Below are 121,896 nucleotides of genomic sequence, written 5' to 3' on the forward strand. Positions count from 1 at the left end.
AGGCGTGAGCCACCATGCCTGGGCAATGAATGCACATTTTTATATAATTATATAATGTACATTATACAATTGCTGAGACCATCTCTGTTGGGGAGACCCTAACCCAGCGGCACTGGAGGAATTAAAGACACACACACACAGAAATATAGACATGTGAATTGGGAAATCAGGGGTCTCACAGCCTTCAGAGTTGAGAGCCCCAAACAGAGATTTATCCACATATTTATTAGCAGCAAGCCAGTCATTAGCATTGTTTCTATAGATATTAAATTAATTAAAATTATCCCTTATTGAAAACAAAGGGATGGGCTGAATTAAAGGAATAGGTTGGGCTAGTTAACTGCAGCAGGAGCACAACCTTAAGGCACAGATGGCTCATGCTATCGTTTGTGGCTTAAGAATGCCTTTAAGAGGTTTTCCATCCTGGGCAGACCAGGTGTTCCTTGCTCTCATTCCGGTAAACCCACAACCTTCCAGCGTGGGCATTACGGCCATCATGAACATGTCACGGTGCTGCAGAGATTTTGTTTATGGCCAGTTTTGGGGCCTGTTTATGGCCAGATTTTGGGGGGCTTGTTCCTAACAGCAATTATATAATGAATTATATAATTGGAATCCTAATTATATAATTTTCAAATAGAGGCAAAGATTGACACCTTGTTGGGTATAGAGGGCATGATGACTAGGAAGGAGCATAAGTGGGGGCCACTGTAGTTTGGTTAATGCTGTATTTCTTGTTTGGGGGTTGTTTATGTGGGCATATTCATGTTTGAAATTTTTTTTATGCCTCAAAAGACTCTTTTTTTTTTCAAGGCAGAAGAATTTTTCTTAGTACAGAACAAAATGGAGGCTCCTATGTCTACTTCTTTCTACACAGACACAGTAACAATCTGATCTCTTTCTTTTCCCCACATTTCCCCCTTTTCTTTCTACTATAACTTATGATTTGTACTTTTTGTATATGTTATAGTCAATACAAAAGTTTGATTTAAAGCTGACACTAGTTGCCATTTTAGAACTTCCATTTCAGTAAACAGCAAATATTAATGATATAAACATAAAAATGCACATATGCTTATAAATTATGGACATGTATGAAGGCAAAGAACAAGGTGCTATGGGATCGAGTCACTGAGAGATCTGCTTTTATGAGATGTTTTGGCCAGACCTCTATGAGAAAGAGTTGTTCAAGTTGAGTGAGGTGGAGCGCAGTGTAAAATAAGGTTGGAGAGACATGCAGGAATTTTAGGACATCCTGGAGAGTTTAGTCTTCATCCCAAGATTGATGGGCAACTTTAGAAGGGCTCTTAAGGGGTTAATTGAGTAATTAAGTTTTAAAAATAATTATTCTGGCTACACTGTGAATTGTGGACTTGAAAATGGACCAGAATTGAATTCCAGTGAGCCATTTAAAGACTACTGCAGTGCTCCAGGCAAAAAATGATGGCATCCATGATCTAGACCAGGGACCTGCCAGCTTTTTATGTAAGAAGTGTGTGTTCTACCTACTAAACTTTGCCATTGTAGCATGACAGCGGCCATAAACAATGCATGAATGAACAAGTATGGCTGTGTTCCAGTAAAACCTGATTTACAAAAACAGATATTGTAGTTACCAATCTCTGATCTAGAGTAAAGAAAAAATTTAGGTATATTTTGGAAGTAGATTTAATAGGATATGGACTAGGTGCAGTGGCTCTTGCCTGTAATCCCAGCACTTTGGGAGGCCGAGGTGGGTGGATCATGATGTCAGGAGTTCAAGACCAGCTTGGCCAAGATGATGAAACCCTGTATCTACTAAAAATACAAAAAATTAGCTGCTTGTGGTGGCAGGCACCTGTAATCCCAGCTACTTGGGAGGCTGAGGTAGAGAATTGCTTGAACCCAGGAGGCAGAGGTTGCAGTGAGCCCAGATTATGCCACTGCACTGCAGCCTGGGTGACAGAGTGAGACTCTTATCGAAAAAAAAAAGAAAATTAAAAAATTAGCTGGGCATTGGGGCATGCGTTTGTAATCCTGGCTACTCAGGAAGCTGGGGAAATAGGATCGCTTGAGGCTGGGAGTTTGAGGTTGCAGCGAGCTATCATCCCACCACTGAACTCCAGCATATGTAACAGAGATAGATCTTGTGTCTAAAAAAAAGTTTTTTAAAAATAGAATATATATTGGATGTTGGGAATGTCAGTAAGAGGAGAGGAATCAAGGATGATTTCTAGGTTTTTGGTTTGAGTAATTTATGAAAAATGAGTGGTGTTGCTTATTAGGGGTCAAGTTCATTGAAAGTCCAAAACCCACTCATCTAAAATAGTGAATAGTGAATATTGACATGTCAAAGTTCTGGTGTTCTCCTCATCTTTGGTCCAGAATTACTTTTATTATTTTATACACATAGTAGTCACCAATTACACAAACAATTAAAGTGAGGGGGAAAAAAAGAATCCATCATATTGATCATTGTTGTGTTTTCTGGTAATAGGAGAAAAAATCGTAGGAAAGAAAAAAATATCGAATATTCTCATACTCTCATTGACAGTGCATCTTTAGCCCTCATGTTCTCCCTTCCTCCAAAAATAACATCCCCTGCACTCTTGCCCCAAATTGATACCCTTATAAGGATAAAACAGAGAATGTACAGGTTAGAGGAGATCATATGTTAATTCTTTACATACATCAGTGACATTGGGGACAGAGGTGGCTGCTAAGTAGAGCTGCCATCTGCTCTCTGGACAAGCACTCTTTCCCATTCCATTTGTAAGAGGCACCTGTTCAAGTAACTGCCTTATTACCACTACTATGTCAAAACTGTAATGCTGTTTTGATTTTCTTTATAGTTTGATGTGTTTGAAATGATATATTTCATATATATATATTTAAATCAACCTTTGAATGTTACAGGCTTTGCTTTCTGTACGTAGTAGTGTGGCTCAGAAGAATTATGACCCTATGTTGCCTCCTATGCCTGAAGATATTGACGATGAGGAAGACTCAATACAAATAATCGGTTTGTTCAAAAATAGAGAACCACTGGTGAGTTTTGGTGCTCAGATATGAGTAGATATCATGATGAGGCTCAATCTGATGGTGCATACCATGTATAACTCTTTTTGAAATATGCCTCCTCTATGTTCTCAAATTTTAAAAGAAATGGAACATTGATGTCTAAAGAACATGCTATTGAAAAATGAAAATGGACCGAGAGCAGTGGCTCACACCTGTTTATCCCAGAAGTTTGAGAGGCCAAGGTGGGCGGATCACAGGGCCAGGATTTCAAGACCAGCATGACCAACATAATAAAACCCCGTCTCTACTAAAAATACAAAATTTAGCCGAGCATGGTGGTGCATATCTGTTGTCCCAGCTACTCGGGAGGCTGAGGCAGGAGAATTGCTTGAACCCGGGAGTTGGAGGTTGTGGTGAGCCAAGATCGCGCCACTACCCTCCAGCCTGGGCAACAGAACGAACCTCCGTCTAAAAAAAAAAAAAAAAAAGAAGAAGCCAAATAAAGTAGTAGGCATTTTATTGGCTACATTTGAATAGCAATGCTTTTGAAAACGTGACCTGTTGACATTTATGAAAGAAAGTGTAACATGTACCAAGCATGACTGATTTTAGATTAAATGGTACAATAAAAAAAAATTGCCTTTGTCTATAGGAACACAACTTTAAGTTATTTTATATACTTCATTCAACAGCTTTTTAAATTTAATTTACAGCAGATCCAACAAAACTTTTGAGAAGTCTCAATGAAGTAAACATTTAATTTCTTAGATAAACATCTTTTAAGGATCTTATTTGGTCAGGAGGCGTGCAAATTAAATTTGTTTAATTTGGCTGGGTGCGGTGGCTCATGCCTGTAATCCCAGCACTTTGGGAGGCCAAGGCGGGCAGATCACGTGGTCAAGAGATTGAGACAATCCTGGCCAATATGATGAAACCTTGTCTCTATTAAAAGTACAAAATATTAGCCGGGCGTGGTGGCAGACGCCTGTAGTCCCAGCTAGTTGGGAGGCTGAAGCAGGAGAATCACTTGAACCCGGGAGGTGGAGGTTGCAGGGAGCCAAGATTGCACCACTGCCCTCCAGCCTGGTGACAGAGTGAGACTCCATCTCAAAACAAAAACACAAAAAACAACAAACCAACAAACAAACAAGCAATGAGGAGCTTCAACATCTGATTTCTTTCGTTGGCTGATAGATTTTTTTCCTTCTTTCCACTAACAATAAGGGATTAGTAACCTGTGTCATCATTATACCTCTAACTCTTCTGGCCACCAGACTTGCCTCTCTACTTACTAGATTTTTTTCCCACAAACCTACACCTGTTTAGGTGTTCTCTGCATTAATGAACAGCATTCATCCAAGCTAAAAACCTGGCTACCAACCTACATTTGTCCATCTTGCCTCACCTCCCACATCCATTAACCACTAAAGTCCTGTTGACCCAATCTCCTAAATCTTTCTTAAATCTGTCCCACTGCCATAGATAGGCTATAACCATTTGTTGCCTAAATTACTCTAATGAATACTTGTTTAGTCTCCTTGCCTCTAGTCTTGCTGCATTCAGTCGCACCTCCAGACTGCCACCCATCAGTCCTTCTAAAATGATGATCTAGTTACATTACTTTACTTTATTTCTTACCTCTACCTGATATACTGGGAATTTCATCATTTGGTCTCTACCTGCCATGTTTCTCTTCTCGCCATTCAATATGCCCCTCTGTTTCTTGCTCTTCTTTTGGCATTGAAGTCTTATGTAAGTTTGCTGGTAGATCTTGAGCACTGAAGGCTAATTGTTCCATACCCCTGTCAAATTGTTCATGGTGTTTATTTTCTCTCTTGAGAAAGGGAAACCATCAGCAGAATCTCCATTTCTACATAGAGTAAGTTACAAATATAGTGGAATTTGTATAGTGGTGTTTCAGATGTCGTATTCTCTATAATACCTTTCCTGTCTTCCTGAGGTAGCATACCTAATACTTCTAATATAATATCTAAATGATTTAAGAAATTTAGCTATTTACATATGTTTCTCCAACAGACTGAAAACTTTAAGACCAGTGGTTTATTTATATTTACATATTCAAAACCTTTTTTTTTTTTTTTTGAGCGGAGTCTTGTGCTATCTCCCAGGCTGGAGTACAGTGGCTCGATTTCAGCTCACTGCAAGCTCCACCTCCCGGGTTCATGCCATTCTCCTGCCTCAGTCTCCTGAGTAGCTGGGACTACAGGTGCCTGCCACCATGCCTAGCTAATTTTTTGTATTTTTAGTAGAGACAGGATTTCACCAGTTAGCCAGCATTGTCTCGATCTCCTGGCCTCGTGATCTGCCTGCCTTGGCCTCCCAGAGTGCTGGGATTACAGGTGTGAGCCACCACGCCTGGCCACATCTTCAGAACTTATATAAGACCAAGTATGTGAATGCTGCTTAGTAGACATTTAGTAAATTAATGAAATTATTCCTCTAGCAGAGATAAAGGGATGTGAATATTAAGCCAATCAAACTCTAAGATAACATGTGACCTCTTTTCAGTATAGTATTCTTGCAGAGAATAATGCCACCTTCTTGATACTATTAATTGATTAACGCAGGAATAGGATCTAGTGTTAGTTTCCTAGTTATTGATTAATTCATTGTTGAGTCTTAATCCATTTCTTCACATTGACAGTAAAAATTATAGAATTTTAGTGAATTTATTTGAGTGGTCACAATATTGTTGGGAAATGTCACTGTGTCGTTAACCAGTATTGATGTGTTGTTTGTGTATTCACGGGTTTCTTTTGCGGGACAGAGGATCAGATGTTGAGAGTTTGGACAGACTCATGAAAACCAAAAACATACCTGAAGCTCACCAAAATGCATTGAAAACTGGGTTTGCAGAAGGTTTTCTGAAAGCTCAAGCACTCTCAAAAAAAAAACAGTAGTAAGTTGATTTGAAACTGTCCATGTTTGAGAAGAATAACTGAAAGGAAGTCATAGTCCTACATTTAAGTTTTAAGTAACTTTTCTAAGACTATCCATCTTTCTATTGATTGAATTCCACTATATTTGTAACCTTATGTAGAAATGGAGATTCTGCTGATGGTTTCCCTTTCTCAAGAGAGAAAACAAATTGAAGAACAGGAAGTGTGAGTGGCTTAACAAAGGTTTTTGTTTCTTTGTTTGTGTGTGTGTGTGTGTGTGTGTGTGTGTGTGTTTTGAGACACAGTTGTGCTTCATTGCCCAAGCCAGGAGTGCAGTGGTGTAATCACGGCTCCTAGCAGTCTTAACTTTCTGGGCTCAAGTGATTCTCTCACCTCAGCCTCCTGAGTAGCTAGGACCACAGGTATGTGCCACTACGTCCAGCTAATTTTTGTAGAGATGTAATCATTCCATGTTGTCCAGGCTGGTCTTGAACTCCAGGACTCAAGTGATCCTCCTGCATTGACCTCTTAAAGTGCTGGGATGATAGGCATGAGCCACCATGCTCAGCCTTAATGAAGTTTTTGATAATAGGATACTTACAGGAAATCATAGCAGTTATGAAAAAGAATGCCAGATTCCAAAATTGCATGTGATGAAATATGATTATCAATAACCTAATATTTGCATTTCATTGAGCTGTCATATTTCATTAATGTTATTTGATGTAAGGCTTTTTCTTTCTCTCCTAGATTCCCTAAGACGAACCTGTCTGATTCTCTTCTTTCTGCTGCTATTCGGCATTTACGGACTTTTAAAAAACCCATTTTATCTGGTAAAAGTATTTTTATTAATCTAACTTGTTAGTTTCTTATTCCTTTAAATACATGATTCTATTTAATGCTTAATCTAAACCTTAAAGAAAGAACATATTAATGTTTATAGTTCCAGAAGCTAGGCTTTCACTCCTAGTAGTGGTTAGTTTCTCAGATTTTTAGAAAATGATACCTGTCTAGTTATAAAATTTAAAAATTATCCTGATCAACAGGGTGAAAGGAAAATTAATTAATTAGTTAATTAATTTAAAAATTATGTGGAAGAATTTTAGAATAGCAATACAAGCTGAAATAGCCTTCTATTTCAAAGATAAACTAATAAATTCAATTTATTCAGAAAATTACATTAAATGTTTCTCTTTTTTATAGTTTGCTTATCTGAAATGAAGTAATAGTGTAAGACTTAAGTGTTTCCAATTACTTTTTCAACCACCATGCAGTTTTCACGCTGTGTTCTCTATTCTCTTTATTATTAAGGATATGTACAGATTTAAAAAAATACTTTAGTGGGCTAAAACTATTAGTGTTCATTCTAGAATTACTATTTTAAATTTGCTCTCCCAACTTCTGTGTTCTTGATTTATTAAGGATTTCTTCTTAACCCTGTATTTTGCCAACTCATTTTTCAGCCTATCTTAAAAGTATTTTTGGGCTTCTTTTGAGGAAAATAGAAATTGCTCAATTTACTCATTTATAACTGCTCTAGTTTGGAAGTTTCTGAGTGGGAAAGATTTAAGAAATCCTTGTAATAGTTCTCCAAAATTGATCTCAAATATTTTACTGTCCTGTCAGACTTTTTCTGTCTTGGTTGTACTTAATGATGTCATAACCGATAGGTCATTTGAGGGCAAGTAATAACAGTTGTCAGAAGAAAAAGACTACATGGAAAGTGTAGTCTTTCCATGGGTCAAATCTCAATTTTTTATTAGTGTGTGTCAGTATTTTCTGCTAACTTTAAGGCAATATATTTCAAAGTGTAGATCTGTGATCAGTTATATCAGAATAATCTAAGTTTTTGTTAAAAATGCAAATTCTCCTGGGCCCTTTCTCAAATTTACAAACATAGTTCTGTGTTATGGCCTGAGAACCAGCATTTTAACATATTTCTCAAGTGACTTTTATTCACACCAAAGATTGAGAAATGCTGAATTAAGATTTCTATCATTAGATACTACAATAAGAAGTGGAAAATAATTTTTGATTTTACTAACTGGAAAGTACAAATATGTCTTAGTATTTTTTAATTTTTATTTTTTCAAGTTTATTAAGAAGGTAAAGGAATAAAAGAACGGAATGGCTACTCCATAGGCAGAGCAGCTGAAATATGTCTTTTTAATGTGAATCACTTACTCTTTGAAAATGGTTTAGAAACCCAGAAGACCTAGTTTATATTCCTCATTCTGATTTGATATGTGAAGTTAGTTCCCTTAGACATTTAATTTTTCTAGGCTTTGCTTTCTTGCATCTAAAAAGTAAAGTGATTGGAATGTTATTAATCTATCAAATATAAGCATTTCTTTTCTTCCCTTTAGTCTGCTTCCAGACAACAATGGGGCTTGATTCTGCAATAGATCCTGTCCAGATAAAAGATGTTACCTTTGAACGTGTTAAAGTCATAAGTTGAGAAGATTGCCTTGCCTTCTTCATACATTCTCTAATTGATACTCTGTATAAAGTCCATATTTGATTCTGCAATGTATTCTGGAATAGGTAAAATTGCATCCCAAAGTATTAGAAACATTTGTATTTTGGGATAAATAATAATAGCCAAGTATCAAATCTTGCTTTATGACAGGGATTAGTATAATTTATGAAGGAGCAGCCTGGTATAGTGGAGTGAATGTGGACTTCAGAGTCAAGTTGACTAACTTTTGAAATTCATTTTAATACTTATTAGCTATGTAACCTTGAAGAATTTACTTTAGATTCTGACAAATAATGTGTGTGCTTGGCACATAGTAGACAGTTAATAAATGGTCCTTCTTTACCTGTTCCTCTTATTGATCTTTCTAACTCCAGTAGCCTCCCGAAGTGCTGGGATTACAGAGGTGAGCCATCGCACCCAGCTGACAATGTATATTTCTTGAATGAATGAATAGAATGGATAGATGCTAGTTTATAGTCAATTAATTTGTTAAATATTTAATGGTATCTTTTTATTTTATTTATTTATTTATTTATTTATTTATTTATTTATTTATTTATTTATTCTTGTGATGGAGTCTCACACTGTCACCCAGGCTGGAGTGCAGTGGAGCAATCTTGGCTCACTGCAACCTCCACCTCCCGGGTTCACAGCATTCTCCTGCCTCAGCCTCCCAAGTACTGGGACTACAGGCACCCACCACCATGCCTGGCTAATTTTTTGTATTTTTAGTAGAGACAGGGTTTCATCATGTTAGCCAGGTTGGTCTCAGTCTCCTGACCTCATGATCCACCCACCTCGGCCTCCCAAAGTGTTGGGATTATAAGCGTGAGCCACCACACTAGGACTAAATATTTAATAGTATCTGTTAAGAGCTAGACTCTATTTTAGCTGCTGGAATAGAATAATCTCTGTCTTCATAGAGTTTAAATTCTAAAAGCAGGAACTGGACATTGATATGTCATATTAGAATTTAGTAGAATATGTTAAAAGGTAATAAAAATGTATGGAGGAAAGAATAGAGCAAGGTAAAGAGGTTTAGAAGCTCTGGGAGAAGGATTATAGTTTTAAATGGAATGTTCAAGGTGTGATTGAAGGAGAAGGTGACATTTGAGAGAAAATCTGAAGGAGAAGAAGGAATAAACTGCATTTATCTTAGAAAAGAACATTTCTGGCAAAAGGAACAGATTGAGCAAAGGCTCTGAGGTAGTAGGGTGTCTGTTTAGTTCATTTTTGAAAGTAGGACCAATAGGATTTCTTTTTATTTATTTATTTTTTGAGACAGAGTCTCCCTGTCACCCAGGCTGGAGTGCAGTGGCACAATCTCAGCTCACTGTAACTTCTTCCTCCCAGGTTCAAGTGATTATCCTGCCTCAGCCCCCTGAGTATCGGGGATTACAGACACCTGCCACCATGCCTGGCTAATTTTTGTATTTTTAGTAGAAATGGGGTTTCACCATGTTGGCCAAGCTGGTCTCGAACTCCTGACCTCGTGATCTGCCCATCTCGGCCTCCCAAAGTTCTGGGATTACAGCCATGAGCACCACACCCAACCTTTACTGAGGTATTAAAAGGCTGTGAGTGGAACAGATTTGGGGGATGAAGGTTAGAAATTTAGTTTTAGGTATGTTAAGTGTGAGAGATACAAATGAAAGTGTTGCATGACTTGGATATACCACTTTGGAGATATGGGAGAGATCTGAGCTAGAACTAAAAATATGAGATTGGAGGGCAGTTCCAAGATGGCCAAATAGGAACAGCTCCAGTCTACAGCTCCCAGGGTGAGTGACACAGAAGATGGGTGATTTCTGCATTTCCAACTGAGTTACGGCATTCATCTCACTGAGGCTCATCAGACAGTGGGAGCAGGATAGTGGGTGCAGCCCACCAAGCGTGAGCCAAAGCACGGCAAGGCAACTCCTCACCCAGGAAGTGCAAGGGGTCAGGGAATTCCCCTTCCTAGCCAAGGGAAGGGGTGACAGATGGCACCTGGAAAATCGGGTCACTCCCACCCTAATACTGTGCTTTTCCAATGGTCTTAGCAAAAGGCACACCAGGAGATTATATCCTGCACCTGGCTTGGAGGGTCCCATACCCACAGAGCCTCGCTCACTGCTAGCGCAGCAGTCTGAGATCAAACTGCAAGGTGACAGCAAGGCTGGGGGAGGGGCGCCCACCATTGCCGAGGCTTGAGTATGTAAACAAAGCATCCAGGAAGCTCGAACTGGGTGAAGCCCACTGCAGCTCAAGAAGACCTGCCTGCCTCTGTAGATTCCACCTCTGGGGTAGGGCATAGCTGAACAAAAGGCAGCAGAAACCTCTGCAGACTTAAATATCCCTGTCTGACAGCTTTGAAGAGAGTAGTGGTTCTCCCAGCATGGAGTTTGAGATCTGCCTCCTCAAGTGGGCCCCTGACCCCCGAGTACCCTAACTAGGAGGCACTCCCCAGTAAGGGCAGACTGACACCTCACACGGCCGGGTACCCCTCTGAGACAAAACTTCCAGATGAATGATTAGGCAGCAACAATTGCTGTTCAGCAATACTCGCTGTTCTGCTGCCTCTGCTGCTGATACCCAGGGAAACAGCGTCTGGAATGGACCTCCAGCAAACTCCAACAGACCTGCAGCTGAGGATCCTGACTATTAGAAGGAAAACTAAAAAACAGAAAGGACATCCACACCGAAACCCCATCTGTCGGTCACCATCATCAAAGACCAAAGGTAGATAAAACCACAAAGATGGGGAAAAAAAAGAGCAGAAAAGCTGAAAATTCTAAAAATCAGAGGACCTCTCCCATCCAAAGCAATGCATCCCCTCACCAGCAATGGAACAAAGCTGGATGGACTTTGACGAGTTGAGAGAAGAAGGCTTCAGATAATCAATCTTCTCCAAGCTAAAGGAGAAAGTTTGAACCCAATGCAAAGAAGTTAAAACCTTGAAAAAAGATTAGACAAATGGCTAACTAGAATAACCAGTGTAGAGAAGCCCTTAAATGACCTCATGGAGATGAAAACCATGGCATGAGAACTACATGATGAATGCACAAGCTTCAGTAGCTGATTCGATCAACTGGAAGAAAGTTTATAAGTGATGGAAGATCAAATGAATGAAATGAAGAGAGAAGAGAAGTTTAGAGAAAAAAGAATAAAAAGAAATGAACAAAGCCTCCAAGAAATATGGGACTATGTGAAAAGACCAAATCTACATTTCATTGGTGTACCCAAAAGTGACGGGGAGAATGGAACCAAGTTGCAAAACACTCTGCAGGATATTATCCAGGAGAACTTCTCCAACCTAGCAAAGCAGGCCAACATTCAAATTCAGGAAATATAGAGAAAGCCACAAAGATACTCCTCAAGAAAAGCAACTCCAAGACACATAATTGTCAGATTCACCAAAGCTGAAATGAAGGAAAAAATATTAAGGGCAGCCAGAGAGAAACGTTGGGTTACCCACAAAAGGAATCCCATCAGACTAACAGCTGATCTCTCAGCAGAAACTCTACAAGCCAGAAGAGAGTGGGGGCCAATATTCAACATTTCTAAAGAAAAGAATTTTCAACCCAGAATTTCATATCCAGCCAAACTAAGCTTCATAAGTGAAGGAGAAATAAAATCCTTTACAGACAAGCAAATGCTGAGAGATTTTTGCCACAACCAGGCCTGCCCTACAAGAGCTCCTGAAGGAAGCACTAAACATGGAAAGGAAAAACCGGTAACAGCCACTGCAAAAACATGCCAAATTGTAAAGACCATCGAGGCTAGGAAGAAACTGCATCAACTCATGAGCAAAATAACCAGCTAACATCATAATGACAGGATCAAATTCACACATAACAATATTAACCTTAAATGTAAATGGGCTAAATGCTGCAATTAAAAGACAGAGACTGCAAATTGGATAAAGAGTCAAGACCCATCAGCGTGCTATATTCAGGAGACACATCTCACGAGCAGAGACACACATAAGCTCAAAATAAAGGGATGGAGGAAGATCTACCAAGCAAATGGAAAACAAAAAAAGGCAGGGGTTGCAATCCTAGTCTCTGATAAAACAGACTTTAAACCAACAAAGATCAAAAGGGACAAAGAAGGCCATTATATAATAGTAAAGGGATCAATTCAACAAGAAGAGCTAACTATCCTAAATATATATGCACCCAATAGAGGAGCACCCAGATTCAAAAAGCAAGTCCTTAGTGACCTACAAAGAGACTTAGACTCCCACACAATAATAATGGGAGACTTTAACACCCCACTGTCAACATTAGACAGATCAACGAGACAGAAAGTTAACAAGGATATCCAGGAATTGAACTCAGCTCTGCACCAAGCAGACCTAATAGACATCTACAGAACCCTCCACCCCAAATCAACAGAATATACATTCTTCTCAGCACCACACCACACTTATTCCAAAATTGACCACATAGTCGGAAGTAAAGCACTTCTCAGCAAATGTAAAAGAACAGAAATTATAACAAACTGTCTCTCAGACCACAGTGCAATCAAATTAGAACTCAGGATTAAGAAACTCACTCAAAACTGCTCAACTACATGGAAACTGAACAACCTGCTCCTCAATGACTACTGGGTACATAACGAAATGAAGGCAGAGATAAAGATGTTCTTTGAAACCAATGAGAACAAAGACACAACATACCAGAATCTCTGAGACACATTTAAAGCAGTATGTGGAGGGAAATTTATATCACTAAGTGCCCACAAGAGAAAGCAGGAAAGATCTAAAATTGACACCCTAACATCACAATTAAAAGAACTAGAGAAGCAAGAGCAATGACATTCAAAAGCTAGCAGAAGGCAAGAAAGAACTAAGATCAGAGCAGAATTGAAGGAGATAGAGACACGAAAAACTCTTCAAAAAATCAATGAATCCAGGAGTTGGTTTTTTGAAAGGATCAACAAAATTGATAGACCGCTAGCAAGACTAATAAAGAAGAAAAGAGAGAAGAATCAAATAGACGCAATAAAAAATGATAAAGGGGATATCACCATGGATCCCACAGAAATACAAACTACCATCAGAGAATACTATAAACATCTCTATGCAAATAAACTAGAAAATCTAGAAGAAATGGATGAATTCTTCGACACATACACCCTCCCAAGACTAAACCAGGAAGAAGTTTAATCCCTGAATAGACCAATAACAGGATCTGAAATTGAGGCAATAATTAATAGCCTACCAACTAAAAAAAGTCCAGGACCAGAAGGATTCACTGCCAAATTCCACCAGAGGTACAAGGAGGAGCTGGTACCATTCCCTCTGAAACTATTCCAATAAATAGATAAAAAGGGAATCCGTCTTAACTCATTTTATGAGGCCAGCATCATCCTGATACCAAAGCCTGGAAGAGACACAACAAAAAAAGAGAATTTTAGACGAATATCCCTGATGAACACTGATGCAAAAATCCTCAATAAAATACTGGCAAACAGAATCCAGCAGCACATCAAAAGGCTTATCCATCATGATCAAGTGGGCTTCATCCCTGGGATGCAAGGTTGGTTCAACATACGCAAATCCATAAATGTAATTCAGCATATAAACAGAACCAATGACAAAAACCACATGATTATCTCAACAAATGCAGAAAAGGCCTTCGACAAAATCCAACAGCACTTCATGCTGAAAACTCTCAATAAATTAGGTATTGATGGGACATATCTCAAAATAATAAAAGCTATTTATGACAAACCCACAGCCAATATCATACTGAATGGGCAAAAACTGGAAGCATTCCCTTTGAAAACTGGTACAAGACAGGCATGCCCTCTCTCACCACTCCTATTCAACGTGGTGTTGGGAGTTCTGGCCAGGGCAGTCAGGCAGGAGAAAGAAATAAAGGGTATTCAATTAGGAAAACAGGAAGTCAAATTGTTCCTGTTTGAAGATGACATGATTGTATGTCTAGAAAACCCCATCATCTCAGCCCAAATCTCCTTAAGCTGATAAGCAACTTCAGCAAAGTCTCAGGATACAAAATCAATGTGCAAAAATTACAAGCATTCTTATACACAAATAATAGACAAATAGAGATCCAAAACATGAGTGAACTCCCATTCACAATTACTTCAAAGAGAATAAAATACCTAGGAATCCAAATTACAAGGGATGTGAAGGACCTCTTCAAGGAGAACTACAAACCACTGCTCAATGAAATAAAGAGGATACAAACAAATGGAAGAACATTCCATGCTCATGGATAGGAAGAATCAATATCGTGAAAATGGCCATACTGCCCAAGGTAATTGATAGATTCAGTGCCAACCCCATCAAGGTACCAATGAATTTCTTCACAGAATTGGAAAAAACTACTTTAAAGTTCATATGGAACCGAAAAAGAGCCCACATTGTCAAGATAATCCTAAGCCAAAAGAACAAAGCTGGAGGCATCACGCTACCTGACTTCAAACTATACTACAAGGCTACAGTAACCAAAACAGCATGGTACTGATACCAAAACAGAGATAAAGACCAATGAAACAGAACAGAGCCCTCAGAAATAACAACACACATTTACAACCATCTGATCTTTGACAAACCTGACAAAAACAAGAAATGGGGAAAGGATTCCCTATTTAATAAATGGTGCTGGGAAAACAGGCTAGCCATATGTAGAAAGCTGAAACTGGATCCCTCCCTTACACCTTATGCAAAAATTAATTCAAGATAGATTAAAGACTTAAATGATAGACCTAAAGCCATAAAAACTATAGAAGAAAACATAGGCAATACCATTCAGGACATAGGCATGGGCAAGGACTTCATGTCTAAAACACCAAAAGCAGTGGCAACAAAAGCCAAAATTGACAATGGGAAATAATTAATAAAGAGCTTCTGCACAGCAAAAGAAACTACCATCAGAGTGAACAGGCAACCTACAGAATGGGAGAAAATTTTTGCAATCTACTCATCTGACGAAGGGCTAATATCCAGAATCTACAATGAACTCAAACAAATTTACAAGAAAAAAACAAACAACCCCATCGAAAAGTGGGCAAAGTATATGAACAGACACTTCTCAAAGGAAGACATTTATGCAGCCAAGAGACACATGAAAAAATGCTCTTATTAATATAAGATCCACAATTCCCTCACTGCCATGAAGTCCTAAGACAGCAATCATAATAATCAACATTCACTTAGTCAATACAAACGTAGTAAGGAACCTAGGGTTAAGGTTGGTGTTAGGGTTAGGGGTTAGGGGTTAAGTTTAGGGTTAGGGGTTGGAGATAGGGGTTGGGGTCAGAGTTAGGGGTTAGGAGTCAACATTTACAGTTGGGGTTGAGAGGTTAGGGGTTAGGGATTAGGGGTTGGGCTTGGGTTAGGGTGAGGATGAGGGTTGGGGTTAGGTTTTAGGGTTAGGGTTAGGGTTAGGGGTTAGGGTTAAGGGTTAAGGGTTAGGGTTAGGGGTTAGGGGTTATGGTCAGGGGTTAGGGGTCAGGGTCAGGGGTTATGGGTCAGGGTCAGGGTCAGGGTCAGGGTCAGGGGTCAGAGTCAGGGTTAGCAGTCCCAATCTGTGGGTTGTCTATTTACTCTGCTGACTGTTCCCTTTGCCATGCAAAAGCTTTTTAGTTTAATTAAGCCCCAGCTATTTATCTTTGTTTTTATTGCATTTTCATTTGGTTTCTTGGTCATGAAATCCTTGCCTATGCCAATGTCTAGAAGGGTTTATCCAGTGTTATCTTCTAGAATTCTTATAGTTCAGGAATTAGGTTTAAGTTCTTAATCCATCTTGAGTAGATTTTTGTATAAGGTGAGAGATGAGAATCCAGTTTTATTCCCCTACATGTGGCTCGCCAATTATCCCAACATCATGTGTAGGAAAGGGTGTCTTTCCCCACTTATTTTTTTTTTTACTTTGTCGAAGATCAGTTGGCTGTAAGTATTTGGATGAATTTCTGGGTTCTCTCTTCTGTTCTATTGGTTTATGTGCCTATTTTAAAACCAGTACCATGCTGTTTTGGTAGCTATGGCCTTATTGTACAGTTTGAAATCAAGTAGTGTGATGCCTCCAGGTTTGTTCTTTTTGCTTAGCCTTGGTTTGGCTACATGGCTCTCTTTTTGTTCTGTATTAATTTTAGAATTGTTTTGTAATTCTGTGAAGAATGATGGTGGTATTCAGATGGGGATTGCATTGAATTTGTAGGTTGCTTTTAACAGAACGGTAATTTTCACAATATTGGTTCTACCCATCTATGAGCATGGGGATGCATTTCCATTTGTTTGTGTCATCTATGATTTCTTTTCTTTCTTTTTTTTTCCAGAGGGAGTTTCACTCTTGTCGCTGAGGTGGGAGTGCAATGGTGTGATCTCGGCTCACTACAACTTCTGCCTCCTGGGTTCAAGCGATTCTCCTGCCTCAGCTTCCTGAGTAGCTGGGATTATAGGCATGCACCACCATGCTTGGCTCCATCTATGATTTCTTTCAGCAGTGTTTTGTCATTTTCATTGTAGAGGTCTTTTGATTCCTTTGCTAGGTATATTCCTAAGTTTTGTTTTTTGTTGTTTTTGTTTTTTGCAGCTATTGTAAAAGGGGTTGAGTTCTTGATGTGATTCTCTGCTTGGTAGCTGTTGATGTATAGAAGAGCTACTGATTTGTGTCCATTAATCTTGTATCTGGAAACTTTGCTGAATTCTTTTATCAGTTCTAGGAGCTTTCTAGAGGAGTCCGTAGGGTTTTCAAGGTGAAAGATCATATCGTCAGCAACCAGTGACAGTTTGATTTCCTCTTTACCAATTTGGATTTCCTCTATTTCTTTCTTTTGTCTGATTGCTCTGGCCAGGACTTCCAGTACTATGTTGAAGAGGAGTGGTGAGAGTAGGCTCCTTGTCTTGTTCCAGTTCTCAAAGGGAATGCTTTCACCTTCTCCCCATTCAGTATTATGTTGGCTGTGGGCTTGTCATAGGTGCGTTTTATTACATTAAGCTATGTCCCTTTTATGCCTATTTTGCTGAGAGCTTTAATCATAAAGCAATGCTAGATTTTGTCAAATGCTTTTTCTGCATCTGTTGATACAATCATGTGAGTTTTTTTTAAATTCTGTTTATTTGGTGTATCACATTTATTGACTTGCATATGTTAAACCATTCCTGTATCGCTGGTATGAAACCCACTTGATAATCGTGGATTATCTTTTTGATATGTTTTGGATTCAGTTAGATAGTATTTTGTTAATTATTTTGGCATCTGCATTCATCAAGGATATTGGTCTGTAGTTTTCTTTTTTGGTTATGTCCTTTCTTTGTTTTGGTATTAGGGTGATGCTGGCTTCATAGAATGAATCAGGGAGGGTTTCTTCTTTCTCTGTCTTGTGGAATAGTGTGAAAGGATTGGTATCATTTCTTCTTTGAATGAAAGAAGACATTCTTTGAATGTCTGATAGAATTCTGCTGTGAATATGTCTGGTCCTCGGCTTTTTTTGTTGGTAATTTTATAATTACCATTTCAATCTTGCTGCTTGCTTTATTGATCTGCTTGGGGTATCTAATTCTTCCTGATTTAAGCTAGGAGGGTTGTATTTTTCCAGGAATTTATCCAACTCTTCTAGGTTTTCTAGTTTATGTGCCAAAAGGTGTTCATAGTACCCTTGAATAATCTTTAATATTTCAGTGGTGTCAGTTGTAATATCCCGTTTCATTTCTTAGTGAGGTTATTTGGGTTTTCTCTCTTCTTTTCTTGGTTAATCTTGCTAATGGTCTATCAATTTTATTTATCTTTTCAAATAACCAACTTTTTGTTTTATTTATGTTTTGTATTTGTTGTTTTTGCTGTTGTTGTGTCAATTTCATTTAGTTCTGCTATGACCTTGATTATTTCCTTTGTTTGCTGGGATTGGGTTTGGCTCGTTCCTGCTTCTCTGGTTCCCTGAGATGTGAACTTAGATTGTCTCTTTGTGCTCTTTCAGACTTTTTCAAGTAGGTGTTTAGGGCTACAAACTTTCCTCTTAGCACTGCCTTTGCTGTATCCCAGAGGTCTTGATAGGTTGTGTCATCCAGTTCAAAGAAATTTTTTACATTTCCATCTTGATTTCGTTTTTCACCCAATGCTCATTCAGGAGCAGGTTATTTAATTTCCATGTATTTGCATGGTTTTGAAGATTCCTTTTGGAGTTGATTTTCAGTTTTATTCCACTGTGATCTGAGAGAGTGCGTGATACAATTCCAATTTTCTTAAATTTACTGAGACTCGTTTTATGGCCTATCATATGGTCTATCTTGGAGAAAATTCCATGTGCTGTTGAATAGAATGTGTATTCTGTGGTTGCTGGATGAAATGTTCTGTATATATCTGTTAAGTCCATTTGTTCCAAAGTATAGTTTAAATCCAGTGTTTCTTTGTTGACTTTGTCTTGATGACCTGTCTAGTGCTGTCAGTGGAGTATTGAAGTCCCCCATTATTATTGTGTTGCTGTCTATCTCATTTCTTATGTCTACTAGTAATTGTTTTATAAATTTGGGAGCTCCAGTGTTAGGTTCATGTATGTTTAGGATTGTCATATTTTTCTGTTGGATGAGACCTTTACCATTATATACTGTCTGTCTTTGTCTCTTTTAGCTGCTGTTACTTTAAAGTTTGTTTTGTCTCATATGAGAATAGCTACCGCTGCTCGCTTTTGGTGTCCATTTGCATGAAATGCCTTTTTCTACCACTTTCCTTAAGTTTATGTAAGTCGTTATGTGTTAGATGAGTCTCCTGAAGGCAGCAGATAGTTAGTTGGTGTGTTCTTATCCATTCTGTGGTTCTGTATCTTGTAAGTGGAGCATTTAAGCCATTTACAACCAACATTAGTATTAAAAAGTGAGATAACATTGCTTTCATCTTGCTCTTTGCTGCCTCTGTACTTTGTTTTTGTTTTTTGTTTTTGCTGTTTAACTTGTATTTTTGTTTTATAGGTCTTGTGTGATTTATGCTTTAATGAAGTTCTGTTTTGATGTGTTTCCAGGATTTGTTTCATGATTTAGAGCTCCTTTTAGCAGTTCTTACAGTGTTGGTTTGGTAATGGCAAATTCTGTCAGCATTTGTTTGTCTGAAAATGGCTGTATCTTTCCTTCATATATGATGTTTAGTTTTGCTGGATACAAAATTCTTTGCTGATAATTGTTTTGTTTGAGGAGGCTGAAGAAAGGGCCCCAATCCCATCTAGCTTGTAAGGTTTCTGCTGCAAAATCTGCTGTTACTTTGATAGGTTTTCCTTTATAGGTTACCTAGTGCTTCTGTCTCACAGCTCTTAAGATTCTTTCCTTTGTCTTAACTTTGGATAACCTAATGACAGTGTGCCTAGGCTAAGATCTTTTTGTGATGAATTTCCCAGGTGTTATTTGTGCTTCTTGTATTTGGATGTCTAGGTCTCTCACAAGGCCATGGAAGTTTTCCTTGATTATTCCCCCAAATATGTTTTCCTGGCTTTTAGAATTCACTTCTTCCTCAGGTACACTAATTAGTCTTAGGTTTCATCGTTTAACAGAATGCCAGACTCCTTGGAGGCTTTGCTCATACTTTCTTATTCTTTTTTCTTTGTCTTTATTGGATTGGGTTAAATCAAAGACCTTGTCTTCGAATTCTGAATTTCTTTCTTCTACTTGTTCAATTCTATTGCTGAGACTTTCCAGAGCAGTTCACATTTCTAAAAGTGCACACAAAGTTTCCTGATTTTTTATTTTTTTATTTTCATTTTTTTTAACTTAAGCTATTTCCTTGAATGTTTCTCCCTTCATTTGCTGTATCATTTTTTGGATTTTCTTGCATTGGACTTCACCTTTCTCTGGCCCCTCCCTGATTAGCTTAATAACTAACCTGAATTCTTTTTCAGATAAATCAGTGATTTCTTCTTTGTTTGGATCCATTGGTGATGAACTGGTGTGATTTTTGGGGGGGGTGTTGAAAAGTCTTGTTTTGTCAGATTACCAGGGCTGGTTTTCTGGTTCCTTCTCATTTTGGTAGACTCTGTCAGAGGAAAGGTCTAGGGCTGAAGACTGTTGTTCAGACTCTTTTGTCCCACAGGGTTTTCCCTTGATGTAGTACTCTCCCCCTTTTCCTATGGGCATGGCTTCTGTGAGCTGAAGTGCATTGATTGTTGTCTCTCTTCTGGGTCTAGACACCCAGCAGGTCTACCTGGCTTTGGGCTGGTACTAGGGTTTGTCTGCATAGAGCCCTGTGATGTGAACCATCTATGGGTCTCTCAGCTGTGGATACCAGCACCTGTTCCAGCAGAGGTGGTGAAGGGGGCAATAGACTCTGTGAGGGTCCTTAGTTTTAGTGGTGTAATGCTCTATATTTGTGCTGGTTGGCCTCCTGCCAGGAGGTGGTGCTTTCCAGAAAGCATCAGCTGTAGTAGTGTGGAGGGACTGGCAGTGGGCAGGGCCCTAGGACTCCCAAGATTATATGTCCTTTGTCTTCCACTACCAACTTAAACATTTGTGACAATTTCAATATCAGAAATTTATGTGTAATCGAATTTATTCTGGTAGCTTTTTTTCTTATATGCTTCAATCTTTATAATTTAGTTCTCACATGAGAGAGATCTAATATTGGAAATATTTTCAATCTGTATGTTTATGTATTTATTCTAGTTGTCCTGGCGAAAGGTTATCAATGTTGCTGTGTCACCAGCCATTGGCTTTTCACATTTACAACTCCTCTGAATTTATTCTTACCTCATTTCTGGTGCTGGGAAATTCTGATTTTTTCTCCTCATCTCCATTGTACATTTTAGGGATTCTTGAAACTTTTGATGCACAAACGTCCATACTTTCCACATAAGTAAAATATTTTACTTAGATATTTTCTAGCAGACACTGAGTTCTCATGAGAAATCCTCAGTCTCTTTATTTGGAACACCCCCTGCCCAATATTCCATATGGAGTAGTTGTGTGTAGAATGTGATTACTTCATGAATAAGTCAAAGTATGGATACATTTTGAAAACATTTCTGAAGTTGTAATCCCTTTCTTGATGAATAGTACCTGTTCAAGAGCAGAATTGATGTTTTCTCTGGAGCAGTAAGTTAGCACTGGTAGAATCTGTTCTGTAATCCCAGGTCCTTGGGCTCCAGTGTCAATGCTTCCTCCTTAGATCCTCCCTGACCCTGTAAATTTACCTCAGTCTCTATTTCTTAATCCAATAGCTATTTAAATTGATCTTCAATTACTTTGTATGTGGCCAGATATTATTTGTGGGTTATATTCTAATTCCCATTTTTCTGATGTAATTTCAGAGAGCCTAGAAAATATCACCTTGTGAATATCTACTTCCATGAAGTCAGTGACACATTTTTAGGTCTTAAACCTCAATATTTAAAATATTTGTCTCTGGAATTTGAAAATAAGATGTATGCTTTGTTTACTGGATAAAAAGGTTAATCACTTGTTCATCTGATTAGTAATCAAAGTTTCTAAAATTTATTTAATACTTGATGTTACTTTATGTTTTATATAAATGTGTATTTCTATGACAGTTTTAGTGTCACCTAATATTATTTTCAATGTTGTAATTTTTATGTATATGAATCTTTGTGCTATACATTTTAGTGTCATTGGTATGAAAGCTATATGTGCAAATAGCTTGAAATAGCACCTAACACATCATGGATTCTATGTAAATATTCACCACTCTATTTCATCGCATTTTAACCAATTAATACCATTCTTCATTTGCTAACATTTTGTTTGTCCTCATTCAAATGTGTGTTGGTGTCCTGTCTACATATTAATAAAAGAGAGGAGGTAGGCCCAGACTTCCATCTTGATTAAATGCTAAGACAAATGGCACATTTTCCTAGTTCTATTTATATGCAACATTACATTTGTCTCACACTATAAATATGAGTATTCAGTTAAGTACAGCAAAAAAAAAAAAAAAAAATCTTAACCTTCTTACAACAGATGTTGGGATATTCACGGATTGTCCACAACTTCCTTCTCCCAACATTACTTTTATTCTTACATCTCAACTGCCACAAAAACCTAGAAGCATGAAATACTACAAATTAGAAACAAATTCCCTGCTATACACAAATTGTAAAAGTAAACCAAGAAGAAAGAGAATATATGCGTACTTATACAGCAAGTAAATAGATTAGACTAATGAGAACTCTTCTTCAGTCTAGCCCAGGCTCACATAGCTTCACTAGTGAATTCTATTAAACACTTAATGAATAACCAATCCTTCACAAACACTTGCAAAACAGAGAAGCAGGAAAACATCAATTCATTTTTGAGGCCAGTATTACCCAGATAACAAATCAGACAAAAGCAGCACAAGAAAATAAATAAATAAAAATAAAATAAATCCCGCATGAATGAAGGCAGAAATCTCCAAAAACTCTAGCAAACTAGAGGAAGCAACACATAAAAATGTTAGACAAGCCTGGCATGGCAGTGCACACCTGTAGTCCCAGCTACTTAGGAGGCTGAGGTGGCAGGAACACTTAAGCCCAGGAGTTTGAGGTTATAGTTAGCTGTGACTGTGCCACTCCACCCCAACCTGGGGGACAGAGTGAGGCCTCACCTCTAATAAAAATTAAAGAAAATTAGAAAAAAGTTAGACAATATAACCAAGTGGAATTATCTTACAAATACAAATTTAAAAATCAATCAGTGTAATACACCATATTAATAGAATAAAGGAAAAGACCATGAGGATTTCAATGGATGTCTGACAATGTCTGACACTCATTCCTGATGAATCTTCCAGAAATCTAGCAATAGAAATAACTTCCTGAACCTCCTAAAGGTCATCCATGAAAATTTAATAAATTCCACTAGGGTATATTGAAAGGCATATTGATACTTCCAACTTTATGGTTTTAAAAATTAACAATGAAATAAGAACTAATAACAGTAATCTATCCATCTGGGAAACATTAAACACCTTTCTAACAATATTACTTTTGATGTGATAAAGGTAAAAATCCAAATTTAATAAGAGCAGTGCTTTTGAGAAGACTAAAATTTGGTGTTCCTAATTTTTCTGACTTATTAGCAATTAGAATCTAATTATCAATAATGCCAAGAAGACAGGAGTACTCTCCAATGACATTAAAATGTATAACACAAAGATTTATAGTTAGGCATAATGTATAACACAAAGATTCATTGTTTGGCATAACAGCATTTCATATTTGAATCATTTAATAACATTTTCATCATTGCGTATTCTCCTGGAAATAACACACAATACAGACTTCAAAAAACCAGAGCTTTTGCTGGGGATATGTGCTCCTTCCAAAGGCAATTGATTGTGTGCAATATTCTGAGAATTAATTCCTCCAAAGGTAAAGTGTGGCTATCTGGGCTTCTGGTAATATCCTGAAAATTCACATATTCAAAAAGTCTTTTCCACTACAAACCACCATAAATGCTGGACAACAGAATATCGGCTCAACTGCCCAAATTATACTTTGGGGCTTTTGTACACAGTTTTTGCACAGAAATATTTAAGTGAATATAAATTAATTGAAATGTTTTCCCGGTGGATATTGAGGGAGAAACAGAAAAATCCAAGACAATCCCCTGTGGAAGAAAATTCTCCGACCCAAATCTCAACCGAACTCAAAGCGCTGAACAGCGCATCAATTAAGACCTGTCAAATATAATCACACTATCTAATAGTTTTAAATACGCAAAATAAAGAGCACCAAAGTCAATGTATTTCAGAAATAACAACAACAAAACCAGAGCACCCCGATGCAATTAGGCCTCAAGGAATTCCAAAGTAGTGTATTAGGTATAGAAAATACATATGTATTTAGAAATGTTTACAGAGATTAGAGAGAATTTTTTAAAAAAGATTTGGCCTCTAAGACAGTTAACAATTCCAGTAAAGAAGAAAAGAGAAATTCAATGTTTGATATACATACATAAAAATAAATTTTAGGAAAATGAAAAGTCCATGTGATGACAGAATCCAAATTATATAAAAGATAGAAACCTCAATATTTGTTTTTACACATTTTAAGGAAAAAACAACCCTGAAAGCATAAAATGCAGAAAATAATGTTAATAATTCTTGAGTTTTCAAGTCCCTCTCACTGACTTTGGCACTTAGAGAACAGCCAGCACAGGCTCAGGATCACCAAATGGGCATTTCTGCCAAGGAGACAAAACTCATGAAAATGGAGCAGAAAGCTATGCACACAAGATGGATGGATGCTCCTCTCCCAGAGACCAGCAGGTTCAGGTGTAGAGGGAGTGGGCCAGGGAGGGGCTGTGAGCACCAACCTGGGAGGGGTGGCTAGACTTCCATGGGACCCTCCTGTCAGCAGGTTTAAAAATAGGCACATAGACCAATGGAACAGATGAGAGAACCCAGAAATTAACCCAAATACTTACAGCCAACTGATCTTCAACAAAGTGAACAAAAACATAAAGTGGGGAAAGGACATCCTTTTCAACACATGATGTTGGGATAATTGGCAAGCCACATATAGGGGAATAAAACTGGATTCTCATCTCTCACCTTATACAAAAATCTACTCAAGATGGATTAATAACTTAAACCTAATTCCTGAACTATAAAAATTCTAGAAGATAACACTGGATAAACCCTTCTAGACATTGGCATAGGCAAGGATTTCATGACCAAGAAACCAAATGCAAATGCAATAAAAACAAAGATAAATAGCTGGGACTTAATTAAACTAAAGAGCGAGCTTTTGCATGGCAAAGGGAACAGTCAGCAGAGTAAATAGACAACCCACAGAGTGGGACCCCTGACCCCTGACCCTGACCCCTAACCCCTAACCCTAACCCCTAACCCTAAACCCTAACCCCAACCCTCACCCTAACCCAACCCTAACCCCTAATCCCTAACCCCTAACCTCTCTTAACCCCTAACTCTAAACGTTGACTCCCAACCTCTAACTCTGACCCCCACCCCAACCCTAAACTTAACCCCAACCCCTAACCCTAGGTTTGTTACTACGTTTGTATTGACTATGTCAATGTTGATTATTATGATCACTGTCTTAGGACTGCACGGCAGTGAGGGGATTGCGGATCTTATATTAATATTTTTATATTGAGGCAGTGCATTAGCATTACAGGTGCTTGTTACATGAGCAATGGGGGTGTCATGTCTGCATTAGGAATGCTGCATTTGTCTTCCGAGGCTGCGGTATGTATCTCGCACTGCGGCCACCTCGCCTTGGCTGGGGAGAACCTCGGTGGGCAGGATTCAGAGGGGCTTTTGATTTCCCGTTTTCCACACTGAACCCTTCTAACTGGTCTCTGACACTGATTATTCAGGGCTGCAAACAGGAAGGATTTTATTCACCGTCGATGCGGCCCCGAGTTGTCCCAAAGCGAGGCAGTGCCCTCAAGGTCTGTGCTGAGGAGAACCTTGCTCTGCCTTCGCGGTGTCCCCGGGGTCTGTGCTGAGCAGAACACAGCTCCGCCCTCGCGGTGCCCCCGACCCGCCCAGGTCTGTGCTGAGGAGAACATTGCTCCACCTTCGCTGTATCTCCGAAGTCTGTGCAGAGGAGAAAGCTCCGCCATCACGACGCTCTCCGGGTCTGTGCTGAAGAGAACGCAGCTCCACCCTTGCAAAGGCCCCCAGCGCCGGGGCAGGCGCAGAGAGGCCCTCCCCCTGCCAGCGCCGGCGCAGGCGCGAAGAGGCGCACCCGAACCCGAATCCTAATCCTGACGCCGTCCTAAGAGCCCTGGGGAGACCTTAGGGAACAAGCATTAAACTGACACTCGAGTCTGTAGCCGGCTGTGCCAAAAGACTTGAGGTTGGGGTGATACGGGAGCAGGGGTCGGGGAAGAAAGCGTTCTGGTTTTAGACCCACAGGAAGATCTGTGAAGCGCTCTTGGGTAGAGCACATGTTGCCGGGCATGCCCTTGAAAACAGCCTAAGAAGAGGGGGCGTCTGGAAGGAACCGCAACGCCAAGGGAGGGTGTCCAGCCTTCCCGCTTCAACACCTGGACGCATTCCGGAAAGTTTCCTAAGAAAGCCAGAAAAATAATAAAAAATAATAATCCAGAGGCCAGGGGGCGCTAATGGGGCTTTACTGGGACTATCTGGCTTAATCCTCCAAACAACCCTGCCACAGCAGCCCATCAGTCCTCTGAGACAGGTGAGGAACCTGAGGTCGCAGGAGGACACCCAGAATGTCCAGGCAGAGCCCCCTAGGCCCCCACACCTCCCCCCGTGGCAACTCCAATCCCAGCTTTTTTCGTTAGTAAGGCACTCCGGCTGCAGGTCCACGCCCACTCCCCCAAGCGGGGAAGGAGCTTCGCGCTGCCGCCAGCTGGGGACTGGGCACCGCCCTCCCGCGGCTCCGGAGCCGGCTGCCACCAGGGGCGCGCCCGCGGTGTCCGGGAGCCTGGCGGCGCGTCTGCAGCGGCCAGTGCACCTGCTCCTGCCCTCACCGCGGTCTCTGCCAGGACCCCGACGCCCAGCCGGACCCTGCCCTCCAGCGGGGCTGCGGCTCCACAGCCTGCGACAGCAGCCCCACCTAGCATTCGGCGTGCTCCTGGGGGCAGAGGTCGCGGTGTCCTCAGGCTGTGGCGCCAGCCTGCAACCCCCACGCCGGGCTCGGGCCCCGGCTGAGGAGGGCGATGCTCCCTGGGTAGGGCGACCGGTCGCCTGGGCTGCGAGGGCGGCTTAGGGGCGGAAGCGGCGGTCCAGGGCCGCCTGATGCAGCAGCCTGTCCCAGCCGCGGTCCCTCCAGTCCCTCCCTGGCGGCTGCGGAGCCGTCCGAGGACAGGGGCCATAAACTCTCCAGAGCGGGAAGCCGCACCCTGGTGGCCCGGCTCCGCGCCCAGACCTGGCCGCAGCTGGCACCTGACCCGCTGCATGGGTCTCCAGGGAGCTCGCTGCCAACCTGGCACTGCAGCCTCGGCTCCCTCATACGCGCTCTGGTAGGTGCTAGGGACGACCCTATGGGCCAGCTTGCCACGCCAAGTCCCCAGGCCACACCCACCCTGGCTCCCTGGGCTAGGGGACTGGCTCCTCCTGTGGGTCGTGGGGCTGGCAGGCAGGGACTTTAGGGGAGAGGGAGGGACAGAGGGCAGCCCCTGCTGTGTGCGCAGCGAGGTCCTGCACAGGCCTCTGTTGCAGAGCGTGCAGCTTCAGCTGGGACTGGATTGCAGGTGGAGATGACTGTTTGTGCGCACACCTGGGGGTGAAGAGGACGCAGCCTGTCTACCTGACCCATGAAATGGAGGAGACTGTACCACAGAAGCAGCGGGTTCACTGCTCCATTGATGAAGCAAGTCTGGGACACACATGTAGCTAAGCTGCGACTTCTGTGCCAGCGGTCCCAACACCCACGCCTTCAGGAAGACACATGTGTGGGGGTTGCGTGCTTGTCAGGCCTGAGAGTGGAGAGTGGGGGCCAGAGACACTAGGTAGGGGGAACCCGCCCGAGGGCTCTGAGGGATGACGATGTAGGGAGCTGGTGGCAGAGATTGAGCTGGCCCAATGTTGCAGGGTGGGGACAGAGTCGAGGTCCACCCCGCCTCAGGTGGACAGCTGAACCTGAGTAGACATCAGGCCCCAGATCGACATCTGGCCCCAGGTAGATTCCTAGGCCCAAGGTGAATACTCAGTCTCCAGCCCTAGGGGAATTCAGTCTTAGATGACTAAGGACTGGTGTTCCTCTGGGGCCTCATGTCTACCTGGGCCCTGGGAGTGCACATGGAGCCAGATGTCTATAAAGGGCCTGAGTGTCCACTAGGGCCTGAGGTTCACCAGGAACATAGACACCCACCTAGGACCTCGTGTCCACCTAAAACCTGGTGTTCACCTGGGGTCTGGGTGACAACCTGGGATCTGATGTTCACCTGAGGCCCAGAGTTCAGCTGGTGCCTATGTCAGCCTGGCACCTGATGCACACGAGAGGACTAGGTGCCCACCTGAGGACTGGTGTTCTTGGGGAACTGGTGTTCAGCTGTGGATTGATGACCAACTGGGTCCTGGTGTCCTCCTGGCACCTGATGTCCACCTGGGACTGCATGCTTACCTAGGGTCTGGTGTTCCCCTGGGGCCTGGTGTGCCCCTGAGACCTGGGGTCCACCTGGGCCTAGTATCCACTTGGGGCCTCATATTCATCTGGAACATCATGTCCACTTGAGGCCTTGTAGTTACCTAGGGACTGGGTGTCCTTCTGGCACTTCAGTGTCCTCCTGGGGCCTGGGGTTCTCCTGGGGCCTGGGTTTACATCTCTGGCCTGATGTCCACCTTGGGATGGATGTCCACCTGGGGACAGATGTTCATTTGTGGCCTGAGTGTCCATCTCGTATCTAATGTCTACCTGGGGCCTGGTGTTTGCCTGAGGCCTTATATCCACCTGGGGCCTGGGCATCCATTTGAGGCCTGATGTCTAACTAAGACCCGGTGTTTAATTGGGGCACAGACTTCTTCCTGGAGCCCAATGTTCACCTGGAGCCTGAAGTTCACCTATGCCTGTTGTCTACCTGAGGCCTATGTGTCAACCTAGCGCCTGAAGACCACCCTGAGTTCAGTGTTCACCTGGGGACTGACATCTGCCTGGAGTCCTGGTGTCCACATAGGGCCTGGTATTGGCTTGGGACCAAAGTATTTACCTAGGGCCTGGGTGTCTACTTAGAGCCTGACTTCTACATGGTTCATTGTGTCAACCTGAGACCTGATGTCCACTTAGGGTCTAGGTAAGCTCCTTATGATTAAAGCCCACATGGGGGCTGAAACCATCTCACACCTTGTGTTAACCTAGGGCTTAGTGTCCACCTGAGGCCGGCCTGGGACCTGGTGACTCCCTGGGGTCAAGGTATCCACCTTGGGCCTGATGACCAATTGGGGCTTAAGGATCTACCTAGAGACTGGTGTCAACCTGGAACCTGATGTCCACGTGGGTTCTGGTGTACACCTTGGGCCTGATGCCCACCTGGACATGGGTGTACACTTTGGGCCTAGTGTGCACTGAAGCCTGGGAGTCAACCTGGGTCTTGATGCACACTTTTAGTCAAGTGTTTAACTGGGGCCTGATGAAATACTAGAGCCTGATTTACACCTGTGTACTGGGTCTCCACCTGGGGCCTGATGTCCACCTGCAGCCAGATATCCACCTGGCACCAGATGTCTACCAGGAATCTGGGTGTCCACCTGGAAAATGATGTATTCCAAGAGACTAGGCATGCACATTGGGCCTGGGGTCCACCTGGGTCCTGATGTCTACCTAAGGCTGGTATTGAACTGGGGCCTGTGTGTTCACTTGGAGCCTGATGTTCATTTGGAACCTGGTGTTCACCTAGGACATGGGTATCCACCTGGATCCTGATTTTCAGGTGGGGAGTGGATATAGACCTGGGACCTGATGGCCACCTATGCTATAAGTAACCCAACCACCTGAGGCCTGATATTCACCTGCGGCCTGATGTCCACCTGGTACCTGTGTGTCAATCTAGTGCCTGGTGTCCACTTGAGGACTAGGTAGACACCTGGGGCTTGGTGTCCACCAGAGACCTGGTGTTCATCTTGCAACCAGTGTCCACCTGGACCCTGTGTATCAACCTGTGGCCTAGGTGGCCACTTGGAGCTTTATGTGCACCTGGGGCCTGAGAGTTTCCTAGGATCTGATGACAACTGGGGCCCAGCGATCCACCTGGGACATCAGGCTCCAAGTGTATGCCCAGGCTCCATATGGACACCAGGCCAGGAGAATGCCAGCCCTTATCTGAACATCAGGTCCTAGATGGATGCCCAGGTCCCATATGTACATCAGGCCCCAGGTATACACTGGACTCCAGGTGGACACCAGCACTCAGTTGGATACACACACTCAAGGTGGACACCAGGCCCCACGTGAATTCCTACACTCCAGGTGAACATCAGGTCCCAAGTGGATACCTGGACCCCAGATGGATACCAGTCTCTAAATTAATACCAGGCCTCAGATGGTCCTTAGGAGCCATGTGGGCATTAGTCATCAGGAAGTTACCTAGGCCCAAAGTGGACATCAGGCCCCATGTTGACACAAGATCCAGTTGGAAGTCAGGCCCCAGGTGGACACCCAAGCCCTAGGTAAATACTTAGGTCCCAAGTTGACAGCAGGCCCTATGTGAACACTCAGAACTCAGGTGGACATGAGGCCTCAGGTGGACATCTGAGTTCATCTGGAACCTCATGTTACAGGCCCCATGTAAACACCGGGCCTTAGGTGGATACCCAATCTCTAGGTGGACATCAGAGCTCAGATTGACACAAAGACGCCAGTAGACATAATGTACTAATGAATATCCAGGCCCCTGGTAAATACCCAGGCCCCAGATTGACACCAGGGTCTATGTGGACACACAGGCCCCAGTTAGAAAATAGGCCCAAGGGAGACACTGGACTGGACATCAGGTCCCAGGCTGACAACCATGCTTCAAGTTGACACCAGGCCCCAAGTGAACATCTGGCCCCAGCTGAACACTAGTCCACTGGTGAATACCTAGGCCCAAGGTTGAAATCAGGCCCCATGTGAACACTAGACCCCAGATAAACACTTATACCCTAAGTGGGCATCAAGCCTCAGGTGGTTACCTGTTCCCAAGGTGAACATCAGGACCCTGATGGGCACCAGTTATCAAGTGGATTCCTAGGCCCCAGGTGAATATCAAGCCCTAGGTGGATACCAGGCCCCAGGTGGATACCAGGATCCTGGTAGACATCAGGTCCCAAGAGGACCCTAGAACCCAGGAGTACATCAGGCCACATTAACACGAAGGCCCCAGATGAATACCAGGCCAATTGTGGACATCAGGCCTGAGAAGGGTCCTCAGGCTCCAGGTGGACATCAGGCGCCAGGTGAACATCCAGCACTCAGATGAACATTAAGCTTCAGGTGGACATCATGCCTCAGGTGAACTCCAGGCCCCAGCTAAACATCAGGCCCCAGGTGGATGCCCAGGTTCCGGGTGCACATCTGGCCACAGTTGGACATTCAACCCTAGGTGACCATCAGGCCATAGGTGAATACACGGTTTCCAGGTGGACATCAGATCAAAGGTAAACATCAGTCCCCCAGTGGACATCAGGCCCAAGATGGACACTGAACTAGAGGTTTACATCAGGCCACACATTGACACCTGGTCCCAGGTGGACATCAGGCCCCAGGTGGATACCTAGGCTTCCAGTGAATTTGACACCAGGTTGACATTCAGGCCCCCAGTGGTCATCTGGCCTCATGTGAACACTCAGACCCCAGGTGCACATGATGTCTCAACTGGACACCAAACCCCTAGTTTGATACCCAAGGCCCAGGTGGACACCAGGTCCAAGGCTGACACTCAAGCCCTAAATGAATACCAAATTCTAGGTGAATAATTCAACCCAGGTGTTCATTAGGACCCAGCTGGATACCAGTCCCCAGGTTAACACAAGGCCCCCGGTGGGCACCTAGGCACCAGCTGGACATCAGGCCCTATGTAAACACCCGGGTCTCCGGTGAAAACCATGTCCCAGGTGGACATCAGGCACTACGTGGACACGGGTCCACAGGTGGACATCTAGCCGCTGGGCGACATGCAGCCCCAGGCGGTCATAACCATTTCCATGGATAAACCATTCCCAGGTGGATATCAGGCCTCAGGAGGATGGCAGTCACCAGGTAGCCATCAGGCCTCAGATAGACGCCAAGGTCCCAGATGTACAGCAGGCCCCAACTGAACCCCAGACTCATGTGGACATCAGGCCACAGGTAGACACCAAGCCTTAGGTAGATACCTAACTTCAGGTGGACATCAGACCCCAGGTGGACACCCAGTCCCCGGGTGGACAATCAGGCCCCAGGCACACATCAGGCCTTAAGTGGACACCCAGGCCCCAAGTTGATATCCAGCTCCCAGGTGATCACCAAGCCCCAGGTAGACACCAGGCCAAAGCTGAGCAACAGGATGCAGTAGATCATCAGGCCACAGCTGGATACCAGTCCCCGGTGAACACAAGGCCCCAGTGGGACACAGATCTAAGGCAGACATCAGGCCCCAGGTGGACATACAGGCCTGAGGTGGAATTCACCCTGAGGGGGACATTCGGCCCCAGGTGCGCATCAGGCCTCAGGTGAATAACCAGTCCCCAGGTGGACATTAGCCTGCAGGTCAACCACAGTCCCCAGGTTGATACCTGATCTCCAAGTGGCTACCCAATCTGCAGGGTAACATTAGGCCCCTGTAGGATCCCAGGCTGCAAGTGGATTCCTAGGCCTCTGGTGAACATCAGGTGCAGGTGTCCAAGCAGGTCCTGGGTGGACATAACTGTGTACAGGTAAGGAGTTGACCTGTGGGGAGGGTGAGCAGTCAGCAGCCCACTGGGGCCCTGAGAAAGTTTTCTGGAAGGAGGAGGCCGAGGGGATGGAAACTTAAAGAAGCGACCTCACTTCCTTGGCAACAGACCCTAACAGAACTAAGAATTCTGGTAACCAGGCCAGGCACGTTGGCTCACACCTGTAATCCCAGCACTTTGGGAGGCTGAGGCAGGAGGATCATGAAATCAGAAGATCGAGACCAGCCTGACCAACATGGTAAAACCACATGTCTACTAAAAATACAAAAAACAAACAAGGTCAGCAAATCGAGTCCATCCTGGCTAACACAGTGAAACCCCGTCTCTACTAAAAATACAAAAATTATCTGGGCATAGTGGTGGGTGCCAGTAGTCCCAGCTACTCAGGAGGCTGAGGCAGGAGAATGGCATGAACTCAGGACCCAGAGCTTGCAGTGAGCCAAGATCTCGCCACTGCACTCCATCCAGCCTGGGGGACAGAGCGAGACTCTGTCTCAAAAAAACAAACAAACAAACAAACAAACAAACACAAAAAAACTAGCCAGGTGTCGTGGTGTGTGTCTCATGCCTGTAATCCCAGCTACTCAGGAGACGGAGGCAGGAGAAGTGATTGAACCCAGTAGGCGGATGTTGCACTGAGCCGAGATCATGCCACTGCACTCCAGCCTGGCCAACAGAATGAGACTATGTCTCAAAAAAAAAAAAAAAAGAAAAGAATTCCAATAACCAGGCACCCACATCCTAGAGTTAGCCCCGTAGCCAGCTCACTTGGTGGGAGACACTCAAGAGAGCAAGATGTTGTGCTGCATCCCCACATCTCCAGGCTCTGGCTTCAGGAATGGCAGAAGTGAGAGCCTTTCTTTGCTGATGACGCCCTTGTAGGCTCATCCCTCACCCCAGATGCCTCTGGCCATTTGGCAGAAGCCCCCCCCCCCCAGGTACCACAGGACAGGAGTCACCAGGTAGACATCAGGCCCCAGATAGACACCAAGGTCCCAGATGTACAGCAGGCACCAACTGAACCCCAGACTCATGTGGACATCAGGCCACAGGTAGACACCAAGCCTTAGGTAGATACCTAACTTCAGGTAGACATCAGACCCCAGGTGGACACCCAGTCCCCAGGTGGACAATCAGGCCCCAGGCACACATCAGGCCTTAAGTGGACACCCAGGCCCCAAGTTGATATCTGGCTCCCAGGTGATCACAAAGCCCCAGGTAGACACCAGGCCATAGGTGAGCAACAGGATGCAGTAGATCATCAGGCCACAGCTGGATACCAGTCCCCAGTGAACACAAGGCCCCAGTGGGACACAGATCTAAGGCAGACATCAAGCCCCAGGTGGACGTACAGGCCTGAGGTGGAATTCACCCTGAGGGGGACATTCGGCCCCAGGTGCGCATCAGGCCTCAGGTGAATAACCAGTCTATATATATATATATATATTATATATATCTATATATATTGTGTTGGATATATATATCTATATCTATATATCTATATATCTATATATATGTATATCTATATATATCTATATTTATCTATATATATTGTGTTGGATAAATCCAACAGCACATTAAAAATTTAATTCACCATGATCAATTGAGTTTTATTCTAGAAATGCTAGGATGATTCAACATATGCAAATCAATAAATGTGATTCATCACATAAAGTTAAAAACAAAAACCACAGGATCATTTCAATTGATGTTGAAAAGACAATCATAAAATAGGAGAAAATATTTGTAAACTATCCATCTGACAAGGGATTAACAACTAGAATATATAAGGAGCTCAAACAACTCTATAGAAAAAATCTGATCATCCAATTTAAAAATGGGCAAAAGATCTTGCTCAAAAGAAGACATATAAATGGCAAACAGGCATGTGAAAAAGTGCTCAACATCATTGCTCATCAGAGAAATGCAAACCAAAACTACAAGACGAATCATCTAACCCTAGTTAAGATGGCTTATATCCAAAAGACAGGCAGTAAGAAATACTGGCTAGGATGTGGAGAAAAGGGAACCCACTATTGGTGGGAATGTAAATTAGTACAATTACTATGGAGAACAGTTTGGAGGTTTCTCAGAAAAAAAACAAAAACAAAAATAGAGCTACCATATGACCCAGCAATGCCATTGGTAGGTATATATACGAAAGAAAGGAAATCAGGATATCTGAGAGATACCTGCACTCCCATGCATATTGCAGCACTATTCACAATAGCCATGATTTGGAAGCAACCTGTGTGTCCATGAACAGATGAATAAATAAAGAAAATGTGGTTAATATACACAATAGAGTAATATACAGCCATGAAAAAGAATGAGATCCTGTTATCTGCAACAACATGGATAGAACTGGAGGTTATTATGTTAAATAAAATAAGCCAGGGACAGAAAGACAAATTTTCCATGTTCTCACTTATTTGTGGGAGCTAAAACTTAAAATAACTGGATTTATGGAGATAGAGAATAGAGTAATGGTTACCAGAGATGGAAGAATAGTAGGGTTAAGGGGAAGAATGAATAATCGGCATAAAAATACAGTTAGATAGAATAAGTAAGATCTAGTATTTGATAGAACAACAAGGTGACTATAGCCAAACATAATTTATAGTACATTTAAAAATAACTAAAAGAGCATAATTGCATTGTTTGTAACACAAAGAAAGGGTAAATGTTTGAAGTGATGGATACCCCATTTACCGTGATGTAATTATTATACATCGTATGCCCGTAGAAAAATATCTCATGTACCCCATAAACATATACAGTCAGTGTGTACCCATAAAAATTTAAAAAGGAAAATATAAAATAAACAACCTGATATTACAACTCTAGTATCTAATAAAAAAAGAACAAACTAAACCCAAAGTCAGCAGAAGGAAAGAAATAACAAGGATCTGAATAGAAATAAACAGAATAGAGACTAAAACTACAATAGAAAAGAACCCAATGTAATAAAGAGTATTTTTTTCAGAAGGATAAACAAATCAACAAGCCTTTAGCCAGACCAAGGAAAAAGGAGAAAGGACTCAAATATTAATACAATCAAAAGTGAAAAGGGAGACATTACAACTGATACCACAGAAATATAAAAGCTCATAAGAAAAAAAGCTCATAAGAGAGTACTATGAAAAATTGTACAGTAACAAATTGAATAAAGCAGAAGAAATAAATAAATTCCAAGATACATGCAAGATACCAAGACTGAATCATGAAGAAAAAGTAAGTACGAACAGACCAAAAATGAATAAGATTGAATTGTAATAAAGTCTCCCATCAAAGAGAAGCCCAGAATAGCTTTACTGTTGTATTCTACCAAACATTTAAATAATTAGCAATCCTCAAACTCTTCCAAAAAAAATCTAAGAGGAAGGAATACTTCACTTCCAAACTTTTTTTACATGGCCAACATTACTCTGATACCAAAGTCAGCCAAGAACAAGAAAAAGAAAAGAAAAGAAAAATTACAGGCCAATATCCCTGATGAACATAGATGCAAGAATCCTCAATCAAATACTAGCACACTGAATTCAACAGCACATTAAAAAGATAACTTACCATGCTCAAGTGGATTTACCCCAAGGATACAAGGTGGATCAACATACATAAATCTATAAATGTGATATACAACATTAACAAAATGAAGCCCCAAAATTATATAATCATCTAATTAGATGCAGAAATGGCATTTGAAAAATTCAACATTGTTTCATGAAAAGATTCTCAACAGAGTTGGTTTAGAAGAAATATACTTCAACACAATAAAGACCATGTATTACAAGCCTACAGCTCACATTATACTCAATGTACCCTCCAAATCTCAGGATGAATTGTGATCCCCAGTGTCAGAGGGGGTGCCTGGTGGGAGGTGTCTGTGTTATGGAGGTGAATCCCTCATTGGATGGTGATGGTATCCAACCCAACCCTCAGGAATGGGTTTGCATTTTACCCGTAGTAGAGTTACCATCAGATCTGTTGGTTAAAAAGAGTGTGGGACAACCCCCTCCCCACCTTTCTCCCTCTCTTGCCATGTGACACACCTGCTCCCCCTTTGCTTTCTTCAATGAGTAAAAGCTTCCCTAGGCTTCAGAAGCTAAGAAGATGCTGATGCCACGCTTGTACTGACTGCAGGACCATGAGCCAAATAAACCTCTTTTCTTTATAAATTACTCAGTCTCAGGTATTCCTTTATAGCAATGTAAAATGGACTAAAACAAATGTTATTGGTGATTTATGCAATGGCCATTTTAAGGGTGTGGTGGGGGGAAGCCATATTTAAATATATTAGAGGTGAGAAAGACATGAGGAAAAGATGAAGATTCCTTACGGTCTCTCAAGTATGGCAGTCATGCTCCTGCCTTGTGGCCCGTATACATGCCATCTCCTCTGCCTGGAATGCTCTTTTCCCAGATATTTATGTTTCTTTCCCCCACACTCCCTTCAAATCTTTGACCAAATATCACCTTTTCAGTGAGGCCTTTCCTGACTAGCTATTGAAAATTCCACCCAGGGGAATTGAGAGATATCGGTCAAAAGGTACAATGTTTCAGCTAAACAGGATGAATAAGTTTTGGAGATCTACTGTACAACATAGTGACTGTAGTTAATAGTCATGTGTTATACCATTGTCCCTAAATATCTGCAATATCTGGGGGGTGATTTGTTCCAGGACTCCCCAAGGACACCGAAATCCTGGGATGTTCAAGTCCCTTATATAAAATGATGTAATTTTATATTTGCATGTAACCTATGCATATTCTTCCATACACTTTAAATCATCTATAGATTACTTATAATACTAATAAAATATAAATGTTTTATAAATAGTTGTTATAACGTATTTTTTTTATTTTTACTGCTTTTATTGTATTTTTTGTGGGTTTTTTGTCCTAATAGTTTCTATCCAGTTGGTTGGATGCCTGAATGTGGAACTCATGGAAACATAGGGCCAAAAGTATACTTGAAGTTTTTAGAAGAGATTTTAAATGTTCTCATACAATAAAATGAAAGTATGTGGAAGTGATAAATATGTTAGTTTGAATTAATCGTTTCACCATGTATACATATCAAAAAATCATCTTGTATGCCACAAATACATACAGTTTTTAAAATATAAAATAAAAAATATTCAATCACCTATTATAAAGCAAGCACATATTGAACAAGTGCCAAGTTAATCTCATATACTGGATAATGATTCCATGGAAAGTAGCCTTGCTTAATTGGGAAAAGACCCAAGTGACAGAGTAGCTCCCTATGGAAAATTGTAACTGGTTTAAGTGACAGCTTAAACTCCAGAATGTCTCACCAAACAGTCAAATATATCTCTGCTCATAAGTATATTTCTCAATGAATTGTTATCAACTGATACTCCTGTGTAAAGGTACCTAGTTCAAGAAACTGAATATTATCAGCATCCCAAAATCCCAACCTTTTCATTGAGGCTTTCCCTAACTACCTATTGAAAATTGCGCCCAGGGGATATGGGGAGACGTTTGTCAAAGGGTACAATGTTTCAGCTAAAAAGGATGAATAAGTTCTGGATATCTACTGTACACCATTAACCTTAAGAGAGATCTCAAAAAGGAAAAGAACTCACACACAAAAAAATTGCTGTAAAGGATACACATGAAAGACATAGAAGGGAGGTGGAGGGAATGCAGAGAGCTGTGGGCTGAGTGTGAGCCTCAAGGCTTTTTCAGCATAAAACACCGCAAAGACTGTTGATAAGCAAGCCTGTCCCCCATTTACTAAGCTTAGGCAATTAACTTTATGTGTCAAAATTTTATCAGTACCCAACACTGATTTAAGGACTCAACACTCTGAATTGAGAAAACCTAAAGTACAAAAAGTTACCTCAAAGGTAGGTGAGACTCTCTAACCGCTCAAATATATGTCTTCAATGTGTTCTAATTGCAAATTACTTACAATTTGGCACAACATATTGGGAGAGAGGAGTAGTGGAATGGTAAAAATCAAACCTAACTTCAAAATATTGTAAATTATGGTTCTAAGATCAATCTTAATGACCCAATATGTGCAATGAGGCTCTTCTCTTCCTCCTCCATGTTACAGATGGGAACACGAAAGACTAAGCCATTCACATTACCCTAGGGAAGGCAGAGGGAAAGGGCAGTCCAGGTGTCCTGAACTGTACTGCTCACAGGGGAGGCCTGGCCCACCACTAAGTCTGGATACTTCCAAACCTATCCTTACATGAAAACAATATCTGGGGACCATTTCATTCTAATTGGTTTCGGGTCCTAGTTTCTGCCCAGTGGTCAAATCCAGAAACCCAGTCAGGACCTAGTTTCAATGAGTGGCTCTGAGCTTAGCTAATTAATGGCTTCCTGGCCCAAGAAAGGCTTCCTGTTTTTGTTTGTTTAATTAATTGTTTGCTATTGCGCTAAAATACTTTGTCTTACCTGACAATGAGTGAGCTCAGGATTATCTTGGCACATTTGGTTATGTGGTTTGAGCCCTCCCAGAGTGTTAATTGTCTACCAGCTACCCATTAAAGTTTAATACGGCAGAAGACAATGAGCTTACTAGAGATGTCACAGAGCCTTTGTTGCCATGGCAATAATTGTTGGACCAGATCACAGAGAAGGAAGTAAGAGACAAGAAAGAGAAAGGTGCAGGAAAAGCTGAAGCATAATAGTTTTTTAAAATACTCTCTAAACTTATAATGGAGTAATGTGTTTAAATTTGTGGGGGAAACCACTTTATGAGAAAGGCTGATTTTCCAACATCCTCTTAAAGAGATATGGTTTTGGTTTTATGGAAGAATGGTTTCTAAGCTACATTTCATCTTTTTTTTTTTTTTTTTTTTTTTTTTTTTTAGACGGAGTCTCGCACTGTCACCCAGGCTGGAGTGCAGTGGTGCGACTTCGGCTCACTGCAACTTCCGCCTCCCAGGTTCAAATGATTCTCCTTGCCTCAGCATCCCAAGTAGCTGGGATTACAGGCACCCGCCACCATGCCTGGCTAGTTTGTTTTGTATTTTTAGTAGAGACCAGGTTTCCCTATGTTGGCCAGGCTGGTCTCGAACTCCTGACCTCATGATCCGCCCGCCTCAGCCTCCCAAAGTGCTGGGATTACAGGTGTGAGCCACCATGCTCGGCCTACATTTCATCTTAAAATAAAAGTAAACGAATTGGGATTAATTTGGAAGCACACTGACTACTATAATACCAAGAAGTTCGTACGAAGGCAGATAGATAGCCATTAAAATGGCAGAAATTCAACAAAATTTTTAATAGATGATTGTGTCAGTGAGAAATAGTTTTGATGTGCAGTATGAAACCTCAAATATTCCAGGGGCTCCTGCAAAGTGTAAACTTGTAGTATCCTTGACTTAGAACTGAAAGAACAGCAGGATTGGAGGTGGGTGAAAGAAAGAACCTAGTGATCTAGGTAATGTCACTTTGGATAACATTTGCTCTAAATTGCTCCCAGCATCAGTGAGTAGAGCTTGGGAGGAGTGAGTGTGTATTTCAAAGCCCAGGGCTTCAGTCAGTGTGAATGAGACAATGAGGATTATCCTGCCCTCTTGTGCTTCTGAGCCAACGTGCCAGGGCTTAAAGAGGAGAGGAAGGAAATGAAGAAGTCACAGAGTGCCTGATTGAAGAAGCAAAGTGCAGAAACACATCCTCCTCCCGCCTCCCTGTAGAAGTCAACCTCCCCCTTGACTGCCCATCACTATCAGCATGGGATGGTGGTATATTTACTTAATTAGCTAAACGTGAATAGAGCTTAAAGTTTAGCCCTTAGGTGGGATTTTGCCGACATAGACTTCCTAGGACTTTTGTCCTATCACAGTGGCCTGTTGCACTGTGAGCTTCTTGTGTCAAAGGTTAATTAATCTTGTCTCTCTAGAGTCTAATGTTCAAATGCATGTTCATTTAACTAGGCTGTTTATTAAGTATAGTGATTTAGTGACAAGATTATTTAAGAAAAAAGCCCCAAAGGTAACTTATATTGTTGACCAGAGTAAATTAAAGGTGTAAACATTTAATAACACCTAGAAGCCATATTCAGAATAAGTATAATTTTTACTAGTTATTCTAATCTTTTGAAAGAAACATCACAGTTAGAAATGAAAAAGACCATATTACCACTGACCCCACAGAAATAAAAAATAACCATCAGAAACTACTACAAACACCTCTATGCACACAAACTTGAAAACCTGTAAGAGATGGGGAACTTCCTGGACACACCAATAACGTGCTCCAAAATTGCATCTGTAATAAATAGCCTACCAACCAAAAAATATATATATTTTAAAAAGCTCAAGACTAGATGGATTCACAGCCAAATTCTACCAGATATGCAAAGAAGAGCCAGTACCATTTTTGCTGAAATGATTCCAAAAAAACTGAGGAGGAGGGACCCCTGTCCAACTCATTCTATGAGGCCAGCATCATCCTGATACCAAAACCTGGTAGAGACACAACAACAACAAAAAAAACTTCAAGCCAATATCATGGATGAATACTGATATAAGGCAGCTTGTGATTAGTATCATGACAAAGACACAAAGATGGTAAAATAAAAATGCAAGGATGGGGCTGGGTGCAGTGGCTCACGCCTGTAATCCCAGCACTTCAGGAGGCCAAGGCAGGTGGATGACAAGGTCAAGAGATAGAGACCATCCTGGTCAACACGGTGAAACCCCGTTTATACTAAAAATACAAAAATTAGCTGGGTGTGGTGGCGCATGCCTGCATTCCCAGCTACTCAGGAGGCTGAAGCAGAAGAATTGTTTGAACCTGGGAGGCAGAGGTTGCAGTGAGCTGAGATCATGACACTGCATTCAGCCTGGGGACAGAGCGAGATTCTGTCTCAAAAAAAAAAACACGCAACAATGGAAAATGTGCTTTGGTTAGGGGAAGAGAGGAAAACATTTTGGGAAAAAAAAATGTCTTTTGAACTGGACCTTGAAGGAGGGTTTGTACAGATGTAGATGGAGATAAATAGAATTCCAAATACAGAAAATGATCACAAAGAAGAGAACATAAGAAACTGAAGCTATTCAGAGAATGAAATGCTGTCTACTGTCTAATTTATCTGCAAAAGAGAGTAGGGAAAAATAACACCAAGAAAGTCATTTGAAGTCAATTTGTGGAGAACTTGGGAACTTGAAATCATTGACAGCTTTTGAGCAGACGAGAATATCAAAGCTATGTTTTAGAAGTTTCTAAGTATTATGACTAAGTGATAATAAAGGTCTGAATAAACATTTTCCTCTGTAGTCTCTCAAAGTGGAAGTTTGCTTTTAGACAGATGTCTGTGGTCCTAGGGCATACATCCCTGATGTCCTCAACTACTTCACAGCACTTGGTATGAGCATTCACTCACACATGAGTGTTTAGTTACACTATGTTGGCCCCTAAATGTCATAAAGTAAAAATAGAAGAGATACTAATAAATACAAGTAAATACTTCTCTCTATTAATTGGGAAGTCACATGTTCCTCTGAAGTATTTCTGTTAATTAACTTAAATGTTGCTACTTCTTATACTTTCTTCTCATATCTAAAGGATTCTGGCAAAAAAGTGCCATCCTTCTAAAAGTTATTTCTAAATTCTGTAAGTTTTTGTTCAATGTGTGACAATGTTGGAACCTCAGTATTTTCCTCACTGGGCTGTATATCCTCCAATATATGCACAGTAACACTTGAAATGTTCCTAAACATTATGTCAAAACTTTTGGTAACATTTTGTATCTTATTTCTCCTCAGACTGTGTCTTCCAGAAGATTTTCTGGAATCCATCTGGTGGGCAAGCTCTTTGTAAATAATGATGCCTTAGAATAGTTGTCATTACTCTTTACTGATTCTTCAGAGAATATGTAATCATTAACTTTTTAAAGATTCATCTTGGAAGATAACTTTCCTAATGCTATAGAGGCTACATCCCAGGAGAATGTGAGTTTCATAAAGTGCATTTTTAATTTTGGGGCCGGCCACAATAAAACTCTGTCTAGCTGAAGACATAATATGATTTATAAAATAAATCATTTAGAGATTTGGTTCCTGTCAAAACGATGATGGCTTCACCTTTTGAGCACTGCTGAGAATCATGACACTCCTGTGTCAATCCCTTTTCATTCCATAATTTCTTAATGTTGGTTTATTAATGATTCTGGTTGGAAGCCTATTAAAGAGACATATATTACTAAAAGAAGCACAAACATAACTTCTAACTAGTCATACCAAAAGACTTCCCAGAGCACTGGTGTAGAGAGCAAGTTGGAAGAAAAACTTTTGAAAATTTGTGTTTCTGCTCAAAATGTCCTCTTGACATCTAGGACTCACATCCCTCCATATTTCTGAGGAAAAGAAAAGTTTTTTCCAGGTAACTCAAATCCCTAATATATTTTTATAAGAATGTAGGAAGAAGGAAGTTTACCTATAACAAAATAAGTGTTTGATTTCTGTCATCTGGTAAAAATTTTCAATTTTAAAAAAAGCATATAAGGAAAATCAATCTCAAAATTTTATGAAATACCTTCAAAAGTAAAGTTTAATGTCTAGATCTTTGCAAACTTTTGTACATAATGACTAAATCAATATTATATTGATTTTATCAATATAATAATCACTATATCAGTTTATGAAATTAAGGTAAAAGATTAATCAGAAGCTTAAAGCCTTTGCTTTCTACAGAAAACATTGCAGCTTTACAATATTAATATTAAAAATCAATATTGGTGAGTAACATTAGATAATCACTTAAGCTAACAACAGCAGCAATAGAAATTCAGAGATAATGGCTTTAACGTGATTGCTACCAATTTATTTTAAAATATGTGCATTTCTTTTGCATATGTAAATAATGTTAAGTAATATGTTTAGCTGAAATGTAAATGGTCAAAACTTTCTTTACTGAGTCTATTGCACCATAAGTTGGGTTTGCAGTAAGAAACTAACACATTTGTGCCTTCTCAAAGTACTAACTTTGAGTTGTATGCTATCCAGAAACTATATTCAATCATTTCTGTCTCAAAATAATGACCTTACAAAAGGAATTTAACTTTACCTAGTTCTATCACGATTGCATATTAAGGAGAGATTTAGAAGATGGCAGAAGTTTGTTTTTGTTCAATCAGCTACCTACGAAGCCCAAAACTCATATACTGTATAGCCGAGAAAAAGTAAACTACATTCTCTTCCTAATTATTCTTTTGAAAAATGACTTCATGTTCATTATCTTCTCTTCATTCTTAAAAAAGGAACACATTTTATAAAAGAGTCCTGACTGATAATGTGTCCCTTGACCTTGCAGGTCACTGGCCTAATGAATGTCTCTGAGCCAAATTCCAGCTTTGCTTTTGTAAATGAATTTATACTCCAAGGTTTCTCTTGTGAGTGGACAATTCAGATCTTCCTCTTCTCACTCTTTACTACAACATATGCACTGACTATAACAGGGAATGGAGCCATTGCTTTTGTCCTGTGGTGTGACCGGCGACTTCACACTCCCATGTACATGTTCCTGGGAAATTTCTCCTTTTTAGAGATATGGTATGTCTCTTCTACAGTTCCCAAGATGTTGGTCAACTTCCTTTCAGAGAAAAAAAACATCTCCTTTGCTGGATGTTTTCTCCAGTTTTATTTCTTCTTCTCTTTGGGTACATCAGAATGCTTGCTTTTGACTGTGATGGCCTTTGATCAGTACCTTGCTATCTGCCGTCCCTTGCTCTATCCTAATATCATGACTGGGCATCTCTATGCCAAACTGGTCATACTGTGCTGGGTTTGTGGATTTCTGTGGTTCCTGATCCCCATTGTTCTCATCTCTCAGATGCCCTTCTGTGGCCCAAACATTATTGACCATGTTGTGTGTGACCCAGGGCCACGATTTGCATTGGATTGTGTTTCTGCCCCAAGAATCCAACTGTTTTGCTACACTCTAAGCTCATTAGTTATTTTTGGTAACTTCCTCTTTATTATTGGATCCTATACTCTTGTCCTGAAAGCTATGTTGGGTATGCCTTCAAGCACTGGGAGACATAAGGCCTTCTCTACCTGTGGGTCTCATTTGGCTGTGGTATCACTGTGCTATAGCTCTCTTATGGTCATGTATGTGAGCCCAGGACTCGGACATTCTACAGGGATGCAGAAAATTGAAACTTTGTTCTATGCTATGGTGACCCCACTCTTCAATCCCCTTATCTATAGCCTCCAGAATAAGGAGATAAAGGCAGCCCTGAGGAAAGTTCTGGGGAGTTCCAACATAATCTAAGGCATATTAGATTATTCCTCCATGATCAGATCAGTACAGTCTAACAAAGAGAAATCAGAATTATATAGTTATTTAAATCTAAAAAATATGGACCTAGTGATATTGACTATATCAGCCTATGAAATTAAACACCTGTTGGACCCCTTACAAATTAAAGTTGCCAAATCATATAGATAAATGGAAGCGTGTGGTTTCCCTTTGGCACCTAGACTGAGTATTAACTGAGGAATACACATATTTGGGTGTTTTCTGGATAGTTTCCATCTGATTCATCTGTGATAAAAATTCTTTATGTTCTATTTTACTTAAATTTATTGTTCTGAGATTGACAAAATTATAGCTATGTTATTTTGTTTGGTTGGTTGTAAATAAAAGAAGAAAAAATATATTTTCTGATTGTGATTCTTATCATATTTGGGTTTATTATTTTGGTGACATGGTCATTACTAATACATAAGCCCTTATAAGCAATTTATCAACATTTTTGTAGGACAATAAAATATTCTAGCCTAATGATATCCAAACATTACCTCCTTCTGGACCCCTAAAGGGCAGATTCTAAATCCATCTATAATAATATCAGTCAAAATATTCAGAAATGCATTGTTCTAAATACCTAATATTTTTACCTAAATAAGATATCACCAACAACATGATAGGTCAATTTACCGAGTTTTAGATAATAGAATATCTCCCCTAAAGATTGGACAGGGCAATGGTGTACTTGTGGATACACTACTTAAGTTCAAAAAATAAAATAAAATCAATGGCAGTTCATTGTCATTTGCTGCTAAAAGAATGTGAACATAACATGAAGGAAAATTTTTGAAGGAAAAAAACATTTATAATTCAATTGCTCTAATGTATCTATTTTTGTTAATATGTCTGTTTCATGTGATTTAATGTTAAACTCGCTCCCATTTATAGCAAGTTTTTATAATTATCATTCATAGAAAGCATAATATTTTATTGAACTAACGTGCCATGAATTGTGAATTTTTATGTGGTGAGATGAACATTGTCCTAGACGAAGGGCCTTCCTTCCAAGAAGCTAAGAGCTGACTAGTAAAAGGGAATTTTCAGAAGGGATATTAGGAGAAAAATGAATGCCTCTACTACACAAGAATGACTTCTCACAGAATTTGTACTGCAGCATTCTGGGGTAAGGTTACTGAACACTCCAACATCTTCCTTCCTTCTACCACCAATCTTTTTGTTGAACATTACAGTTATCCCATTTTTTTGTTATAAAATAATATCTCAATAAAATCTTCATAAAGATTTGCCTTGATAATATTTTGCAAACCTAAATTAGGACTCATCATCTAATCTGAAACAGACTGTCCCAGAAAATACAGAATATAAGAATATGATGTGTGTGCAACAATTTTCCTTTCAGATTTTTTGTCTTAGAACAGTTTATCGGGAAAGAGATCATTATTCAGTTCAAAAGGTAAGAATGCATTTGTGAATTGGGGCCCGGACATTCCAGGTAGAACAATTATTTGCTCCTTTCATGTAAGACAGTATCAAGCTTTTACTCAATCTTATTAGAACTCTGCCATATCTCTCACTTGTATAGCCGCTGAGGATCTTTCCTCTTTCTTTACTCCTTTCCAGGGTGTATGACTTTTAAGTTACCTGAGTTCTGATCAGCAAACGGACTCAAGAAGAACAGGTAGTCAAGGCAGGCAATATTTCCACCACAGTTTCAGAACTCCCTACTTTGTATTACTAAGTTAATACATTTGTGCAGCCACTACCTTTGCAAAGGTTTCTTCTTACAACCTCAAATACTATGACTGGTTCACAACCTTTTCCATAGTGCTAAATTATTTGACCAAACACTGCATATATACCATATTTTTTCAAAGCCAAACTGTATCCCAAAGAGAGAGAAGGAGAGAGAAAGAATAGCAATAAAAATACAGTGTTATTTCAGGTTGATATTTAAAAATAATTGTGCTGGTTAATGGTTTCCTTGGGGGAAATGACAATTGAAAGTCGGTATTTTCTACTTTCAAATACAAGTCATGGTGTTTATTAGCTCCCTTTAAATGCTCACTAAGCTGAACAAACTTTGACTCTACCCTCAATTACAACTAATTCCCTCACAAAGGAAAATTTATTTGTACAACCAAACATTATGTACATTCAAGATTACTAGAAAACTTAGGACATAAGGTGCAAGTGCGACAATATTATGAGAAAAGAAAGACTGTGTATTAGTTTAACAGGTTTACATATGCAAATTCACCACCACAGGGTTTGTTCTCTTGGCAACATTGAAAATAATAATAATTAACGTTTTAAGTCAACTATTTTGTGTCAGGCAATATTCCAAGTCTTTTCTATGTATTATTTTATTTCCTACTTATGAAACCCAAAGAAATCAGGTCGGTATTATTGTATCTCTAATTTTTGAAGAGTGAAACAGGCAGAAAAGGTAACTTGCCTAGTTGGAGATGGCGTCTGATCTCAGGCAGGCTAACAATGGAGCCCACAGTTTTTACTACTATCGGGGGAAATGACCGACACTATAGAATGAAATAGATTGGATCAAATCTAAGTCACTGATTGTGTGAGCTTATGCAAATTATTTGACCTTTCTGCCTAGATTTGTTTAGACTATAAAATATAACTAATGATAATACTTCTGTCAGACAGTGGATTTGATGAATAAATGAGGTAAATCAAGGTAGGATCTTACACATAGTATTTATGGAATCTATTTCAGTTAATATTATTAATGTCTTTCATTTGTAGAGCTCTTCAGCATTTCCCACTTTTATATAGTTGTTCAGTTCATCCTCACAAATTCTGTCATCACACAGTTAAGGTAGACATTCCCATACTCATTTCACTGATGAGATTCAAAGAAATCAAGTATACTGTCCAAGGTCACCCATAGTAAGTGAAGGAGCAAGTTCTTCTGACTTCAAGTTCAATAAGAATTCTGCTGTACCATACATCCTATTCTGGGAAATGTGGCTAAGTTCTGCGTAGCTAACTTCAGAACTACACGGCCATGTAAGCCAAAGAGCTGGATTTACCCCAGAAATTAATGCTGTAGAGAAGAAATGAGTGCAGTAGAAGAACTAAGGGATTTCTTTCCAGTAGTCTTAAGGTAATAACTACTCAAATTATACAAATATTTAAGTAAAATGTATTTCACGTGCAAAATATGTCACTGAGTGAAAATGGCAGATCATGAAACAATATTATTATATAATCTCACACAAACATGAAGTCATGGGATTATGGGTAATTAAGATTCGTTGTTTCCTCTTTTATGCTAATATCTTTATTTCCTAATTTTTCCATGACAAATATGCATTTTTTGTCCAATTTACAAACGACATGTAGTTAAGAAAAAATGAATGTTTACAAATGGATGTATAATTTAAAGCAATGCTTTTAGACACACCACTTACCCACGCTTTCCCTCCACTTTGTGTGTAAGGAAAGGATAATGCTACTGTCTTTGGTAAGCTTTTACCACGTCTTTACAGAGCTTCTCAAGTACTTTTCCACGTGGGGTCACTTTGTGGAGAGGAGTTAATTTGGCACCCTTGTCCTTCTATTTCACTCAGAAGCAGCTCTTTCTGCAAAGGAGAGAGTGGTCCATGGTAGCAAACCCTGGCCTTGTGGTTTTCATTCTAGATTCTTAGAACAACAACAACAACAACAACAACAACATCAACAACAACAAAAGACAGAGACAGAGAGAGAGAGAATGGAGGAACATGTCATACAATCAAATGAATCTTCCCAAACAAGAGCTTTACCCGGGGACTTCCATCTACACTTGTACACATCTCTCCAGCCAAGCTCCCTACTTACTACCAATACAAGAACCAACTTTAATTAAAAGAGAGTTTGAATTGTTATGTTTTTGATACCTACCTTTTTTTTATTATACTTTGATTTAGGGTATGTGTGCACAAAATGCGGGTGTGTTACATATGTATACATCTGCCATGTTGGGGTGCTGCACCCATTAACTTGTCATTTAGCATTAGGTATATCTCCTAATGCTATCCCTCCCCCCTGCCCCCACCCCACAACAGGCCCTGGCGTGTGATGTTCCCCTTCCTGTGTCCATGTGTTCTCATTGTTCAATTCCCACCTATGAGCGAGAACATGCAGTGTTTGGTTTTTTGTCCTTGCGATAGTTTGCTGAGAATGATGGTTTCCAGCTTCATCCATGTCCCTACAAAGGACATGAACTCATTTTTTATGGCTGCATAGTATTCCATGGTGTATATGTGGCACATGAACTGAAACAAATTTGCAAGAAAAATACAAACAATCCCATCAAAAAGTGGGCAAAGGATATGAACAGACACTTCTCAAAAGAAGACATTTATGCAGCCAAAAGACACATGAAAAAATGCTCATCATCACTGGCCATCAGAGAAATGCAAATCAAAACCACAATGAGATACCATCTCACACCAGTTAGAATGGCAATCATTAAAAAGTCAGGAAACAACAGGTGCTGGAGAGGATGTGGAGAAATAGGAACACATTTACACTGTTGGTGGGACTGCAAACTAGTTCAACCACTGTGGAAGTCAGTGTGGCGATTCCTCAGGGATCTAGAACTAGAGATACCATTTGACCCAGCCATCCCATTACTGGGTATATACTCAAAGGATTATAAATCATGTTGCTATAAAGACACATGCACATGTATGTTTATTGCAGCACTATTCGCAATAACAAAGACTTGGAACCAACCCAAATGTCCAACAATGATAGACTGAATTAAGAAAATGTGTCTATTTGATTCTTCTCTCTTTTCTTCTTTATTAGTCTTGCTAGTGGTCTATCAATTTTTTTGATCCTTTCAAAAAACCAGCTCCTGGATTCATTGATTTTTTGAAGGGTTTTTTGTGTTTCTATTTCCTTCAGTTCTGCTCTGATTTTCGTTATTTCTTGCCTTCTGCTAGCTTTTGAATGTGTTTGCTCTTGCTTTTCTAGTTCTTTTAATTGTGATGTTGGGGTGTCAATTTTGCATCTTTCCTGCTTTGTCTTGTGGGCATTTAGTGCTATAAATTTCCCTCTACACACTGCTTTGAATGTGTCCCAGATATTCTGGTATGTTGTGTCTTTGTTCTCGTTGGTTTCAAAGAACATCTTTATTTCTGCCTTCATTTCGTTATGTACCCAGTAGTCATTCAGGAGCAGGTTGTTCAGTTTCCATGTAGTTGAGCCATTTTGAGTGAGTTTCTTAACCCTGAGGTCTAGTTTGATTGCACTGTGGTCTGAGAGATAGTTTGTTATAATGTCTGTTCTTTTACATTTGCTGAAGAGAGCTTTACTTCCAACTATGTGGTCAATTTTGGAATAGGTGTGGTGTGGTGCTGAAAAAAATGTATATTCTGTTGATTTGGGGTGGAGAGTTCTGTAGATGTCTATTAGGTCCACTTGGTGCAGAGCTGAGTTCAATTCCTGGGTATCTTTGTTAACTTTCTGTCTTGTTGATCTGTCTAATGTTGACAGTGGGGTGTTAAAGTCTCCCATTATTATTGTGTTGGAGGCTAAGTCTCTTTGTAGGTCATTCAGGACTTGCTTTATGAATCTGGGTGCTCCTGTATTGGGTGCATATATATTTAGGATAGTTAGCTCTTCTTGTTGAATTGATCCCTTTACCATTATGCAATGGCCTTCTTTGTCTCTTTTGATCTTTGTTGGTTTAAAGTCTGTTTTATCAGAGACTAGGATTGCAACCCCTGCCTTTTTTTGTTTTTCATTTGCTTGGTAGATCTTCCTCCATCCTTTTATTTTGAGCCTATGTGTGACTCTGCACGTGAGATGGGTTTCCTGAATACAGCACACTGTTGGGTCTTGACTCTTTATCCAATTTGCCAGTCTGTGTCTTTTAATTGGAGCATTTAGTCCATTTACATTTAAAGTTGATATTGTTATGTGTGAATTTGATCCTGTCATTATGATGTTAGCTGGTTATTTTGCTCATTAGTTGATGCAGTTTCTTCCTAGCCTTGATGGTCTTTACAATTTGGCATGGTTTTGCAGTGGCTGCTATCGGTTTTTCCTTTCCATGTTTAGTGCTTCCTTCAGGAGCTCTTTTAGGGCAGGCCTGGTGGTGACAAAATCTCTCAGCATTTGCTTGTCTGTAAAGTATTTTATTTCTCCTTCACTTATGAAGCTTAGTTTGGCTGGACGTGAAATTCTGGGTTGAAAATTCTTTTCTTTAAGAATGTTGAATATTGGCCCCCACTCTCTTCTAGCTTGTAGAGTTTCTGCCAAGAGATCCGCTGTTAGTCTGATGGGCTTCCCTTTGTGAGTAACCCGACCTTTCTCTCTGGCTGCCCTTAACATTTTTTCCTTCATTTCAACTTTGGTGAATCTGACAATTATGTGTCTTGGAGTTGCTCTTCTCGAGGAGTATCTTTGTGGCGTTCTCTGTTTTTCCTGAATCTGAATGTTGGCCTGCCTTGCTAGATTGGGGAAGTTCTCCTGGATAATATCCTGCAGAGTGTTTTCCAACTTGGTTCCATTCTCCGTCACTTTCAGGCACACCAATCAGATGTAGATTTGGTCTTTTCACATAGTCCCATATTTCTTGGAGGCTTTGTTCATTTCTTTTTATTCGTTTTTCTCTAAACTTCACCTCTCACTTCATTTCATTCATTTCATCTTCCATCACTGATACCCTTTCTTCCAGTTGATCACATCGGCTCCTGAGGCTTCTGCATTCTTCACGTAGTTCTCGAGCCTTGGCTTTCAGCTCCATCAGCTCCTTTAAGCATTTCTCTGTATTGGTTATTCTAGTTATTCATTCATCTAAATTTTTTTCAAAGTTTTCAACTTCTTTGCCTTTGGTTTGAATTTCCTTCTGTAGCTCGTAATAGTTTGATCATCTGAAGCCTTCTTCTCTCAACTCATCAAAGTCATTCTCCATCCAGCTTTGTTCTGTTGCTGGTGAGGAGCTGCGTTCCTTTGGAGGAGGAGAGATGCTCACTTTTTAGAGTTTCCAGTTTTTCTGCTCATTTTTTTCCCCATCTTTGTGGTTTTATCTGCTTTTGGTCTTTGATGATGGTGAAGTACAGATTGGTTTTTGGTGTGGATGTCCTTTCTGTTTGTTTGTTTTCCTTCTAACAGACAAGACCCTTAGCTGCAGGTCTGTTGGAATTTCCTAGAGGTCCACTCCAGACCCTGTTTGCCTGGGTGCCAGCAGCGTTGGCTGTAGAACAGCAGATTTTCGTGAACCACAAAAGCTGCTGTCTGATCGTTCCTCTGGAAGTTTTGTCTCAGAGGAGTACCTGGCCAGGGGATATCACCACCAATCCCACAGAAATACAAACTATCATCAGAGAATACTACAAACACCTCTACACAAATAAACTAGAAAATCTAGAAGAAATGGATAAATTCCTTGACACATACACCCTCCCAAGACTAAAGCAGGAAGAAGTTGAATCTCTGAATAGACCAATAACAGGAGCTGAAATTGTGGCAATAATCAATAGCTTACCAACCAAAAAGAGTCCAGGACCAGATGGATTCACAGCCGAATTCTACCAGGGTACAAGGAGGAACTGGTACCATTCCTTCTGAAACTATTCCAATCAATAGAAAAAGAGGGAATCCTCCGTAACTCATTTTATGATGCCAGCATCATCCTGATACCAAAGCCGAGCAGAGACACAACCAAAAAAGAGAATTTTAGACGAATATACCTGATGAACATTGATGCAAAAATCCTCAATAAAATACTGGCAAACCGAATCCAGCAGCACATCAAAAAGCTTATCCATCATGATCAAGTGGTCTTCATCCCTGGGATGCAAGGCTGGTTCAATATACACAAATCAATGAATGTAATCCAGCATATAAACAGAACCAAAGACAAAAACCACATGATTATCTCAATAGATGCAGAAAAGGCCTCTGAGAAAATTCAACAACCTTCATGTTAAAAACTCTCAATAAATTTGGTATTGATGGGATGTATCTCAAAATAATAAGAGCTATCTATGACAAAACCACAGCCAATATCATACTGAATGGGCAAAAGCCGGAAGCATTCCCTTTGAAAACTGGCACAAGACAGGGATGCCCTCTCTCACCACTCCTATTCAACATAGTGTTGGAAGTTCTGGCCAGGGCAATTAGGCAGCAGAAGGAAATAAAGGGTATTCAATTAGGAAAAGAGGAAGTCAAATTGTCCCTGTTTACAGATGACATGATTGTATGTCTAGAAAACCCCATTGTCTCAGCCCAAAATCTCCTTAAGCTGATAAGCAACTTCAGCAGTCTCAGGATACAAAATCAAAGTACAAAAATCACAAGCATTCTTATACACCAATAACAGACAAACAGAGAGCCAAATCATGAGTGAACTCCCATTCACCGTTGCTTCAAAGAGAATAAAATACCTAGGAATCCAACTTACAAGGGACGTGAAGGACCTCTTCAAGGAGAACTACAAACCACTTCTCAATGAAACAAAAGAGGATACAAACAAATGGAAGAACATTCCATGCTCATGGGTAGGAAGAATCAATATCGTGAAAATGGCCATACTGCCCAAGGTAATTTACAGATTCAATGCCATCCCCATCAAGCTACCAATGACTTTCTTCACAGAATTGGAAAAAACTACTTTAAAGTTCATATGGAATCAAAAAAGAGCCCACATCGCCAAGTCAGTTCTAAGCCAAAAGAACAAAGCTGGAGGCATCACGCTACCTGACTTCAAACTATACTACAAGGCTACAGTAAGTGAAAAGCACCTTTAAATTATCTGGATTCATAATTTTTTGTGAGAAGACTTTTTATTGCTTCAGTGTCTTTAATAGTTAAAGAATTTTGCAGGCTCTATTTTATGCTGGAATCAGTTTTAGTAAATTATATTTGTCTCTTTTCCTAAGATTTTGTGTGTTTTAAAATGTATTTACTTCTTTGGCCTTTATTGACTTTTTTCTTTGTTCTTTCTTTCTCTTTTTTTTTTTTTTTTTTTTTTTTTTGAGATGGGGTCTCACTCTTGTTGCCCAGGCTGGAGTACAATGGCAATTTCTTGGCTCACCACAACCTCTGCCTCCCGGGTTGAAGCAGTTCTCCTGCCTCAGCCTCCTGAGTAGAGTAGTTGGGATTACAGACATGTGCCACCACACCTGGCTAATTTTATATTTTCAGTAGAGATGGGGTTTCTCCATGTTGGTCAGGCTGGTCTTGAACTCCTGACCTCAGGTGATCCACCCACCTTAGCCTCCAAAAGTGCTGGGAATACAGGCATGAGCCACCATGCCCAGCCTATTGACTCTTTATTATGCTGCTTTGTTTTCTATTGCATAGATGTATTGCCTTATCTCTTTTTTCCCCTTCCTCCTGTTTCCTTTGATTATGTTTTTCTTCTCTTTAACTTAGAAATATAGCCCACGAATATTTGGCTTGTCTAATACATCATTTATGGCTGGATATTTCCCTCAAATGCCACTTTGGCTGTATCCCACACATTTTGTTGTATAATGTTTATGTTATCATTACTCTCTAATCCTTAAACATTTTTCATTCAAATTTGTTCTTTGACCTGTGAGGATGTAGAGTGCAGTTTTCAATTGCCAAATTACATTTTCTACATGTGCATGAGTTTCTACTTGTCCCTCACATCAGACAGACAGTAGCTTGATTGTTAAAAGTCTTGGGCTTTGAGATCTAATAGACTTGGATTCACATCATAGCTCATTCACTCACTCCTGTATTCATTAAATAGGCATTATTCTTGGTGCTGAGGATATATCACTAAACAGAAATCCATGCTCACATAGATGTTACATGCTGGTATGTGTCCCACCATTTACTAGACTCCACTACTTATTAGTTGTATCAGTTTGAAAAAGTCTCTCAGTTTCTCCCTGTAAATCAATTTTTTTATCTGTCAATGAGAATAATAATTATTCTATTCTAGGGAGCTCTTGGGAGAATGTAGTGAGATAAAGTGCTTAGTACAGTGGTTAGAACAGTGAACACTTTAGTAAATGCTTGCTATTACCATTTGGACAGCTTTCTCAGAAAGCCTTTCCTAACCCAGCCCCACCCCTCCCCTTCCTGGCACCCAGACAGAACTAGATGCTTCTTTTGTATTCCTCCAGTGCATATTGTACTGGCCTCTAGCAGAATACTCAGGCAAAATATTGTAATCACGAATTGTCCACATCTCCCACCAGATTGCCAGTTCTCTAAAGACAATATATCATATGTAATTTTTTTTACCTCAGCATCTACCACAGTGCCTGGCAAGTGTTAAATGCTAAATAAATATATTTGAAATGGCTAAAGGAAGGATTGAAGGATTGATATAGATTTCAGAAAAGGAAAGTAAGTGTATGTTGCTGAGATATTTATTGATTCGTTTAGTCAAAAAATGTTTATTAGGCACTGATTACCTGTCAGCCACTTTTCAAGGTACTGTATAGGTTCAAACAAAACAGACAAAATTTTGTTATGGTACTTAAATCTTAGAAAGGAGAAATATGCATTAGATATGGTTGAGTGATTGCAGAAAAATAAAACAGATTAAAGAAGTAAATAGTATTGTGGGAAGGCTGCTATTTGATATGTGATGGCCAAAGAAACTCTCTCTGATAAGGTGTCATCTTAGTAGAGACCTGAAAGAAGTGAGAGGGCAAATCAGAGAGACTTGTGGATGAAATATTCCAAGTTGAAGAAACAGTAAGTGCTGAAGTTCTTTAATCATATTCAAGGACAGCAAGGAGGCCAGTATGGCTGCACCAGAAGCACTGAGAGGGAGGGCGGTAAGAGATGAAGTCAGAGTGGTGGGCAGAGAGAGTGAGGATGCAGAGAGTGCAAGGCCTTGCAGACCATGGCTTTGCCTCTAAATGAGAAGAGATTCCATTGAAGGGTTCTGAATGGGAAAGTTCCTGTAATATACTCTGAGTTACATTTTACAAGAATCACTCTGGCTGCTACATGGAGGTCCGACTAGGGGTACAGGGGTAGTGGCAGAGACCACTTAGGACAGTATTGTAACATTCCAGGCTACAGTAGTCGTTTGGATCAGAGAGATAGCAGGTGGAAATTATGATTCTGGATATTTTTCAAGCAGAGAGCTGATAGATTTTGTTCAACTGTGTGTGGGTTGTTAAAGAAAGAGATGAATCAAGGATAGCCCCAAAGTTTTTGGCTGAACTACTAAACAAATTGAATTAGCATTTGGTTAGAGGTAGAAGACTGGTGAAATAGCAAGTTTGTGTATGTATTGGGAAGGGGGTGGTTAGCAGTGGGTGTATCAGGAGGCCCATTTTAGAGCTGTTAAATGTGAATGTCTATTACACCTCCAGGTGGAAATGTTGAACAAGTATATGGATATATAGATCAGAACGTCAGTGTTGAGATCAGAATCTCTTATGCTATCAACCTGTACATAACTTTTTTTTTTACCCCCATCTTTTTAAAGTATAAATCAATATGGACCAGATGATTCTTGAGAATCTTCTCTGAAGAGGAGTTATGTTTTTCAGATAGATTTTTAGCTGGCATTTTTTTAAGTAGGGCAATAATCATTTTACTATAACAACTGACATCATAATTGAATAATGAGCTTAGGCATATGCTTTGCAAAAACCTACATACCTTAAATAGAATTGAATTCAAATGAGTATCTTTTCGAAAGAACTACTGAATTCACAAATGTATGTAAAATGTTCTTAATTAAGCTTAATGTAAGTATTAATATAAAAAGAAAAACACTATTATGAATAAAACCCTGGATACCAGAGTGGACAATTGAGTCTGACATATTCCCGGAGAAATATTTAAAGTAAGCTAACCCAAGAAAATCTTGCCTTTAGAATTTTTTAGTTAAACTTTTAATAAAGATTCAAATAAAATGTTAAGAAACTTTCTAAATGGTTCTGACAGTAATGGTCCAGTCAGGAAAATAAAGTTTCTAGCCTCTGTCTTGGGGCTTTCAGAATAAACTAGATAACCTTAGAATTAAATGTGGATTTATGTTTTTCTGAACAGTACCCCCTTTTATTGACTACATGTGTTTCCCCAAGAATTTGTTTTAGAGTAGATGTTTCAAATAAATGGTCCAATTCTTAACCCATTCACATTGTTTCATTTTGCAGATAACCACTTGCCTAGCATAAAAATCTTTACCTTGTTCTCAGAAATTGATTCTTGACTCTACACAGCAAATCCTTCGTCTTTATTGTTGTGACCCATTATAAATACCTTCCACTATGATGGGCATATATTTTCCTATTCTCCTCTAGCACTTACTCTCTTTTTTTCCCCCAGGATTCCAGGTCTTGGCAACCTTTGAAATTCCAATTCCATTTGAGAGAGCTTTGATGAGGCCATATGCTGATTTCACCACCAGCAACTTCACAACCCAGTACTGGAATGCCATCAGCCAGCAGGCCCCTGTCATCACCTGTGACTTCTATCTGTGGCTCACTGGAAGGAAACCCAGGTGAGAAGCTGAGTCAATGGCTTTGAGAATGTCACTGCATATGAGAGATTGAGGCCCCAAAGTCTTCTGTGCTTCCTTCAGCCAAGGATTAAAGGAAACAACTTAATCTGGCCCATATATACAGATTGAACACACCTACTCGAAAATCCAAAATCTGAAATTCTCCAAAATCCAAAATGTCTTGAGTGCTGACATGATGCCACAAGTGGAAAATTCCACACATCTTACCTCATGTGATGGGTCACAGTAAAACATATTCAAAACTTTGTTTCATGCATAAAATTATTTAAAATATTGTATAAGATTACCTTCAGGTTATGTGTATGTGGCTAAGTGTGTATGAAACATGAGTGAATTTTGTGTTTAGACATGGGTCCCATTCCCAAGATATCTCATTACATAGAAGAAAATATTCCAAAATCTGAAAACAGTTGAAACCCAACACACTTCTGACCCAAGCATTTCAGATAAAGGATACTCAACCTGTATAAGTTTTGAACAAACAAAGCAGTCATAGTGAGAAGCCACAGAAGCTTCCTACATGAAAAATGCTCCAGCATAATAAAGGAAGGTAAATGTTAAAGCGCCTGCTTGATGAATTCAGCAAGTGATCATTCACGCAAAAAGAAAAGCAACTGAGACGCTGTCACTAGGGTTTTTCAAATAGGTAGATAATCTTAAATATCCAGTAATGATGACAACCTCACTTACTGGGAGCTTACTCATGGGGCTAAGGAGGATGCATGATGATCCCATTTTTATTGTCACAGCTACTGATGAAGATACCCTCATCAACCCATTTTACAAATGGAGAAATAGAAGCTAAGGGAAGAATCTGAAGTAGTCTCAAAGGCAGTGACAGGAAGGATGTGGAGAAAGCTGAGTGTCAAAGTCAGTATTCAGGACCGGATTTACTGCTACTTAGAGATGAATGAAGAAATCAGAGGGAACGCAGTGTGCTGATGCTAAAGCAGCTGTCACCACCCAGCTGTGTGACATAGGACATATTCTTTCTCTGTCTCACTTGAATAATATGATGTGTCAGAGGAGACATGATTGTAATTGCCTAAAGCAATTCTTGTGATCAAGACTCAGAGGCATGAACAGTATTGCCCTCTGTGTTAGCCCCTTTATAAGGGAGGAAGTCATCTTCAGCATGTTGAATTGCCATCTTTCTTAGCAATGCAAATGACTAAAACTTAGCCAATGTAGAGTTTATCCAAATTTGGAACTCATAACTCAGTTCTTGGGCAAAGTGAAAAGAAAACATTGTGATTACAGGGAAAATATTTGTATGGGACTTATTAAATAAAGATAGGAAAAGGAGAAAACCCAAATATTATAGGCAGAAATGCTAAAGGTTTTAAAATATGTCAGGATAGGAAGAAGGCATGGATAAAGAACAGTTCAGTTAGGAAAGAGAAACACAGAAGGAAGAGACACAATAAAAGTCATTATGTATTTTGTGAGAAGTCAGACAGTAAGATTTGTGGGAAATGGGTTGGTTTGTTGTATGGTGTGTATTTTAGCAATAATCTTTATGGCAGAGAAAGCTAAAATCCTTTAGCTTGTGTGAATGATCACTTGCTGAATTCCTCAAGGTAGGCGTGATGAAGGAGGGTTTAGAGGAGACACAGACACAATGAACTGACCTAGATAGAAAGCCTTAGTATACTCAGCTAGGAATAGTGATTCTGAGGACACACTTTGACATGATTATGTCATTACATGTATGGTAGTGATGGGGATGATAGAAGGAAGAACTGTTGGCATATTTTCACCCCCCAAAAAATCAGTTAAATATTGGGACACTAACCATCCAGGTCTAGAAAAGTCACATGCCATAGCCATGGTATTGCACATCATTCATCTTGCATTCTTTGAGAATAGGAAGATCAGTAAATAGTTCAGAAGTGGGAAGCTTTGTCCAGGCCTGTGTGTGAACCCAATGTTGTGTTTAGAAATAGAACAAGTAAGTTCATTGCTATAGCATAACACAACATTTGTTTAAGTGGTGGTCAGCAAATCCTTGAATGCTGCTTAATGTGACGAGGTTGGTAAAATCCTTTGTGCAACACTCTTACTCCCTGAATATTTTGCAGTGCCAGGGCCTGTGCATGCCAGACAAGGCCAAGATGGCTCAAAGAGCAACCAGCCACCTCAGCAACCTGCCACCTCCTGCTGGCAGGATTTGTTTTTGCAACCTGTGAAGAGTCAAGGAGGCACAAAGGCATAAGTCTACTCACTTATATCTGTTTGTCTGGAACATAACCCATGTTTGTTTTTACAACAAATAAAATTGATCTTGAATAAAAACTGAGTGGTCATTGTCATTAATCTTTGAATCCAGATTAACCTTTTGGCCATGCCTAGTCTAAGAGAAAAGAGATATTCTTATCAATAAATACAGAGCCAAGCTATATCAGTGAAGATCTCAAGTGCATAGACAGTAGTATAGGGAAGAGTCAGAGGCCAAAAAGACAAGGATGGCAGACATTGAACAGAGGAGAGTGTGGTGTGTTTGCCTTTGCATCAACTGAGATCGTGGAATAACACCTGAGGCTTGGGGAGAGCACCTACAAGATACCAATAAAGCATTGTAAGAACATCTATGAAGTGAGAAAATTTGAATTACTGTTGTTCTTGTGGTTATGATTGTATTTATGGTTGTTACTTCATTCGTATTAATCATCTATGTGCCCGAGTGTAATCATGAAGTTAGATTTTTCCCAGAGTTTTTATTAGACTCAAGAATTCCCATAGACAAAGGCAATATCACTATCCTATTTATACATTTCTTCTCTCAGTTCTGCAGAGCCAAAATGTAGAGTCCAATCTTTTAGATAGGTTATGCAATAAAGGCTGACTTGGATTATCTAACTGGTACATGAGGCCCAGTGTGGTAGTTTACTCCAGAGGAAATTGGCACCTGTATATAATTGTAGTTAAGTTGATCCCTTGATATCAGAAGTTTCTGCTATGCAGTCCTTTTTGATGATTTCTTAATATATATCCTCCTTTTAGACAGTACTAGTGGCCATAGATGTACATGGCAGCAGAATATTACAGATGGTAAACCTTGAATCTGCATTTTAGTAGCAAGAGCATTTGGAGTCTTGTGCTTCCCTTGTAGACATCTTCTTAACATCTACATCCTATCTTTTGTCTACTGTTGTTACTACTACTAGTTCCATAGACATTCTAACTTTCATTTGGATATACATTTTTGTTATTTGTAAGCTCCCCCTTCTTTTTTCATTTTTTCACACCCTTTCAGACTGTTCTAAAATCAGAAAGGAAATTCTCCTCCATGAGCATGTGTATGTTTTTGGCTCTTGGAACTTGAGATGGTGCAAGTAAGTACAAGCACATTTTCCAGATAAGTCATGTGAAGTGATATACATTTCATAATATGATCATTTCTGATTGATCTGATCTATTAAGACTACCAATAGAGATGGCTGTAAAGAATTAAGAACATCAAACAATGTCAAGTTGTTCATTGCATGTATTTCAGAACATTACCGAGATAAAGCCAGGTGGAGTCATCAATTTCACCAGCTAGTTATTTCCTTGCTGCAGTACCAAAGATTGTCATTTTTGAACTAAAGCCTCTGGTTTTTCTAACTCATCTTTCATTGTTCATATTGGCAAGTGAATAATTAGTGAATATATATGTTTAGGTTATGAGGAATTTAAAACACAACCTAAGAGTTGTAATGTTGATTGCTTTTAAATGTTGTAATTGTTTTGAGAGTGTCTGCTAATGATTCCTTAATTACATACTTGCTTTTCTTAGAAAGTCAACTCATTTCATTGTGATTAATTTTCTCTTAAATATTTAACTTCATATTTTAATAAATCACAATGCCTGGGATTCCATTAGATATTTGAAAAGATCAAGTTTAATTTTTTTTACCCAGGTAACATACACAATGGCTCAAGATTTGTGTTCTTTGATCTCACAATTTAAAAAAATATGCATTAAGCACCATGGAAATCCCAAGAACTTCAGCAAGAAAGAGTCTTTGTTCCATAGTTTCTTTGCTTGATAAATATGTGGACTAAAATAAATGCAATATCTTAATTCAGTTTTTGCTTCATGAGACTGGTTGAGTGAACATAGGCCTAGTGCTTTGAAAATTGGCCTATTGTAGAAGATTGATAATCTAATAGCCTAAAGAGAATCCATTTCTTATAAGAACATATATATTTTGGAAAATATGGTATTTCTCAGAAAACTGCTGAAATGAATTATGTATCTTTTCTATCTTTATCTTTAATTCTATTACTTTCAAAGATCTAAAGCTTTCACTTGAAAATTAGTCTTTTGGAAAAAAATCGAAACTAGTGTTAAATTATATTTCATTGAGGTAATGAATATGAAGATTCATTTGCTGTAATCTCCTTGTGATCTTTTAAAGTAGTTTCTTGTGCTTTTAAAAATAACACTATAATGGTCTATATGTGTATCAGTTTTTACAATAATTTGTCTAAACTTTAGCTTATACAGTGTGCATGAAGAACCAAGTGCAGTCTGAATTAGCACAATGCAAATAGAAAACCGAACTTTTATTTTCCTCACAAAATTATATCTAATATAAACCTTATGTAAAATAGAGAATTTTTAAGTGCTTGTAAAATAATAACAAAATCATACATAATGTCAGTGTAGGAGAAAAGTTAAGGATTTTATATCACACTAAAATGCATTTCTAAATTGACTTAGTATTGTTATAAAACATATTCTTGAATATTGTATCAGAATTTATCACCACTATTGAAGTCAAAATAAAGATGGATCTCTAAATTATACAATTTATTTGGGAATCACAGAATTGTAGTTCTGAACAAAACTGAAAACCACGGTGGTCTTCTATATGTGTGAAGGACAAAGAGAAGATTGGGGGTTTACTAGCAAGGGAAATGCTATATATTGTTTTGAAAGAAAGCACACGGACACTAGAGAAGATTTTGGGAGCTGATCAAGCAAGCCTAATGGGAGGCAAATCTTTTGAGACTTCCCAGGAGCCCAACTATAAAATCCCTTAGTCAATTTTAAGTGAAAAAGACTTAAATTTGAATTTGATTCTGTGGAAGTTTGTCATTTGTTTGGATGCAAAAAGCCTAAAAATATTTAATTAAAGTAGAATTACATATCCTTGAGAGATAATGGTCACTTATTTAACCAGAGTAATAATGGAAAGACTTCAAAAACAAATTCAAAAGTTACCTGGTCAAGAGAAAAAAATACTTAGACCTGTGTTAGAGATGACTTAGTTTTTTTCAGGCGGTCAAAACCCGAATAAAGACAGCCCAAACCACAAGAAGCTATCTTAAAACATAAAATATCTGCTTGTTAGGTGGATTACTTAGAGAGAGAGAAAAAAAAAACCTTTTGTAATATGACCATTTCTCTTGGTATATGCCCTTTTGAGTAAACTGGAAATTAAACCCCATGAAAAACTACTTTAATTCAACTAGACGCTGGAAGAGTGTATGTCTAAAGTTATATGTAAACCATATTATAGAATAATAATACACACACACACACACACACACACACACACACACAAACAAGTAGTACCTCCACCAGGTGGAATGGATGGCTTTTTAGAAAAAGAAAGAGCATGTGAAATTTCCTGGTTACATAGAACAATCTGGATACATCAGGAAAAGCCAAGAGTACAGAATTAATCTATACCAGAAAAACATTGTTTTTCCAGTTTTTTTCTTGAGACAAACGTTCTCGGTGTCAGGTTATAATACCAGAGTGCGAAGTGGGAAAAAATGCAATAGGAACTGACAAAAAAAAAAAAAAAATGAGAGAGAGAGTCACCACTTTAGTTAATCAAAAAGATGTACTGTTTTAAGGAGAGAAGTAACAAGAGCAGAAGGCATTGATGTATTAACTGCAAATTACACGTATTGAGATGCATAAAAAGCCAAACCCTTGGGATAAAAATCTGAAAAGCTTTAAGAGGAAAAGTCTACCTCCTGAAATGAAGTGATCATTTTTTTTATTGCTGCTTCTAAAAAAAGGATACATGTACAGGATGTGCAGGTTTGTTGCATAGGTATACGTGTGCCATAGTGGTTTGCTGCACCTATTGACCCATCCTCTAAGTTCCCTCCCCTCATCCCTATCCTCCAATAGACCGTGGTGTATGTTGTTCCCCTCTCTGTGTCCATGTGTTCTCAATGTTCAACTCCCACTGAATGAGAACATGCAGTGTCTGGTTTTCTGTTCTTGTGTTAGTTTGCCGAGGATGATGGCTTCCAGTTTCATCCATGTCCCTGCAAAGGACATGCTCTCATTCATTTTTCATGGCTGCATAGTATTCCATGGTGTATATGTGACATATTTTCTTTATCCAGTCTGTCATTGATGGGCATTTGGGTTGGTTCCAGTCTTTGCTATTGTAAATTGTGCTGCAATAAGTAGAATGATTTATATTCCTTTGGGTATATACCCAGTAATGGGATTGCAGGGTCAAATGGTATTTCTGGTTTTAGATACTTGGGGAATCACCATGCTGTCTTCCACAATGATTAAACTAATGTATATCCTCACCAACAGTGTAAAAGCATTCCTATTTCTCCACAGCTTCACCAGCATCTATTGTATCCTGACTCTTTTAAATAATCACCATTCTGACTGGCATGAGATGGTATCTCATTGTGGTTTTGATTTGCATTTCTCTGATGATCAGTGATGTTGAGCTTTCTTTCATATGTTTGTTGGCCAACTTCTTTTGAGAAGTGTCTGTTCATATCCTTTGCCCACTTTTTAATGATATTATTGCTCATATTAACTTTGAAATGACTGAAAATTCAAAATAAAGACAAGAAAGATAAAATTATATTTTTTAAGTTACAGGTATGAAGTATTTTTGAAAGGAAAGAAACCTCTAGATTATATATACATGTATGTGTATATATTTATATGTATATGTGTGTATATATAATATATATATTGCTTTCAACAAAAAAATTATTAGAGTCAAAATAGTATCATCTCCAGATATTTTTATTTAGCTTGGTATCTAAAATCATTTAGGTGACCCATTCCCATGTTTGGAAAATTTTTAAAATTTGTTGTATATATCTGTGGTATTCAGTATAGTAGCCACTAGCTACTTAACTTTTAATCAGTTATAATTAAATGAAATTTAAAATTCAGTTCTTCCGTCATACTAGCTACATTTCAAGTGCTCAATAGACACACTTGGCGAGTGGCTACTTTATTGGACAGGGCAAGTATAGAATATTTCCATTATCACAGAATATTTAACCAGACAGCATTGATCTAAATGGTTAATTTTTTTTTTTTAACTGGAGTGCATTGGTACATTCTCAGCTCACTGCAACCTCTGCCTCCCAGGTTCAAGCAATTTTCTGCCTCAGCTTCCCAAGTAGCTGGGATTATAGGTGCCCACCACCACACTCGGCTAATTTTTTTATTTTTAGTAGAGACAGGGTTTCACCATCTTGGCCGGGCTGGTCTTGAACTCCTGACCTCATGATCCACCAGCCTTGGCCTCCCAAAGTGCTGGGATTACAGGCATGAGACATTGCACCAGGCCAAGTATCTTGTAGAGAAAGTTTATATTATGATTCAGATTTCCATTTCTTCACATTTTTTCTGAAAAGCTAAGGTTTTGTTATTGAACTACTATTAGAAGTTGAATGTGATCCTCTTCCAATGTCTGGCATTGCCTTCCTGTGGAATTAACACTCTGTGTGATTTAGAGTACACGTCCTGACTTTCTCAATGCTCATAAATACCTTATCTGTAGGAAACTTTCTTGAAGGGAAAAGCAGCTTTAGCCTGTCTCCAGTATATGGCCCTGACTTGCTTGTACATGTAATCTATTATGAAGGAAAAAGAGCCATCCTCACAAATCTACAAGATTAAAACTTCTAGCACAAACACAGCTTGAATCAGTGCTTCTGTAGCTTCTTTCAGCAAAGGGACCATAGCCAGTACTGTGGCTACAACATATGCCTTGCCATCAGATACAAGAGTTAGGCTTCATATCCACGTCCTGTGCAATAAAAAGCTTTAAATCTGAGTGGAACATCCATAGAACTAGCTCATAGACAACGCAGAAGTAGGAACACTTCGGTCTGTGTTCAAGTAAAATGAAGGTTGAGATTTCTTTATGCAGCAGAAGAAGCAGGATTCCGTATCTGTCTTTGGAGTCAGGTTGGTCTTTGAAAGAAAACCAATTTGCTTTTAAGAGGTTCTAATCTAGCAGGATACCAGATGATGGCAAGCGTGTTTAAACCAAGTATAGACTAAGGGATTGGTACATTGATAAACTACCTTCTGTTTCAGCAGAGGGTAATTAGGGTGCCAGCAATGCTGTTATTACTACTAAGGTCACCAAGGACCTAGATCAAGAAGTTCCATCCAGCAACACCTTATTACAGTGTACAGAGGTCAACAGTCAGAGGTAAAAGAAAAAGAATAATCTTTTATCAGACTTTTACATTACATTGATAATTTTTAATACAGAATATTTTTCATTCTTTTATTTTGATTCACTGGTATTTATTTCTGATTCTGACTCTGCCTACTGTTATTCACCCTACTTGTTAATGCTAATCTATTCTTTTTATTTGTAAAAGCATAACTTTTCTCAGGCATAGTTGTGTGTGTATATGTGTATTTAACCTATTCTAGAAACATTAATTTAAAGTAGAAGAGATTGAGATTGCAGATTATAATAGCATGTAAAGAGTTTTATACAGTTAATACCTGAGAGTCTGCACAGTGGGGAACTCTGAAGTAATATGTAAGGTGTCAAGAACAAGCAGGTCAGGACTGTGGCACTCAAAGGGCAGGTAACCAGCTTTTCAGTAACATTTTTAAGTAGCAGTTTCAGAGATCCTTAGAGAATGCCAGGCAGTAAAGGACACATCTCAAAATCCATACAGCAGATTTCTGGTTTCCAAGTTTATGGGATATAGTACTTAATAAAGTATTTGAAACTCTACAATTGCTATGGAAGAGACATTCTGGAGAGTTACGTATTATCCAAAAATAAATTTTTCAGAAGCAAGAAATTTTAAAATAAGAAACCAACCAAAAAAGAATGGCCAACCATTTAAACCTTTTTTTCCATTAATAAGGAGCTACATAGTCTGCTGGTGAAGAACTTGATAGAAATTGACTGTTTTCACTTAGTGGGCTGATCCCCTTGTATCTGTGTCAGATAAAATCATAGCACTTATTATTTGTTACCGGATACCATGAAGATACTGCCATCCACTAAATAGTAGTAGAGGAAGACAACATAATTTTCTGCAACTAGTCCCGTTTTGCCTTCATAAGCTGCCTTTAACCATCCTGGTTCCACTGATGGGTCCACACTGGAAAATATCACTCTTTGTGGGAAGGAAAGCTCACGCTGTGCTCTCCTTTATAGGAGTACATGGCTTTGGCTTGGTGCCCAGAAGAAACTGGCTTAGGTGAACCAACATTTTCAAACAGTTGAGCTTTTGCTGCCACTACTGAGCCAGGACGCTGATAGCCATTGCTTGAGGTGGTGTCTAGTCTTAACCTCCTGCACATTTTTGGAGGCAGGTCTGGGTTTGAAGCTTTGGGTGTCTCCTTGGAACCTACAGAAGTTAAGCTTTGAATAGATCCACTGTAGCTAATGTTTCCTTCAGCTGCAGAGATGGATCTGAGAGAAGAAGCAGAAGCTCTTTTCAGTCCTGAAAGCCCATAAGGCCCTTTCTTGACTAGGTCTATGGGTGGGGAAACATCCCCTGGGCTAGTGACCGAAGCAACACTCTGGCAATCTGATTCTGCATCTGTCTTGGTTGCATCTTCTCTAGAACTTGATTCAGGATTAGTTGTCCAGAGACCAAGGCTTTTCTGTCCATTGGAAGATTGGGTTGCAATCCAAGGAATCCCTCCAGATTTCTCCCTGGGCTGGCAGAAAGCTGACTTTGTAGTGCTATTTTGTTCTGAGGAAAGAGAAGAGAGTGACGTGATGCTCCCCATGGGGGTGCTGTCTGTGCTGCTGCTATAGGAATCACTATCAAGTTCAGCCAGGCATGGAGTACACATCCCTCTGGGCTTCCTAGAGCCTGTAGAGAGGCAGATTGCTCATGTCCTTTGGGATCCAGATCGAGACTGAGGCTGTCCTTTGGGATCCAGATCGAGACTGAGGCTGAGGAAGAGGAATGCTTGGGTCTGGAGCAGTATGAAAAATCGTTTCACTGTGCTCTATCAGAATTTCTACACAATATTCTGAAATTTAATATTCACCATAGCAGCCACAGTTTATTCTTGTGCTCTCATTAGAGTTGGGCCAAATATGACACCAAGATTTTAGACAGTCATGAGATTTTGTTGGCTGTGCAGTGATACTTTGACCAGATGTTTTATTAAGATGTCCAGCATCTCTCTGTTTTTCTCTGGCAATGTGCACACCAATGCATGTACAGCCTCCACCCTGTAGTTTTGGTCATCAGATTTAACAGCAATGATACAAATCTTTGTGTAACTTGTAAGTTATCAGTGGTGCTGCAAAGCACCTGAGGTAGTTTTTCAGCCCACTCATTATTGTCTTATTGTCCCACAGTTCAATATCAATATCAGGAGGGGATTTAGGACAAAATATGATATTCATGAGTTTTTGAACTTTGGAGTTCACTCCTCCTATTCAGTAGAGGCCTAAAATGGTGATACCACTGGTTTCCACAGCTTGAATGCAGTTTCTCACAAAATTGAACCCTGCTTCATTCAAATACATTTCTTCTTTCTTGCTTATAATGTCAGGCAGAGTATAAATCAGTTCCTTCCCATCCGTGGCTTCAAGCCAGAGTTTCCTATTAGCTTCTGAGAAGGCCTGTAATGTGATGATCCCATGGCTTTCAACTACTTGTATGTCGAAGCAGAATTGTTTGTCAATTGAATCTGTCTTTCGTCGGATACAAGATTTTGAACATTTCCGGTGAGCTAGTAACAAGGCTGTTTAATCCATGTAAAACCAAGTGGTCATTTCTCCTGGACATGCAGATAGCCTTGCAGATTTCACCCTTTGCATCAACCCCTCTACCTCTTGTCAAGTACTTTCAAAATTATTCCTTGTATTCTGCAAGTCGAACTGCAGCTGTTGCTTATTTGGTGCAAATTCCTGGGCAAGTTCATATCCCTCGGGGTAAAAAAGTAAATAAATCCTGAAGAAATGACAAAAGCAGTTCAACAAATTCAAACTTCTGTTTTTCTTGAACCTCTTGAATTTTAAAGACATATTCTTTTTTCTTTTATTTTTATTTATTTGTTTATTTATTTATTTTGAGACGGAGTTTTGCTCTTGTTGCCCAGGCTGGAGTGCAATGGTGCAGTCTCGGCTCACTGCAACCTCTGCCTCCTGGATCCAAGCGATTCTCCTGCCTCAGCCTCCCGAGTAGCTGGCTTTACAGGCATGTGCCACCAGGCCCAGTAATTTTGTATTTTTAGTAGAGACGGGATTTCTCCATGTTGGTCAGGCTGGTCTCGAACTCCTGACCTCAGGTGATCCACCCGCCTCAGCCTCCCGAAGTGCTGGGATTACAGGCGTGAGCCATTTAAAGACATTCTGATGATGCTTCATAGAAGTTCTGATGTGCTCAATCAATTTGTGTATCTGCCTCTTGCAAATGAGACTCCTTTTTCTTTGCAGATAAATTTAAATGCTTTTCAAGGATAGAGAAATATTTTTCACTCTCTTTGTCAAACTTCTTTCCACCTTTTGCTGCACCTATCTGTTCTTTTTGAAGTTTCTCAAGTGGTGCAATTAATACATCATTAGCGTTTTGGGTCAGTCTTCGCTTTTCTTCTACTGCAATGAGTAGTCTTGCAAATTATTTTAGTGACTGACCAATACTAATTTCATCATCTGTTTCAACATCACCAATACATTCAAATTGGAAATCTTGTAATGACTGGGAAAATTTCTGCACTGCCATAGACAGATCTCCAACCTGGGTAGAGGTGTGTTACTGAAGGAACTCAGGGTTCCTTTGGAAAGGATGAAAGGGCAAGGGAACTGGGCAGGCAATCAACATTACCTGTCCTCAACGCCCCAGTGAGCAGAGAGCCGTCCTTAATGAGCTCCTTGATGAACTTGTTGGTTCGCTCCAGCTCAATCTGGTGACACTGCAAGCGCTCCCTAAAATCCGGGCTGTCCAAGTAGTAATCACTGAACTCCAGAGTGGGCAGCCCCATGGCACAGGCGCTGCCAGCGGCGGCCGCTGGCACGTCCGGGCCGGTGGTCAGGGCGGGGGCAGCTGGAGGCCGCGGCGGGCGCTGGGGCAAGCCAGGGGACTCGCTGGCAAGCCAGGGGACTGATCGCTGGAAGGAAATGGGACCGCGCGCCGCGCCGCCTGAGCCGGGCTCAGTCTTCCTCCCCCTGGGCGAGGCGAGCACAGGCCTGGCGGAGGGCCTAGGCGCAGGTCTGCTCAGGTTGTTGTCAACGGGAGGCACCCTCGTTGGGAGCGCTGGGACTGCGAGCAACACTGTTGATTATTAAAGAAGCACACAATAGAAGTGCTAATTTTATTTTACGAGTTCCTTGATAATTTTTAGACTCTTTTGTAGGAAAAAAAAAAGTAGTGTGTTTATGCTTGCCCCAGGCTTCCCTGTATAAAAGCTGCTTTTTCTCAACTTTCAAAAATGAGTTTCTGATTGACATTAATGATTCTGTTAAATCTCTATATAAGGCAAAGGCAATTGGGAACATTTGGAAAGGCATTTGGAAACTTCCAAAATTATAAATATTTGCATTTAAACTTCCAAAGCCAGTTGTGTTCATTAGTTTTTTTTTAAAATTTTTCCTAAGAAATTATCTCACAAAAAGCAAGAGGCCTCTAGTGTAACTAGTTTTCAGTTTTCCTGTTACTGGAGTCAGATCAGCTGAAGCATGTTCAACCTCTCCCCTGTGGGCCAGTTACAGGGGAAGGAAGGAAGGAAGGAAGGGGGAAAGGGAGGAAGGGAGGAAGAGAGGGAGGGAGGGAAGGAAATGTAGTCCTGGGGATACACTAACAGTTCCAGAAACAGAAGCAATTTATTTTCTCAATTTCTTTCTTACCTTCTTTTACACTATCATTCACTAATTCAATCACCAGCATGGTTTTACATGTCCAGCTTCTTTCCTGTTCTTAAAAATCTCTTCCAATCGCACCGTCTTTTTCTTAAAAGCTTCAAATTTCCCGTAGTTATTTTATTCAAGAGCCATGAGGTTCAACATGATTTCGTCATACACTCTGGATCACAGAATAGAATCAGCAACCTTGGCATAGCCCAACACACACACACAAACACACACACACACACACACATACACACACACACGACACAACTTTCTGACCAGCATCTTTTGGAAATGGAGTACTGCTGTGGAAGTAGAAAGGGAATTTTCCTATCATTAGGGACCTACAGTGTGGTAGGCACTAAGACAAACATTTGACTTCATTACTCTAATCCTCAGAAATCTCTGTAGTGTGCCTATTCCTATATCACAGATGAGATATTAGTTCATGAAAGCTGTCCTCTATCCAGGGTTATGTAATTTGTGCCCAGTTATACAGCAAAATTGGAATGCAGGTCTCTAATCTCTAAAGCCCATACTTTCCCTATTGTAGTTTATTGCCTCTCCTAGGAAATTTCTTCCTCCATGACAATATCATGAAGAAGGGGAAACTATTGCTTGTCACTTCTGAGTTAGTATCAACACTTCTTCCATCCTCTAGCACGAATAATGTAGCGACACCACCAATTCTGTTGCAGAGCAGAAATAATCTTAAGGTTGTTCAACTTCCTAGCCACCCTAGTTCCTTTCCTGCCCAGCTGCAAGAAAGAATTATTAAAGAACTCTGTGAAATTGACCTTTGGTGTGGAAAGAAAACATGACAAGATGGTGAATCAAACATTGTGTTGCATTTAGCATTTATTATAGATTACTATGCAAAATGAACTAAAATTTTGTTAAATGCAAAATTGTCTATAAGAACAGCATAATATGTGCTTAATCCTACTTCTCTGCGATCACTTGATAAGTTAGTCAAATGATTGGCATTTTAGACATGATGGTGCAGAGAGGTAAGTAATTTGCCCCAGGCACATAGCAAATAAATGGCAGAATCAGAATTCAAATCCAGTCTTTCATGGCTCCAAAGGGCCTGAGTTCTTTCCAATACACTAATGGTTCTCAAATTCAGAGTGTATCAGAATTACTAGAGAGTGTGTTCAAAGTAAAGCTAGATGCCCAAGCTTTGACACTGCTGAATGAGAATTTCCAGGGTCAGGACATATGTTTGTTTGTTTGTTTGAGCAACTTCCTAGGCAACCCTGCTATATGCCGAAGTTTGACGGCCATACCACTATACCATGCTGCCTTATGGAGTTATAGAAATGATCCTTGCTAAAGCATTAAAAACGTGCCGACTAATCTTTACATCTTATGGGAGTTACTGGTGAACTAGCAAAAATTTTAACATTTTGTGAATTTCTGTTAATCTGTACATTGGGTATAATGGTTTTTGCTTAAATTAGAATGTACTTATTTGTGTTTAATTGTTCTAAACTTGGAGCTAATTTGTAGAATTCATTTATTTGCTTTTACTCAGCACTCTACAAATTCTCTGTAAAATGTTACAGTGTCTCTTTCACCTTGGGACACCAAATATTCCACAGAGATTGCCCCTTAGTTTAAGGGACCTTACTCTTTTCTTTTACATATATATATATGTATATGTGTAAGCAGGTCTTGGTGGGTTAATGGGACTAAATAAGACAGTTATTTTTGAAGAGCAAGACTTAGTAAAATAATTAAAGATCAAAGATTCTCATGACTAGAAAAGATTTGATTACCTTCAATGAGCCCAATGAAGTAGAGGCCAAATCTCCTGTGGATACTACCAAAATGAGGTCATGTGGCTAACTCGTTGATTGTTAAGAGACCACATTAAAGGCTTCTGAATTGTTTCAAAAGCGTTATATAAATTTAATGCCCCTACCCCAATTCCTGCTTCTAATAAAAATACAGTGTTAGTGTCTGACTACAGAAGTCATACATGAGGAGTTTATATTTTTATTTTTTACTTTATTTATTAATTTTTTTGAGATGAAGTCTCACTCTGTTGCCCAAGCTGGAGTGCAGTGGCACAATCATGGCTCAGTGCAACCTCCACCTCCCACACTCTCATTTTTATAGAGTTTTCCTGACTGTTCTCATTGCATATACTTCTTGATTAAATTTAAGATAATCTTGCCAGGTTTTTAAAAATCTTGGGAGTTTGGTTGGAATTACTTTATAGATATAGAATACTTTAGAAACATTTAGCATATTTAAAATATTGACTCTTCCTATCCAAGAACAATATGTTTTCCCATTTATTCAATTTTTGCTTTCTGTTATTATATTAATTTATGATTAATTTGATATAAATGTTCACATTTGAACATTTCTTGCATTGTATTCTCTAATTTTTGTTTATATACAGGCAAGCTAATGTTTCTTTCTTTTTTTTTTTTTTTTTTTTTGAGATGGAGTCTTGCTCTGTTGCCCAGGCCGGAGTGCAGTGGCGCGATCTCGGCTCACTGCAAGCTCCGCCTCCCGGTTTCACGCCATTTTCCTGCCTCACCCTCCTGAGTAGGTGGGACTACAGGCACCCGCCACCGACCGTGCCCGACTAATTTTTTTGTATTTTTAGTAGAGACGAGGTTTCACCCTGTTAGCCAGAATGATCTCGATTTCCTGACCTCGTGATCCGCCTGCCTCAGCCTCCCAAAGTGCTGGGATTAAGGCTTGAGCCACTGTGCCTGGCCTTTTTATATAATTTTTATCAGTGGACACCTTACTGAACTATAGTACACTTTAGCTTTTTAAAAAAGCTGCTTCTGTTTTCCAGGTATGCAATTATATAATCCTATAGTAATTTTTGTGACTGTCTTTTTAATATCTATATTTCTTCATTAATTTTAGTTTTCTTTCTAATTACTTACAAGGCTAGGACCTCAGAACAATGTTAAGTAGTAGTTGTGACTGCAGGCATTATTTCTAGCCCTGGCTTTACAAGCAGTATTCCTAGCTTTTCACCATTAAGAATGACATTGGCTAGCAAATTAAATACATATTGTTTAATCATTTTATTCCTATTCTAGTGAATTCATTTAATGAAATTGGAAATGAAAACTAAACATCGTCTTAAACTTTTCAAAATACATACAGATTATTATATAGTTTTTCTCTTTTTGAGTTAAATTAAATTAATAAGTTTCCTGGTATTCGATAAACCATGTATTCCTAGAATGAAGTATTTCATTGTTATCACATACTGTCTATATAGCTTTGTATTCCAGTAGTTGCAATTTCAGATTTTGACATCAATTTTCATGTCTGGCCTGGAACTTTATAACAACTTATATTGCTCATTTAAAAATCCACTGTTGCTTCTCTCCAGTTTATTTATATTTTCCAATTTCTTCAGTTAGATGCTTAATTTACATGTTTTTTGTTCTTTTAATGGCTGCTTATAGAAGCACCTTTGTAAATTCAGAGGATTGTGATTCTTTTTCCAGTTGATTAGAGCCAAGTGACCTCTAAATATGCCATACAGTGCATCAGTGAATAGGGTTTATGTACACAAACACATCATCAATACATAAGACATTCCAAGTATCACATAACTGTGCAGCCGTGCCCCATCCTTTTCTTCCTGGTGTTTTGGTGCAGTCACCAAAATCTGATAGGTATGCCAGTTATGGGAGTAGGTGCAGTTATAGCAAGGCATGATGCTGACTTATCTCACTGTATTTCCTTCTGCTTAATCTTCTGTAGACATGCTGTGCAACTTAACATCACTGCCACCCAGAAGCTCTTACGGCTAGTCAGATGCCAAAGCTGGAAGCCTTTATACATATCTCTACTGCCTTTTCAAATGGTAACCTGAAGCACATCGATGAAGTTGTTTATCCGTGCCCTGTGGAGCCAAAAAAAAAATCGTCGATTCCCTTGAGTAATTGGTCAAATAAAGGGATCAAGGTGTGAGTAGAATGTTGCTCTCTTTGATTCTTTGTAGCTGTCTATTAATGAGACGATGAAGAGAAACAGTTTTGCAGCAAAATGCTTTGAAACGGTGCTAGCCTTAGCTACCTTGTCCCTGTTACCTCTTTCATCCCCTGGTGGGGAATATACTGCTGAAAGAGAAGGGGGATAGAAAATTCTTAAAGAAACATTTTGCTAAATTGTATAGGATTGCATGAGGTACTTGGGAATACTATACAAAGAAGTGGTTTCTCGCTTCTTAATGAACTTAGCATTGTCACTAGATAAAGCAAGTACAATGAATAGTATAAAATTTCAGAAGAAACATTTTTGATTCCGACATGAGTTTGGCATAGCTCCACAACTAACTAGCTGTGTGACTTTGAGAAAGTCCCTTGGCCTCTCTGAACCCCAGGTCCTTCATTTGTAAAATGGGCCCATTTGATTGTTGTGAGGTTGAATAAAGTTATATAAAACACTTATTGCAGTGCTAGGGAGTGTTTAATATCAGTTAATCAAATGATTAGTAAAGAAGAACTAACGAAGAATAAGAATTGCTCCAAGATCTGGCAGAAGTTCTCTTGACTTCTTTGGCTGAGACACCCTTTCCTTACTGTCCTATTATGCAAGAGAAATAGTGTCTAGGATTCTTCTCTTCTTGCCAATCAGCAGAAACCACTTTCATCGTAGGACACAGCTTGGGTCTCAGGACAGGTTTGTTTTCTGTTTCTTTATTCTGCTCCATTTCACTAAGTTTACTTTGCTTTTTGTTCAATTTTTTTTAAACTCTACATAAAAAGTATTATACCAGAAAAATGGACTCTTTCACAGTAAATTTATTACATTATAATTTTCTATAATACTGTATTTACATTTAATATATACTCTTTAAAAACTTTTAGCTTAATTAAGAGTTCATTCCCTTCAGGGAAAACATTTTTATCTCCTCCAGCTCTGAGAATAGATATTTTTGTCTGTCATATAAAAATGTCCAGGACAAAGAAGAATGAAAGTCATCTAAAGGACCTGGAGGTTACTTAAAGTTGCTAATAAATGGAGGTTTGCTACATTGATACAGAGAAACATTTTAGAGTGCACAATTTATCAGGATAGTGGGAGAAAAGGCAGGTGTACTCTGAGGCCCAATGTCAAGGCAGTAAACTATGCTTAAAGCCTCAGAGCATTTTCAGGATAGAATTGACTGCTGTCAGTTATCCTCTTATGGTGTTGTCTCTTGGCAAATGTGATGCTTCCATATTTGATGTACCCAGGAGAGGGGCAGACCCTTTTGTTTCCAGACTGTTTCCTGGGACTGTCTCCACTGCTGATCTCTCTAACGCCTGACAGGTCGTAGTGCAATTTGAGGCAGCAAAATAGTCTGAGAGTTCATCAGAGAAAATAAGTAAGAGTTCACTCCTAATGAAGGGCTTCTCTATGTACTCCATACCACCATCTCCAGACACTAAATACCCATGGGTTTCAAAGAAGAATAAACTCACCTCCCAGAGGAAGAGTTGATTTATCTTCAGGCATTCGGCACTTTCCACACTCCCTCAGGTATATGTCAGCCAGACAAGGCTGGTAATTGCTACGTGATATATGAACAAACTGCAATTGACATTTTTACAAAATTTTTAATGTTCATCTGTCATTTACTGCTCTCCAAGGATAACAATTATTTGAGCAACTAATTAGAAATAGGTATGAAATTATTTTATCTCAACAGATACATTTTGCATGCAATTAAGGAACAAAGTTTTTTTAAAAAAAAACAGAGAAAAAGTCATACTTATGATTTGTTAATTCAAAATTAATTAGGACATCCAGGAGCACCTGTGGAGCCTCATTTCTCTCAGCCCTCCCCTTACCTTCATGCTGCAGTCACAAGGAAGTAAGGCCTCCTCTCCTCACACTCTGCCTGCCTTTGCGCTCAAAGCTCTCTGTTCCTAGAGCCTATTTCCCCTTCTGCTTCACCTGGTTAATTCTTACTCAGACATCAAGGCTCCCTGTGAAGCTCTCTGGCTTAGGCAGCCTTCCCAAGTGCCCCATAGTACCCAGCGCTCAGCTTTATTATTGCTTGTAACACAGGTCATTCTGAATGTCTGGTTGCTTATCTACATTTTCCTTTAGACAATGACCGTCTCAATGGAAGAGAATATTTCTTGCTCCTCTTTGCATCTTCAGCTAGGGACTCAATGCTTGCTTGCTGAGTGAAAAGTTTTTGGTGGAACTAGATGATTGTTGTTCATACTGTTCTGACTGTTTTTTTTTTTTTTTGCTTGTTTTGACTGAAACAAGAATAGATGACAGAATTCCACAACAAGCTAATATTTGGGGATGCAGAAGTCTTATGTACAAAATATCTATTTATATCCCCACATCTTACCCATTTCTGATTGTTCATTTTTTTCTTCTTAAAGTTTGAATGAAACCTATATGTGAAGCTTTGAATAGCACTTTACATAAAGCCCAGCAACCCCTCTCCACCTATACCATCATCTATGACTATTTCTTTTTTTTTAAACCAACTTTGTGATTTTTATCGATGGGTGACAACTTTATACTCCTAGATATCACTAAACTGTGTACAATTAGGGATGCAGCATTAGAGAAGAGCAGACAGCAGAATTAAACAGAGCAGACTGAAGGAGAGATCTTCATTATTTGTCCATTTTTCATTATGTGTACACAGAAGCATGAATGCAATCTGAAATCTTTTTAATGGCAGTAAAGTTACAATCATCCATCTATGTAGACTAACATTTTAACTCCAAATATTTGATCTGCAATGTCTATGTAAGCAGTTTCCCTCAGCACAATTACTAATTTTTTTCCTGTTAGGAACCAGCAACTTATTTTTTATGTTTATTTTTCTTTTGAAGTAAGAACTAGTTCTTCTTTGATAACTGGCTCATTTTTATCATTTATCAAAAACTAAAGGGTAGGGAAGAAAAATGTGATGGATTAAAACATTTCTTTTTTAAGGAAGATAAAATTCATTTTCACAAATTTACAAGTGTTGCTGGTGCAGGATTTATTCTACTAAGCAATGAGACTGGGGATCAAATCCACTTTCTTATCTCAGGAATCAGCATTATTTCAGAAATATGGGTTTTTGTGTGTTTTTTAAAATCAAGCGACAGTCTGTTTCAACCAAATGATTTTGATTTCAAAGTTAGAGTCAACAGAAGCTATGTTGTGCACGAACCCCAAGGCATCTCCTTTTCATTCTAGCCCATTTTTGCAAAGGGAGAAAGAGTTTCTCTCTAAAGAGCCAATAAAGAGAGGCGGAAAGTGAGTGTGAGGTGGTGTCCTACAAAGCGGACACTGGGCTCACACACAGCGCACACAGGGTTTACAGCAGGTCCACTCGGCAGTAATACAGGAGATGGGCTGTGCGTTCAGCAGTTGGTTTCACCACCTGGTACTGGTTGATCACCTTGACTGTCTGGTCATCGATGCGCAGCCAGCCATTCAGACCGATCTGGAAGACGTCTCTAGTGTAATGGCCACCCGTCGCACTGTTGCCGTGATGGTAGACCACTGCAAAGAGCCGATAGGTTCTGTGGCATTTAAAATTCTTATTTTTAACCCCTGGAGAAAGCAGTTCTTTACTAATTTCCAAGTCCACAGGATATTCAATAAGCTTCTGGCACCACCAGTTTTCTCATAAACGAATCGTTTCAGGTGCAGCACGAGGACAGGAGGGAGTTTTTCCAGAGTCACTCTTCGACTTTTCTCAACTTCTTGTTCGGTTTTTGTGGTATAACCTTGGACAGATTCTCTTGCCACCAAGCTCTCCAGTGCATCCTGGACTGTGCGTATTTTGTCAGACTGGATATCCAACTGCAACGTGAAAAATGGCTGCAAAGTGGCAGATTCTTTTGCACTCTGCTGGTAAACCACAGACCTGATGTGGCCACCAAAAATGTGGTGATTGGAGTCTGAACAAAATCCGCCTGGCGGGTGATGGAAGTCTTGTTCCGGGGGCCCACTTGTTCCCATTCATCCTCGCTTCCTTCACCTTGTTTTTCTTGCTCTTCTTCATTGACTGGTTTTTGGGGCCATTGGAAATCGCACGTTTTTCATTATTTGGTGAGAGAAGCTTCTTTAGGTTCAACATTTCCTCATGAAGTCCATTTAGAATGAAGCCTAAGTATTCCTCAGCATCTTCTTGTCGATCCTTTTCAGACAGGCTTGACTTGTTAACTGTCAGGAGTCTAAATATACGTGGGCTCAAAGGCAGCTCCAGGGCGAATATCCCTCACGATTTTATCTCCAAGAGCTTGTCCGGGTTTTGGAGGTACTGGCATATTAGTAAATTCATTCATTAGCCAAACAAAGCTGTCTACCTTGGGTGTTGACGTACAGGGCCTTTGCACTTTGGAATACAGAGGAATGAACTTCATCAGGTGGTACATTGTCGGGAAAGCAACCAATGCCTGGCTACAGGATCCCCTGAAACTGGAACAAGCCCTTCTTTGACTTCAACCTGCTTTTCAGAAACCAGGGGAGATATAGCGGGAGGGGAATACTTAGCTTCCACATAGGCCACCGGCCAGGAGGAAGAGGGCTTAGAATCGTGAAAGAGACTGGTCCAGGACCTGGGCTGGCTGACAGGAAGGGTGCCTGATGCAGAGCCCGTGCCGTCAGCAGGAGGTGATGGACTCTCGGGTTTGGCTGGGTCCAAGTCTATGCTTTCCATGGTGTGCAACTCCACCCCGTTGGTAGCTGTGCCCTCACCCGAGGATTCGAGTATTTGTCCATTAGCAACTCCAAGGTTTTCAGTAGTATCGGTACCAACGCAGGGCTGAGCCCCAGCTGTCCTTGACAGGGTGTCTCTGCCAGCCCCTGCAGGGAAGCAGGACTGACCAAAATCAACCCCGGGACCCCCCTCCTGCTGCCCTGCAGTCCCGGTGTCACTGCCGAGTGCTCCGGGGAAAGGACTGTCAGGCACAATGTCACTGACAGAGTCCGTGGAGTTCTGGGGGCTGTCAAAAGTCCTGGGCGTAACTGACGGGGGCATGTCACCCATAAATTCTGCATCCTCTGCACTGACACTGTTCGGGACTGCTGAGTTGGCATGGCCATTGACCAGGGCTTCTGTGGAAATACTATCATCGCCACCATCTTTCAAACAGCTGTAATATCCAGGTGGCTGCTTTTTCTTCTTTTTACGCTCCCTTTGTCCAAGACCACCTGAGACACCATCATTTTCCAAAACTTCCGCCTCCACACTAGAACTTCCATCCAAAGCGAGGGCACAGCCTGGGTACTGGTCGATGGAGCCATAGCTTGCTTCTTTAGTGATACCATCAGGGGTTGTTTTGGAAGCTGTACAACCGAGAATAAATTCGGGGGCCTGAGGGTTCAGTGTGCTTGAAATACTGTAGCTGGGGGTTCTCAGCAAAGTGTCACTGGGTTCAATGACTTCATTGACACCAAACTCAATTCTCCGATATTCTTGTCCATCAGGTAGTTTATCCCCAGCTTGTGTGCCACACAGAACTGTTCCACTGCATGGAGGAAGCTCAACTGAAGATCGAGGAGTCACAAAGAACTGATTGAATTCATCAGGGCTAAAATCTCCAAAAATATACTGCGGGCTGTGGAGGGCCATGGCTGCCGGTTTCAATGGGACTCGGCGCTCCTCCGGCTGCTCACGCTGCCTCCCCCGCCGCCGCCATCTTCTCCCCCGCACATACACCCATCTATGACTATTTCAATAACTCCTATAACAGATGGAATTTTTGCAAGTTTTAGAATAACAAATAACATTAAAAATCCTTATGAATAAACATTAATTTACCTAAATGCAGGTTTAGTTTTTTGCTTTAAGAAAATACTTTTGATGAGTTCTCTATTTAGTAATTGGCCTGTGTTATAAAAGAATTATTTTCAAAGGTTTTTAGGTTTCTGTTTCCCCTGGGAGTTTGTTTTTCTTTCAGTGAAACAGAGAAATAGCTAGGGAACAGTTTTTTTTTTTAAACAGTAACTTCAAGGGGTCTAGCAGCTGTCATTTGCTCTTAGTATTTCAGCTGTTCTTAAGGAATCAGGAGTTAGACATCAAGATAATCTAGAAGCTGTACTCTGGGCATTGTGATCTCAAAAAAATAGCCATGACACTGTAAAAGGAAACTTTATTTTTCCAGAAAATCTGTTGAATGGGAATTCCAGTTCTGGAAGATAAAGAAGGATTTGCATTTTTGGCCAGGACCTTTCTGATGGCTTGGGCAGCAGTGATACTGCTCAGTGCTGTTAATAAAGTGAATGGGACTGTGAACGTGAACCTCATGCTTACATCCTGGTCCCTACCTTTGCAAGCCTAACGTCTCTCTTCGTTCAGCTCCCCCCATTTTCTATTCGGCCTATATCCTGAGACTGTCGGGCCTGAGCTCCCTTTCTTTAGCCCCTATCTAAAAATTTTAGATTACCTTGGCTCTGAAATATTCCAGAAAGATGAAATTTGATTTTGTTAGCACAAAAACTTTAGCATGTCAGCATAAAAATATTTTAAAATAACTTAAATGAGAAGTTAATGTTTGTAATGAGTAGGACAAGCATGGCCATTAATCAGTGTTAAGCAACTAATTTTCCTGGCTCTTATACCTGTAGTTTTCTTCTGGCCCTCATCCCAGCCACCAGTTCCCATCCTGACTCATCTCTATCTTCATATTACCACCTTCTGCCTATTTGCTGTATTTACCTTGGAAATTTAGTGGCATAAATGGATCAGGGATTGCCAGTGAAATTCTGGTTTTCCAGAATAACAGCTTAAGTAGAAAGTTTATTTTTTAAAATGCACATAACTGACTAAGAAAGGCAGAGTTTTATGGTTGGTGCTTTTCTTATGTTTTAGGTCAAGGTAACTCCTCTTAGGGGAACCAGTGTAGAAGAAAAGGGCTTCTGCACCTGTATAAAAACCTGAAATAACTAGAATTAGGAACTAGAAAAATGGAATCACAAATACCTATTGCTTTATTGAACATATGTTAATAAATCTGAATTAAGAAGGGAAGGGAGGAGATGAGTCATTATTGAGCAATCACTGTGAGCGAGATGCTTTCACAGACATTTATTTCCATAACTTAATATTGTAGGGTTGATTTATTATCACTGCTATACTAATTAAGGAGCAAAAAGCTCAGGAAGGCTAAGTAACTCCTTGAAAGTCTCTCAAGACTTTCTTTACCTTTCAAGAAAGGTATCCATGGCCACTTGATTCTGAAGCTCATGGTCTTTCCAGTCTACTCACATACTCGGCAGTGTTAGAGATTAAAAGGTGCTTTCTTAAGATATAGACTGTTCCCAAGGAGCTCACGTCCCAGACAAATAGAACAGGGAAGAATTATACACGTGGGGTGGTGGGGAAACAGTACATATTAAGTCTGGTGGAGTGGAGAGAGGCATATGAGGTGACTTGGAAGAGTGGGAGGAGTGTGGATAGGTGAGATGTGCACAGACACCAGGCAGGGCAACTGGAGCTGGGAAACCCAGGCGTGTTTGGGACACAGCCAGAAGTCCCTCTTGGCAGCACATGTGTTATGTGTAGGGAAGCAGTTAGAGATCAAGCTGGAGAGGCAGGTTGGGCCATACTGTGGAGATTTTGCATACCATGCAGAGGAATTGGATTTAATTCTCTAGGCAGTGGAGATCCATTGAAGGAGGGCCATGTGTGTGCATGTGGTTTTGTGTAGTTTTTGGTTGCTTGCTCATTTGTTTTCATCGTGGAAAGACACTGATGAAAGTGGGCTTCAGTAATATTAATATGGCCAGGGGCTGGGGGAGGCAGTAGATTAGCATGTGTATTGGGAAAGAAAAAAAAACAATAGGACATGGCTACTGCTTTGCTTATGGGATTACACATACCAAATTAACTCCAGATTAGAACATGCATACTTGCCATGTTTTACATTTCTAGTGCCAGGGATTTAATTTTTTTTAATAAATGAGAAAGTAAAGTTTATTGTGTTTAAGTATTTTTAATGAGATCATGTTTTTAGTGAGAACTGGGACCAAACAGATTTTCTGACTCCAAATAGATATTTCCATTGGAACAGATCTATAAGTATACAGACATGCAAACACATATTTCTTTACTGTTCATAATCAAGTGTCAATTAGTCCTTATTAGAATGTGGGATGTATAAATGTAAGAGAATTTTCAGTTAAAATTGACAGATACATTTTTTAATTGTCCTAAAATGGATTTAATTATTTTTCTTTAATGTTATTTTTATGAGAAGTGATATAACTTTATTGATAATGCATACAATAACTCTTTGTTTTGCACATTGTTTGGAAATACAATGTATTTTGCAAGTAACTAAAGCCCAATTTAAATTAAAATTTTAAATTTTCAATCTTTTTAATTGTGATTATTATTATACTTTAAGTTCTGGGATACATGTGGAGAACGTGCAGGTTTGTTACATAGGTATACACATGACATGGTAGTTTGCTGCACCCATCAACCTCTCATCTACATTAGGTGCTGGAGATGATGTGGAAAAAGAGGAACGCTTTTACACTGTTGGTGGGAGTGTAAATTAGTACAACCATTGGGGAAGACAGTGTGGCTATTCCTCCAGGATCTAGAACCAGAAATACCAATTGACCTCACAATCCCATTTCTGGGTATATGCCCAAAGATTATAAATCACTGTACTATAAAGACATGCACACACATGTTTATTGCAGCACCGTTCCCAATACCAAAGACTTGGAACCAACCCAAATGCCCGTCACTGATAGACTGGATAAAAAAAGTGGCACATATACTCCATGGAATACTCTCAGCCATAAAAAAGGATGAGTTCATGTCCTTTGCAGGGACACGGATGAAGCTGGAAGCCATCATCCTCAGCAAACTAACACAGGAACAGAAAACCAAACACCACATGTTCTCACTCATAAGTGGGAGTTGAACAATGAAAACACATGGACACATGGAGGGGAACATCACACATTGGGGCCTGTGGGGAGCTAGGGAAGGGATAGCATTAGGGGATTTAATTCTTTCAAAATTTAATTCTGTTGAAATGTTTACTTCAAGAAGCAATGCATTTTTGAGAGCTAATCCTGATCTATTCAAATCTTAACAACTTAAGTTGATGGAGTGGACTTCTTCTAAATTAGTGATTCCCTAATTTGCCTGACTGTTGGAATTTCCAGGGCATGTTGAAAATACACATTATCCAGACTCTTACCTCTGCAGATCTATTTAGTGGTTCTAAAATGGCAGCCAGGAGTCTGGATTTTTCCCAGGGGTCCTGTGTAATTCACACTGATGAACAGGCAAGTTTGGGAAATAGTGCCTTAAGGAGATTTTTCATTAAGCAGTCTTCATTTGAAATGAGGATCGTTTATCTTCTAATACTCCATGCTTCCTCTTTCTCCTGCTCTCCTCGCCTCCTGTTGTCTTTCAGTTCCTAGAAGCTTTAACTGAATGAAAGGTCCTAGTAGATCTGTACCTACTAAAAACCACACTTCTGAAGCTATGTGGCCACCAGAAGACACAGCTAGTCTGCAATGTAAAAAAGGAAAGGTGGTGTGTGCACTGAGGGTACAGGGTTGAGGGGCAGGGAAATGGAGACCCTCACAGCCAGCAGCAGTGGCCCTCATCACAGCCCTCCAGGAGATAGGAAAGGAGGTCAGATCTTGGACAGTAGTCTTGCCTTCCTGCTATAGAACACATTGTTAACACCAAAAAAGCTGATCTCTTCTAGGGGAATGGTGAAAGCTGACTCTAGCACTTGTGCTTTTAATTTCAGGGTGGCACAGCTTCTAAATGGCATCTAAGTTGCTGATACAAAAATGAAAATTCTGTGTACTTTGATATTAGCAGGCTTTAAATACAAACCAGAATAAGATTAAATTGTTTCTTAATCAAATCGAATAATTTTCACATTGGCAGTCCATTCGGCATCTGGCTCATGTTTGGGCTAGGCTGAGTAGTCCGTGAAAGTCTGGAGGGAAATACAGAGGCCAATTCTCCATAAGCATTAGGTTGAGAAATACCCTGCTTCCCCATGAAAAGTTTAAATTGATGTGACGCCACCTTCACCAAATCGAGGTTGGTCAACACTTTTCACCACTGCCACTGGACACTTTGACTTCCAATTTTGCTTCCTGCTCTATGAAGATATCCCCTTCTTTCCTTTCCCACATTCTCCCTATAACCTCATCTTCCTTTCGTCTACTCTCTCTTATCATTGTCCATCTCTGCTTCCCAAAACCTTATATAGTACAGAAATTGACCAATCAAGATTACCATGTGGAAGAGCATCCATTTACTGAATAAGGTAGCTGGCTCCTGGGGGCAGAAAAGTGATTAGATACAGAGATAAAAATCATAATCCCTGCTCTCCTGGACTCACTGTCCAATGGGGAGACAGACACGTGAACAAATACAACTTCGTAACTACAACAATCAAGTGAACTATATAATTTAGACTGGAGAAAGAAAGAGCAAATGTTATCATAAGACAGTGTGTCCACTACTTACTCTCTAACAGATTTCCTCATAAACCACTAGGCTTGCCAACTTGTTGCATAAGAAAATTGGAAGGTGAGGGAGGGAAAATACATATGCCTCTTGGCATTTCATTCTGTAAATACATAAATAATGTAACTATTAATGATATCATCATGTTGATTCAATAAGTTTGAAACCAAAATTGATAGTAATCTTTAGAAGAAATTATGTATGTGTCTATGCATGTACACACATAGACATACACATATTGCTTTCTGAAATTTTTAATGACTTTATGCTTCTTCTGAAGCAATTCGAGTTTAGTATTTGAGACCCATGGGTCAAAGCATCTTCTTGAGTATACTGAAGAACATTTAGATTAATTTCAGACATGTATTTTGGTTAATATAGTGGTTTTTATCCATGCTAACTTATTTACTGTTTAAAAACATATTGAGAACAAACAACAGCAGCAACCCTGAATTGAGTGAAAGTCCTGAGAAGGGCTTTGCCCAATCAGTGCATATGCATGTTTACACTAATCTCCTTTCTGATCCTAGGAAGTGGCCGAATGAGCTAGCAGATGGTCTCTTTGGCTGTATTATAAACGATAATTTATTTTTATTTGTTTTATTCATTCATTCCTTCATTTTGAGACAGGGTCTCACTCTTTCACCCGGGCTGGAGTAGGGTGGCAGAATCACAGCTCACTGCAGCCTTCAACTCCCAGGCTCAAGCAATCCTCCTGCCTCAGCCTCCTGAGTAGGTGCACGCCACCATGCCCAGCTAATTTTTAAAAACTCTTTTTGTAGAGACAGGGTCTTATTATGTTGCCCAGGCTGGTCTCAAACTCCTGGACTCAAGCGAGCCTCCTTCCTTGGCCTCTCAATGTGCTGGGATTATAGGTTAGAGTCACCACACCTGGCCAGAAACGACATTTTAAAACCAACTATTACCTACACAGATGTATGATGCTCCCTTGTTTTCTTTAAAAATAGGAATGCCTTAGATTTTTGGCTCATTTTGTTTTATCAAAGATCTTAAATGCAGTTGTGAAAATTTTTGTTTACCCTCATAATAGCCTGAGAATTTAGAATGAATATAATTATTGCTATTTTCACAAGTAAAATTGGAATGAGAAGATTAAACAGTGGAATACAGGTGTAAATAACAACAGCAGAGGCAAGCCATCTATAGAATATTAAAATTTCTTGCATGTGTGTTACCAACATTTTCTCATGCCTGAAATCCCAGCACTTTGGGAGGCCGAGGCAGGTGGATCACCTGCGGTCAGTAGTTCGAGACTAGCCTGGCCAACATGGTGAAACCCCGTGTCTACTAAAAGTTCAAAAATTAGCCAGGCGTGGTGGCAGGCACCTATAATCCCAGCTACTCAGAAGGCTGAGGCAGAAGAATTGCTTGAACCTGGGAGGCAGAAATTGCAGTGAGCCCAGACTGCACCATTGCCCTCCAGCCTGGGGGGGACAAGAGCAAGACTCCATCTCCAAAAAAAAAAAAAAAAAAAACAAACAAATAAACCAAACCAAACCAAAACAACAACAACCAAAAACAACATTTTCCAAGACAAGCAAAGCTACTAAACTTTATAAGGCCCCATCCCCCCAAGTATTATGCTTTCCATGTACTCCAACATTAACGACAGCAACTGGTACTAGCCATGTGACATACAATCCCAGCACATTGTTCGGATCTGATGTTTTCTAGGAATTTTTTCTTTACAGCCTTATTGATATTAAGCTCTATTTTCTCAAGACCTGGTTTTCATAAACTGTATATTTTTGCGGTTGAGGGAAAATGATCTCAGGTCAGTCAATCCACTGTTGACCCACAAATGAAATAAGGTAGGCTTATTGTTAAGATGGAGAGGTGTCTGCATCATCCTACACTTTTTCCCAGCCTCCAGGTGACCATATAATTAAAATATCCTTGATATTTCTATGTAGTTTAAGTTGTTTTTAATTCTAGAACCCCTCAATCTTTCTCCATTCAATTTAAATGAAAAGTCATTTGAGTATCCAGAACACACTCAGCACTCATAGAAGCAAAGCAAGAAAAATGGAAACATTATAGTCAATGCCCATGTTCTACCCCAGGATGAAATGAGGCATTAATACTGAGAGTTGTGATTCTGAATAAGTCTTAACCTTCTGCACATCTTAGTTGTTCAAAAATGTGTCATGTCAGCAAGGTGATAACAGTGAAGATTTTCTACAATCAAAGTAGTATTGTTATGTTCTGTTGTATAAAATAGAAATAAATGTACCACATTGATCAGAAAAATCACACTAGCATATTCTGGCAGCTTAAATTTTTTATTATTGTACTTTAAGTTCTAGGGCACATGTGCACAACGTGCAGGTTTGTTACATAGGTATACATGTGCCATGTTGGTTTGCTGCACCCATTAACTCGTCATTTACATTAGGTACTTCTCCTAATGCTATCCCTCCCCTAGCCTCCACGCTAGGACAGGCCCCTGTGTGTGATGTTCCCCGCCCTGTCCAAGTGTTTTCATTGTTCAATTCCCACCTATGAGTGAGAACATGCGGTGTTTGGTTTTCTGTCCTTATGATAGCTTGCTCAGAATGATGGTTTCCAGCTTCATCCATGTTCCCGCAAAGGACATGAACTCATCCCTTTTTGTGGCTGCATAGTATTCCATGGTGTACATGTGCCACGTTTTCTTTCTTTCTTTCTTTGTTTCTTTGTTTCTTTCTTTCTTTTGTTTTATGGAATAAAAAGTTCGGCCTTTTTACTGCATGAAACTAAAATTGGAAAAGGTGGGCGTGGATGGGGTGGGAGGGGGTTGAGGGGAGCAGGAGATGCCCTCTCCACCAGCTCCTGGGTAATGACACCTCACTTCTTGCATAATTTCTGGCATCTTCCTGCCTGCAATGCCAGCTCTCTCAGCATCTTGGAGAAGGGGGGATCACACACTCATCGTCATGCTTGGAGAGTAATTGTCATTCTGAAAGGAGTGGAGGAAGTTTCCTCCTAGCTCGCCGTCATCTCGAGGGGTGCCTGGAAGATTGCTAATACTATTCACGTTGTTAGGAGAATTTTTTGGAAGTCATTTATGTTGCCTGACCCTAACAATCCGTTCATGTGGTGTGGCTCCATGCCACCCATGCTGCCCATCGGACCGTCCAAGCTGGGACCCATCGGGAAGTTGGACCGGCTGCCTCCAGGTGGCACCAGATTAATCAATGTGTAGATGTTGTCGCTGGAATTTGTTGAATCTGAGGGACTGGGCATAGTGGGTGTTCCTGGAGGGCCACCACCACCAGGGGGTCCCACATAGGTACCAGGTGATGAGGAGGAGTATGGAATTGAGTTAGCACTGTTAGAATTGGGCTAGGGTCTGCCGGCTCCCGGGCCCATGTTAATCCCGGGCATGGCAGGGCCAAGGGAATTGGGTGGTGGTCTCATGCCACTGCCGTAATTCTGTGGGCTGGGACTCATGGGCACCATGCCTCAGGGAGGGTTCATTCTCTGCATTGATCCTTCTATGTGGGGGTGGCCTTGTTGTCGTGTGGGATCCATGGAATTGGGCAGCAATGGCTGTTTCCCAGGAACTCCTCCGGAGGAGGCTGGTTTCCCATTCTGATCGGGGGGCCTGGGGCCGCCTGCGTATTGCGGTGACATAAAAGGCTGACTGTGGGGTCCCATCATGCTGCTAGGATTGTGAGGTGGAGGCTGTGCATGCAGTGAGGGCAGTGACCCCGGAGGACACTGAAAGAAACCTGGCGAGACTCGGCCTCCCGGCATCCCATCGTTGGGGGGAATGTTGCCAAGCACGGGGCTCCGGGCAGCTGCTGCACTAGAATCAGGAAAGGCTTTTGCTTCACTTGAATGTTCACAAGTGTCTCTCCTTTTAGGAGCTGCACAGTAAAGGTCCCAAAATACACACCACCACGAGTGCAAAAACCGAGGCTGTTCTCCCAACGTGATGTTTTTTTTTTTTTTTTTTCCCAGAGAATCTCCGATAAGAAGGTCTGTGCAGATTTCTGTGCTCCTACCTGCAGTAAATATTCGTAGACGTATAAAGCTAACTTTTCCCCAGCCTGCCCGTCCGAGGGCACCAACGAGCCTTTGTCTTTGGCAAACATGGTTTGCAGGGAAGAGGGCTCCAAGCCTCGCCACAGCCGCCACAGCTCCGGCTCTCCCGAGCTGCCCCTGGCTCCCGGCCCCCTCCCAGGCGCTCGCTCGCTCTCTCGCTAGCTGGCGCTCTCCTCGCCGCGCTCCCCTCCCTCCCGACCAGGCGCTGGCTCCGCGCTCTTTTCAGCTGTCAAAGCATCAGCCCGGACCAAGGCCCCATCGCCCTGGAACTCCTCCCGTGCCGGCTGGGCCTGGGGTGCCGCCGCCGCCGCCTCCCGAAAGGCCGCCAGGTCTCTGCTAGCTCAGGTGCTCGCCAGGCTCCGCCTGCACCGCCCTCTGCGCCTCCAGTACCGCTGCGGCCGCCGCCGCTGGTCTCATGTGTCATATTTTCTTAATCCAGTCTATGGTTGATGGACATTTGGGTTGGTTCCAAGTTTTTGCTATTGTGAATAGTGCCGCAATAAACATACGTGTGCATGTGTCTTTATAGTAGCATGATTTATAATCCTTTGGGTATATACCCAGTAATGGAATCTGGGTCAAATGGTATTTCTCGTTCTAGATCCTTGAGGAATCGCCACACTGTCTTCCACAACGGTTGAACTAGTTTACACTCCCACCAACAGTGTAAAAGCGTTCCTATGTCAAGCAATGGCAACAAAAGCCAAAACAGACAAATGGGATCTAATTAAACTAAAGAGCTTCTGTGCAGCAAAAGAAACTACCATCAGAGTGAACAGGCAACCTACAGAATGGGAGAACATTTTTGCAATCTATCCATCTGACAAAGGGCTAATATCCAGAATCTACAAAGAACTTAAACAGATTTACAAGAAAAAACAAAACAACCCCATCAAAAAGTGGGCAAAGGACATGAACAGACACTTCTCAAAAGAAGACATTTATGCAGTCAACAGACACACGAAAAAATGCTCACCATCACTGGCCATCAGAGAAATGCAAATCAAAACCACAGTGAGATACCATCTCACACCAGTTAGAATGGCAGCTTAATTTTTAAAACGCTGTATCAATAATTTAAGCACATAGATCTCTCAGCTAGAATAAATGTTACATATTTAATTGACAATAATTTTTTGCTCTCTTAGAGATGTGTAGATAGACTTTGGGTTTATCAAATGGTTCTTTTTTTTTTTTTTTTTGAGATGGAGTCTCACTCTGTCACCAGGCTGGTGTGCAGTGGTGCGATCTTGGCTGATTACAACCTCCGACTCCTGGGTTCAAGCGATTCTCCTGCCTCAGCCTCTCAAGTAGCTGGGATTACAGGCATGTGCCACCATGCCCAGCTCATTTTTGTATTTTTAGTAGAGACGGGGTTTCACCATGTTGGCCAGGATGGTCTCGATTTCCTGACCTCAATATCCGCTCGCCTCGGCCTCCCAAAGTGCTGGGATTACAAGTGTGAGCCACTCCGCCAGGCCAGTTCTGACATATTTTTAAGAAAGATTAGGCTGATGCTATGGTAACTCAGTTATTCATGATACATGTCATATTATAAGTAGGAGAATTCAATATTCATGATTTTGAAGCAATTTCAGAGTACTATAATCACCCCACTTGACAGACTTCGAATTCATTGGAAATCTCTGGAAATAATTAGCAAGTTATTAGCACAGACTCTAAACAGACCTTCAAAATGCGTTACATAGATTTGCTAGAAGAGATTGTCAGTCTGCCAAAAGTAGTCACTTTGGTTTGATTTGCATTGAATGAAATTTTTTAAATGTAAAGCTAAACTCTTCAGGATCACTGCACCAGGTTTCTATGGGACAACACTGAACAGGGCTGCCACTGAAACACCTTGGATGAGAGCCTCAAACTCCCTGAACACAGCTTCCAGCACACTATTGGGAGAATGACTGGAACTCAAAAATGTGTGCAATGAATGTACTTAGGAGCTTCTTGGAGAGGAAGTAAAGAGGTTGTATGTAATAACCTCCAGTTTAGTACTACTACAGATAAAGTAGTAGTATTGGTAAAGTAATTGATAAATAAATAGTAGTGCTAAAGTCATACTAATAAAGTAGTACTAATAGCCCTATACTAGTAGTAATAATAAAGTGGTATTGCTATTGATTCTATTGGTCTCTCTACCTACCTATCTCTCTAGATGGGAGGGCATAGGATTTGGCTGATGAGATTGGGCTTAGCAGTGAAGAGCAAAGAGCTCATGCATGCTTTGAACAGGTATGCCCTCAAACTTGGTATTGTGTGACTAAATTCCAGAACCAAGGCTAAAAGGTGGAAGTTTTGTTTGACTATTTGCGTGTCACATTTTCCTTTTGGTCTATTGTCTAACATATGCTGCTAGAATTCTTTTCACTCTGACTACTTTTTACGTGGTTAGACGACGCTGTTATTGACGAGATCACACCCAAGCTGATCAGAGATCCGCCCAATTCTTGCACCTACATCAAGGCCTTGGGAGAAATGGTGGTGCAGCAGGAGAGCAGAAACCTAACCATCGCCATCATAAGGCCCTCCATTGTGGGAGCAACGTGGCATGAGCCTTTCCCAGTAAGCCCACTCACCTGGATTCTGTGTTTTGCTTCCAAATTAAAGTTCTTCTAGCCCAATTACTTTCTGATGTCGTTTCTCCCCCTTGTCCTCCTTCTCCTTCTTCTTTCTTCATCTTCTTCCTCTTCCCCTTCCCCTCTTCCTCCTCCTCCTCCTCCTCTTCCTCCTCTTCCTCCTCCTCAGGATTTATAGCTAAGTGCAGCCAATCAAATATGAACCCATTATACTAGGGCAAAATTCCACTTTGGGATCAGGATTTACTCAGCATGCAGCTTCTCTGGCAGTTACCCTGACTGTCCTAGAGTTGAATGGAGATCTTAAATTAGCTTCTAATTACTCTAGCCTCAAAATTCCCATGGGTGATGGCTTCATATCTTGGCTTTCCCACTATAGTTTAAACATACCGAATGTTCTTAATGGTCAAATTGGTAGTATTGCAACTGCCAGGGTAAACAAGGGTTACAAAGTGCACAGAAGGATCCCAGTTTGGGAATACTGTTTTTCCTAACCTCAGTATAGTGCTATGTCCTTTTAAAAGTACTTTGAATTATGCTATCTTCTTTTTTTTATTATACTTTAAGTTCTAGGGTACATGTGCACAATGTGCAGGTTTGTTACGTATGTCTACATGTGCCATGTTGGTTTGCTGCACCCATTAACTCGTCATTTACATTAGGTATTTCTCCTAATGCTATCCCTCCCCTAGCTTCCATGCTAGGACAGGCCCCCGTGTGTGATGTTCCCCGCCTTGTGTCCAAGTGTTCTCATTGTTCAATTCCCACCTATAAGTGAGAACATGCGGTGTTTGGTTTTCTGTCCTTGCGGTAGTTTGCTCAGAATGATGGTTTCCAGTTACATCCATGTCGCTACAAAGGATATGAACTCATCCTTTTTTATGGCTGCATAGTTCTCCATGGCTTGTATGTGCCACATTTTCTTAATCCAGTCTATCATCGATACAGATTTGAGTTGGTTCCAAGTTGTTGCTAATGTGAATAGTGCTGCAATAAACATATGTGTGCATGTGTCTTTATAGTAGCAGGATTTATAATCCTTTGGATATATACCCAGTAACGGGATCGCTGGATCAAATGGCATTTCTAGTTCTAGATCATTGAGGAATCGCCACCCTGTCTTCTACAATGATTGAACTAGTTTACACTCCCACCTACAGTGTAAAAGTGTTCCTATTTCTCCACATGCTCTCCAGCACCTGTTGTTTCCTGACTCTTTAATGATCGCCATTCTAACTGGTGTGAGATAGAATTATACCATCTTCTGTAAAGCAAGTCTGTGAAGCTTTGGGGCGGATAAATTCCAGCTCCACCACTTACTGGCAATGCAAAATTTTTGAGTTGTCCCTTCCATAAAACAGGAGGGATACTATTTTGGAGACCTGGTTTAATGAGACAATGTATGAGGAGTGCTCAGTCTCTAGTAAAAGGCAGGTCCTTACTAAAAGGCTCATGGATATTAATCCCTTCATCTTCTCCTCCTGCCTCTCTCCTTTCCCATTATACACACACATTTTGACTTTTACACTATGAGGTAAAGAGACATAATAAGGTCAGCTGAATGGCTTAGGGTTTAGGAAACAAACTCAAAAAGACATTTCCCTCTAATTGTTCTTAAACATAATCTTCCCTGTAACATCTTTAAGCAAGTCAACACACACACACACACACTACATATACACACACACACACTACATATACACACACACACATACATATGTGTATCTGGCATGGGCTCTATAGCTGGTCAAAAATGTCAAGGAATGGGCCATTACTACCAATCATGTCTCCAATATTCTCCTAAGGAGGCTAAAGTCAGGACTGAGGTGGAGAAGTATGGTTGGTGAATTGCTTAGCAGATCATAATATAAGAACAAGGTTCAATGTGGCCCTTAAGATGTCATAAAACACCACAAAACCATTCATGACTCCTGCTACGAACAACAATCCTGGCCAAATTTTAATTTTTGCATAGTCAAGGTGCAGAAAATAGCCAATGCTTTGCCACTGATCCTTCAGATCTTAATAATACTGAATTAGATAGTTCTGTTGGCTGGGGTCTCAGTGCTCTTGTTTGAAATTTATTAAGATGAGACTGCAGATGTTTCAAAGATACAACAATCTTCTGAAATGTGTAACCAATAGAAACCTTCTTTCTTTTAGGGTTGGGTTGAAAATCTAAATGGACCTAGCAGACTTATTATTGTGGTATGTTTAAGGATGAAGAAATAACTCTCTGAAATGTAGTGGAGGAATAGTAATAAAATTCTTAGTGCTGGCTTAAATTCATTGATCCCAAAACATAAATGTTACTTTACTAACAATTGAAGCATATTATTGCAATTATGCTGATCGTAATATAGAAGTAGGAAGAAATTATTTTTATTCTTCAAGGATTTTTATCAGAAAAGCCAAGGTAATGTATTATCAATTACCATTCAGGAATTCTTCTTTAAAAAACTTTTTTAAATTAAAAATATTAGTCTTAATTGAGTGTGGATAATAGAAATCCCATAATTATCTTATTTTTATTAGACACCTTCTCAAAGTAGTTTTACATTACTTTATTCTCCTTTTGTTTATAATATAATAAATGTGTCTGAAACAATATGTACAACAGACTAATAAATGGTTCTGTTTAGCTAAGACTACTCTAGTCTATACCATGAAAATGTTCGGTCTAAATTTCTAAACATTATAAACAACAATTTTTTGAAGTGCTCTGATTTTCCTAAGAATACAATACTCCTGACTTTCTTAAGTTTACACATGTAAATGAGAAGGAACTATAAATGAAAATATCATACCTCTTCTTTAGCTATTAGAATTTTCAGCTGAGGTTTTATATCATCACCAATTTAGTGTCACTCCTTTGCTCTGCAAACTTCAGCTCTCAATATATAGTTAATACTTTTATTTTCTGGAGATTTTTAGACTTTAAAGAACTCATTCAAGATTGTTTAAGAAACAAAGCAGGGGATGAATTGAAGACTTTCGTTTTAAAAGTAAGTGCAGCACAATTATGAAGATTAAGCCTGGTGAATATGAAAGGCAGACAGCACCAAATGCTGGTGATGCTGGTAGGAATGCAAATGTTACACCACTTACGAAGACAGTTGGTCAGCTTTTTACAAAACTAAGCAAACTCTTATCATATAATCTAGCAATAATGCTCCTTAGTATTTACCCAAAGAAATTGAAAACATGTCCACACAAAAACCTGCACGATAATGTTTATAGCGGTTTAATTCATAATTGCCAAACTTGGAAGCAACCAAGATGTCCTTCATTAGGTAAATGGATAAACTGTAATACATCCAAATAATTAAATGTTATTCAGCATTAAAAAGAAATGACCTATCAAGCCATAAAAAGACATTAAGCAATCTCAAATACATGTTTCTGAGTGAAGCCAATCAGGAAATGCTACGTACTGTATGACTCCAGCTACATGACATTCTGGGAAAGGCAAAACTATGGAGACAGTTAAAAAAAATCAGTGGTTGCCAGGAGTTATGGGGGACAGAGGGACGCACAGATGGAGCACAGAGGAATTTTAGGGCAGTGAAACTCTTCTGTATAATACTATAATTATGGATATTACGTTCAGATTTTTAAATAAATAAAACTGAAATTTAAAATAGAGTAAGAGGGAATCAGGTTAATTTGTTTCAACTGAAATTCATGATCACAAAGCTCCTGTCTTTATGTTTCCCAGAAAAAAATATTCCCTGCCCCATTCACTCTCATCCTTTCCCAGAGTAACAGTTCATACTTATTTTCTCTCCTTCCCATCTTAACTCTTTACTGATGACTTTATTTTCAATTTCACTTGTAAAAAAAAAAAGTGGTCATTTGACAAGAATTTCAAAATCTCTAGTCTCTTCATCTGCTCATCTTTATATATCTATACCTACATTCTGTTATCTCTCCTTTTCATATGGATGAACTGTCTTTGCTTCTAAATAATGTCCACCCCTCTCACTGTGACTAGGTGCTGTGTCTTGTTGTATTAGGATTCTCTAGAGGGACATGACTAATAGGATAAATGTATATATAAAATGAGTTATTAAAGAGTATTGACTCACACAATCACAAGGTGAAGTTGCACGATAGGCTGTCTGCAAGCTGAGGAGCAAGAAAGCCAATCTGAGTCCCCAAATCCCAAAAGTAGGGAAGCCAACCGGGCAGCCTTCAGTCTGAGGCCAAAGGCCTGAGAGCCCCTGGCAAACCCCTGGTGTAGGTCCAAGAGTCCAAAAGCTGAAAGAACTTGGAGTTTGATGTTTGAGGGCAGGAAGCAACCAGCATGGGAGAAAGGTGGAGCCAGTCGAGCCCTTCCATATTCCTCTGCCTGCTTTTATCCTAGCTGTGCTGGCAGCTGATTAGAGGGTGACCACCCAGACTGAGGGTGGGTCTGCATCTCCCAGTTCACTGACTCAACTGTTAATCTCCTTTGGTGACACCCTCACAGACACACCCAGGAACAATACTTTGCACCCTTCAATCCAAGCAAGGTGACACTCAGTATTAACCATCACACCTGTTATCTACTCATGCCTGTCATTCCAGAAATTTTCTTGCTTCTTTTTCTGCATCTGAAATTTTAATTTCTCCACCAAGTTCTTCACATCAAAAAACAAAAAAAGAAGTTATTTCTTTTAACCTGAAAAAAACCAATAACTCATAAAGAGCTAATGAATAAATTTATCTCAAATGTTTGATAACTTTAATAACTTTAATATTCACAGGTTATATTTATCAACAGATTGCCTTAGGAAAAGAAAAAGACTTCCCATAAACTAGAAGAAAATGTAAAATATAACCAACATATAAACAGCAATGTGTTAAAGAATAATACATAAAGAATACAAATAACACAATTAAATAATGAACAAAGGATATAGACATTATACAAAATATGAAACATGAATAGGCAATATATAATGCTTCATATTAGTAATCAGGGAAATGCTATTAAACATAGAACAGGATGATGTTTTACATTAGCCAGCTTGACAAAAATTGAAAATTTCAATCACAACTGTCAGAGAAATTATAGAACAAAGGAGACTCTTATACATGACTTGTAAGTAATGAGATGGGGAAGAGGACATAGAAGTCACTGCCTCACAATCAATGGCGGTTACTCAGTTCACTAGTCAGCAACGTGTGCTGTAAGTTTCACAATCATTTTGTGCTTTTTGTGAGAGAAATAGTTTAACAAAAGTATAATTTTTATTAATCTCACAATAAATTTGACCTAACATTTTATGTGATTGAATTCCTTTAGACCCCATTATTTTATTATGGCTAGTTTCCTGTGTTTTGTTTTGTAGATACATATAATAACTTTAAAAGACAGAAAAATTTTGTAACATCAGTTACTTCCGGGAGTGAAAGTGGGAGGAATTTTTTTTTACTATGTATTACTTACCTTTTAAATTTTACACTAGGATAATGTATTACTATATTCTGTAACAAAATTAAAATATAACATTTTAAGAAGTTTTAAATTAAAATAAAAAGTTCAGTAGATGAGAGATTCTAATCAGGAGCTAATGACTGATTCCACTATAAACAACTAGAAAACTAGACAAACTATATAAAAAATCATTTTCAAACATTAGACAATCAGCAGCTAAGGACTGTTTTTCTCCAGTTGAGAAGAGACACAAACAATGCAACCCCTACAATAGCCTCTTATTTCTGCCTGGGGATACTTACTGGACAACACCATTGACAGCAGAACCCAGACAGAGCTTGGAGAAGTCCCTGAATTGAAGAGAGAGAAACATTATTTTAGGAGGGCTAAGTGAGCATCTCAAATTTAAAATAATGGACTATACAAAGAAAGAGCTCCAGAAATCAGCATAGGTTTCCCCTGAGTGACCCAGGGACTGGCTAATTCAGTAAGCATCCAGCCCCGGATCTCATGTCTAATTTCCCCTCCTGAATGTCCAGGATCACCACCTTGAGCTGTCTTCATATCTGCAAATGACAGATTCATCTCTGCCCCTCAGGACTGCATAAACCTGTGCAAATACTTTCTACTTTTTATGAAAAGCACACTAATTTCACAAGCAAGTAGCATTTCCTGTGTTTTGGAGGATCAGCTCTAGCTTTGGAATTCAAAGTTATGGGTTAGACCCTTTACTCACTTCACCTTTCTCTGCATACTTGTGCCTGATTTTTCCTCTTTTTTATTTTTATTTTTGTTTGAGACAGACTCTCACTCTGTCACCCAGGCTGGAGTGCAATGGCCTGATCTTGGCTCACTGCAATCTCCTCCTCCCAGGTTCAAGAGATTTATAAAAGAGCAATATAAATTCCTGTGGAATTCCCCTTTTACTTAAGAATTTAACATCAGCAAATTAGTTTAACAAGGCTGTTTTGTAAGAGGCTGCGGTTGCATTCAAAAATTTGAATGGGAACAACGACTTGTAAAAATTCAACATTTTATTTATTTATTTATTTGAGAGGGAGTCTCACTCTGTCACCCAGGCTGGAGTGCAGTGGCGTGATCTTGGCTCACTGCCACCTGGCCCTCCTGGGTTCAAGCGATTCTTCTCCCTCAGCCTCCCGAGTAGCTGGGATACAGAAATGCGCCACCACGCCCCACTAATTTTTGTAGGCTTCACCATGTCGGCCAGGCTGGTCTTGAACTCCCCACCTCAGGTGATCCGCCTGCCTCAGCCTCCCAAAGTGCTGGGATTACAGGCGTGAGCCACCACACAGGACCAAATGTCAACACTTGAAACTACCACCTGTTATATTCACTGTGTCTATGATTGGACATATCTTTTTCAGTGGCCAAAAAATTATAAAACGGACACAGAATAGTCTTTTCAAAAAATTAAGGATGTTCTTTCTTCTTAAAAGGATTATAAGGCCAGATGCGGTGGCTCACACCTGTAATCCCAGCACTTTGGGAGGCCGAAGTGGGTAGATCACCTGAGGTCAGGAGTTCAAGACCAGCCTGATCAACATGTTTAAACTCCGCCTCTACTAAAAATACAAAAATTAGTCGGGCCTGGTGGTGGGCGACTGTAATCCCAGCTACTAGGGAGCCTGAGGCAGGAGAATCGTTTGAACCTGGGAGGTGGAGTTTGTGGTGAGCCAAGATTGCGCCACTGCACTCCAGCCTGGGCAACAAGAGTAAAACTCCGTATTAAAAAAAAGGGTGTGTGAGGGGGGAGGATTCTAAATATAATTAGAACTGGCATCTAAATTAATTTTAGTCGGTATGTGTGTGTGCGTCGTGTGTGTGGATGTGTGGATGTAAATGGCAGTAAAGGATGGGTGTGTGTGGGTGAGTGCAGGTGTGTCTGGGTGTGTGGGTGAGTGCAGGTGTGTCTGGGAGTGTGGGGGTGTGTGCGGGTGTGTCTGGTGTCTGGGTGTAGGTGGGTATGGGTGTGTACGGGTGTGTGTGTGTCTGTGTGTAAGTGGGTGAGTATGGGTGTGTGTGGGGATGTGTGTGTGTGTGTGTAGGTGGGTGAGTATGGGTGTGCGGGTGTGTGTGTGTATGTGTTTACATTGCGGTATGTGTCTCTTGGGTGCCGCCATTAGGGATTTGGAAGAATGAGGACCATAAACTTGTAAACATTTCTACATGCCTGCTACACAAGAAGTGTACCAAGCATGGTCAAAAGTAACTAAACCAAGTAAAGAAATTAGACATTAATTAAACTTAATGCTGGGCAGGAAAGAAGTATTCAGGCCCAGGTAAATTGAAGAAATATAACCAAATAAATGAAATTTTAAAATTAGTAGAATGAGACAGGAATACTTTTTAAAGTTTTTACATTTCCACTACCATTCTATGAAAGTGCCATTTCTGGCCAGGCTCACACCTGTAATCCGAGCACTTTGGGAGGCCAAGGTGGGCAGATCACCTGAGGTCAGGAGTTCGAGACAAGCCTGGCCAACATTATAAAACCCCGTCTCTACTAAAAATACAAGAATTAGCTGGGCATGGTGGTGCACGCCTGTAATCCCAGCTACTTGGGAGGCTGAGGCAGGAGAATTGCTTGAACCTGGGAGGCAGAAATTGCAGTGAGCCGAGATTGCACCACTGCACTCCAGCCTGGGTGACAAAGTGAGAGTCTGTCTCAAGAAAAAAAAGGAAAAAAAAGAGGCCATTTTTGATGATGGGGGGCAAAAACCCTTTGCTATTTTGGTAGATTAAAAAGGGTATGTAGCCATTTTAACTTGTATTTATTTGATTACGAAGTGAGGTTCAACTCTTCTTTGAAAGGCGCTTGTAGTTCTCGTTACATAATAATATTTCAACAAGAAAAATAGAACGGCTTTTCCTTAGAGATAAATAAATAAAATAGTATCTCTTTGAGGCCAACATTCATGTTCATTGTTAACTTTTTACAACCTGGAGTTTTCCATTCAGAATATACGGCTTATTCTCTTAGTTCAGAAATTAGATTCTTGCTGCTTGTTTACCCCAGTTGGCTCTGCAGCCCTGAGAAAGGTTTTTCAGTTCTTGCAAACATTTATATGTAGAGTAGATTTTATTACCATGTAGAAACAGAATAGAAGTTCTTGACAAGTGGAAGTCCTCTGTGATAGGGCAGCCTCGAGTGACCAAAACAGGTAAATTGTGAAAATTTTCAAGTATCAGAAGTAACATTTTTTCCTAAGGCAGGAAACAGTATACTCACAAAGAGATTTTTACATCTGCCTGGGTCTTGGTAGAATCATTAAGGGAAATGCGAATTAAATTAAGAAAACTTTCTTAAAAGACTTTTGTCTTTTAAATAGGTAAAATGAGCTGAGAATACAGATAAAGGTGTGTGAATGGAACAAGTTATGGTGACCCCAGGAAAACCCTTCTCCGGGTTACCTGGCCATCAGCTGTGACCCCTCTGAAGGAGGAGGAAACAAGCACTGCTGTTGAGTGAGCCTGCTCTTCCAAGATGCCAACTCATCTTTATTTTTCTTTCCTAAGTATCTTACACATTTACAGGATCATATAAATTTATTTTCCAAAACAAAATATTTTTGTTGTTTTGCCCATTTCAAAACAAACACGTTTATTTTTAAGTTAATAATGTTGTTAAAAACTCAGTTTATAAAATTGAAAGTTGCTAGGAGTGGTGGCTCATGCCTGTAATCCAATTATATATATACATATAGATATAATCTCTTCTATAATTGGTTTCCATTGTCATATATGCCTATTTTAAATTGTATTTTATTTTATTTTTTAAGAGATGGGTCTCACCATGTTGCCCAGGCTGGCCTTGAGCACCCGTGCTCAAGTGATCCTCCTGCCTCAGCCTCCCAAGTAGCTGAGACTACAGGTGTGCCACTGCGCTGGACTAACATATGCCTATTTGTCTATGTTTATACGTATAAACTTACTCATCCATTAATATTAGTGCATAGAATTCTACTATATAGATGTGCCTTAATGTATTTAAGAAATCCTCCTTCTGATGGACTTTTAAGTCTCTACTTTTTTACTATTACAAGCAATACAGCAATGAACATGAATTTCATGTATTTGTCCCACTTTGGTATTTGTTCCCTTGGAAAAAATTCCAAGATCTGGAATTTGAAGATTAAAGAATGAATACTTTTGTCTGGGCATTGTGGCTCACGCCTGTAATTCCAGCACTTTGGGAGGCTGAGGCTGGTGGTTCACCTGAGGTCAGGAATTTAAGACTAGCCTGGCCAACATGGTGAAACCCTGTCTCCATTAAAAATACACACACACACACAAATTAGCTTGGCATGGTAGCAGGCACATGTAATTCCAGCTACTAAGGAGGCTGAGGCAAAAGAATCGCTTGAATCCGGGAGGCAGAGGTTGCAGTGAGCCAACATCGCACCACTGCACTTTAGCCTGGGCGATAGAGCAAGACTCCATCTAAAAAAAAAAAAAAAAGAATGACCTTTTAATTATAATATGTATTGCCATATTGCCTTCAACACTGTGGGACTAATTTATGCTTCTAACCGAAGTATATGATAATGCCCATTTCCCCACAATCTCACCAATGTTCTAATGGGCTGTCTGTCCTTTGCTTAACTTCTCATAGGCGCTCCTTGTTTTTTCTGATCTTCAGTACCTTGTCATTTAGATGTTTTGCAAATATCCTTTCTCATGGTCTTTTTATTCTGTTGGGCCTTTTGATAAACAGAAGTTTAGGAATTTAGTCAATTTTATTCATTTATTTGTATTAAAGTTATATTCTTTTACAGTATCTTCTAACAGTTTTAGAATTTTTTTTTGACATTTAAGTTTTCATTCTACCTAGAGCTTTTTTTTGTAAGAGAAGGTTTCCAACTTTACCTTTTCCATCTGGATGCCCAGTTATCCCAGAGCTATTTCTTGAGACTTTCAGTCTTCATTGATGTGCCCTGTCTTTGCTTATATGTATGGATCTGTTTCTTAACACTCTATTCTTTTCCATTGGCCTGTTTATCCTTGGGCTAACACAACACTCTATTAATAGCAGCAACTTTATAATCATTGTTATCTGATAAAGCATGTCCTCTCATCTTGTGCAATAGGATTGCCTTTTCCTACACCTTTTTATTCTATGCATTGTCCTGTGTTCAAAAACAAAAAATATAGCTGTTGAGATTTTTATTGGATTGACCATGTGAACTAATCTGGAGAACACTGACATATTTCCATTACATTTTTTTTCTTTTCTTTCCCCTTAAGGTCAGGAAAGCATCACATATTTCTATTATTGAGTCTTCTAAATGTTAAAATGATCTGTCTCTATTTATTTAGATCTCCTTTAATATACCTATATTTTTTAAGAGGTTTTACACACTGTTGTTAGATTAATTTCCAGCTGCTTCTACTTTGAGATGCTATTATAAATGACTTTTTTAGAGAGATGGGGTCTCACTATGTTACCTAGGCTGGTGTCAAACTCCTGGGCTCAAGCGATGCGCCTGTGTCAGTCTCCCAAAGTGCTGGAATTACAGGCCTGAGCCACCGCACCAACTTTTTTTATTTTTTTGAGATGGAGTCTAGCTCTGTCGCCCTGGCTGGAGTTCAGTGGCATGATCTCAGCTGTTTTTCATTTTCTAATTGTTTGATGGTAGTTTTTATGAATATAGTCCATTTTTTATATTGACCTTATACCCAGCAACCTTGCTAAATAAATTTATTAATTCTAATAGTTTGTAGATTATTTTCAGTTTTTCAGGTATAAAACTGTCCAGAAATAGTTTTATTTCTTTCTTTCAATTGTGTATAACTTTTATTTATGTTTCTTCCCTTATTCTATTGCATAGAACTTCCAGCAGTGCTGACTAGAAGTGTGCCCTGTTCTTGACCTCAAAGGAGAACTTTCAACATTTTGCGTCATGTTTATTCTAGAGTTTTGTAGATCTCCTCTATCAAAATTGGGAAGTTCCATTGTATTTCTAACTTTGCTGAGAACATTTATTAAAAATGGATGGCAAGTGTGGACGCAGGTGGCTCACACCTGTAATCCCAGCAACTTTGGGAGGCTGAGGCAGGAGAATCAGTTGAAGCCAGGAGTTCAAGACCAGCCTGGACAACAAAGCAAGACACTGCCCCTACAAAAAAAGAAAAGAAAAAAAAAAAGAAACCTAGCCAGGCATGGTGGTGCATGCCTGTGATGATCCCAGCTACTTGGGAGGCTGAGGTGGGAGGATAACTTTAGCCCAGGAATTTGAGTCTGCAGTGAGCTGTAATTGTACCAGTGTACTCCGCTGTAGGTGACAGAGTGAGACCCCCATCTCTGAGGGGGTGGAAAAAGAACAGATAGTGGAATTTATCAAATGCCACTTCTGCATTTATTAAGATATTCATGTGATCTTTCTCCTTTAATCTGTTAATGTAGAAAATTATACTGTTTTTACGTATATTGTTTTTAAAATTATAAATAAAAGTCATCCAAATGAGACTTATTTATATACAGATGAGACTGTAGCAAGCCATTCACTTCCATTGGGTCATTTTTTTTTTTTTTTTTTTGCACTTCGTTTTAAGCAATTGAATTTCAATGACAATATAAGCAGGTGTTTATCATGAGTGTGTGCCAGGCTCCTTTCTGAGCACTTTGTGTGTATTATCCCATAAATTATCTCAACACTCAATGAGCTAGCTACTGCCATTCTTGTTGTTCAGCTGAGAAAACTGATTCGGAGAGATACTGAGTGATTTGCCCAGGTCACAGCTGGTAGGTAGCCACGCTAGGATTTACATCTGGTCTATCTTCAAAACATTTGATCTGAAGCCATACCAGTGCGTTTTACTCCATCCACCCATCAGAATCACATGAGAAACAGTCTTATAATACTGTGCCCCAGAGAGTAGCCAGCCAGACTGGTTCTCAGGAATAGTGTACCATCCAAAATACATTTATTAGAAAACAAGAAAGAAGAAAAATAAACAAACCATCCAAGATAAGAAGCCAGAGAAAAGCAGCAAAATAAACCCAATGAAAGTAATGGAAAGTATAAATTTTAAAAAATGATATAGAAGACAATAATTCCCATGAAACTGTAAGATTAACATTCTGGTGTTTAAATTTTGTTTTTTCTTTTTTAGGCATAAAGGCATCACAAGTGGTCACGCTCAGCTACTCTGGTTCCTACAGACTTTCCTCTTTGGGATGGCATCTCTCACCATCTTGACTGCTTACCAACAGAAGCATCAAAACCAAACTTGAGGATGTCCACAAGCTTGCTCTACACATCCTCATCTTTTTTGTGTGTGTTTGTGGGGTAAGGGAGGTGCAGTATTTACTCAGTGATCTTTTCTACTTTCTAGAAAGTGTCTGTCCTTGAAAACTATTTAAGAGCCTCTCATTAGTCATTTTTTCTCTTATATGCTCTGGTTGAGCTTGAATAGACCAGTTGTTGCTTAAGAAAGAAACTGAGAAAGATTTTAGCTTTTCAGTCCTATTTGGCAGAGGACTTCAGCTACCTTCTTATGGACTTTGGCTGTGTTGGTGCCCTCGTGTGCTCTGGGCTAAGCCACATACTAAATTGACTTTTTGGTTTGTATACCCTTGCTCTCGCCTTCTGATGAAAACACCTTACCCTCACCACCACCATCTTTGCTCTCCTTTCCCAAAGCTCTTTCCGCCTTGCTGCACCAGATAAAGTGACACCTCCACCATACGTCAATTCCACACACATTTATTAGGTACCTGTGAGGCAGGATCTTATCCTCTTAAACTTCCACTTCTCACGCTAGAGAGAAAGATAAGAAAGATGAGCAAGTGCCTGGAATGGGGCAGGCTGAGCTGTCACACAGGCACACTGAGAACCCACAGGGGAGACTGCAGAGTGCCTTCCCTGATGCTGCAGCTGGAAGTGATCCTTCCCTCCACCTGGCCCCTGGGACACTCTGCTCTGTAGTGTGCAGTCTGATGGTGCTGCTAGATTGCTTTTTCGCTCAGGGCCACAGCTTAAACAGCTTTACCTTTCCCCTCAGCACCTGTCCCACTACCTTGCACACAGGTACTCTATCCATGTTTATTGAACAAAGGAGGGAAACTGATTTCACTTTCACTTGTTCATTATCATTCCAATTTTTATATGAAAATGGCACAACCCACGTGGGGTACACTCATCTCAAAAGAAAAGCCCAAGACTACCTTTGACTGGTACTACCTTTTTTGTGGGTTCCTTGGTGAGAAACCTTTATCTTTTTCATACTTTTCTATTCTCCATCACTTCTCCAAAAGTGTCTCTTTCCAGCTCTGATTTATTCAAAACACATAAACATTCCTGTTTAGAGATTCTAGTCCACCATGGATTATCCAGCTAGTTAGTACCTCTCCTGTTCACTTGGTTATATTTTATTATTGCTCACAGGTTGGGGAGGCAGAATGACTGTGTCCCTTCACCCTGGCAGAATGACTGTGTCCCCTCACCCTGGCAGAATGACTGTGTCACCACTAGGAGCCATTAGGGCTTCTTCCCAGGAGGACTGCTTGCTTGCTCTTTGGGGACTAGCCCTCATTTCCCTTCCATGGTACAGTGGGGCAAGTGATTTGTATTAGACAAACATTTATAAGAAACAAGCCCCTCCCCAAAAGAGAGTCACCAAGTAAAGCACAAGCCTGAAAGATTATGAACTATGAATTGTCTTTAGTTGACATAAATTTCTGCAAATATATCTCAGTCTTTCCCTCTTTTCTCTGGTGATTAAGAAGTTGGTTTTTGGTAAGGAAAAGGATTTTTGACCATAGAGTTAGGCATCATGGAAATTCAAACCCGATTTCTTAATATCTGGTCTTCTCCGAAGAGAAATAATGATAGTAATAGTGGTGCTGGGAACAATATGGAAGATTATTGAATGAAATGGATTAACTTGAATAAAATGCTGTGAATTATCTCTAGCTGAATGCTTTTCTTGTATTTGTCAGTTTTGATATATTGATGCACATTTGATTCTTTTTCTCAAATAGACTTTACTAAGGAACTGTTTATACACTTCAGATCTCAGTTTGTTTTTCACTGATAAAGAAATGCAAAGCACTGTGGTTGTCGGGTATATATGTATTATATTTGTAGACCTGTCCATGCCCCACTTACCTCCTCCACGTACAGTGAATCACTAGGGTAGACATGAGTGTCTCCTTTTCATTGTAGGATTGTCTCCTTTTTGTTTCTGTTTTTATTCAACATTTGATAAAGTCTATGCACTAAGTATGGAGTGTTCTGGCATTTTTTTAATGCACAAAGCCCAGGATGCATCACTTAACAATGGGGATGCATTCTGAGAAATGCATTATTAGGTGAGTGCATCACTGTGCAGATCTCATAGGGTGTACTCACAAACCTACATGGCAGAGCTGACTACACACTGAGGCTATATGGTACAGTCTGTTGCCCGCAGGCTACAAACCCATACAGCATATAGAGTAGTACTGAATACTGAAGGTAACTGTAACACAATGGTAAGTATTTGTGTACCTAGCTTTTCTTTAGGATGGGATTTAAAAAAAAAAAAGCCAAATAGGCTGGGTACGGTGGCTCACGCCTGTAATCCCAGTACTTTGGGAGGCCAAGGTGGGCGGATCACCTGAAGTCAGGAGTTCAAGACCAGCCTGGCCAACATGGTGAAGCCCTGTCTCTACTAAAAATACAAAAATTAGCTAGGCATGGTGGCAGGTGCCTGTAATCCCAGCTACTTGGGAGACTGAGGCAGGAGAATGGCTTGAACCCGGAAGGTGGAGCTTGCAGTGAGCCAGGATTGGGCCACTTCACTCCAGCCTGTTCAACAGAGCGAGACTCTCTCAAAAAACAAAACAAGCAAAAAATAGCCAAACATAGAAAAGGTACAGTAAAAATGTGGTGTTCTAATCCTATAGAACCAGGGTCATACGTGCTGTGTGTCATTGATCAAAATGTCAATATGCAGGCATGCCTGTATAAAATCCTGTCATCTTATTTGGGGTATTATCATGGCTTAGTTGCAAAGGGGGATCTAGTGAGCAAATGGTGCAGATCATTCCATTCATAGAACCATAAACATCTCAACGAGGTAAAGTAACTTGCCCAGTATCACACAGACAGACATGACTCTGGGCGTCGTGTTGCCCACCTCCCCCATTATCCAGGAGTTTAGTAGTAAGTCTGTGAAGCAACAAATTTAAAAATAGACATCCTGGCTTTGTGTGGTAGTCATGGTGGTGATATGGGAGAAACAGCTTTATGTTGATTTTGGATGAGAAAAGGCCAGAGCCATCTTGGTGGAAGCAACCATGGAAAAAAACCAGGCTAAACTGTTTTCTTACCCACCCCTTAGATTTGCAAAGCACATATAGTTTGGAAAAATAAAAAAGTAAGGACAAAACAAAAAACAAAAAAACAAAAACAAAGCAAAACAAAACAAAAAAAAACCAGACTAATGACCTCAGAACTTAATAGCAGGCCCAATTTATAAACTAACAGTGTTTCCTACATTCAACATGTTTATGATTCCACGCAGTCTAAACATGCTTTAAAGCCACGGTGTTAACATAAGCCTGGGTTAGGTTTAAGAGGTTATATTCCAGATGTGTAAAGAGGCTTTTTAGAAAAACAACTTGCAATCTCAGAAAGCCCTTATATCTTTACACTGAGGGTCTGAGAACATGAAAGAGAAGTCAAAGAACTTGCAACTGAGGTCAGAGAGCACAGTGCAATCACATTTTTATCTTGCTAGGGCCCTTTCTGGAGTCTCATTAATTAAAGCTCTTAGTTTAGCAACCTGGGTTGTGAATATTTTTCCTTCCCTTTCTTGTCAGCACAGTGAAAAAAATGCTAGTAGGGTAGCTGAGTAACACACTTTAAGACAATGGAAACATTCTCTCTGTGAGGCTCCTTGTCCACAACAAATTGTGAATTATGTTTCCATTTTCATCCACGCTGGACAATAGGAGTCTTTAATGTTCACATTTCTCTTCTTGGAGAGGAGATTTGTGCTCTGATCCCACAGTAAGCACTTGAAAATCCTACTCAAAATACTGTATTTGCTACTTCTGCGAAGCATTTTAAGATGGCTTCTAAGCTTTTATAAAGGATTTAAGTACATCAATTGCCTCATTTCTATTTGTAGTAAGTCATTATGTTGGATTAAGGGAAATACTTCTGGTATACAATGAATGCTGTTCAGTCACATAGGTGTGGGAAATGGAAAAGTAATTTTTAAAAGTAAGAAAGAAACAAAAATGCTGTTCAGGGAAATATTCATGAATGAACATTTACTTACTTTTTCCTTGTATTCATACATTGCACAGGATTAAATTGAAGAAATCTTAACATTGTTATAAATGAGAGGAATGGCATCTATAATGTAAGGTAAGGAAGAGTTACCTAAATCTCAAGCACATAGGGGTCACCTCCACAACTTTAATCATGTCTACAATACATCTGAATTTATTATTTATGATTACAAGTATTTTGGTTTTTTTTTTTGTTTGTTTGTTTGTTTTTTTTGAGACTGAGTCTCACTCTGTTTCCTAGGCTAGAGTGCAGTGGTGCAATCTTGGCTCACTGCAATCTCCACCTCCCAGGTTCAGGCGATTCTCCTGCTTCAGCCTCCCAAGTAGCTGGGATTACAGGCACCCACCACCATGCCCGGCTAATTTTTATATTTTTAGTAGAGATGGGTTTTCACCATGTTGGCCAGGCTGGTCTCAAACTCCTGACCTCAAATGATCTGCCGGCCTCAGCCTCCCAAAGTGCTGGGATTACAGGCATGAGCCACTGCACCTGGCCAGAAATTCACTTTTAAAAAAAATTTCCTAAACAAGAATAACTATGAAATTCCAGACTCGGTTTGTTCATTATATTTTTTCTAATACACATGAAAAGAAAGGATAATTATTACCTAAAATCACCATGCATACTGGTGATACATTTGACACACTTAAAAATCAGAAAGTATTACCCTACTAGTTGAGATTGAAGATGGGATTTAACCTGGCTCTAGCCACAGGATTTTAGACAAGTTTGTCACCTTTCCGGACCTTGGTTTCATCATTAAAATAATTGAAATACCACCCCAAACCTGTTAGAACTAACAGACAAATTCAGTAAAGTTGCAAGATGCAAAGTCAAAATGCAAAAATCAGTAGCATTTTCATACACTAACAACAAGTTATCAAAAAAAAAAAAAAAAAGAAAGCAAGCAAGCAATCCCATTTATAGTAGTTAAAAAGAAGTTAAATACCTAGGAGTACATTTAACCAAGGAAGTGAAAGATCTCTACACTGAAAACTCTAAAACATTGATGAAAGGAACTGAAGATGCAAATAAATGGGAAGTCATGCCATGTTCATGTATTGAAAGATTTAACATTGTTTAAATATCCATACTACCCAAAGCAATCTACAGATTCAACACCATCCCCATCATAATTCCAATGATAGAGCAGGGCGCAGTGGCTCACACCTGTAATCCCAGCATTTTGGGAGGCCAAGGCGGGTGGGTCAACTGAGGTCAGGAGTTCAGGACCAGTCTGACCGACATGGAGAAACCCCGTCTCTACTAAAAATACAAAATCAGCCAAGCGTGGTGGCCCATGCCTGTAATCCCAGCTACTCAGGAGGCTGAGGCAGGAGAATCGCTTGAACCCAGGAGGCAGAGGTTGTGGTGAGCCGAGATGGCGCCATTGCACTCCAGCCTGGGCAACAAGAGCGAAACTCCATCTCAAAATAATAATAGTAATAATTCCAACGATATTTTTTCTCAGAAATTAAAAAAAGATCCTAAAATTTGTATGGCACTTTGGGAGGTCGGGGGAGGCGGATCACTTGAGGTCAGGAGTTTGAGACCAACCTGGCCAACATGGTGAAACCCTGTCTGTACTAAAAATACAAAAATTAGCCAGGCATGGTGGTGCCTGCTTGTAATCCCAGCTCCTTGGGAGGCTGAGGCAGGAGAATCACTTGAACCCTGGAGGTGGAGGGAGAGAAAGAAAAGAAAAAGAAGAGAAGAGAAAAGAAGAGAAGAGAGGAGGGAAGGAGGGAGGGTGGAGGGAGGGAAGGAAAGAAGGAGAAAGAAAAAAGAAAGAAGAAAGAAAGAAAAGAAAGCAAGAGAGAAAGAGAGAGACAGAGAAAGAGAAAGAGAAAGGAGGGAAGGAGGAAGGAAGGAAAGAAGGAAGGAAGGAAGGGAGGGAGGGAAAATAAAGCAGAGAAAGAAAGAAACTTTGTAAACTATAACACGTAAAGCACGAGTACAGTTTTCCTGGAAGGTTTGTGATTGACCACATTGCAGCCTGTGCTCCTCATACTTGACCACATGGATGGATAGACCACTTTTGAGTAGCAAAATAGAGAAAATTTAGAACTAGAAATCACATGGTTCAGCCTTGATTTCTGAGGCTTAGCGTTGGTTTCTATATGTACCAACACCGTCAATAAGAAAAACTGCTAGGCACTGTTCCTGGGAGGTTAGTAGTTAATGTCAATAGTATTTGGAGCCATAATACAATCTGGCAAAGAGCGTTGTTCCAGGGCTGAAAATGCTGATGGAATTAGCCAACTGACCTATCCGCATACTCCTCCTTCCCGGAGAAGAAAAATTAGGCATTAGGTCTTTTGAAAGTAAAAAAAACTCAATACTTTTCAAATATTTATTTTGTTCTGGAAACTGATATAAAATATCCAAAATCCACAACTGCTCTTTGAGGTGACCATTATCCCCATTTCAAGTTGAAGATACTATAAAATATTATAAACATGAAGATACTGGCTGGGCACAGTGGCTCACACCTGTAATCCCAGCACTTCAGGAAGCTGAGGCAGGAGGATGGCTTGAGCCCAGGAGTTCAAGAACAGCCTGGGGCAACATGGCCAGACCCAGTCTCTACAAAAAATTAGCCAGGCGTGGTGGCACATGTCTGTGATCTCCGCTACTGGGGAGGCTGAAGTGGGAGGATCACCTGAGCGCAGAGATGTCCAGGCTGCAGTGAGCCGTGATTATGCCACTGCTCTCCAGCATGGGCCACAGAGTGATATCCTGTTTTAAAAAAAAAGGAAAAGAAAAAGACAATAACACACCACCTCATTCATTCATTCTATATAAATACATAAATAAGATACTACATGGTAGAGAATCCCTGCCAAGATCTTCAAAATCAACCCTAAACAGATAGTGGAAGGACAGGAGAGAGACACATGGATTCCTAACACTAAGCAGGGAAATTAGGGAATTTCTCACTACCCTCTCTGAGACTGAAGACTACTGAAATTAGTGTGGGGGTGGAGCCTGGGCATCATGAAGAACTGGTTGGGCAGCCTTTACATTCCGCTCTTGTTCCCTCAAGTTGCCTTCAGAGAGACAGTCATCAGCCTGACTCCTTCAGCATGACAGTTAACAGTGCCCGGAGCACTGTCCACTCATATCAGCAACACAAACTCTGCGGGGGCATGGGAGAGAATTCACAAAAATAGACACAGACAGCCCTCAGGTAGTTCCTTCACCATGCTTCCAACCAAATTGCCAGGACTGTAGATTATCTTATTTCCTCCTAAGGGTTTAAAAGTGAAAACTCCAGCCAAAGGAATGACTAGTGGATTGGCCTCAGACGGGGATTCACTAAGGGGTCTGTGATCCCTGGATTCTCAGTCCTCACATGGCCGGGACCAACACAGATGAGGCTGGCCTTGGCCCCTCCCAGTACATATGACCAAACATTTTCCCAAAGGAAAATGAGCCCACAGCCAAATAACTGGAGGAAAAGTCTACACAAGCAGCATGTATCATCTGATCACATATGTTGAAGCAGAAGGTCCCAAAATCTAATAATGCTCCTTAAATAGGAGACAACAGAAAATGTTAGCAATATGCAGCAAGAACAAGATATCATAAAAAAAACTAAGTGAAAATATTAGGTAGGAAAAATAAAATAGTTAAAACAAAGAATTTGATAAATGGAAATTAATCAAATTTGACAAATGAAATAGAATGGATATAGTTGAAGAAAGAATATATGAACACATGATTGTGGCGGTCTCACAATAAGACTAAAACATAAGAAATAGAGAAGAAAAGCTTGGAAATGTGGATGATAAACATAAAAGTGCGAACACCTGAGCAATAAATTCAGCTGGTGTAAGAAGTAAAAACAGAGTGGAGGAAATACTTGAACAAATAATGGAGATACATTTCCAAAAAAATGACCTTATTTGAAAGGACTTATAAAGAAGAGCTAAGAAGAGATAAGGAAAAATCAATTCCTAGGTACAACTATAAAATTTAAAAATATTAAGTAAAAAAGTAAATAAATAAAAATAATGAGGAGACTGGGCACAGTGGCTTATGCCTGTAATCCCAACACTTTGCAAGGCCAAAGCGGGAGGATCACTTGAGGCCAGGAGTTCGAGACAAGCCTGAACAACATTTTGAGACCCTATCTATCTTTACAAAATATTAACAAAAAAATTAGCTAGTCATGGTGGCACTTGCCTGTAGTCCTAGCTACTGGGGAGGCTCAGGCAGGAGCACCACTTTAGCCCAGGAGGTCAAGGCTGCAGTGAGCTGTGATCATGCACCGCTGCACTCCAACCTGGGCCATAGAGTGAGACCCTCTCTCAAAATAATAATAATAATAATAATAATAATAATAATAATAATAATAATGACAAGGAGAAAGCTCTAAAAGCTTCCAGAGAGAGAACAGATCATCTTCAAACTACATAATAGTTATAAAGTATTAGGAGACAGTAATTTTGAAGGTAGAATTTTATTTATTTATTTATTTATTTATTTATTTATTTATTTATTTATTTTTTGAGACAGAGTCTCGATCTGTTGTCCAGGCTGGAGTGCAGTGATGCAATCTTGGCTCACAGCAACCTCCACCTCCTGGGTTCAAGTGATTCTCATGCCTCAGCCTCCAAGTGGCTGGGATTACAGGCATGCACCACCATGCCTGGTTAACTTTGGTATTTTTAGTAGAGACAGGGTTTTACCATATTGCCCAGGCTGGTCTCGAACCCCTGACCTCAGGTGATCCACCTGCTTCAGCCTCCCAAAGTGCTGGGATTACAGGCGTGAGCCACCATGCCCGGCCTCATTTCACCTCTTGAACTTGGGTTTTCTCTTGAGGCAGTTACACTTGATTTATAACGTTCCTCTCAGCTTTAAAATTCCATAAAATTCCAGAAGCACTATCTACTAGTGAAACAATTTACTGGGAGAAGTAGTGAGTCCCCTGTCACTGGAAGCATTCAAGCAGAGTGAGAATAGCCAGTTGTCTGATACGCTGTAGAGAGAATTCCTACATTAGATAGGAGGTTAATATTTGATTTAAATAATTAAGCCAATAATAAAAAATAGCACTGAGTATGTAATATGTGCCCAGCACTGCTCTAAGCATTTACACACATCTCATTTGATCTTTTCGGTAACTGCATGGGGAGTGGGTACTATCCCCATTGTGCAGAGGCTACTCAGATCAGGGGCAGCACTAACCAGAGAGCTCACAGCTAGAGAGAGATGGAGATTGGAAATCAGATTGCTGTGGCCCCCAGCAAGTCCTAATCACCACCCAATTCTGTCAGCAGCCTCCGGGTTCTGGGATGGGCATGTCTTCCCACTGGCCTGGGATCTGGGTGCAAGGTGACGTGCCTGCCTCCTACCCCTCTCCAGGGCAGGAAATTGAGCATGGAATGCAGACGGCAGGCTTGCCAACAAGGCCACTTTCCCACGGCCTGCAGCAGAAAGAGGCTGCTTTCCGCTGCTTGGGCTGCAAATGCTCTGAGCCCTTCACCGGCAGCCTTATTTTACAGAAGGTGAAAGCTAAAACCTAGAAACGGCAAGCTACCTACCCAACGTCACAGAACAAACAAGTGGCACAGCTGGGAAACATCTGCATGGAGTCCTCACTTCCAGGCCAGTGCTTGATGTTCTGTTATTTTTTTTTATTTATTTATTTTTTGCAAGCTCCGCCTCCCGGGTTCTCGCCATTCTCCTGCCTCAGCCTCCTGAGTAGCTGGGACTACAGGCGCCCGCCACCGCGCCCGACTAATTTTTTGTATTTTTAGTAGAGACGGGTCTCGATCTCCTGACCTCGTGATCCACCCGCCTCGGCCTTCTGTTTTGTTTTTAACTAAATCACATTACTGCAGTCGCTTACATGTGACAGTCCCTCAGTTTTCTGTTCTGAATATATCTCTTTTTAATCAAGGCCTATGCATCAACTACAGCAAATTGGAGATTCCCAAGAGTGGCAATTATTCTAAACGAAACTCTGCCTATGATATTCTAAAAATTCTAATCTAACCTCACCCCTGTGTCACACGAAACTCATCTCTTGTTGGTCCTGAATCCACACTTCTGCTCCTTTGAGGCAAGTTTCCCCACTAACATTGACCCCCAATTACATATTAACCTTTGCCCCAGCTGTCACCCAGCAGAATTCCCTCCGCAGTCCTCTCTGCTTATCTGGCCTGCTGGGAACTCACCATCAGACAGCACTGAGAATTCAACAACTGTTTCTTTCTTTTTTTTTTTTTTTTTCTCAAGATCTGCTTTTAGGAGAAGCAATCATTTCAACACTGCATTACAAATGAACTTATACCTCAGTCAGAAACAAGCAACCCCATTCCCCACATAAGCTATTATTATTATTATTTTTTGGACACGGAGTTTCACTCTGTTACCCAGGCTGGAGTGTAGTAGTGCCATCTTGACTCACTACAACCTCCACCTCCCAGGTTCAAGTGATTCTCCTGCTTCAGCCTCCTGAGTAGCTGGGATTGCAGGGGCCTGCCACCATGCCCGGCTAATTTTTGTATTTTTTAGTAGAGACAGGGTTTCACCATGTTGGCCAGGCTGGTCTTGAACTCCTGACCTCAAGTGATCCACCTACCTTGGCTTGCCAAAGTGTCGGGATTACAGGCATGAGCTACCGCACCTGGCCTTTTTTTTTTTTTTTTTTTTAATGGGCAATATGTACTTTCAGATCACATGTTGGTTGGGGATCATCCTCCCAGATGCACATTCACGTTCTGGAGGATGACACAGTTAGAAACAGGTTTTAGAATCCAGTGTGACCTTGGGCAGATCTTCCATCTGTTCTCAGTCACATTTGTAAAACATAGGCAAAGACTGTGGCGACCTCACAAAGAATGTTTGCTGAAAGGAGAAATGAGTGCTTTCTGGGCCAATTCATTCTCACCCTGTCGAAGTGAGACCCCATGTCTCACTTCATCCTCAAGTGTAGTTGAAGATTGTCATCAACATCATCCCCCTGGCCCGCCGCCTGTTGGCATCAAGGTCACCTGCAGTGGGTCTTCCACACTGAGGGACTGTGCTCTTTGCCATTCAGCTGGGGCCCAAAGCTCTGTTCTCCACAAGTCATAGGGGGATATTAATGGAAATATTGGCAAATCTTACAATGTAGAAATATAAAAAAGCTCTGTGTTAAAACTATTGTAAGCAAACTGAGAAAACAATCATGAAACTGGGAGAAATATGTGCAATCATATCACAGGCAGAGATGAACTTCCCTAATACATAAAGAGCTTCCACTATTCAATAGGAAGAAGCCTACCAACACAAAAATAATAAACAGAAGTAAAGGATATAAACATCTAGGTCACAGAAAAGGAAATACAAACAGTTCTGGACATTTTATTTTATTTTTTTTAATTAAAAATTTGCCAGGCACGATGGCTCATGCCTATAATCCCAGCACTTTGGGAGGCCGAGGCAGGCGGATCATGAGGACAAGAGATCGAGACCAACCTGGCCAATATTGTGGACCCTCGTTTCTACTAAAAACACAAAAATTAGGTGGGTATGGTGGCGGGTGCCTATAATCTCAGTTACTCAGGAGGCCGAGGCAGGACAATCGCTTGAACCCGGGAGCTGGAGGTTGCAGTGAGCCGAGATTGCACCACTGCACTCCCGCCTGGCGATAAAGTGAGACTCTGTCTAAAACAAAACAAAACAAGACAACAACAACAAACAAAAACTAATGAACAAACAAAAAACAAACAAAAAAATACTGTACTAAGGGAACAATTTTCCACCTATCATGTTGAGGAACATATTTAAGAGTTTTATGGCTGGATGCGGTACCTCATGCCTGTAATCCCAGCACTTTGGGAGGCCAAGGCAGGTGCATCATCTGAGTTTGGGAGTTTGAGACCAGCCTGACCAACATGGAGAAACCCCATTTCTACTAAAAATACAAAATTAGCCGGGCATGGTGGCGCATGCCTCTAATCCCAGCTACTCGGGAGGCTGAGACAGGAGAATCACTTGAACCTGGGAGGCAGAGGTTGTGGTGAGCTGAGATTGTGCCATTGCACTCCAGCCTGGGCAACAAGAGTGAAACTCCATCTCAAAAAAAAAAAAAGAGTTTTATGACATGCTTGTTAGAGCTGTGTGAGGAAAAAAGCATTTCTATACACTGAGGATGAGAGGATATATTAAAGTCACTTCTTCTGTAAGGCAATTTGGCATTATCAATCAAAATCACAAATGCACAAACCCTTTGACTCAGGAATACAGATATATTCTGATGCATGCCAAAAATGTATGAACAAGATTTTTCATTGCAAAATTGTTTGTCATCTTCTTATACAGTGTATGAATACAAGAACTCTGGAAATGTACACCCATATTATTGTATAATGCAAGCATACATTTTTATTCTGCTTGTATATTTTTTTCTTAAACTTATACATATTTACTGATAAAATAAGCTAGCATTGCTTTTACATCATGTTTAAATATGTAAACGTCAATCTGTGTTTAACAAAATTGATTTATTGCACTGATGAATTTTATTTCAAAAGTTATCTTTTGGCTGGGCGAGGTCGCTCACACCTGTAATCCCAGCACTGTGGGAGGGCGAGGTAGGTGGGTCACCTGAGGTCAAGAGTTTGAGATCACTGTGACCAATATAATGAAATTCCGTCTTTACTAAAAATTTACAAATTTACAAATTTGCCAGATGTGATCGTGTGGGCCTGTAGTCCCAGCTACTCAGGAGGCTGAGACAGGAGAATCGCTTGAACCTGGGAGGCAGAGGTTGCAGTGATCCGAGATTGTGCCACTGCACTCCAAGCCTGGGCAACGGAGTGAAACTCCATCTCAAAATTAAAAAAAAGTTATCTTTCATGGTATGCCCACTTTAGAATAATTTCAAAGATCTTTAGGTAACTCAAAACCTTGTACAAATTTAATTGATGGATATTTGCTGGGTACATAAATAATTTCTAGGAAAAATGAAAGACTAAAACATGCATTATGAAGCACAATTTAAGTGTATAAACTTTTGCTTCTTTATTTTTATTTATTTATTATTTTTATTTTATTTTATTTTTTATACTTTTTTTTTCCTTTTTGTGGAGATCAGGGTCTTGCTATACTGCCCAGGCAGGTCTTGAACTCCTGGGCTGAAGCTATCCTCCCACCTCTGCCTCCCTAAGAGCTGGGATTACAGGCGTGAGCCACTACACACAGCCAAGATTTAATGTTATGACTGAGGTAAACATGAATGAAAGCAAATCTTCAAAATATCTATGATTTGATCTCATGTATATACATTTGTGTCTGAATATACATTAGATAGATGGGGAATGCATAGATGTGGAACAGGCAGAGCCTAGCAAGCCGAGGGGACTGGACCTGAATCTTGGACAGAGGGAATTCGTAACAGAAAAGACTTTCATGTTTTTCTCTGTATAGTTAATTACTTTATGCTCGACCACAACAAGAATGTATTGTATATGTTTTTGTGTTTTTTTTTCCCTTAATCTTAAATTCAAAATATAAGGTAGCCTCCTGGCTGTGAGCTACAAGAATCCTTATGGGTTTGGCAGTTCTTTGACAACTTCTCACCTGGCTAAATTATCAAGGAATGTCCTACCACCAAGCATGAGAAATTCTTGGCATTCCTGAAATAAATTCTTCTTCTGAGCCAGCTCACGTAGGCATCATAATCTCCTTGAAGGCTTTAAAAAGATTTAGATCTGAGTCTGTCTCAGATTCTCGGGCTCAGAACCAGAATTTCTTCATCTGAGGCTATTATCTTGCTCTGGAGGAGGGAGTGAGAACTGGATCACTGGTTACGGTGGTGACTGGGACAACAGCACAGCCACAGACAGGAACACAGAAGGCAGAGGCAGCCTTGATCTGCAAGGGCTCCAGTTAACCCCAATGGGGACCCTCGATGGACAAAGGCACTCTCCTAGGCTTGGTGATGAAAGTATTCCTCTTACAGCCAGGCAAGGCACTCAGGGCTCTGCAGCAGAGAAGTTAGAGCTGTAGCTTTTTTGCTTGGTGTTTTCACTAAAACTTAATTTCTTGTTGCACTTGTTGGATGGGCATGTCCCATAGGGGAAGTTTCCACTACTGTGTTCTAAACTTTGGACTGCTTGTACCATCTTACTTGTTCCCTCATTAATAATGAACTAAATAAAACCTTTAGTATATGCTAATTTCATATCTTTACGAGAGTCATGACTTTACCTTTTTGTTTTGAAAAGTACCTTTTCACATTGCTATCACTTCCTTACCAGAGCAGTGAGTGTCTGGGTCTCCCTCTTAGGGGCAGACACTGTTCCATGTAATTAGAATTAATTTCTTGTTCTTGGTAGGCAGAGAAAACCTTCCACACTCCCAGGAGACAAGGGTTCAGATCTTGTGCCATGGCTGAGAGTGATGCTGAGGAAGACACTTCTCTCTAGTCTCAGTTCGCCTGCCTGTGAAATGGGCTCATAACAAACTCCTGATCCCAGGCTCAGTCGCCTTGAGCCCATGACCTCACCCAACCCCTCCATCCAACTCAACTCGGGGGGCGGCCCCCTTTCCTCCGAAGGCGCCCGGGTGGCAAGTCGGTGCCTCAGCTCCCGGGGGTTTCTGGGTTCTGCGCTGCCCACGGGGTGCCCAGGGGCCTCTGGAGGGGGCGGGTTCTCTCCAGCCAGAAAGCCCGGAGCCGCCCAGGAATTTTGGCTCGGACTGAGAGCATTGTCTCCAGGGCCTGCCGGGCACGATCCGGGAAGGGCGGCTGCGGGCACATGCCGTGCTGCTTTCAGCCAGGCCGGCACCATGCGGCCCCTGCTCTGCGCGCTGGCCGGGCTGGCCCTGCTCTGCTCCGCGGGCGCTTTGGCCGGTGATTGGGGCGCGGGGCAATGCAGGGGACACGGAGCCGGGGAGATCCCCAGATGGCGAGGAAGGAATGAGCGAGAGAGAGAGCTGGACACAGCAGCGAGATGGAGAGAGGGGCAGATACAGGGAGGGACGGATGGAGAGAGAGATGGTGAGAGGAAACAGACTCAGAAAAAGGCAGAGAAGTAGAGCAACGGAGAGATAAAGGAGAGAGGGAAGAATAAACAGTGAAAAGGAAAAAAGGAGAGGCCGAGACAGAAAGAGGCTTTCCCTGAACAGATATGAACCAAGATAGAAAGAAAAAAGAGTTTGAGAGACAAAAGAGAAGAAGGAAAGAGAAAGACTGACTAAAATGGCAAGGGGTGGAGGGAGAGAGGATAAGAAAAGAGAAAGATTTGAGAGAGACCAAAAAAGAGAGAGAGAGGGAAGCTCGATGCCTGGAGTAGAGCTGGCAAGAGAGAAGGAGCCAGGATCTGGGGTGGGAGGTCACAGCTGCTGGGTCGGGCAGCCCCGGAGGCCAGCTCCATCTCAGAGGGCCTGCGGAGGCTCAGCCCTGGCTTTATAGGACATTGCTTAAGAAGCCAGACTCCAAAGGGTGAGTGACCCAGGCCAGCCCAGCACAGCCTTAAGAAGCCAGGCAGGCGAGTCCAGGAGAAAGGCCACCGACTCACCTGCCACGTGGCCTCAGGTGGTTCTGCAGTTGGTGAAGAAGTCAGCCTCCTGGTTTCCAGGGAGCTTCTCTGGGGAACTGAGCTGTTTGGGGTAGAGACGGGGGACTGGATGGAGATGGAGAGCTGTGCGGGAGGGAGAGGCTGTCTGGGTACTCCATTAGCTGGGTTCCTTGCCTTTCGCTGTCCCCTTTCTTCCCCCCACCTCCCCCCTCAGCTTAATGTTGCCCCTTCACAGGTGAGGCTCAGACGGGGTGACTCATGTCAAGTGACTTACTAGACTGCAGTCTGGGGCGGTACACAGATGCTCATTCCACCACCCTGCACATTGCATAGGACTTTACAGTTTACAAGCCACAACCCCACCTAGCCACGGATGGCTATTGCTCATTCCAGTTGCCCAGGTGAGGGAAAAGCTCAGATCTCATGGTGGTGCCAAGGCAGAGCCCTCACAAAGCATCCAGGCCTCCTGCCCCCCCAGTCGTTGCCACGACCTTGGCAGAAGTGCCCTGTGCTAAGATAGAAGCCCCTAGCGCCTTTCAGGGCCCTCTGAACTGTGGGATTAAGCACTTGGGGAAAGGATCCAGACCAGCCCTCAGGATCCCCTGCCTTGGTTGAGTCCCTTTCCCTCTCTGGTGCTGTTTCTTCCTCTATAAATTGGGGAGAATGATACCCACCCCACAGGGCTGGCCTCAGGGATTAGATGAGAGAGGAAGTGCCCAGCAGGGAACATGCATCAACGCACATTCTCTCAGATGACTCCACTGATCTCTCTGAGCCTCAGTTTACTCACCTGTTAAAGATGACCACCAAAGGCTTCCTCACAAGCTGCATGAGGAGTGGCTGGGACTCTGCCCAGCGTAGAATACAGGCCCCAGTACACACCCTCCCATCCCCCTCTCCTTTAGTCCCTCCCAGCTCAGCCCCAGGATCCAGGAGCTAAAGGCACAAAGCAGCACCTGTGTTTCTCCCGGAGGGAGGAGGGAGCATCCTGCCCACAAGTGGCTACTTTTGGTGCCCCTTTTAGCCACAACTTGTACAGAGACTTTAAACCCACTTTTAAACATTATTTTTCTTTCTGATTATGCATGCTCATTGCTACAGAAAAAGAAGAAAATGAGTTTGGGAGGCCGAGGCGGGCAGATCACGAGGTCAAGAGATCAAGATCAGCCTGGCTAACACGGTGAAACACTGTCTCTACTAAAAATACAAAAAATTAGCTGGGCCTGGTGGCACAAGCCTGTAGTCTCAGCTACTTGGGAGGCTGAGGCAGGAGAATCACTTGAACCTGGGAGGCGGAGCTTGCAGTGAGCCGAGATCAAGCCACCACATTCCAGCCTGGGTGATAAAGCAAGACTCCGTTTAAAAAAAAAAAGAAGAAGAAGAAAAGGAGGAAAGTATTCATGTGTTAGTGTAATTTCACATTGACTTCCTACATTTTTGTGCATATTCTTTCAGATTTTAGAATTAACTTTTGATTATGAAAACTTAACTTTTGATTATGAAAACTATTGGATACAAAAAATACAAAATAATAGTATATGAAAGAATGATATAATGTACTATTAACCCTGCTTCAACAAGTATCAGTTCATGGGCAGTTTTATCTCATCTATAGTCTCCACCCTTTCTCCCCTCCCTGGATTATTTTAAAGGAAATCCAGGCATTGTATATTTTCTTTTTTTTTTTTTTTTGAGACAGGGTCTCATTCTGTCACCCATGCTAGAATGCAGTGGCGCAATCTCAGCTCACTGCAACCTCCGCCTCCTGGGTTCAAGTGATTCTTCTGACTCAGCCTCCCCAGTAGCTGGGACTACAGGCACGTGCCACCACACCTGACTAATTTTGGTATTTTTAGTAGAGACAGGGTTTCACCATGTTGGCCAGGCTGGTCTCGAACTCCTGGGCTCAAGCGATCCACCTCCCTCGGCCTCCTAGTGTGCTGGGATTATAGGTGTGCACCACCATGCCTGGCTAATTTTTGCATTTTTTAGTAGACACAGGGGCAGGGCGGTTTCGCCATGTTGGCCAGGCTGGTCTTGAACTCCTGACATCAAGTGATCAGCCTG

General features: G+C 40.5%; 1 protein-coding gene, 1 long non-coding RNA gene and 7 pseudogenes across 2 annotated transcripts; 5 read left to right on the forward strand and 4 right to left on the reverse strand.

The window, feature by feature from the left end:
• Positions 5,762-8,345, forward strand: YME1L1P1 (YME1L1 pseudogene 1; annotated as a pseudogene).
• On the forward strand, positions 43,970-44,917 carry OR11H1 (olfactory receptor family 11 subfamily H member 1). Its single transcript, NM_001005239.2, has one exon. It carries the CDS (start codon positions 43,970-43,972, stop codon positions 44,915-44,917), a length of 948 nt encoding a protein of 315 aa, NP_001005239.2.
• Positions 44,918-65,404: 20,487 nt separating this feature from the next.
• On the reverse strand, positions 65,405-69,615 carry LOC124905151 (rho GTPase-activating protein 42-like; annotated as a pseudogene).
• On the forward strand, positions 66,682-69,616 carry ARHGAP42P3 (ARHGAP42 pseudogene 3; annotated as a pseudogene).
• Positions 74,226-91,569, forward strand: LOC100420175 (fatty acyl-CoA reductase 2 pseudogene; annotated as a pseudogene).
• Positions 76,953-80,141, reverse strand: USP10P3 (USP10 pseudogene 3; annotated as a pseudogene).
• SSBP3P3 (SSBP3 pseudogene 3) lies at positions 87,865-89,041 on the reverse strand (annotated as a pseudogene).
• LOC100422530 (pleckstrin homology domain containing B2 pseudogene) lies at positions 88,811-89,325 on the forward strand (annotated as a pseudogene).
• Positions 116,365-120,974, reverse strand: LOC112268291 (uncharacterized). Its single transcript, XR_002958737.2, has 3 exons — positions 120,620-120,974; positions 119,830-119,911; positions 116,365-118,292 (listed from the first exon to the last, which is right to left on the reverse strand). It is a non-coding gene; the product is annotated as an uncharacterized LOC112268291 (long non-coding RNA).
• Between the last annotated feature and the right edge of the window lie 922 nt (positions 120,975-121,896).

Source organism: Homo sapiens, chromosome 22, assembly GCF_000001405.40.
Source record: "Homo sapiens chromosome 22, GRCh38.p14 Primary Assembly".
Classification (NCBI taxonomy): domain Eukaryota; kingdom Metazoa; phylum Chordata; class Mammalia; order Primates; family Hominidae; genus Homo; species Homo sapiens.

Excerpts from the sequence above, each read along its gene's own strand:
- OR11H1 (NM_001005239.2), top strand. The coding sequence starts at position 43,970 with ATGAATGTCTCTGAGCCAAATTCCAGCTTTGCTTTTGTAAATGAATTT.